The sequence below is a fragment of the Balaenoptera physalus genome (genome assembly GCF_965194825.1).
Source record: "Balaenoptera physalus genome assembly, chromosome: 18".
Taxonomy (NCBI): Eukaryota; Metazoa; Chordata; class Mammalia; order Artiodactyla; family Balaenopteridae; genus Balaenoptera; species Balaenoptera physalus.
This window is the reverse complement of record NC_138899.1, coordinates 45,076,388-45,219,366: the sequence shown is the minus strand read 5'-3', so window position 1 is coordinate 45,219,366 and position 142,979 is coordinate 45,076,388.

The following is a 142,979-nucleotide window of genomic DNA, read 5'->3' as shown; positions in this document are numbered from 1 at the left end:
TGGCTCTAGGCAATTTTCTGATATCGAAACGGGTGCTGAAGCAGGGTCTTTAGGAGTCTTGGAAAGCTTACTACCGTTAAATTAAAGCAGAACTGCGTTGAAAGCCTCATGGAGATGCTGCATGCCTCCCGTTTTGTAAGGCTATTCAGGGCCTTACTTCGAGGCAAGTGCTCCCCTTGACTTTCACTTTAGTTATAGAGCAGAGCAGGGTGAGCTTCCAACTAGGAACTGGAAGCACAAGGTTTCTTTCGGGAAAACTCATTTTCCTCGCAGAAGTAGGCAGGCAGTGACTAAATCCCTGGCAACAACAATGCTTCTCAGGTATCTTCGAGGCCGCATGAACGGAGCTTTCCTAATGAGAAAACAAGCCTTGTGCCATCAGTCTCCAATTTCCAGGTTGACACGCAGCATACACGGATGACTAGAGCTTCCTGGCTCTCTGCAGTGTTCTGTTACCGAAACGGGTGCTGAAGGAAGGTTCCTAGGAGTCTTGGAAAGCTTACTACCGCTAAACTAAAGAAGAACAGCGATGAAGGCCTCATGGAACTGCTGCATGCCTCCCGCTTTGCAAGGATAATCAGGGCTTTACTTGGAGGTTGGTGCTCACGTTGACTCTCACTTTTGGTATAGAGGAGCGCAGGTGGAGCTTCCAACTTGGAACTGGAAGCACAAAGTTTCTTTCCAGAAAACTCATTTTCTTCTCTGAGCCATGCCGGCAGTAACTAAAAGCATCGTAACAACAGTGCTTTTCTGGTAGCTTGGAGACTGCATGAGTGGAGCTTTCAAAATGGGAAAGCAAGATCTGTGCCTCAGTCTCACATTTCCTGATTGACATGCAGCATAAGGACATATTGATGTTAACAAGTCAAAAGAGATTCACGATACCCAGTGGGGCTTTCCCTGATTCAACTTTTTTCTACGACAGCTTATCTGCCTGCAGCCAAGTGCCTAAACAAAGGATGCGTGAGGGAGACAGGGTCCTGTCCTTCTTCCAAAGACCTGCAGTGTTACACCAAGAACAGTGCTTAAATTGTACTTGGATGCAAGCCGACCACCTCCTTGAGGATGCGTGACTCTAAGTGCAAAAGGTGAAAAGGGATTCGAAGCAGAGTGTTTTTCTCAATAGAGTTCAGCTAGGGGAATGAGGTTACATCCATTGCATGGAGTACAGTCTAGGAGTGTGTTCCTGAATCCTGTGTAGAGCTGAGGTCATCTGGCTCTCCCAGGGAGGAGTGCAGTGTGTTGCCTTTCTCTAGCCAACACTGAGGTGTTCCAAAAGGCCTACGGGGCAGAAGTTGCTTAGCTGGCCATGAGCTTCTTGGCTCTACTCAGTATACTGGTACTGAAACGGTTTCTAAAGCAAGGTCCCTAGGAGTCTGGAAAAGCTTACTACGGTGAAACTAAAGCAGAACAGTGAAGAAGGCCTCATGGAGCTGCTCCATGCCTCCCGTTTGGCAAGGCAAATCAGGGCCTTCCTTCGAGGCTAGGGCTCACTTTGACTTTGACGTTAGGTATAGAGCAGAGCAGGGTGAGCTTCCAACTAGGAACTGGAAGCACAGGGTTTCTTATGGGATAACTCAATATCTTCTAAGATACATGTCGGCAGTGACTACAACTCTGGCAACAGCAATGCTTTTCAGGTATATTCGAGGCCACATGAACGGAGCTTTCATAATGGGCAAACAGGCCTTGTGCCATCAGTCTCCAATTTCTAGGTTGACACGCAGCATACTCGCTGAACCAGGGCTTCCTGGCTCTAGGCAATTTTCTGATATCGAAACGGGTGCTGAAGCAGGGTCTTTAGGAGTCTTGGAAAGCTTACTACCGTTAAATTAAAGCAGAACTGCGTTGAAAGCCTCAAAGAACTGCTGCATGCCTCCCGTTTTGTAAGGATATTCAGGGCCTTACATAGAGGCTGGCGCTCCCATGACTTTAACTTTAGTTACAGTGCAGAGCAAGGGGAGCTTCCAACTAGGAACTGGAAGCACAAGTTTTCTTATGGGAAAACTCAATATCTTATCAGAACTATGCATGCAGTGACTAAAACCCCGGCAACAACAAAGCTTTCAGGAATCTCCGAGGCCGCATAAAAGGTGCTTTCATAATGGGCAAAGAAGCCTTGTGCCATCAGTCTTCAATATGTAAGTTGATACGCAGCATTCACGCAGGACGAAAGCTTCCTGGCTCTAGGCAGTTTTCTGATACCGAAACGGGTGCTGAAGCCAGGTCTCTAGGAGTATTGGAAAGCTTAATACCGTAAAACTAAAGCAGAGCAGCGTTGAAGTCCTCATGGAGATGCTGCATGCCTCCCGTTTTGTAAGGCTATTCAGGGCCTTACTACGAGGCAAGTGCTCCCCTTGACTTTCACTTTAGTTATAGAGCAGAGCAGGGTGAGCTTCCAACTAGGAACTGGAAGCCCAAGGTTTCTTTCGGGAAAACTCATTTTCCTCGCAGAAGCAGGCAGGCAGTGACTAAATCCCTGGCAACAACAATGCTTTTCAGGTATCTTCGAGGCCGCATGAACGGAGCTTTCCTAATGAGAAAACAAGCCTTGTGCCATCAGTCTCCAATTTCCAGGTTGACACGCAGCATACACGGATGACTAGAGCTTCGTGGCTCTCTGCGGTGTTCTGTTACCAAAACGGGGGATGAAGGAAAGTTCCTAGGAGTCTTGGAAAGCTTACTACCGCTAAACTAAAGAAGAACAGCGATGAAGGCCTCATGGAACTGCTGCATGCCTCCCGCTTTGCAAGGATAATCAGGGCCTTACTTGGAGGTTGGTGCTCACGTTGACTCTCACTTTTGGTATAGAGGAGCGCAGGTGGAGCTTCCAACTTGGAACTGGAAGCACAAAGTTTCTTTCCAGAAAACTCATTTTCTTCTCTGAGCCATGCCGGCAGTAACTAAAAGCATCGTAACAACAGTGCTTTTCTGGTAGCTTGGAGACTGCATGAGTGGAGCTTTCAAAATGGGAAAGCAAGATCTATGTCTCAGTCTCACATTTCCTGATTGACATGCAGCATAAGGACATGTTGATGTTAACAAGTCAAAAGAGATTCACGATACCCAGTGGGGCTTTCCCTGATTCAACTTTTTTCTACGACAGCTTATCTGCCTGCAGCCAAGTGCCTAAACAAAGGATGCGTGAGGGAGACAGGGTCCTGTCCTTCTTCCAAAGACCTGCAGTGTTACACCAAGAACAGTGCTTAAATTGTACTTGGATGCAAGCCGACCAGCTCCTTCAGGATGCGTGACTCTAAGTGTAAAAGGTGAAAAGGAATTCGAAGCAGAGTGTTTTTCTCAATAGAGTTCAGCTAGGGGAATGAGGTTACATCCATTGCATGGAGGACAGTCTAGAAGTGTGTTCCTGAATCCTGTGTAGAGCTGAGGTCATCTGGCTCTCCCAGGGAGGAGTGCAGTGTGTTGCCTTTCTCTAGCCAACACTGAGGTGTTCCAAAAGGCCTACGGGGCAGAAGTTGCTTAGCTGGCCATGAGCTTCTTGGCTCTACTCAGTATACTGGTACTGAAACGGTTTCTAAAGCAAGGTCCCTAGGAGTCTGGAAAAGCTTACTACGGTGAAACTAAAGCAGAACAGTGAAGAAGGCCTCATGGAGCTGCTCCATGCCTCCAGTTTGGCAAGGCAAATCATGGCCTTCCTTCGAGGCTAGGGCTCACGTTGACTTTGACTTTAGGTATAGAGCAGAGCAGGGTGAGCTTCCAACTAGGAACTGGAAGCACAGGGTTTCTTATGGGATAACTCAATATCTTCTCAGAAACATGCCGGCAGTGACTACAACTCTGGCAACAGCAATGCTTTTCAGGTATATTCGAGGCCACATGAACGGAGCTTTCATAATGGGCAAACAGGCCTTGTGCCATCAGTCTCCAATTTCTAGGTTGACACGCAGCATACTCGCTGAACCAGGGCTTCCTGGCTCTAGGCAATTTTCTGATATCGAAACGGGTGCTGAAGCAGGGTCTTTAGGAGTCTTGGAAAGCTTACTACCGTTAAATTAAAGCAGAACTGCGTTGAAAGCCTCAAAGAACTGCTGCATGCCTCCCGTTTTGTAAGGATATTCAGGGCCTTACATAGAGACTGGCGCTCCCATGACTTTAACTTTAGTTACAGTGCAGAGCAAGGGGAGCTTCCAACTAGGAACTGGAAGCACAAGGTTTCTTATGGGAAAACTCAATATCTTATCAGAACTATGCATGCAGTGACTAAAACCCCGGCAACAACAAAGCCTTTCAGGAATCTTCGAGGCCGCATAAACGGTGCTTTCATAATGGGCAAAGAAGCCTTGTGCCATCAGTCTTCAATATGTAAGTTGATACGCAGCATTCACGCAGGACGAAAGCTTCCTGGCTCTAGGCAGTTTTCTGATACCGAAACGGGTGCTGAAGCCAGGTCTCTAGGAGTATTGGAAAGCTTACTACCGTAAAACTAAAGCAGAGCAGCGTTGAAGTCCTCATGGAGATGCTGCATGCCTCCCGTTTTGTAAGGCTATTCAGGGCCTTACTACGAGGCAAGTGCTCCCCTTGACTTTCACTTTAGTTATAGAGCAGAGCAGGGTGAGCTTCCAACTAGGAACTGGAAGCCCAAGGTTTCTTTCGGGAAAACTCATTTTCCTCGCAGAAGCAGGCAGGGAGTGACTAAATCCCTGGCAACAACAATGCTTTTCAGGTATCTTCGAGGCCGCATGAACGGAGCTTTCCTAATGAGAAAACAAGCCTTGTGCCATCAGTCTCCAATTTCCAGGTTGACACGCAGCATATACGGATGACTAGAGCTTCGTGGCTCTCTGCGGTGTTCTGTTACCAAAACGGGGGATGAAGGAAGGTTCCTAGGAGTCTTGGAAAGCTTACTACCGCTAAACTAAAGAAGAACAGCGATGAAGGCCTCATGGAACTGCTGCATGCCTCCCGCTTTGCAAGGATAATCAGGGCCTTACTTGGAGGTTGGTGCTCACGTTGACTCTCACTTTTGGTATAGAGGAGCGCAGGTGGAGCTTCCAACTTGGAAGTGGAAGCACAAAGTTTCTTTCCAGAAAACTCATTTTCTTCTCTGAGCCATGCCGGCAGTAACTAAAAGCATCGTAACAACAGTGCTTTTCTGGTAGCTTGGAGACTGCATGAGTGGAGCTTTCAAAATGGGAAAGCAAGATCTATGTCTCAGTCTCACATTTCCTGATTGACATGCAGCATAAGGACATGTTGATGTTAACAAGTCAAAAGAGATTCACGATACCCAGTGGGGCTTTCCCTGATTCAACTTTTTTCTACGACAGCTTATCTGCCTGCAGCCAAGTGCCTAAACAAAGGATGTGTGAGGGAGACAGGGTCCTGTCCTTCTTCCAAAGACCTGCAGTGTTACACCAAGAACAGTGCTTAAATTGTACTTGGATGCAAGCCGACCAGCTCCTTCAGGATGCGTGACTCTAAGTGTAAAAGGTGAAAAGGAATTCGAAGCAGAGTGTTTTTCTCAATAGAGTTCAGCTAGGGGAATGAGGTTACATCCATTGCATGGAGGACAGTCTAGAAGTGTGTTCCTGAATCCTGTGTAGAGCTGAGGTCATCTGGCTCTCCCAGGGAGGAGTGCAGTGTGTTGCCTTTCTCTAGCCAACACTGAGGTGTTCCAAAAGGCCTACGGGGCAGAAGTTGCTTAGCTGGCCATGAGCTTCTTGGCTCTACTCAGTATACTGGTACTGAAACGGTTTCTAAAGCAAGGTCCCTAGGAGTCTGGAAAAGCTTACTACGGTGAAACTAAAGCAGAACAGTGAAGAAGGCCTCATGGAGCTGCTCCATGCCTCCAGTTTGGCAAGGCAAATCAGGGCCTTCCTTCGAGGCTAGGGCTCACGTTGACTTTGACTTTAGGTATAGAGCAGAGCAGGGTGAGCTTCCAACTAGGAACTGGAAGCACAGGGTTTCTTATGGGATAACTCAATATCTTCTCAGAAACATGCCGGGAGTGACTACAACTCTGGCAACAGCAATGCTTTTCAGGTATATTCGAGGCCACATGAACGGAGCTTTCATAATGGGCAAACAGGCCTTGTGCCATCAGTCTCCAATTTCTAGGTTGACACGCAGCATACTCGCTGAACCAGGGCTTCCTGGCTCTAGGCAATTTTCTGATATCGAAACGGGTGCTGAAGCAGGGTCTTTAGGAGTCTTGGAAAGCTTCCTACCGTTAAACTAAAGCAGAACAGCGTTGAAAGCCTCAGGGAACTGCTGCATGCCTCCCGTTTTGTAAGGATATTCAGGGCCTTACATAGAGGCTGGCGCTCCCTTGACTTTAACTTTAGTTACAGTGCAGAGCAAGGGGAGCTTCCAACTAGGAACTGGAAGCACAAGGTTTCTTATGGGAAAACTCAATATCTTATCAGAACTATGCATGCAGTGACGAAAACCCCGGCAACAACAAAGCCTTTCAGGAATCTTCGAGGCCGCATAAACGGTGCTTTCATAATGGGCAAAGAAGCCTTGTGCCATCAGTCTTCAATATGTAAGTTGATACGCAGCATTCACGCAGGACGAAAGCTTCCTGGCTCTAGGCAGTTTTCTGATACCGAAACGGGTGCTGAAGCCAGGTCTCTAGGAGTATTGGAAAGCTTACTACCGTAAAACTAAAGCAGAGCAGCGTTGAAGTCCTCATGGAGATGCTGCATGCCTCCCGTTTTGTAAGGCTATTCAGGGCCTTACTACGAGGCAAGTGCTCCCCTTGACTTTCACTTTAGTTATAGAGCAGAGCAGGGTGAGCTTCCAACTAGGAACTGGAAGCCCAAGGTTTCTTTCGGGAAAACTCATTTTCCTCGCAGAAGCAGGCAGGGAGTGACTAAATCCCTGGCAACAACAATGCTTTTCAGGTATCTTCGAGGCCGCATGAACGGAGCTTTCCTAATGAGAAAACAAGCCTTGTGCCATCAGTCTCCAATTTCCAGGTTGACACGCAGCATACACGGAGGACCAGAGCTTCCTGGCTCTCTGCGGTGTTCTGTTACCAAAACGGGTGCTGAAGGAAGGTTCCTAGGAGTCTTGGAAAGCTTACTACCGCTAAACTAAAGAAGAACAGCGATGAAGGCCTCATGGAACTGCTGCATGCCTCCCGCTTTGCAAGGATAATCAGGGCCTTACTTGGAGGTTGGTGCTCACGTTGACTCTCACTTTTGGTATAGAGGAGCGCAGGTGGAGCTTCCAACTTGGAACTGGAAGCACAAAGTTTCTTTCCAGAAAACTCATTTTCTTCTCTGAGCCATGCCGGCAGTAACTAAAAGCACCGTAACAACAGTGCTTTTCTGGTAGCTTGGAGACTGCATGAGTGGAGCTTTCAAAATGGGAAAGCAAGATCTGTGCCTCAGTCTCACATTTCCTGACTGACATGCAGCATAAGGACATGTTGATGTTAACAAGTCAAAACAGATTCACGATACCCAGTGGGGCTTTCCCTGATTCAACTTTTTTCTACGACAGCTTATCTGCTTGCAGCCAAGAGCCTAAACAAAGGATGCGTGAGGGAGACAGGGTCCTGTCCTTCTTCCAAAGACCTGCAGTGTTACACCAAGAACAGTGCTTAAATTGTACTTGGATGCAAGCCGACCACCTCCTTGAGGATGCGTGACTCTAAGTGCAAAAGGTGAAAAGGGATTCGAAGCAGAGTGTTTTTCTCAATAGAGTTCAGCTAGGGGAATGAGGTTACATCCATTGCATGGAGGACAGTCTAGAAGTGTGTTCCTGAATCCTGTGTAGAGCTGAGGTCATCTGGCTCTCCCAGGGAGGAGTGCAGTGTGTTGCCTTTCTCTAGCCAACACTGAGGTGTTCCAAAAGGCCTACGGGGCAGAATTTGCTTAGCTGGCCATGAGCTTCTTGGCTCTACTCAGTATACTGGTACTGAAACGGTTTCTAAAGCAAGGTCCCTAGGAGTCTGGAAAAGCTTACTACGGTGAAACTAAAGCAGAACAGTGAAGAAGGCCTCATGGAGCTGCTCCATGCCTCCCGTTTGGCAAGGCAAATCAGGGCCTTCCTTCGAGGCTAGGGCTCACGTTGACTTTGACTTTAGGTATAGAGCAGAGCAGGGTGAGCTTCCAACTATGAACTGGAAGCACAGGGTTTCTTACGGGATAACTCAATATCTTCTCAGAAACATGCCGGCAGTGACTACAACTCTGGCAACTGCAATGCTTTTCAGGTATATTCGCGGCCACATGAACGGAGCTTTCATAATGGGCAAACAGGCCTTGTGCCCCAGTCTCCAATTTCTAGGTTGACACGCAGCATACTCGCTGAACCAGGGCTTCCTGGCTCTAGGCAATTTTCTGATATCGAAACGGGTGCTGAAGCAGGGTCTTTAGGAGTCTTGGAAAGCTTACTACCGTTAAACTAAAGCAGAACAGCGTTGAAAGCCTCAGGGAACTGCTGCATGCCTCCCGTTTTGTAAGGATATTCAGGGCCTTACACAGAGGCTGGCGCTCACTTGACTTTAACTTTAGTTACAGTGCAGAGCAAGGGGAGCTTCCAACTAGGAACTGGAAGCACAAGGTTTCTTATGGGAAAACTCAATAGCTTATCAGAACTATGCATGCAGTGACTAAAACCCCGGCAACAACAAAGCCTTTCAGGAATCTTCGAGGCCGCATAAACGGTGCTTTCATAATGGGCAAACAAGCCTTGTGCCATCAGTCTTCAATATGTAAGTTGATACGCAGCATTCACGCAGGACGAAAGCTTCCTGGCTGTAGGCAGTTTTCTGATACCGAAACGGGTGCTGAAGCCAGGTCTCTAGGAGTATTGGAAAGCTTACTACCGTAAAACTAAAGCAGAGCAGCGTTGAAGTCCTCATGGAGATGCTGCATGCCTCCCGTTTTGTAAGGCTATTCAGGGCCTTACTTCGAGGCAAGTGCTCCCCTTGACTTTCACTTTAGTTATAGAGCAGAGCAGGGTGAGCTTCCAACTAGGAACTGGAAGCACAAGGTTTCTTTCGGGAAAACTCATTTTCCTCGCAGAAGTAGGCAGGCAGTGACTAAATCCCTGGCAACAACAATGCTTCTCAGGTATCTTCGAGGCCGCATGAACGGAGCTTTCCTAATGAGAAAACAAGCCTTGTGCCATCAGTCTCCAATTTCCAGGTTGACACGCAGCATACACGGAGGACCAGAGCTTCCTGGCTCTCTGCGGTGTTCTGTTACCGAAACGGGTGCTGAAGGAAGGTTCCTAGGAGTCTTGGAAAGCTTACTACCGCTAAACTAAAGAAGAACAGCGATGAAGGCCTCATGGAACTGCTGCATGCCTCCCGCTTTGCAAGGATAATCAGGGCCTTACTTGGAGGTTGGTGCTCACGTTGACTCTCACTTTTGGTATAGAGGAGCGCAGGTGGAGCTTCCAACTTGGAACTGGAAGCACAAAGTTTCTTTCCAGAAAACTCATTTTCTTCTCTGAGCCATGCCGGCAGTAACTAAAAGCACCGTAACAACAGTGCTTTTCTGGTAGCTTGGAGACTGCATGAGTGGAGCTTTCAAAATGGGAAAGCAAGATCTGTGCCTCAGTCTCACATTTCCTGACTGACATGCAGCATAAGGACATGTTGATGTTAACAAGTCAAAACAGATTCACGATACCCAGTGGGGCTTTCCCTGATTCAACTTTTTTCTACGACAGCTTATCTGCCTGCAGCCAAGTGCCTAAACAAAGGATGCGTGAGGGAGACAGGTGCCTGTGCTTCTTCCAAAGACCTGCAGTGTTACACCAAGAACAGTGCTTAAATTGTACTTGGATGCAAGCCGACCAGCTCCTTCAGGATGCGTGACTCTAAGTGTAAAAGGTGAAAAGGAATTCGAAGCAGAGTGTTTTTCTCAATAGAGTTCAGCTAGGGGAATGAGGTTACATCCATTGCATGGAGGACAGTCTAGAAGTGTGTTCCTGAATCCTGTGTAGAGCTGAGGTCATCTGGCTCTCCCAGGGAGGAGTGCAGTGTGTTGCCTTTCTCTAGCCAACACTGAGGTGTTCCAAAAGGCCTACGGGGCAGAAGTTGCTTAGCTGGCCATGAGCTTCTTGGCTCTACTCAGTATACTGGTACTGAAACGGTTTCTAAAGCAAGGTCCCTAGGAGTCTGGAAAAGCTTACTACGGTGAAACTAAAGCAGAACAGTGAAGAAGGCCTCATGGAGCTGCTCCATGCCTCCCGTTTGGCAAGGCAAATCAGGGCCTTCCTTCGAGGCTAGGGCTCACGTTGACTTTGACTTTAGGTATAGAGCAGAGCAGGGTGAGCTTCCAACTAGGAACTGGAAGCACAGGGTTTCTTATGGGATAACTCAATATCTTCTCAGAAACATGCCGGCAGTGACTACAACTCTGGCAACAGCAATGCTTTTCAGGTATATTCGAGGCCACATGAACGGAGCTTTCATAATGGGCAAACAGGCCTTGTGCCATCAGTCTCCAATTTCTAGGTTGACACGCAGCATACTCGCTGAACCAGGGCTTCCTGGCTCTAGGCAATTTTCTGATATCGAAACGGGTGCTGAAGCAGGGTCTTTAGGAGTCTTGGAAAGCTTACTACCGTTAAATTAAAGCAGAACTGCGTTGAAAGCCTCAAAGAACTGCTGCATGCCTCCCGTTTTGTAAGGATATTCAGGGCCTTACATAGAGGCTGGCGCTCCCATGACTTTAACTTTAGTTACAGTGCAGAGCAAGGGGAGCTTCCAACTAGGAACTGGAAGCACAAGGTTTCTTATGGGAAAACTCAATATCTTATCAGAACTATGCATGCAGTGACTAAAACCCCGGCAACAAAAAAGCCTTTCAGGAATCTTGAGGCCGCATAAACGGTGCTTTCATAATGGGCAAACAAGCCTTGTGCCATCAGTCTTCAATATGTAAGTTGATACGCAGCATTCACGGAGGACGAAAGCTTCCTGGCTCTAGGCAGTTTTCTGATACCGAAACGGGTGCTGAAGCCAGGTCTCTAGGAGTATTGGAAAGCTTACTACCGTAAAACTAAAGCAGAGCAGCGTTGAAGTCCTCATGGAGATGCTGCATGCCTCCCGTTTTGTAAGGCTATTCAGGGCCTTACTTCGAGGAAAGTGCTCCCCTTGACTTTCACTTTAGTTATAGAGCAGAGCAGGGTGAGCTTCCAACTAGGAACTGGAAGCACAAGGTTTCTTTCGGGAAAACTCATTTTCCTCGCACAAGCAGGCAGGCAGTGACTAAATCCCTGGCAACAACAATGCTTTTCAGGTATCTTCGAGGCCGCATGAACGGAGCTTTCCTAATGAGAAAACAAGCCTTGTGCCATCAGTCTCCAATTTCCAGGTTGACACGCAGCATACACGGAGGACCAGAGCTTCCTGGCTCTCTGCGGTGTTCTGTTACCAAAACGGGTGCTGAAGGAAGGTTCCTAGGAGTCTTGGAAAGCTTACTACCGCTAAACTAAAGAAGAACAGCGATGAAGGCCTCATGGAACTGCTGCATGCCTCCCGCTTTGCAAGGATAATCAGGGCCTTACTTGGAGGTTGGTGCTCACGTTGACTCTCACTTTTGGTATAGAGGAGCGCAGGTGGAGCTTCCAACTTGGAACTGGAAGCACAAAGTTTCTTTCCAGAAAACTCATTTTCTTCTCTGAGCCATGCCGGCAGTAACTAAAAGCACCATAACAACAGTGCTTTTCTGGTAGCTTGGAGACTGCATGAGTGGAGCTTTCAAAATGGGAAAGCAAGATCTGTGCCTCAGTCTCACATTTCCTGACTGACATGCAGCATAAGGACATGTTGATGTTAACAAGTCAAAACAGATTCACGATACCCAGTGGGGCTTTCCCTGATTCAACTTTTTTCTACGACAGCTTATCTGCTTGCAGCCAAGTGCCTAAACAAAGGATGCGTGAGGGAGACAGGTGCCTGTGCTTCTTCCAAAGACCTGCAGTGTTACACCAAGAACAGTGCTTAAATTGTACTTGGATGCAAGCCGACCAGCTCCTTCAGGATGCGTGACTCTAAGTGTAAAAGGTGAAAAGGAATTCGAAGCAGAGTGTTTTTCTCAATAGAGTTCAGCTAGGGGAATGAGGTTACATCCATTGCATGGAGGACAGTCTAGAAGTGTGTTCCTGAATCCTGTGTAGAGCTGAGGTCATCTGGCTCTCCCAGGGAGGAGTGCAGTGTGTTGCCTTTCTCTAGCCAACACTGAGGTGTTCCAAAAGGCCTACGGGGCAGAAGTTGCTTAGCTGGCCATGAGCTTCTTGGCTCTACTCAGTATACTGGTACTGAAACGGTTTCTAAAGCAAGGTCCCTAGGAGTCTGGAAAAGCTTACTACGGTGAAACTAAAGCAGAACAGTGAAGAAGGCCTCATGGAGCTGCTCCATGCCTCCCGTTTGGCAAGGCAAATCAGGGCCTTCCTTCGAGGCTAGGGCTCACGTTGACTTTGACTTTAGGTATAGAGCAGAGCAGGGTGAGCTTCCAACTAGGAACTGGAAGCACAGGGTTTCTTACGGGATAACTCAATATCTTCTCAGAAACATGCCGGCAGTGACTACAACTCTGGCAACTGCAATGCTTTTCAGGTATATTCGCGGCCACATGAACGGAGCTTTCATAATGGGCAAACAGGCCTTGTGCCCCAGTCTCCAATTTCTAGGTTGACACGCAGCATACTCGCTGAACCAGGGCTTCCTGGCTCTAGGCAATTTTCTGATATCGAAACGGGTGCTGAAGCAGGGTCTTTAGGAGTCTTGGAAAGCTTACTACCGTTAAACTAAAGCAGAACAGCGTTGAAAGCCTCAGGGAACTGCTGCATGCCTCCCGTTTTGTAAGGATATTCAGGGCCTTACACAGAGGCTGGCGCTCACTTGACTTTAACTTTAGTTACAGTGCAGAGCAAGGGGAGCTTCCAACTAGGAACTGGAAGCACAAGGTTTCTTATGGGAAAACTCAATAGCTTATCAGAACTATGCATGCAGTGACTAAAACCCCGGCAACAACAAAGCCTTTCAGGAATCTTCGAGGCCGCATAAACGGTGCTTTCATAATGGGCAAACAAGCCTTGTGCCATCAGTCTTCAATATGTAAGTTGATACGCAGCATTCACGCAGGACGAAAGCTTCCTGGCTCTAGGCAGTTTTCTGATACCGAAACGGGTGCTGAAGCCAGGTCTCTAGGAGTATTGGAAAGCTTACTACCGTAAAACTAAAGCAGAGCAGCGTTGAAGTCCTCATGGAGATGCTGCATGCCTCCCGTTTTGTAAGGCTATTCAGGGCCTTACTTCGAGGCAAGTGCTCCCCTTGACTTTCACTTTAGTTATAGAGCAGAGCAGGGTGAGCTTCCAACTAGGAACTGGAAGCACAAGGTTTCTTTCGGGAAAACTCATTTTCCTCGCAGAAGCAGGCAGGCAGTGACTAAATCCCTGGCAACAACAATGCTTCTCAGGTATCTTCGAGGCCGCATGAACGGAGCTTTCCTAATGAGAAAACAAGCCTTGTGCCATCAGTCTCCAATTTCCAGGTTGACACGCAGCATACACGGAGGACCAGAGCTTCCTGGCTCTCTGCGGTGTTCTGTTACCGAAACGGGTGCTGAAGGAAGGTTCCTAGGAGTCTTGGAAAGCTTACTACCGCTAAACTAAAGAAGAACAGCGATGAAGGCCTCATGGAACTGCTGCATGCCTCCCGCTTTGCAAGGATAATCAGGGCCTTACTTGGAGGTTGGTGCTCACGTTGACTCTCACTTTTGGTATAGAGGAGCGCAGGTGGAGCTTCCAACTTGGAACTGGAAGCACAAAGTTTCTTTCCAGAAAACTCATTTTCTTCTCTGAGCCATGCCGGCAGTAACTAAAAGCACCGTAACAACAGTGCTTTTCTGGTAGCTTGGAGACTGCATGAGTGGAGCTTTCAAAATGGGAAAGCAAGATCTGTGCCTCAGTCTCACATTTCCTGACTGACATGCAGCATAAGGACATGTTGATGTTAACAAGTCAAAACAGATTCACGATACCCAGTGGGGCTTTCCCTGATTCAACTTTTTTCTACGACAGCTTATCTGCCTGCAGCCAAGTGCCTAAACAAAGGATGCGTGAGGGAGACAGGTGCCTGTGCTTCTTCCAAAGACCTGCAGTGTTACACCAAGAACAGTGCTTAAATTGTACTTGGATGCAAGCCGACCAGCTCCTTCAGGATGCGTGACTCTAAGTGCAAAAGGTGAAAAGGAATTCGAAGCAGAGTGTTTTTCTCAATAGAGTTCAGCTAGGGGAATGAGGTTACATCCATTGCATGGAGGACAGTCTAGAAGTGTGTTCCTGAATCCTGTGTAGAGCTGAGGTCATCTGGCTCTCCCAGGGAGGAGTGCAGTGTGTTGCCTTTCTCTAGCCAACACTGAGGTGTTCCAAAAGGCCTACGGGGCAGAAGTTGCTTAGCTGGCCATGAGCTTCTTGGCTCTACTCAGTATACTGGTACTGAAACGGTTTCTAAAGCAAGGTCCCTAGGAGTCTGGAAAAGCTTACTACGGTGAAACTAAAGCAGAACAGTGAAGAAGGCCTCATGGAGCTGCTCCATGCCTCCCGTTTGGCAAGGCAAATCAGGGCCTTCCTTCGAGGCTAGGGCTCACGTTGACTTTGACTTTAGGTATAGAGCAGAGCAGGGTGAGCTTCCAACTAGGAACTGGAAGCACAGGGTTTCTTATGGGATAACTCAATATCTTCTCAGAAACATGCCGGCAGTGACTACAACTCTGGCAACAGCAATGCTTTTCAGGTATATTCGAGGCCACATGAACGGAGCTTTCATAATGGGCAAACAGGCCTTGTGCCATCAGTCTCCAATTTCTAGGTTGACACGCAGCATACTCGCTGAACCAGGGCTTCCTGGCTCTAGGCAATTTTCTGATATCGAAACGGGTGCTGAAGCAGGGTCTTTAGGAGTCTTGGAAAGCTTACTACCGTTAAATTAAAGCAGAACTGCGTTGAAAGCCTCAAAGAACTGCTGCATGCCTCCCGTTTTGTAAGGATATTCAGGGCCTTACATAGAGGCTGGCGCTCCCATGACTTTAACTTTAGTTACAGTGCAGAGCAAGGGGAGCTTCCAACTAGGAACTGGAAGCAGAAGGTTTCTTATGGGAAAACTCAATATCTTATCAGAACTATGCATGCAGTGACTAAAACCCCGGCAACAACAAAGCCTTTCAGGAATCTTCGAGGCCGCATAAACGGTGCTTTCATAATGGGCAAAGAAGCCTTGTGCCATCAGTCTTCAATATGTAAGTTGATACGCAGCATTCACGGAGGACGAAAGCTTCCTGGCTCTAGGCAGTTTTCTGATACCGAAACGGGTGCTGAAGCCAGGTCTCTAGGAGTATTGGAAAGCTTACTACCGTAAAACTAAAGCAGAGCAGCGTTGAAGTCCTCATGGAGATGCTGCATGCCTCCCGTTTTGTAAGGCTATTCAGGGCCTTACTTCGAGGCAAGTGCTCCCCTTGACTTTCACTTTAGTTATAGAGCAGAGCAGGGTGAGCTTCCAACTAGGAACTGGAAGCACAAGGTTTCTTTCGGGAAAACTCATTTTCCTCGCAGAAGCAGGCAGGCAGTGACTAAATCCCTGGCAACAACAATGCTTCTCAGGTATCTTCGAGGCCGCATGAACGGAGCTTTCCTAATGAGAAAACAAGCCTTGTGCCATCAGTCTCCAATTTCCAGGTTGACACGCAGCATACACGGAGGACCAGAGCTTCCTGGCTCTCTGCGGTGTTCTGTTACCGAAACGGGTGCTGAAGGAAGGTTCCTAGGAGTCTTGGAAAGCTTACTACCGCTAAACTAAAGAAGAACAGCGATGAAGGCCTCATGGAACTGCTGCATGCCTCCCGCTTTGCAAGGATAATCAGGGCCTTACTTGGAGGTTGGTGCTCACGTTGACTCTCACTTTTGGTATAGAGGAGCGCAGGTGGAGCTTCCAACTTGGAAGTGGAAGCACAAAGTTTCTTTCCAGAAAACTCATTTTCTTCTCTGAGCCATGCCGGCAGTAACTAAAAGCATCGTAACAACAGTGCTTTTCTGGTAGCTTGGAGACTGCATGAGTGGAGCTTTCAAAATGGGAAAGCAAGATCTATGTCTCAGTCTCACATTTCCTGATTGACATGCAGCATAAGGACATGTTGATGTTAACAAGTCAAAAGAGATTCACGATACCCAGTGGGGCTTTCCCTGATTCAACTTTTTTCTACGACAGCTTATCTGCCTGCAGCCAAGTGCCTAAACAAAGGATGTGTGAGGGAGACAGGGTCCTGTCCTTCTTCCAAAGACCTGCAGTGTTACACCAAGAACAGTGCTTAAATTGTACTTGGATGCAAGCCGACCAGCTCCTTCAGGATGCGTGACTCTAAGTGTAAAAGGTGAAAAGGAATTCGAAGCAGAGTGTTTTTCTCAATAGAGTTCAGCTAGGGGAATGAGGTTACATCCATTGCATGGAGGACAGTCTAGAAGTGTGTTCCTGAATCCTGTGTAGAGCTGAGGTCATCTGGCTCTCCCAGGGAGGAGTGCAGTGTGTTGCCTTTCTCTAGCCAACACTGAGGTGTTCCAAAAGGCCTACGGGGCAGAAGTTGCTTAGCTGGCCATGAGCTTCTTGGCTCTACTCAGTATACTGGTACTGAAACGGTTTCTAAAGCAAGGTCCCTAGGAGTCTGGAAAAGCTTACTACGGTGAAACTAAAGCAGAACAGTGAAGAAGGCCTCATGGAGCTGCTCCATGCCTCCCGTTTGGCAAGGCAAATCAGGGCCTTCCTTCGAGGCTAGGGCTCACGTTGACTTTGACTTTAGGTATAGAGCAGAGCAGGGTGAGCTTCCAACTAGGAACTGGAAGCACAGGGTTTCTTATGGGATAACTCAATATCTTCTCAGAAACATGCCGGCAGTGACTACAACTCTGGCAACAGCAATGCTTTTCAGGTATATTCGAGGCCACATGAACGGAGCTTTCATAATGGGCAAACAGGCCTTGTGCCATCAGTCTCCAATTTCTAGGTTGACACGCAGCATACTCGCTGAACCAGGGCTTCCTGGCTCTAGGCAATTTTCTGATATCGAAACGGGTGCTGAAGCAGGGTCTTTAGGAGTCTTGGAAAGCTTACTACCGTTAAATTAAAGCAGAACTGCGTTGAAAGCCTCAAAGAACTGCTGCATGCCTCCCGTTTTGTAAGGATATTCAGGGCCTTACATAGAGGCTGGCGCTCCCATGACTTTAACTTTAGTTACAGTGCAGAGCAAGGGGAGCTTCCAACTAGGAACTGGAAGCACAAGGTTTCTTATGGGAAAACTCAATATCTTATCAGAACTATGCATGCAGTGACTAAAACCCCGGCAACAAAAAAGCCTTTCAGGAATCTTGAGGCCGCATAAACGGTGCTTTCATAATGGGCAAACAAGCCTTGTGCCATCAGTCTTCAATATGTAAGTTGATACGCAGCATTCACGGAGGACGAAAGCTTCCTGGCTCTAGGCAGTTTTCTGATACCGAAACGGGTGCTGAAGCCAGGTCTCTAGGAGTATTGGAAAGCTTACTACCGTAAAACTAAAGCAGAGCAGCGTTGAAGTCCTCATGGAGATGCTGCATGCCTCCCGTTTTGTAAGGCTATTCAGGGCCTTACTTCGAGGAAAGTGCTCCCCTTGACTTTCACTTTAGTTATAGAGCAGAGCAGGGTGAGCTTCCAACTAGGAACTGGAAGCACAAGGTTTCTTTCGGGAAAACTCATTTTCCTCGCACAAGCAGGCAGGCAGTGACTAAATCCCTGGCAACAACAATGCTTTTCAGGTATCTTCGAGGCCGCATGAACGGAGCTTTCCTAATGAGAAAACAAGCCTTGTGCCATCAGTCTCCAATTTCCAGGTTGACACGCAGCATACACGGAGGACCAGAGCTTCCTGGCTCTCTGCGGTGTTCTGTTACCAAAACGGGTGATGAAGGAAGGTTCCTAGGAGTCTTGGAAAGCTTACTACCGCTAAAGTAAAGAAGAACAGCGATGAAGGCCTCATGGAACTGCTGCATGCCTCCCGCTTTGCAAGGATAATCAGGGCCTTACTTGGAGGTTGGTGCTCACGTTGACTCTCACTTTTGGTATAGAGGAGCGCAGGTGGAGCTTCCAACTTGGAACTGGAAGCACAAAGTTTCTTTCCAGAAAACTCATTTTCTTCTCTGAGCCATGCCGGCAGTAACTAAAAGCACCATAACAACAGTGCTTTTCTGGTAGCTTGGAGACTGCATGAGTGGAGCTTTCAAAATGGGAAAGCAAGATCTGTGCCTCAGTCTCACATTTCCTGACTGACATGCAGCATAAGGACATGTTGATGTTAACAAGTCAAAACAGATTCACGATACCCAGTGGGGCTTTCCCTGATTCAACTTTTTTCTACGACAGCTTATCTGCTTGCAGCCAAGTGCCTAAACAAAGGATGCGTGAGGGAGACAGGTGCCTGTGCTTCTTCCAAAGACCTGCAGTGTTACACCAAGAACAGTGCTTAAATTGTACTTGGATGCAAGCCGACCAGCTCCTTCAGGATGCGTGACTCTAAGTGTAAAAGGTGAAAAGGAATTCGAAGCAGAGTGTTTTTCTCAATAGAGTTCAGCTAGGGGAATGAGGTTACATCCATTGCATGGAGGACAGTCTAGAAGTGTGTTCCTGAATCCTGTGTAGAGCTGAGGTCATCTGGCTCTCCCAGGGAGGAGTGCAGTGTGTTGCCTTTCTCTAGCCAACACTGAGGTGTTCCAAAAGGCCTACGGGGCAGAAGTTGCTTAGCTGGCCATGAGCTTCTTGGCTCTACTCAGTATACTGGTACTGAAACGGTTTCTAAAGCAAGGTCCCTAGGAGTCTGGAAAAGCTTACTACGGTGAAACTAAAGCAGAACAGTGAAGAAGGCCTCATGGAGCTGCTCCATGCCTCCCGTTTGGCAAGGCAAATCAGGGCCTTCCTTCGAGGCTAGGGCTCACGTTGACTTTGACTTTAGGTATAGAGCAGAGCAGGGTGAGCTTCCAACTAGGAACTGGAAGCACAGGGTTTCTTACGGGATAACTCAATATCTTCTCAGAAACATGCCGGCAGTGACTACAACTCTGGCAACTGCAATGCTTTTCAGGTATATTCGCGGCCACATGAACGGAGCTTTCATAATGGGCAAACAGGCCTTGTGCCCCAGTCTCCAATTTCTAGGTTGACACGCAGCATACTCGCTGAACCAGGGCTTCCTGGCTCTAGGCAATTTTCTGATATCGAAACGGGTGCTGAAGCAGGGTCTTTAGGAGTCTTGGAAAGCTTACTACCGTTAAACTAAAGCAGAACAGCGTTGAAAGCCTCAGGGAACTGCTGCATGCCTCCCGTTTTGTAAGGATATTCAGGGCCTTACACAGAGGCTGGCGCTCACTTGACTTTAACTTTAGTTACAGTGCAGAGCAAGGGGAGCTTCCAACTAGGAACTGGAAGCACAAGGTTTCTTATGGGAAAACTCAATAGCTTATCAGAACTATGCATGCAGTGACTAAAACCCCGGCAACAACAAAGCCTTTCAGGAATCTTCGAGGCCGCATAAACGGTGCTTTCATAATGGGCAAACAAGCCTTGTGCCATCAGTCTTCAATATGTAAGTTGATACGCAGCATTCACGCAGGACGAAAGCTTCCTGGCTCTAGGCAGTTTTCTGATACCGAAACGGGTGCTGAAGCCAGGTCTCTAGGAGTATTGGAAAGCTTACTACCGTAAAACTAAAGCAGAGCAGCGTTGAAGTCCTCATGGAGATGCTGCATGCCTCCCGTTTTGTAAGGCTATTCAGGGCCTTACTTCGAGGCAAGTGCTCCCCTTGACTTTCACTTTAGTTATAGAGCAGAGCAGGGTGAGCTTCCAACTAGGAACTGGAAGCACAAGGTTTCTTTCGGGAAAACTCATTTTCCTCGCAGAAGCAGGCAGGCAGTGACTAAATCCCTGGCAACAACAATGCTTCTCAGGTATCTTCGAGGCCGCATGAACGGAGCTTTCCTAATGAGAAAACAAGCCTTGTGCCATCAGTCTCCAATTTCCAGGTTGACACGCAGCATACACGGAGGACCAGAGCTTCCTGGCTCTCTGCGGTGTTCTGTTACCGAAACGGGTGCTGAAGGAAGGTTCCTAGGAGTCTTGGAAAGCTTACTACCGCTAAACTAAAGAAGAACAGCGATGAAGGCCTCATGGAACTGCTGCATGCCTCCCGCTTTGCAAGGATAATCAGGGCCTTACTTGGAGGTTGGTGCTCACGTTGACTCTCACTTTTGGTATAGAGGAGCGCAGGTGGAGCTTCCAACTTGGAAGTGGAAGCACAAAGTTTCTTTCCAGAAAACTCATTTTCTTCTCTGAGCCATGCCGGCAGTAACTAAAAGCATCGTAACAACAGTGCTTTTCTGGTAGCTTGGAGACTGCATGAGTGGAGCTTTCAAAATGGGAAAGCAAGATCTATGTCTCAGTCTCACATTTCCTGATTGACATGCAGCATAAGGACATGTTGATGTTAACAAGTCAAAAGAGATTCACGATACCCAGTGGGGCTTTCCCTGATTCAACTTTTTTCTACGACAGCTTATCTGCCTGCACCCAAGTGCCTAAACAAAGGATGTGTGAGGGAGACAGGGTCCTGTCCTTCTTCCAAAGACCTGCAGTGTTACACCAAGAACAGTGCTTAAATTGTACTTGGATGCAAGCCGACCAGCTCCTTCAGGATGCGTGACTCTAAGTGTAAAAGGTGAAAAGGAATTCGAAGCAGAGTGTTTTTCTCAATAGAGTTCAGCTAGGGGAATGAGGTTACATCCATTGCATGGAGGACAGTCTAGAAGTGTGTTCCTGAATCCTGTGTAGAGCTGAGGTCATCTGGCTCTCCCAGGGAGGAGTGCAGTGTGTTGCCTTTCTCTAGCCAACACTGAGGTGTTCCAAAAGGCCTACGGGGCAGAAGTTGCTTAGCTGGCCATGAGCTTCTTGGCTCTACTCAGTATACTGGTACTGAAACGGTTTCTAAAGCAAGGTCCCTAGGAGTCTGGAAAAGCTTACTACGGTGAAACTAAAGCAGAACAGTGAAGAAAGCCTCATGGAGCTGCTCCATGCCTCCAGTTTGGCAAGGCAAATCAGGGCCTTCCTTCGAGGCTAGGGCTCACGTTGACTTTGACTTTAGGTATAGAGCAGAGCAGGGTGAGCTTCCAACTAGGAACTGGAAGCACAGGGTTTCTTATGGGATAACTCAATATCTTCTCAGAAACATGCCGGCAGTGACTACAACTCTGGCAACAGCAATGCTTTTCAGGTATATTCGAGGCCACATGAACGGAGCTTTCATAATGGGCAAACAGGCCTTGTGCCATCAGTCTCCAATTTCTAGGTTGACACGCAGCATACTCGCTGAACCAGGGCTTCCTGGCTCTAGGCAATTTTCTGATATCGAAACGGGTGCTGAAGCAGGGTCTTTAGGAGTCTTGGAAAGCTTCCTACCGTTAAACTAAAGCAGAACAGCGTTGAAAGCCTCAGGGAACTGCTGCATGCCTCCCGTTTTGTAAGGATATTCAGGGCCTTACATAGAGGCTGGCGCTCCCTTGACTTTAACTTTAGTTACAGTGCAGAGCAAGGGGAGCTTCCAACTAGGAACTGGAAGCACAAGGTTTCTTATGGGAAAACTCAATATCTTATCAGAACTATGCATGCAGTGACGAAAACCCCGGCAACAACAAAGCCTTTCAGGAATCTTCGAGGCCGCATAAACGGTGCTTTCATAATGGGCAAAGAAGCCTTGTGCCATCAGTCTTCAATATGTAAGTTGATACGCAGCATTCACGCAGGACGAAAGCTTCCTGGCTCTAGGCAGTTTTCTGATACCGAAACGGGTGCTGAAGCCAGGTCTCTAGGAGTATTGGAAAGCTTACTACCGTAAAACTAAAGCAGAGCAGCGTTGAAGTCCTCATGGAGATGCTGCATGCCTCCCGTTTTGTAAGGCTATTCAGGGCCTTACTACGAGGCAAGTGCTCCCCTTGACTTTCACTTTAGTTATAGAGCAGAGCAGGGTGAGCTTCCAACTAGGAACTGGAAGCCCAAGGTTTCTTTCGGGAAAACTCATTTTCCTCGCAGAAGCAGGCAGGGAGTGACTAAATCCCTGGCAACAACAATGCTTTTCAGGTATCTTCGAGGCCGCATGAACGGAGCTTTCCTAATGAGAAAACAAGCCTTGTGCCATCAGTCTCCAATTTCCAGGTTGACACGCAGCATACACGGAGGACCAGAGCTTCCTGGCTCTCTGCGGTGTTCTGTTACCAAAACGGGTGCTGAAGGAAGGTTCCTAGGAGTCTTGGAAAGCTTACTACCGCTAAACTAAAGAAGAACAGCGATGAAGGCCTCATGGAACTGCTGCATGCCTCCCGCTTTGCAAGGATAATCAGGGCCTTACTTGGAGGTTGGTGCTCACGTTGACTCTCACTTTTGGTATAGAGGAGCGCAGGTGGAGCTTCCAACTTGGAACTGGAAGCACAAAGTTTCTTTCCAGAAAACTCATTTTCTTCTCTGAGCCATGCCGGCAGTAACTAAAAGCACCGTAACAACAGTGCTTTTCTGGTAGCTTGGAGACTGCATGAGTGGAGCTTTCAAAATGGGAAAGCAAGATCTGTGCCTCAGTCTCACATTTCCTGACTGACATGCAGCATAAGGACATGTTGATGTTAACAAGTCAAAACAGATTCACGATACCCAGTGGGGCTTTCCCTGATTCAACTTTTTTCTACGACAGCTTATCTGCTTGCAGCCAAGAGCCTAAACAAAGGATGCGTGAGGGAGACAGGGTCCTGTCCTTCTTCCAAAGACCTGCAGTGTTACACCAAGAACAGTGCTTAAATTGTACTTGGATGCAAGCCGACCACCTCCTTGAGGATGCGTGACTCTAAGTGCAAAAGGTGAAAAGGGATTCGAAGCAGAGTGTTTTTCTCAATAGAGTTCAGCTAGGGGAATGAGGTTACATCCATTGCATGGAGGACAGTCTAGAAGTGTGTTCCTGAATCCTGTGTAGAGCTGAGGTCATCTGGCTCTCCCAGGGAGGAGTGCAGTGTGTTGCCTTTCTCTAGCCAACACTGAGGTGTTCCAAAAGGCCTACGGGGCAGAATTTGCTTAGCTGGCCATGAGCTTCTTGGCTCTACTCAGTATACTGGTACTGAAACGGTTTCTAAAGCAAGGTCCCTAGGAGTCTGGAAAAGCTTACTACGGTGAAACTAAAGCAGAACAGTGAAGAAGGCCTCATGGAGCTGCTCCATGCCTCCCGTTTGGCAAGGCAAATCAGGGCCTTCCTTCGAGGCTAGGGCTCACGTTGACTTTGACTTTAGGTATAGAGCAGAGCAGGGTGAGCTTCCAACTATGAACTGGAAGCACAGGGTTTCTTACGGGATAACTCAATATCTTCTCAGAAACATGCCGGCAGTGACTACAACTCTGGCAACTGCAATGCTTTTCAGGTATATTCGCGGCCACATGAACGGAGCTTTCATAATGGGCAAACAGGCCTTGTGCCCCAGTCTCCAATTTCTAGGTTGACACGCAGCATACTCGCTGAACCAGGGCTTCCTGGCTCTAGGCAATTTTCTGATATCGAAACGGGTGCTGAAGCAGGGTCTTTAGGAGTCTTGGAAAGCTTACTACCGTTAAACTAAAGCAGAACAGCGTTGAAAGCCTCAGGGAACTGCTGCATGCCTCCCGTTTTGTAAGGATATTCAGGGCCTTACACAGAGGCTGGCGCTCACTTGACTTTAACTTTAGTTACAGTGCAGAGCAAGGGGAGCTTCCAACTAGGAACTGGAAGCACAAGGTTTCTTATGGGAAAACTCAATAGCTTATCAGAACTATGCATGCAGTGACTAAAACCCCGGCAACAACAAAGCCTTTCAGGAATCTTCGAGGCCGCATAAACGGTGCTTTCATAATGGGCAAACAAGCCTTGTGCCATCAGTCTTCAATATGTAAGTTGATACGCAGCATTCACGCAGGACGAAAGCTTCCTGGCTGTAGGCAGTTTTCTGATACCGAAACGGGTGCTGAAGCCAGGTCTCTAGGAGTATTGGAAAGCTTACTACCGTAAAACTAAAGCAGAGCAGCGTTGAAGTCCTCATGGAGATGCTGCATGCCTCCCGTTTTGTAAGGCTATTCAGGGCCTTACTTCGAGGCAAGTGCTCCCCTTGACTTTCACTTTAGTTATAGAGCAGAGCAGGGTGAGCTTCCAACTAGGAACTGGAAGCACAAGGTTTCTTTCGGGAAAACTCATTTTCCTCGCAGAAGTAGGCAGGCAGTGACTAAATCCCTGGCAACAACAATGCTTCTCAGGTATCTTCGAGGCCGCATGAACGGAGCTTTCCTAATGAGAAAACAAGCCTTGTGCCATCAGTCTCCAATTTCCAGGTTGACACGCAGCATACACGGAGGACCAGAGCTTCCTGGCTCTCTGCGGTGTTCTGTTACCGAAACGGGTGCTGAAGGAAGGTTCCTAGGAGTCTTGGAAAGCTTACTACCGCTAAACTAAAGAAGAACAGCGATGAAGGCCTCATGGAACTGCTGCATGCCTCCCGCTTTGCAAGGATAATCAGGGCCTTACTTGGAGGTTGGTGCTCACGTTGACTCTCACTTTTGGTATAGAGGAGCGCAGGTGGAGCTTCCAACTTGGAACTGGAAGCACAAAGTTTCTTTCCAGAAAACTCATTTTCTTCTCTGAGCCATGCCGGCAGTAACTAAAAGCACCGTAACAACAGTGCTTTTCTGGTAGCTTGGAGACTGCATGAGTGGAGCTTTCAAAATGGGAAAGCAAGATCTGTGCCTCAGTCTCACATTTCCTGACTGACATGCAGCATAAGGACATGTTGATGTTAACAAGTCAAAACAGATTCACGATACCCAGTGGGGCTTTCCCTGATTCAACTTTTTTCTACGACAGCTTATCTGCCTGCAGCCAAGTGCCTAAACAAAGGATGCGTGAGGGAGACAGGTGCCTGTGCTTCTTCCAAAGACCTGCAGTGTTACACCAAGAACAGTGCTTAAATTGTACTTGGATGCAAGCCGACCAGCTCCTTCAGGATGCGTGACTCTAAGTGTAAAAGGTGAAAAGGAATTCGAAGCAGAGTGTTTTTCTCAATAGAGTTCAGCTAGGGGAATGAGGTTACATCCATTGCATGGAGGACAGTCTAGAAGTGTGTTCCTGAATCCTGTGTAGAGCTGAGGTCATCTGGCTCTCCCAGGGAGGAGTGCAGTGTGTTGCCTTTCTCTAGCCAACACTGAGGTGTTCCAAAAGGCCTACGGGGCAGAAGTTGCTTAGCTGGCCATGAGCTTCTTGGCTCTACTCAGTATACTGGTACTGAAACGGTTTCTAAAGCAAGGTCCCTAGGAGTCTGGAAAAGCTTACTACGGTGAAACTAAAGCAGAACAGTGAAGAAGGCCTCATGGAGCTGCTCCATGCCTCCCGTTTGGCAAGGCAAATCAGGGCCTTCCTTCGAGGCTAGGGCTCACGTTGACTTTGACTTTAGGTATAGAGCAGAGCAGGGTGAGCTTCCAACTAGGAACTGGAAGCACAGGGTTTCTTATGGGATAACTCAATATCTTCTCAGAAACATGCCGGCAGTGACTACAACTCTGGCAACAGCAATGCTTTTCAGGTATATTCGAGGCCACATGAACGAAGCTTTCATAATGGGCAAACAGGCCTTGTGCCATCAGTCTCCAATTTCTAGGTTGACACGCAGCATACTCGCTGAACCAGGGCTTCCTGGCTCTAGGCAATTTTCTGATATCGAAACGGGTGCTGAAGCAGGGTCTTTAGGAGTCTTGGAAAGCTTACTACCGTTAAATTAAAGCAGAACTGCGTTGAAAGCCTCAAAGAACTGCTGCATGCCTCCCGTTTTGTAAGGATATTCAGGGCCTTACATAGAGGCTGGCGCTCCCATGACTTTAACTTTAGTTACAGTGCAGAGCAAGGGGAGCTTCCAACTAGGAACTGGAAGCACAAGGTTTCTTATGGGAAAACTCAATATCTTATCAGAACTATGCATGCAGTGACTAAAACCCCGGCAACAAAAAAGCCTTTCAGGAATCTTGAGGCCGCATAAACGGTGCTTTCATAATGGGCAAACAAGCCTTGTGCCATCAGTCTTCAATATGTAAGTTGATACGCAGCATTCACGGAGGACGAAAGCTTCCTGGCTCTAGGCAGTTTTCTGATACCGAAACGGGTGCTGAAGCCAGGTCTCTAGGAGTATTGGAAAGCTTACTACCGTAAAACTAAAGCAGAGCAGCGTTGAAGTCCTCATGGAGATGCTGCATGCCTCCCGTTTTGTAAGGCTATTCAGGGCCTTACTTCGAGGCAAGTGCTCCCCTTGACTTTCACTTTAGTTATAGAGCAGAGCAGGGTGAGCTTCCAACTAGGAACTGGAAGCACAAGGTTTCTTTCGGGAAAACTCATTTTCCTCGCACAAGCAGGCAGGCAGTGACTAAATCCCTGGCAACAACAATGCTTTTCAGGTATCTTCGAGGCCGCATGAACGGAGCTTTCCTAATGAGAAAACAAGCCTTGTGCCATCAGTCTCCAATTTCCAGGTTGACACGCAGCATACACGGAGGACCAGAGCTTCCTGGCTCTCTGCGGTGTTCTGTTACCAAAACGGGTGATGAAGGAAGGTTCCTAGGAGTCTTGGAAAGCTTACTACCGCTAAAGTAAAGAAGAACAGCGATGAAGGCCTCATGGAACTGCTGCATGCCTCCCGCTTTGCAAGGATAATCAGGGCCTTACTTGGAGGTTGGTGCTCACGTTGACTCTCACTTTTGGTATAGAGGAGCGCAGGTGGAGCTTCCAACTTGGAACTGGAAGCACAAAGTTTCTTTCCAGAAAACTCATTTTCTTCTCTGAGCCATGCCGGCAGTAACTAAAAGCACCATAACAACAGTGCTTTTCTGGTAGCTTGGAGACTGCATGAGTGGAGCTTTCAAAATGGGAAAGCAAGATCTGTGCCTCAGTCTCACATTTCCTGACTGACATGCAGCATAAGGACATGTTGATGTTAACAAGTCAAAACAGATTCACGATACCCAGTGGGGCTTTCCCTGATTCAACTTTTTTCTACGACAGCTTATCTGCTTGCAGCCAAGTGCCTAAACAAAGGATGCGTGAGGGAGACAGGTGCCTGTGCTTCTTCCAAAGACCTGCAGTTTTACACCAAGAACAGTGCTTAAATTGTACTTGGATGCAAGCCGACCAGCTCCTTCAGGATGCGTGACTCTAAGTGTAAAAGGTGAAAAGGAATTCGAAGCAGAGTGTTTTTCTCAATAGAGTTCAGCTAGGGGAATGAGGTTACATCCATTGCATGGAGGACAGTCTAGAAGTGTGTTCCTGAATCCTGTGTAGAGCTGAGGTCATCTGGCTCTCCCAGGGAGGAGTGCAGTGTGTTGCCTTTCTCTAGCCAACACTGAGGTGTTCCAAAAGGCCTACGGGGCAGAAGTTGCTTAGCTGGCCATGAGCTTCTTGGCTCTACTCAGTATACTGGTACTGAAACGGTTTCTAAAGCAAGGTCCCTAGGAGTCTGGAAAAGCTTACTACGGTGAAACTAAAGCAGAACAGTGAAGAAGGCCTCATGGAGCTGCTCCATGCCTCCCGTTTGGCAAGGCAAATCAGGGCCTTCCTTCGAGGCTAGGGCTCACGTTGACTTTGACTTTAGGTATAGAGCAGAGCAGGGTGAGCTTCCAACTAGGAACTGGAAGCACAGGGTTTCTTACGGGATAACTCAATATCTTCTCAGAAACATGCCGGCAGTGACTACAACTCTGGCAACTGCAATGCTTTTCAGGTATATTCGCGGCCACATGAACGGAGCTTTCATAATGGGCAAACAGGCCTTGTGCCCCAGTCTCCAATTTCTAGGTTGACACGCAGCATACTCGCTGAACCAGGGCTTCCTGGCTCTAGACAATTTTCTGATATCGAAACGGGTGCTGAAGCAGGGTCTTTAGGAGTCTTGGAAAGCTTACTACCGTTAAACTAAAGCAGAACAGCGTTGAAAGCCTCAGGGAACTGCTGCATGCCTCCCGTTTTGTAAGGATATTCAGGGCCTTACACAGAGGCTGGCGCTCACTTGACTTTAACTTTAGTTACAGTGCAGAGCAAGGGGAGCTTCCAACTAGGAACTGGAAGCACAAGGTTTCTTATGGGAAAACTCAATAGCTTATCAGAACTATGCATGCAGTGACTAAAACCCCGGCAACAACAAAGCCTTTCAGGAATCTTCGAGGCCGCATAAACGGTGCTTTCATAATGGGCAAACAAGCCTTGTGCCATCAGTCTTCAATATGTAAGTTGATACGCAGCATTCACGCAGGACGAAAGCTTCCTGGCTCTAGGCAGTTTTCTGATACCGAAACGGGTGCTGAAGCCAGGTCTCTAGGAGTATTGGAAAGCTTACTACCGTAAAACTAAAGCAGAGCAGCGTTGAAGTCCTCATGGAGATGCTGCATGCCTCCCGTTTTGTAAGGCTATTCAGGGCCTTACTTCGAGGCAAGTGCTCCCCTTGACTTTCACTTTAGTTATAGAGCAGAGCAGGGTGAGCTTCCAACTAGGAACTGGAAGCACAAGGTTTCTTTCGGGAAAACTCATTTTCCTCGCAGAAGCAGGCAGGCAGTGACTAAATCCCTGGCAACAACAATGCTTCTCAGGTATCTTCGAGGCCGCATGAACGGAGCTTTCCTAATGAGAAAACAAGCCTTGTGCCATCAGTCTCCAATTTCCAGGTTGACACGCAGCATACACGGAGGACCAGAGCTTCCTGGCTCTCTGCGGTGTTCTGTTACCGAAACGGGTGCTGAAGGAAGGTTCCTAGGAGTCTTGGAAAGCTTACTACCGCTAAACTAAAGAAGAACAGCGATGAAGGCCTCATGGAACTGCTGCATGCCTCCCGCTTTGCAAGGATAATCAGGGCCTTACTTGGAGGTTGGTGCTCACGTTGACTCTCACTTTTGGTATAGAGGAGCGCAGGTGGAGCTTCCAACTTGGAACTGGAAGCACAAAGTTTCTTTCCAGAAAACTCATTTTCTTCTCTGAGCCATGCCGGCAGTAACTAAAAGCACCGTAACAACAGTGCTTTTCTGGTAGCTTGGAGACTGCATGAGTGGAGCTTTCAAAATGGGAAAGCAAGATCTGTGCCTCAGTCTCACATTTCCTGACTGACATGCAGCATAAGGACATGTTGATGTTAACAAGTCAAAACAGATTCACGATACCCAGTGGGGCTTTCCCTGATTCAACTTTTTTCTACGACAGCTTATCTGCCTGCAGCCAAGTGCCTAAACAAATGATGCGTGAGGGAGACAGGTGCCTGTGCTTCTTCCAAAGACCTGCAGTGTTACACCAAGAACAGTGCTTAAATTGTACTTGGATGCAAGCCGACCAGCTCCTTCAGGATGCGTGACTCTAAGTGCAAAAGGTGAAAAGGAATTCGAAGCAGAGTGTTTTTCTCAATAGAGTTCAGCTAGGGGAATGAGGTTACATCCATTGCATGGAGGACAGTCTAGAAGTGTGTTCCTGAATCCTGTGTAGAGCTGAGGTCATCTGGCTCTCCCAGGGAGGAGTGCAGTGTGTTGCCTTTCTCTAGCCAACACTGAGGTGTTCCAAAAGGCCTACGGGGCAGAAGTTGCTTAGCTGGCCATGAGCTTCTTGGCTCTACTCAGTATACTGGTACTGAAACGGTTTCTAAAGCAAGGTCCCTAGGAGTCTGGAAAAGCTTACTACGGTGAAACTAAAGCAGAACAGTGAAGAAGGCCTCATGGAGCTGCTCCATGCCTCCCGTTTGGCAAGGCAAATCAGGGCCTTCCTTCGAGGCTAGGGCTCACGTTGACTTTGACTTTAGGTATAGAGCAGAGCAGGGTGAGCTTCCAACTAGGAACTGGAAGCACAGGGTTTCTTATGGGATAACTCAATATCTTCTCAGAAACATGCCGGCAGTGACTACAACTCTGGCAACAGCAATGCTTTTCAGGTATATTCGAGGCCACATGAACGGAGCTTTCATAATGGGCAAACAGGCCTTGTGCCATCAGTCTCCAATTTCTAGGTTGACACGCAGCATACTCGCTGAACCAGGGCTTCCTGGCTCTAGGCAATTTTCTGATATCGAAACGGGTGCTGAAGCAGGGTCTTTAGGAGTCTTGGAAAGCTTACTACCGTTAAATTAAAGCAGAACTGCGTTGAAAGCCTCAAAGAACTGCTGCATGCCTCCCGTTTTGTAAGGATATTCAGGGCCTTACATAGAGGCTGGCGCTCCCATGACTTTAACTTTAGTTACAGTGCAGAGCAAGGGGAGCTTCCAACTAGGAACTGGAAGCAGAAGGTTTCTTATGGGAAAACTCAATATCTTATCAGAACTATGCATGCAGTGACTAAAACCCCGGCAACAACAAAGCCTTTCAGGAATCTTCGAGGCCGCATAAACGGTGCTTTCATAATGGGCAAAGAAGCCTTGTGCCATCAGTCTTCAATATGTAAGTTGATACGCAGCATTCACGGAGGACGAAAGCTTCCTGGCTCTAGGCAGTTTTCTGATACCGAAACGGGTGCTGAAGCCAGGTCTCTAGGAGTATTGGAAAGCTTACTACCGTAAAACTAAAGCAGAGCAGCGTTGAAGTCCTCATGGAGATGCTGCATGCCTCCCGTTTTGTAAGGCTATTCAGGGCCTTACTTCGAGGCAAGTGCTCCCCTTGACTTTCACTTTAGTTATAGAGCAGAGCAGGGTGAGCTTCCAACTAGGAACTGGAAGCACAAGGTTTCTTTCGGGAAAACTCATTTTCCTCGCAGAAGCAGGCAGGCAGTGACTAAATCCCTGGCAACAACAATGCTTCTCAGGTATCTTCGAGGCCGCATGAACGGAGCTTTCCTAATGAGAAAACAAGCCTTGTGCCATCAGTCTCCAATTTCCAGGTTGACACGCAGCATACACGGAGGACCAGAGCTTCCTGGCTCTCTGCGGTGTTCTGTTACCGAAACGGGTGCTGAAGGAAGGTTCCTAGGAGTCTTGGAAAGCTTACTACCGCTAAACTAAAGAAGAACAGCGATGAAGGCCTCATGGAACTGCTGCATGCCTCCCGCTTTGCAAGGATAATCAGGGCCTTACTTGGAGGTTGGTGCTCACGTTGACTCTCACTTTTGGTATAGAGGAGCGCAGGTGGAGCTTCCAACTTGGAACTGGAAGCACAAAGTTTCTTTCCAGAAAACTCATTTTCTTCTCTGAGCCATGCCGGCAGTAACTAAAAGCACCGTAACAACAGTGCTTTTCTGGTAGCTTGGAGACTGCATGAGTGGAACTTTCAAAATGGGAAAGCAAGATCTGTGCCTCAGTCTCACATTTCCTGACTGACATGCAGCATAAGGACATGTTGATGTTAACAAGTCAAAACAGATTCACGATACCCAGTGGGGCTTTCCCTGATTCAACTTTTTTCTACGACAGCTTATCTGCCTGCAGCCAAGTGCCTAAACAAAGGATGCGTGAGGGAGACAGGTGCCTGTGCTTCTTCCAAAGACCTGCAGTGTTACACCAAGAACAGTGCTTAAATTGTACTTGGATGCAAGCCGACCAGCTCCTTCAGGATGCGTGACTGTAAGTGCAAAAGGTGAAAAGGAATTCGAAGCAGAGTGTTTTTCTCAATAGAGTTCAGCTAGGGGAATGAGGTTACATCCATTGCATGGAGGACAGTCTAGAAGTGTGTTCCTGAATCCTGTGTAGAGCTGAGGTCATCTGGCTCTCCCAGGGAGGAGTGCAGTGTGTTGCCTTTCTCTAGCCAACACTGAGGTGTTCCAAAAGGCCTACGGGGCAGAAGTTGCTTAGCTGGCCATGAGCTTCTTGGCTCTACTCAGTATACTGGTACTGAAACGGTTTCTAAAGCAAGGTCCCTAGGAGTCTGGAAAAGCTTACTACGGTGAAACTAAAGCAGAACAGTGAAGAAGGCCTCATGGAGCTGCTCCATGCCTCCCGTTTGGCAAGGCAAATCAGGGCCTTCCTTCGAGGCTAGGGCTCACGTTGACTTTGACTTTAGGTATAGAGCAGAGCAGGGTGAGCTTCCAACTAGGAACTGGAAGCACAGGGTTTCTTATGGGATAACTCAATATCTTCTCAGAAACATGCCGGCAGTGACTACAACTCTGGCAACAGCAATGCTTTTCAGGTATATTCGAGGCCACATGAACGGAGCTTTCATAATGGGCAAACAGGCCTTGTGCCCCAGTCTCCAATTTCTAGGTTGACACGCAGCATACTCGCTGAACCAGGGCTTCCTGGCTCTAGGCAATTTTCTGATATCGAAACGGGTGCTGAAGCAGGGTCTTTAGGAGTCTTGGAAAGCTTACTACCGTTAAACTAAAGCAGAACAGCGTTGAAAGCCTCAGGGAACTGCTGCATGCCTCCCGTTTTGTAAGGATATTCAGGGCCTTACACAGAGGCTGGCGCTCACTTGACTTTAACTTTAGTTACAGTGCAGAGCAAGGGGAGCTTCCAACTAGGAACTGGAAGCACAAGGTTTCTTATGGGAAAACTCAATAGCTTATCAGAACTATGCATGCAGTGACTAAAACCCCGGCAACAACAAAGCCTTTCAGGAATCTTCGAGGCCGCATAAACGGTGCTTTCATAATGGGCAAAGAAGCCTTGTGCCATCAGTCTTCAATATGTAAGTTGATACGCAGCATTCACGGAGGACGAAAGCTTCCTGGCTCTAGGCAGTTTTCTGATACCGAAACGGGTGCTGAAGCCAGGTCTCTAGGAGTATTGGAAAGCTTACTACCGTAAAACTAAAGCAGAGCAGCGTTGAAGTCCTCATGGAGATGCTGCATGCCTCCCGTTTTGTAAGGCTATTCAGGGCCTTACTTCGAGGCAAGTGCTCCCCTTGACTTTCACTTTAGTTATAGAGCAGAGCAGGGTGAGCTTCCAACTAGGAACTGGAAGCACAAGGTTTCTTTCGGGAAAACTCATTTTCCTCGCAGAAGCAGGCAGGCAGTGACTAAATCCCTGGCAACAACAATGCTTCTCAGGTATCTTCGAGGCCGCATGAACGGAGCTTTCCTAATGAGAAAACAAGCCTTGTGCCATCAGTCTCCAATTTCCAGGTTGACACGCAGCATACACGGAGGACCAGAGCTTCCTGGCTCTCTGCGGTGTTCTGTTACCGAAACGGGTGCTGAAGGAAGGTTCCTAGGAGTCTTGGAAAGCTTACTACCGCTAAACTAAAGAAGAACAGCGATGAAGGCCTCATGGAACTGCTGCATGCCTCCCGCTTTGCAAGGATAATCAGGGCCTTACTTGGAGGTTGGTGCTCACGTTGACTCTCACTTTTGGTATAGAGGAGCGCAGGTGGAGCTTCCAACTTGGAACTGGAAGCACAAAGTTTCTTTCCAGAAAACTCATTTTCTTCTCTGAGCCATGCCGGCAGTAACTAAAAGCACCGTAACAACAGTGCTTTTCTGGTAGCTTGGAGACTGCATGAGTGGAGCTTTCAAAATGGGAAAGCAAGATCTGTGCCTCAGTCTCACATTTCCTGACTGACATGCAGCATAAGGACATGTTGATGTTAACAAGTCAAAACAGATTCACGATACCCAGTGGGGCTTTCCCTGATTCAACTTTTTCTACGACAGCTTATCTGCCTGCAGCCAAGTGCCTAAACAAAGGATGCGTGAGGGAGACAGGTGCCTTTGCTTCTTCCAAAGACCTGCAGTGTTACACCAAGAACAGTGCTTAAATTGTACTTGGATGCAAGCCGACGAGCTCCTTCAGGATGCGTGACTCTAAGTGTAAAAGGTGAAAAGGCATTCGAAGCAGAGTGTTTTTCTCAATAGAGTTCAGCTAGGGGAATGAGGTTACATCCATTGCATGGAGGACAGTCTAGAAGTGTGTTCCTGAATCCTGTGTAGAGCAGAGGTCATCTGGCTCTCCCAGGGAGGAGTGCATTGTGTTGCCTTTCTCTAGCCAACACTGAGGTGTTCCAAAAGGCCTACGGGGCAGAAGTTGCTTAGCTGGCCATGAGCTTCTTGGCTCTACTCAGTATACTGGTACTGAAACGGTTTCTAAAGCAAGGTCCCTAGGAGTCTGGAAAAGCTTACTACGGTGAAACTAAAGCAGAACAGTGAAGAAGGCCTCATGGAGCTGCTCCATGCCTCCCGTTTGGCAAGGCAAATCAGGGCCTTCCTTCGAGGCTAGGGCTCACGTTGACTTTGACTTTAGGTATAGAGCAGAGCAGGGTGAGCTTCCAACTATGAACTGGAAGCACAGGGTTTCTTACGGGATAACTCAATATCTTCTCAGAAACATGCCGGCAGTGACTACAACTCTGGCAACAGCAATGCTTTTCAGGTATATTCGCGGCCACATGAACGGAGCTTTCATAATGGGCAAACAGGCCTTGTGCCCCAGTCTCCAATTTCTAGGTTGACACGCAGCATACTCGCTGAACCAGGGCTTCCTGGCTCTAGGCAATTTTCTGATATCGAAACGGGTGCTGAAGCAGGGTCTTTAGGAGTCTTGGAAAGCTTACTACCGTTAAACTAAAGCAGAACAGCGTTGAAAGCCTCAGGGAACTGCTGCATGCCTCCCGTTTTGTAAGGATATTCAGGGCCTTACACAGAGGCTGGCGCTCCCTTGACTTTAACTTTAGTTACAGTGCAGAGCAAGGGGAGCTTCCAACTAGGAACTGGAAGCAGAAGGTTTCTTATGGGAAAACTCAATAGCTTATCAGAACTATGCATGCAGTGACTAAAACCCCGGCAACAACAAAGCCTTTCAGGAATCTTCGAGGCCGCATAAACGGTGCTTTTATAATGGGCAAACAAGCCTTGTGCCATCAGTCTTCAATATGTAAGTTGATACGCAGCATTCACGAAGGACGAAAGCTTCCTGGCTCTAGGCAGTTTTCTGATACCGAAACGGGTGCTGAAGCCAGGTCTCTAGGAGTATTGGAAAGCTTACTACCGTAAAACTAAAGCAGAGCAGCGTTGAAGTCCTCATGGAGATGCTGCATGCCTCCCGTTTTGTAAGGCTATTCAGGGCCTTACTTCGAGGCAAGTGCTCCCCTTGACTTTCACTTTAGTTATAGAGCAGAGCAGGGTGAGCTTCCAACTAGGAACTGGAAGCACAAGGTTTCTTTCGGGAAAACTCATTTTCCTCCCACAAGCAGGCAGGCAGTGACTAAATCCCTGGCAACAACAATGCTTTTCAGGTATCTTCGAGGCCGCATGAACGGAGCTTTCCTAATGAGAAAACAAACCTTGTGCCATCAGTCTCCAATTTCCAGGTTGACACGCAGCATACACGGAGAACCAGAGCTTCCTGGCTCTCTGCGGTGTTCTGTTACCAAAACGGGGGATGAAGGAAGGTTCCTAGGAGTCTTGGAAAGCTTACTACCGCTAAACTAAAGAAGAACAGCGATGAAGGCCTCATGGAACTGCTGCATGCCTCCCGCTTTGCAAGGATAATCAGGGCCTTACTTGGAGGTTGGTGCTCACGTTGACTCTCACTTTTGGTATAGAGGAGCACAGGTTGAGCTTCCAACTTGGAACTGGAAGCACAAAGTTTCTTTCCAGAAAACTCATTTTCTTCTCTGAGCCATGCCGGCAGTAACTAAAAGCACCGTAACAACAGTGCTTTTCTGGTAGCTTGGAGACTGCATGAGTGGAGCTTTCAAAATGGGAAAGCAAGATCTGTGTCTCACTCTCACATTTCCTGACTGACATGCAGCATAAGGACATGTTGATGTTAACAAGTCAAAACAGATTCACGATACCCAGTGGGGCTTTCCCTGATTCAACTTTTTTCTACGACAGCTTATCTGCCTGCAGCCAAGTGCCTAAACAAAGGATGCGTGAGGGAGACAGGTGCCTGTGCTTCTTCCAAAGACCTGCAGTGTTACACCAAGAACAGTGCTTAAATTGTACTTGGATGCAAGCCGACCAGCTCCTTCAGGATGCGTGACTCTAAGTGTAAAAGGTGAAAAGGGATTCGAAGCAGAGTGTTTTTCTCAATAGAGTTCAGCTAGGGGAATGAGGTTACATCCATTGCATGGAGGACAGTCTAGAAGTGTGTTCCTGAATCCTGTGTAGAGCAGAGGTCATCTGGCTCTCCCAGGGAGGAGTGCATTGTGTTGCCTTTCTCTAGCCAACACTGAGGTGTTCCAAAAGGCCTACGGGGCAGAAGTTGCTTAGCTGGCCATGAGCTTCTTGGCTCTACTCAGTATACTGGTACTGAAACGGTTTCTAAAGCAAGGTCCCTAGGAGTCTGGAAAAGCTTACTACGGTGAAACTAAAGCAGAACAGTGAAGAAGGCCTCATGGAGCTGCTCCATGCCTCCCGTTTGGCAAGGCAAATCAGGGCCTTCCTTCGAGGCTAGGGCTCACGTTGACTTTGACTTTAGGTATAGAGCAGAGCAGGGTGAGCTTCCAACTATGAACTGGAAGCACAGGGTTTCTTACGGGATAACTCAATATCTTCTCAGAAACATGCCGGCAGTGACTACAACTCTGGCAACAGCAATGCTTTTCAGGTATATTCGCGGCCACATGAACGGAGCTTTCATAATGGGCAAACAGGCCTTGTGCCCCAGTCTCCAATTTCTAGGTTGACACGCAGCATACTCGCTGAACCAGGGCTTCCTGGCTCTAGGCAATTTTCTGATATCGAAACGGGTGCTGAAGCAGGGTCTTTAGGAGTCTTGGAAAGCTTACTACCGTTAAACTAAAGCAGAACAGCGTTGAAAGCCTCAGGGAACTGCTGCATGCCTCCCGTTTTGTAAGGATATTCAGGGCCTTACACAGAGGCTGGCGCTCACTTGACTTTAACTTTAGTTACAGTGCAGAGCAAGGGGAGCTTCCAACTAGGAACTGGAAGCACAAGGTTTCTTATGGGAAAACTCAATAGCTTATCAGAACTATGCATGCAGTGACTAAAACCCCGGCAACAACAAAGCCTTTCAGGAATCTTCGAGGCCGCATAAACGGTGCTTTCATAATGGGCAAACAAGCCTTGTGCCATCAGTCTTCAATATGTAAGTTGATACGCAGCATTCACTCAGGACGAAAGCTTCCTGGCTCTAGGCAGTTTTCTGATACCGAAACGGGTGCTGAAGCCAGGTCTCTAGGAGTATTGGAAAGCTTACTACCGTAAAACTAAAGCAGAGCAGCGTTGAAGTCCTCATGGAGATGCTGCATGCCTCCCGTTTTGTAAGGCTATTCAGGGCCTTACTTCGAGGCAAGTGCTCCCCTTGACTTTCACTTTAGTTATAGAGCAGAGCAGGGTGAGCTTCCAACTAGGAACTGGAAGCACAAGGTTTCTTTCGGGGAAACTCATTTTCCTCGCAGAAGTAGGCAGGCAGTGACTAAATCCCTGGCAACAACAATGCTTCTCAGGTATCTTCGAGGCGGCATGAACGGAGCTTTCCTAATGAGAAAACAAGCCTTGTGCCATCAGTCTCCAATTTCCAGGTTGACACGCAGCATACACGGAGGACCAGAGCTTCCTGGCTCTCTGCGGTGTTCTGTTACCGAAACGGGTGCTGAAGGAAGGTTCCTAGGAGTCTTGGAAAGCTTACTACCGCTAAACTAAAGAAGAACAGCGATGAAGGCCTCATGGAACTGCTGCATGCCTCCCGCTTTGCAAGGATAATCAGGGCCTTACTTGGAGGTTGGTGCTCACGTTGACTCTCACTTTTGGTATAGAGGAGCGCAGGTGGAGCTTCCAACTTGGAACTGGAAGCACAAAGTTTCTTTCCAGAAAACTCATTTTCTTCTCTGAGCCATGCCGGCAGTAACTAAAAGCACCGTAACAACAGTGCTTTTCTGGTAGCTTGGAGACTGCATGAGTGGAGCTTTCAAAATGGGAAAGCAAGATCTGTGCCTCAGTCTCACATTTCCTGACTGACATGCAGCATAAGGACATGTTGATGTTAACAAGTCAAAACAGATTCACGATACCCAGTGGGGCTTTCCCTGATTCAACTTTTTTCTACGACAGCTTATCTGCCTGCAGCCAAGTGCCTAAACAAAGGATGCGTGAGGGAGACAGGTGCCTGTGCTTCTTCCAAAGACCTGCAGTGTTACACCAAGAACAGTGCTTAAATTGTACTTGGATGCAAGCCGACCAGCTCCTTCAGGATGCGTGACTCTAAGTGTAAAAGGTGAAAAGGAATTCGAAGCAGAGTGTTTTTCTCAATAGAGTTCAGCTAGGGGAATGAGGTTACATCCATTGCATGGAGGACAGTCTAGAAGTGTGTTCCTGAATCCTGTGTAGAGCTGAGGTCATCTGGCTCTCCCAGGGAGGAGTGCAGTGTGTTGCCTTTCTCTAGCCAACACTGAGGTGTTCCAAAAGGCCTACGGGGCAGAAGTTGCTTAGCTGGCCATGAGCTTCTTGGCTCTACTCAGTATACTGGTACTGAAACGGTTTCTAAAGCAAGGTCCCTAGGAGTCTGGAAAAGCTTACTACGGTGAAACTAAAGCAGAACAGTGAAGAAGGCCTCATGGAGCTGCTCCATGCCTCCCGTTTGGCAAGGCAAATCAGGGCCTTCCTTCGAGGCTAGGGCTCACGTTGACTTTGACTTTAGGTATAGAGCAGAGCAGGGTGAGCTTCCAACTAGGAACTGGAAGCACAGGGTTTCTTATGGGATAACTCAATATCTTCTCAGAAACATGCCGGCAGTGACTACAACTCTGGCAACAGCAATGCTTTTCAGGTATATTCGAGGCCACATGAACGGAGCTTTCATAATGGGCAAACAGGCCTTGTGCCATCAGTCTCCAATTTCTAGGTTGACACGCAGCATACTCGCTGAACCAGGGCTTCCTGGCTCTAGGCAATTTTCTGATATCGAAACGGGTGCTGAAGCAGGGTCTTTAGGAGTCTTGGAAAGCTTACTACCGTTAAATTAAAGCAGAACTGCGTTGAAAGCCTCAAAGAACTGCTGCATGCCTCCCGTTTTGTAAGGATATTCAGGGCCTTACATAGAGGCTGGCGCTCCCATGACTTTAACTTTAGTTACAGTGCAGAGCAAGGGGAGCTTCCAACTAGGAACTGGAAGCACAAGGTTTCTTATGGGAAAACTCAATATCTTATCAGAACTATGCATGCAGTGACTAAAACCCCGGCAACAACAAAGCCTTTCAGGAATCTTCGAGGCCGCATAAACGGTGCTTTCATAATGGGCAAAGAAGCCTTGTGCCATCAGTCTTCAATATGTAAGTTGATACGCAGCATTCACGGAGGACGAAAGCTTCCTGGCTCTAGGCAGTTTTCTGATACCGAAACGGGTGCTGAAGCCAGGTCTCTAGGAGTATTGGAAAGCTTACTACCGTAAAACTAAAGCAGAGCAGCGTTGAAGTCCTCATGGAGAAGCTGCATGCCTCCCGTTTTGTAAGGCTATTCAGGGCCTTACTTCGAGGCAAGTGCTCCCCTTGACTTTCACTTTAGTTATAGAGCAGAGCAGGGTGAGCTTCCAACTAGGAACTGGAAGCACAAGGTTTCTTTCGGGAAAACTCATTTTCCTCCCACAAGCAGGCAGGCAGTGACTAAATCCCTGGCAACAACAATGCTTTTCAGGTATCTTCGAGGCCGCATGAACGGAGCTTTCCTAATGAGAAAACAAACCTTGTGCCATCAGTCTCCAATTTCCAGGTTGACACGCAGCATACACGGAGAACCAGAGCTTCCTGGCTCTCTGCGGTGTTCTGTTACCAAAACGGGGGATGAAGGAAGGTTCCTAGGAGTCTTGGAAAGCTTACTACCGCTAAACTAAAGAAGAACAGCGATGAAGGCCTCATGGAACTGCTGCATGCCTCCCGCTTTGCAAGGATAATCAGGGCCTTACTTGGAGGTTGGTGCTCACGTTGACTCTCACTTTTGGTATAGAGGAGCACAGGTTGAGCTTCCAACTTGGAACTGGAAGCACAAAGTTTCTTTCCAGAAAACTCATTTTCTTCTCTGAGCCATGCCGGCAGTAACTAAAAGCACCGTAACAACAGTGCTTTTCTGGTAGCTTGGAGACTGCATGAGTGGAGCTTTCAAAATGGGAAAGCAAGATCTGTGTCTCACTCTCACATTTCCTGACTGACATGCAGCATAAGGACATGTTGATGTTAACAAGTCAAAACAGATTCACGATACCCAGTGGGGCTTTCCCTGATTCAACTTTTTTCTACGACAGCTTATCTGCCTGCAGCCAAGTGCCTAAACAAAGGATGCGTGAGGGAGACAGGTGCCTGTGCTTCTTCCAAAGACCTGCAGTGTTACACCAAGAACAGTGCTTAAATTGTACTTGGATGCAAGCCGACCAGCTCCTTCAGGATGCGTGACTCTAAGTGTAAAAGGTGAAAAGGGATTCGAAGCAGAGTGTTTTTCTCAATAGAGTTCAGCTAGGGGAATGAGGTTACATCCATTGCATGGAGGACAGTCTAGAAGTGTGTTCCTGAATCCTGTGTAGAGCAGAGGTCATCTGGCTCTCCCAGGGAGGAGTGCATTGTGTTGCCTTTCTCTAGCCAACACTGAGGTGTTCCAAAAGGCCTACGGGGCAGAAGTTGCTTAGCTGGCCATGAGCTTCTTGGCTCTACTCAGTATACTGGTACTGAAACGGTTTCTAAAGCAAGGTCCCTAGGAGTCTGGAAAAGCTTACTACGGTGAAACTAAAGCAGAACAGTGAAGAAGGCCTCATGGAGCTGCTCCATGCCTCCCGTTTGGCAAGGCAAATCAGGGCCTTCCTTCGAGGCTAGGGCTCACGTTGACTTTGACTTTAGGTATAGAGCAGAGCAGGGTGAGCTTCCAACTATGAACTGGAAGCACAGGGTTTCTTACGGGATAACTCAATATCTTCTCAGAAACATGCCGGCAGTGACTACAACTCTGGCAACAGCAATGCTTTTCACTTATATTCGCGGCCACATGAACGGAGCTTTCATAATGGGCAAACAGGCCTTGTGCCCCAGTCTCCAATTTCTAGGTTGACACGCAGCATACTCGCTGAACCAGGGCTTCCTGGCTCTAGGCAATTTTCTGATATCGAAACGGGTGCTGAAGCAGGGTCTTTAGGAGTCTTGGAAAGCTTACTACCGTTAAACTAAAGCAGAACAGCGTTGAAAGCCTCAGGGAACTGCTGCATGCCTCCCGTTTTGTAAGGATATTCAGGGCCTTACACAGAGGCTGGCGCTCACTTGACTTTAACTTTAGTTACAGTGCAGAGCAAGGGGAGCTTCCAACTAGGAACTGGAAGCACAAGGTTTCTTATGGGAAAACTCAATAGCTTATCAGAACTATGCATGCAGTGACTAAAACCCCGGCAACAACAAAGCCTTTCAGGAATCTTCGAGGCCGCATAAACGGTGCTTTCATAATGGGCAAACAAGCCTTGTGCCATCAGTCTTCAATATGTAAGTTGATACGCAGCATTCACTCAGGACGAAAGCTTCCTGGCTCTAGGCAGTTTTCTGATACCGAAACGGGTGCTGAAGCCAGGTCTCTAAGAGTATTGGAAAGCTTACTACCGTAAAACTAAAGCAGAGCAGCGTTGAAGTCCTCATGGAGATGCTGCATGCCTCCCGTTTTGTAAGGCTATTCAGGGCCTTACTTCGAGGCAAGTGCTCCCCTTGACTTTCACTTTAGTTATAGAGCAGAGCAGGGTGAGCTTCCAACTAGGAACTGGAAGCACAAGGTTTCTTTCGGGGAAACTCATTTTCCTCGCAGAAGCAGGCAGGCAGTGACTAAATCCCTGGCAACAACAATGCTTCTCAGGTATCTTCGAGGCGGCATGAACGGAGCTTTCCTAATGAGAAAACAAGCCTTGTGCCATCAGTCTCCAATTTCCAGGTTGACACGCAGCATACACGGAGGACCAGAGCTTCCTGGCTCTCTGCGGTGTTCTGTTACCGAAACGGGTGCTGAAGGAAGGTTCCTAGGAGTCTTGGAAAGCTTACTACCGCTAAACTAAAGAAGAACAGCGATGAAGGCCTCATGGAACTGCTGCATGCCTCCCGCTTTGCAAGGATAATCAGGGCCTTACTTGGAGGTTGGTGCTCACGTTGACTCTCACTTTTGGTATAGAGGAGCGCAGGTGGAGCTTCCAACTTGGAACTGGAAGCACAAAGTTTCTTTCCAGAAAACTCATTTTCTTCTCTGAGCCATGCCGGCAGTAACTAAAAGCACCGTAACAACAGTGCTTTTCTGGTAGCTTGGAGACTGCATGAGTGGAGCTTTCAAAATGGGAAAGCAAGATCTGTGCCTCAGTCTCACATTTCCTGACTGACATGCAGCATAAGGACATGTTGATGTTAACAAGTCAAAACAGATTCACGATACCCAGTGGGGCTTTCCCTGATTCAACTTTTTTCTACGACAGCTTATCTGCCTGCAGCCAAGTGCCTAAACAAAGGATGCGTGAGGGAGACAGGTGCCTGTGCTTCTTCCAAAGACCTGCAGTGTTACACCAAGAACAGTGCTTAAATTGTACTTGGATGCAAGCCGACCAGCTCCTTCAGGATGCGTGACTCTAAGTGTAAAAGGTGAAAAGGAATTCGAAGCAGAGTGTTTTTCTCAATAGAGTTCAGCTAGGGGAATGAGGTTACATCCATTGCATGGAGGACAGTCTAGAAGTGTGTTCCTGAATCCTGTGTAGAGCTGAGGTCATCTGGCTCTCCCAGGGAGGAGTGCAGTGTGTTGCCTTTCTCTAGCCAACACTGAGGTGTTCCAAAAGGCCTACGGGGCAGAAGTTGCTTAGCTGGCCATGAGCTTCTTGGCTCTACTCAGTATACTGGTACTGAAACGGTTTCTAAAGCAAGGTCCCTAGGAGTCTGGAAAAGCTTACTACGGTGAAACTAAAGCAGAACAGTGAAGAAGGCCTCATGGAGCTGCTCCATGCCTCCCGTTTGGCAAGGCAAATCAGGGCCTTCCTTCGAGGCTAGGGCTCACGTTGACTTTGACTTTAGGTATAGAGCAGAGCAGGGTGAGCTTCCAACTAGGAACTGGAAGCACAGGGTTTCTTATGGGATAACTCAATATCTTCTCAGAAACATGCCGGCAGTGACTACAACTCTGGCAACAGCAATGCTTTTCAGGTATATTCGAGGCCACATGAACGGAGCTTTCATAATGGGCAAACAGGCCTTGTGCCATCACTCTCCAATTTCTAGGTTGACACGCAGCATACTCGCTGAACCAGGGCTTCCTGGCTCTAGGCAATTTTCTGATATCGAAACGGGTGCTGAAGCAGGGTCTTTAGGAGTCTTGGAAAGCTTACTACCGTTAAATTAAAGCAGAACTGCGTTGAAAGCCTCAAAGAACTGCTGCATGCCTCCCGTTTTGTAAGGATATTCAGGGCCTTACATAGAGGCTGGCGCTCCCATGACTTTAACTTTAGTTACAGTGCAGAGCAAGGGGAGCTTCCAACTAGGAACTGGAAGCACAAGGTTTCTTATGGGAAAACTCAATATCTTATCAGAACTATGCATGCAGTGACTAAAACCCCGGCAACAACAAAGCCTTTCAGGAATCTTCGAGGCCGCATAAACGGTGCTTTCATAATGGGCAAAGAAGCCTTGTGCCATCAGTCTTCAATATGTAAGTTGATACGCAGCATTCACGGAGGACGAAAGCTTCCTGGCTCTAGGCAGTTTTCTGATACCGAAACGGGTGCTGAAGCCAGGTCTCTAGGAGTATTGGAAAGCTTACTACCGTAAAACTAAAGCAGAGCAGCGTTGAAGTCCTCATGGAGAAGCTGCATGCCTCCCGTTTTGTAAGGCTATTCAGGGCCTTACTTCGAGGCAAGTGCTCCCCTTGACTTTCACTTTAGTTATAGAGCAGAGCAGGGTGAGCTTCCAACTAGGAACTGGAAGCACAAGGTTTCTTTCGGGAAAACTCATTTTCCTCGCACAAGCAGGCAGGCAGTGACTAAATCCCTGGCAACAACAATGCTTTTCAGGTATCTTCGAGGCCGCATGAACGGAGCTTTCCTAATGAGAAAACAAGCCTTGTGCCATCAGTCTCCAATTTCCAGGTTGACACGCAGCATACACGGAGGACCAGAGCTTCCTGGCTCTCTGCGGTGTTCTGTTAACAAAACGGGTGATGAAGGAAGGTTCCTAGGAGTCTTGGAAAGCTTACTACCGCTAAAGTAAAGAAGAACAGCGATGAAGGCCTCATGGAACTGCTGCATGCCTCCCGCTTTGCAAGGATAATCAGGGCCTTACTTGGAGGTTGGTGCTCACGTTGACTCTCACTTTTGGTATAGAGGAGCGCAGGTGGAGCTTCCAACTTGGAACTGGAAGCACAAAGTTTCTTTCCAGAAAACTCATTTTCTTCTCTGAGCCATGCCGGCAGTAACTAAAAGCACCGTAACAACAGTGCTTTTCTGGTAGCTTGGAGACTGCATGAGTGGAGCTTTCAAAATGGGAAAGCAAGATCTGTGCCTCAGTCTCACATTTCCTGACTGACATGCAGCATAAGGACATGTTGATGTTAACAAGTCAAAACAGATTCACGATACCCAGTGGGGCTTTCCCTGATTCAACTTTTTTCTACGACAGCTTATCTGCTTGCAGCCAAGTGCCTAAACAAAGGATGCGTGAGGGAGACAGGTGCCTGTGCTTCTTCCAAAGACCTGCAGTGTTACACCAAGAACAGTGCTTAAATTGTACTTGGATGCAAGCCGACCAGCTCCTTCAGGATGCGTGACTCTAAGTGCAAAAGGTGAAAAGGAATTCGAAGCAGAGTGTTTTTCTCAATAGAGTTCAGCTAGGGGAATGAGGTTACATCCATTGCATGGAGGACAGTCTAGAAGTGTGTTCCTGAATCCTGTGTAGAGCTGAGGTCATCTGGCTCTCCCAGGCAGGAGTGCAGTGTGTTGCCTTTCTCTAGCCAACACTGAGGTGTTCCAAAAGGCCTACGGGGCAGAAGTTGCTTAGCTGGCCATGAGCTTCTTGGCTCTACTCAGTATACTGGTACTGAAACGGTTTCTAAAGCAAGGTCCCTAGGAGTCTGGAAAAGCTTACTACGGTGAAACTAAAGCAGAACAGTGAAGAAGGCCTCATGGAGCTGCTCCATGCCTCCCGTTTGGCAAGGCAAATCAGGGCCTTCCTTCGAGGCTAGGGCTCACGTTGACTTTGACTTTAGGTATAGAGCAGAGCAGGGTGAGCTTCCAACTAGGAACTGGAAGCACAGGGTTTCTTATGGGATAACTCAATATCTTCTCAGAAACATGCCGGCAGTGACTACAACTCTGGCAACAGCAATGCTTTTCAGGTATATTCGAGGCCACATGAACGGAGCTTTCATAATGGGCAAACAGGCCTTGTGCCATCAGTCTCCAATTTCTAGGTTGACACGCAGCATACTCGCTGAACCAGGGCTTCCTGGCTCTAGGCAATTTTCTGATATCGAAACGGGTGCTGAAGCAGGGTCTTTAGGAGTCTTGGAAAGCTTACTACCGTTAAATTAAAGCAGAACTGCGTTGAAAGCCTCAAAGAACTGCTGCATGCCTCCCGTTTTGTAAGGATATTCAGGGCCTTACATAGAGGCTGGCGCTCCCATGACTTTAACTTTAGTTACAGTGCAGAGCAAGGGGAGCTTCCAACTAGGAACTGGAAGCACAAGGTTTCTTATGGGAAAACTCAATATCTTATCAGAACTATGCATGCAGTGACTAAAACCCCGGCAACAACAAAGCCTTTCAGGAATCTTCGAGGCCGCATAAACGGTGCTTTCATAATGGGCAAAGAAGCCTTGTGCCATCAGTCTTCAATATGTAAGTTGATACGCAGCATTCACGCAGGACGAAAGCTTCCTGGCTCTAGGCAGTTTTCTGATACCGAAACGGGTGCTGAAGCCAGGTCTCTAGGAGTATTGGAAAGCTTACTACCGTAAAACTAAAGCAGAGCAGCGTTGAAGTCCTCATGGAGAAGCTGCATGCCTCCCGTTTTGTAAGGCTATTCAGGGCCTTACTTCGAGGCAAGTGCTCCCCTTGACTTTCACTTTAGTTATAGAGCAGAGCAGGGTGAGCTTCCAACTAGGAACTGGAAGCACAAGGTTTCTTTCGGGAAAACTCATTTTCCTCGCACAAGCAGGCAGGCAGTGACTAAATCCCTGGCAACAACAATGCTTTTCAGGTATCTTCGAGGCCGCATGAACGGAGCTTTCCTAATGAGAAAACAAGCCTTGTGCCATCAGTCTCCAATTTCCAGGTTGACACGCAGCATACACGGAGGACCAGAGCTTCCTGGCTCTCTGCGGTGTTCTGTTAACAAAACGGGTGATGAAGGAAGGTTCCTAGGAGTCTTGGAAAGCTTACTACCGCTAAAGTAAAGAAGAACAGCGATGAAGGCCTCATGGAACTGCTGCATGCCTCCCGCTTTGCAAGGATAATCAGGGCCTTACTTGGAGGTTGGTGCTCACGTTGACTCTCACTTTTGGTATAGAGGAGCGCAGGTGGAGCTTCCAACTTGGAACTGGAAGCACAAAGTTTCTTTCCAGAAATCTCATTTTCTTCTCTGAGCCATGCCGGCAGTAACTAAAAGCACCGTAACAACAGTGTTTTTCTGGTAGCTTGGAGACTGCATGAGTGGAGCTTTCAAAATGGGAAAGCAAGATCTGTGCCTCAGTCTCACATTTCCTGACTGACATGCAGCATAAGGACATGTTGATGTTAACAAGTCAAAACAGATTCACGATACCCAGTGGGGCTTTCCCTGATTCAACTTTTTTCTACGACAGCTTATCTGCTTGCAGCCAAGTGCCTAAACAAAGGATGCGTGAGGGAGACAGGTGCCTGTGCTTCTTCCAAAGACCTGCAGTGTTACACCAAGAACAGTGCTTAAATTGTACTTGGATGCAAGCCGACCAGCTCCTTCAGGATGCGTGACTCTAAGTGCAAAAGGTGAAAAGGAATTCGAAGCAGAGTGTTTTTCTCAATAGAGTTCAGCTAGGGGAATGAGGTTACATCCATTGCATGGAGGACAGTCTAGAAGTGTGTTCCTGAATCCTGTGTAGAGCTGAGGTCATCTGGCTCTCCCAGGGAGGAGTGCAGTGTGTTGCCTTTCTCTAGCCAACACTGAGGTGTTCCAAAAGGCCTACGGGGCAGAAGTTGCTTAGCTGGCCATGAGCTTCTTGGCTCTACTCAGTATACTGGTACTGAAACGGTTTCTAAAGCAAGGTCCCTAGGAGTCTGGAAAAGCTTACTACGGTGAAACTAAAGCAGAACAGTGAAGAAGGCCTCATGGAGCTGCTCCATGCCTCCCGTTTGGCAAGGCAAATCAGGGCCTTCCTTCGAGGCTAGGGCTCACGTTGACTTTGACTTTAGGTATAGAGCAGAGCAGGGTGAGCTTCCAACTAGGAACTGGAAGCACAGGGTTTCTTATGGGATAACTCAATATCTTCTCAGAAACATGCCGGCAGTGACTACAACTCTGGCAACAGCAATGCTTTTCAGGTATATTCGAGGCCACATGAACGGAGCTTTCATAATGGGCAAACAGGCCTTGTGCCATCAGTCTCCAATTTCTAGGTTGACACGCAGCATACTCGCTGAACCAGGGCTTCCTGGCTCTAGGCAATTTTCTGATATCGAAACGGGTGCTGAAGCAGGGTCTTTAGGAGACTTGGAAAGCTTACTACCGTTAAATTAAAGCAGAACTGCGTTGAAAGCCTCAAAGAACTGCTGCATGCCTCCCGTTTTGTAAGGATATTCAGGGCCTTACATAGAGGCTGGCGCTCCCATGACTTTAACTTTAGTTACAGTGCAGAGCAAGGGGAGCTTCCAACTAGGAACTGGAAGCAGAAGGTTTCTTATGGGAAAACTCAATATCTTATCAGAACTATGCATGCAGTGACTAAAACCCCGGCAACAACAAAGCCTTTCAGGAATCTTCGAGACCGCATAAACGGTGCTTTTATAATGGGCAAACAAGCCTTGTGCCATCAGTCTTCAATATGTAAGTTGATACGCAGCATTCACGCAGGACGAAAGCTTCCTGGCTCTAGGCAGTTTTCTGATACCGAAACGGGTGCTGAAGCCAGGTCTCTAGGAGTATTGGAAAGCTTACTACCGTAAAACTAAAGCAGAGCAGCGTTGAAGTCCTCATGGAGATGCTGCATGCCTCCCGTTTTGTAAGGCTATTCAGGGCCTTACTTCGAGGCAAGTGCTCCCCTTGACTTTCACTTTAGTTATAGAGCAGAGCAGGGTGAGCTTCCAACTAGGAACTGGAAGCACAAGGTTTCTTTCGGGAAAACTCATTTTCCTCGCAGAAGTAGGCAGGCAGTGACTAAATCCCTGGCAACAACAATGCTTCTCAGGTATCTTCGAGGCCGCATGAACGGAGCTTTCCTAATGAGAAAACAAGCCTTGTGCCATCAGTCTCCAATTTCCAGGTTGACACGCAGCATACACGGAGAACCAGAGCTTCCTGGCTCTCTGCGGTGTTCTGTTACCAAAACGGGGGATGAAGGAAGGTTCCTAGGAGTCTTGGAAAGCTTACTACCGCTAAACTAAAGAAGAACAGCGATGAAGGCCTCATGGAACTGCTGCATGCCTCCCGCTTTGCAAGGATAATCAGGGCCTTACTTGGAGGTTGGTGCTCACGTTGACTCTCACTTTTGGTATAGAGGAGCACAGGTTGAGCTTCCAACTTGGAACTGGAAGCACAAAGTTTCTTTCCAGAAAACTCATTTTCTTCTCTGAGCCATGCCGGCAGTAACTAAAAGCACCGTAACAACAGTGCTTTTCTGGTAGCTTGGAGACTGCATGAGTGGAGCTTTCAAAATGGGAAAGCAAGATCTGTGTCTCACTCTCACATTTCCTGACTGACATGCAGCATAAGGACATGTTGATGTTAACAAGTCAAAACAGATTCACGATACCCAGTGGGGCTTTCCCTGATTCAACTTTTTTCTACGACAGCTTATCTGCCTGCAGCCAAGTGCCTAAACAAAGGATGCGTGAGGGAGACAGGTGCCTGTGCTTCTTCCAAAGACCTGCAGTGTTACACCAAGAACAGTGCTTAAATTGTACTTGGATGCAAGCCGACCAGCTCCTTCAGGATGCGTGACTCTAAGTGTAAAAGGTGAAAAGGGATTCGAAGCAGAGTGTTTTTCTCAATAGAGTTCAGCTAGGGGAATGAGGTTACATCCATTGCATGGAGGACAGTCTAGAAGTGTGTTCCTGAATCCTGTGTAGAGCAGAGGTCATCTGGCTCTCCCAGGGAGGAGTGCATTGTGTTGCCTTTCTCTAGCCAACACTGAGGTGTTCCAAAAGGCCTACGGGGCAGAAGTTGCTTAGCTGGCCATGAGCTTCTTGGCTCTACTCAGTATACTGGTACTGAAACGGTTTCTAAAGCAAGGTCCCTAGGAGTCTGGAAAAGCTTACTACGGTGAAACTAAAGCAGAACAGTGAAGAAGGCCTCATGGAGCTGCTCCATGCCTCCCGTTTGGCAAGGCAAATCAGGGCCTTCCTTCGAGGCTAGGGCTCACGTTGACTTTGACTTTAGGTATAGAGCAGAGCAGGGTGAGCTTCCAACTATGAACTGGAAGCACAGGGTTTCTTACGGGATAACTCAATATCTTCTCAGAAACATGCCGGCAGTGACTACAACTCTGGCAACAGCAATGCTTTTCAGGTATATTCGCGGCCACATGAACGGAGCTTTCATAATGGGCAAACAGGCCTTGTGCCCCAGTCTCCAATTTCTAGGTTGACACGCAGCATACTCGCTGAACCAGGGCTTCCTGGCTCTAGGCAATTTTCTGATATCGAAACGGGTGCTGAAGCAGGGTCTTTAGGAGTCTTGGAAAGCTTACTACCGTTAAACTAAAGCAGAACAGCGTTGAAAGCCTCAGGGAACTGCTGCATGCCTCCCGTTTTGTAAGGATATTCAGGGCCTTACACAGAGGCTGGCGCTCACTTGACTTTAACTTTAGTTACAGTGCAGAGCAAGGGGAGCTTCCAACTAGGAACTGGAAGCACAAGGTTTCTTATGGGAAAACTCAATAGCTTATCAGAACTATGCATGCAGTGACTAAAACCCCGGCAACAACAAAGCCTTTCAGGAATCTTCGAGGCCGCATAAACGGTGCTTTCATAATGGGCAAACAAGCCTTGTGCCATCAGTCTTCAATATGTAAGTTGATACGCAGCATTCACTCAGGACGAAAGCTTCCTGGCTCTAGGCAGTTTTCTGATACCGAAACGGGTGCTGAAGCCAGGTCTCTAGGAGTATTGGAAAGCTTACTACCGTAAAACTAAAGCAGAGCAGCGTTGAAGTCCTCATGGAGATGCTGCATGCCTCCCGTTTTGTAAGGCTATTCAGGGCCTTACTTCGAGGCAAGTGCTCCCCTTGACTTTCACTTTAGTTATAGAGCAGAGCAGGGTGAGCTTCCAACTAGGAACTGGAAGCACAAGGTTTCTTTCGGGGAAACTCATTTTCCTCGCAGAAGTAGGCAGGCAGTGACTAAATCCCTGGCAACAACAATGCTTCTCAGGTATCTTCGAGGCGGCATGAACGGAGCTTTCCTAATGAGAAAACAAGCCTTGTGCCATCAGTCTCCAATTTCCAGGTTGACACGCAGCATACACGGAGGACCAGAGCTTCCTGGCTCTCTGCGGTGTTCTGTTACCGAAACGGGTGCTGAAGGAAGGTTCCTAGGAGTCTTGGAAAGCTTACTACCGCTAAACTAAAGAAGAACAGCGATGAAGGCCTCATGGAACTGCTGCATGCCTCCCGCTTTGCAAGGATAATCAGGGCCTTACTTGGAGGTTGGTGCTCACGTTGACTCTCACTTTTGGTATAGAGGAGCGCAGGTGGAGCTTCCAACTTGGAACTGGAAGCACAAAGTTTCTTTCCAGAAAACTCATTTTCTTCTCTGAGCCATGCCGGCAGTAACTAAAAGCACCGTAACAACAGTGCTTTTCTGGTAGCTTGGAGACTGCATGAGTGGAGCTTTCAAAATGGGAAAGCAAGATCTGTGCCTCAGTCTCACATTTCCTGACTGACATGCAGCATAAGGACATGTTGATGTTAACAAGTCAAAACAGATTCACGATACCCAGTGGGGCTTTCCCTGATTCAACTTTTTTCTACGACAGCTTATCTGCCTGCAGCCAAGTGCCTAAACAAAGGATGCGTGAGGGAGACAGGTGCCTGTGCTTCTTCCAAAGACCTGCAGTGTTACACCAAGAACAGTGCTTAAATTGTACTTGGATGCAAGCCGACCAGCTCCTTCAGGATGCGTGACTCTAAGTGTAAAAGGTGAAAAGGAATTCGAAGCAGAGTGTTTTTCTCAATAGAGTTCAGCTAGGGGAATGAGGTTACATCCATTGCATGGAGGACAGTCTAGAAGTGTGTTCCTGAATCCTGTGTAGAGCTGAGGTCATCTGGCTCTCCCAGGGAGGAGTGCAGTGTGTTGCCTTTCTCTAGCCAACACTGAGGTGTTCCAAAAGGCCTACGGGGCAGAAGTTGCTTAGCTGGCCATGAGCTTCTTGGCTCTACTCAGTATACTGGTACTGAAACGGTTTCTAAAGCAAGGTCCCTAGGAGTCTGGAAAAGCTTACTACGGTGAAACTAAAGCAGAACAGTGAAGAAGGCCTCATGGAGCTGCTCCATGCCTCCCGTTTGGCAAGGCAAATCAGGGCCTTCCTTCGAGGCTAGGGCTCACGTTGACTTTGACTTTAGGTATAGAGCAGAGCAGGGTGAGCTTCCAACTAGGAACTGGAAGCACAGGGTTTCTTATGGGATAACTCAATATCTTCTCAGAAACATGCCGGCAGTGACTACAACTCTGGCAACAGCAATGCTTTTCAGGTATATTCGAGGCCACATGAACGGAGCTTTCATAATGGGCAAACAGGCCTTGTGCCATCAGTCTCCAATTTCTAGGTTGACACGCAGCATACTCGCTGAACCAGGGCTTCCTGGCTCTAGGCAATTTTCTGATATCGAAACGGGTGCTGAAGCAGGGTCTTTAGGAGTCTTGGAAAGCTTACTACCGTTAAATTAAAGCAGAACTGCGTTGAAAGCCTCAAAGAACTGCTGCATGCCTCCCGTTTTGTAAGGATATTCAGGGCCTTACATAGAGGCTGGCGCTCCCATGACTTTAACTTTAGTTACAGTGCAGAGCAAGGGGAGCTTCCAACTAGGAACTGGAAGCACAAGGTTTCTTATGGGAAAACTCAATATCTTATCAGAACTATGCATGCAGTGACTAAAACCCCGGCAACAACAAAGCCTTTCAGGAATCTTCGAGGCCGCATAAACGGTGCTTTCATAATGGGCAAAGAAGCCTTGTGCCATCAGTCTTCAATATGTAAGTTGATACGCAGCATTCACGGAGGACGAAAGCTTCCTGGCTCTAGGCAGTTTTCTGATACCGAAACGGGTGCTGAAGCCAGGTCTCTAGGAGTATTGGAAAGCTTACTACCGTAAAACTAAAGCAGAGCAGCGTTGAAGTCCTCATGGAGAAGCTGCATGCCTCCCGTTTTGTAAGGCTATTCAGGGCCTTACTTCGAGGCAAGTGCTCCCCTTGACTTTCACTTTAGTTATAGAGCAGAGCAGGGTGAGCTTCCAACTAGGAACTGGAAGCACAAGGTTTCTTTCGGGAAAACTCATTTTCCTCGCACAAGCAGGCAGGCAGTGACTAAATCCCTGGCAACAACAATGCTTTTCAGGTATCTTCGAGGCCGCATGAACGGAGCTTTCCTAATGAGAAAACAAGCCTTGTGCCATCAGTCTCCAATTTCCAGGTTGACACGCAGCATACACGGAGGACCAGAGCTTCCTGGCTCTCTGCGGTGTTCTGTTAACAAAACGGGTGATGAAGGAAGGTTCCTAGGAGTCTTGGAAAGCTTACTACCGCTAAAGTAAAGAAGAACAGCGATGAAGGCCTCATGGAACTGCTGCATGCCTCCCGCTTTGCAAGGATAATCAGGGCCTTACTTGGAGTTTGGTGCTCACGTTGACTCTCACTTTTGGTATAGAGGAGCGCAGGTGGAGCTTCCAACTTGGAACTGGAAGCACAAAGTTTCTTTCCAGAAAACTCATTTTCTTCTCTGAGCCATGCCGGCAGTAACTAAAAGCACCGTAACAACAGTGCTTTTCTGGTAGCTTGGAGACTGCATGAGTGGAGCTTTCAAAATGGGAAAGCAAGATCTGTGCCTCAGTCTCACATTTCCTGACTGACATGCAGCATAAGGACATGTTGATGTTAACAAGTCAAAACAGATTCACGATACCCAGTGGGGCTTTCCCTGATTCAACTTTTTTCTACGACAGCTTATCTGCTTGCAGCCAAGTGCCTAAACAAAGGATGCGTGAGGGAGACAGGTGCCTGTGCTTCTTCCAAAGACCTGCAGTGTTACACCAAGAACAGTGCTTAAATTGTACTTGGATGCAAGCCGACCAGCTCCTTCAGGATGCGTGACTCTAAGTGCAAAAGGTGAAAAGGAATTCGAAGCAGAGTGTTTTTCTCAATAGAGTTCAGCTAGGGGAATGAGGTTACATCCATTGCATGGAGGACAGTCTAGAAGTGTGTTCCTGAATCCTGTGTAGAGCTGAGGTCATCTGGCTCTCCCAGGCAGGAGTGCAGTGTGTTGCCTTTCTCTAGCCAACACTGAGGTGTTCCAAAAGGCCTACGGGGCAGAAGTTGCTTAGCTGGCCATGAGCTTCTTGGCTCTACTCAGTATACTGGTACTGAAACGGTTTCTAAAGCAAGGTCCCTAGGAGTCTGGAAAAGCTTACTACGGTGAAACTAAAGCAGAACAGTGAAGAAGGCCTCATGGAGCTGCTCCATGCCTCCCGTTTGGCAAGGCAAATCAGGGCCTTCCTTCGAGGCTAGGGCTCACGTTGACTTTGACTTTAGGTATAGAGCAGAGCAGGGTGAGCTTCCAACTAGGAACTGGAAGCACAGGGTTTCTTATGGGATAACTCAATATCTTCTCAGAAACATGCCGGCAGTGACTACAACTCTGGCAACAGCAATGCTTTTCAGGTATATTCGAGGCCACATGAACGGAGCTTTCATAATGGGCAAACAGGCCTTGTGCCATCAGTCTCCAATTTCTAGGTTGACACGCAGCATACTCGCTGAACCAGGGCTTCCTGGCTCTAGGCAATTTTCTGATATCGAAACGGGTGCTGAAGCAGGGTCTTTAGGAGTCTTGGAAAGCTTACTACCGTTAAATTAAAGCAGAACTGCGTTGAAAGCCTCAAAGAACTGCTGCATGCCTCCCGTTTTGTAAGGATATTCAGGGCCTTACATAGAGGCTGGCGCTCCCATGACTTTAACTTTAGTTACAGTGCAGAGCAAGGGGAGCTTCCAACTAGGAACTGGAAGCACAAGGTTTCTTATGGGAAAACTCAATATCTTATCAGAACTATGCATGCAGTGACTAAAACCCCGGCAACAACAAAGCCTTTCAGGAATCTTCGAGGCCGCATAAACGGTGCTTTCATAATGGGCAAAGAAGCCTTGTGCCATCAGTCTTCAATATGTAAGTTGATACGCAGCATTCACGCAGGACGAAAGCTTCCTGGCTCTAGGCAGTTTTCTGATACCGAAACGGGTGCTGAAGCCAGGTCTCTAGGAGTATTGGAAAGCTTACTACCGTAAAACTAAAGCAGAGCAGCGTTGAAGTCCTCATGGAGAAGCTGCATGCCTCCCGTTTTGTAAGGCTATTCAGGGCCTTACTTCGAGGCAAGTGCTCCCCTTGACTTTCACTTTAGTTATAGAGCAGAGCAGGGTGAGCTTCCAACTAGGAACTGGAAGCACAAGGTTTCTTTCGGGAAAACTCATTTTCCTCGCACAAGCAGGCAGGCAGTGACTGAATCCCTGGCAACAACAATGCTTTTCAGGTATCTTCGAGGCCGCATGAACGGAGCTTTCCTAATGAGAAAACAAGCCTTGTGCCATCAGTCTCCAATTTCCAGGTTGACACGCAGCATACACGGAGGACCAGAGCTTCCTGGCTCTCTGCGGTGTTCTGTTAACAAAACGGGTGATGAAGGAAGGTTCCTAGGAGTCTTGGAAAGCTTACTACCGCTAAAGTAAAGAAGAACAGCGATGAAGGCCTCATGGAACTGCTGCATGCCTCCCGCTTTGCAAGGATAATCAGGGCCTTACTTGGAGGTTGGTGCTCACGTTGACTCTCACTTTTGGTATAGAGGAGCGCAGGTGGAGCTTCCAACTTGGAACTGGAAGCACAAAGTTTCTTTCCAGAAATCTCATTTTCTTCTCTGAGCCATGCCGGCAGTAACTAAAAGCACCGTAACAACAGTGCTTTTCTGGTAGCTTGGAGACTGCATGAGTGGAGCTTTCAAAATGGGAAAGCAAGATCTGTGCCTCAGTCTCACATTTCCTGACTGACATGCAGCATAAGGACATGTTGATGTTAACAAGTCAAAACAGATTCACGATACCCAGTGGGGCTTTCCCTGATTCAACTTTTTTCTACGACAGCTTATCTGCTTGCAGCCAAGTGCCTAAACAAAGGATGCGTGAGGGAGACAGGTGCCTGTGCTTCTTCCAAAGACCTGCAGTGTTACACCAAGAACAGTGCTTAAATTGTACTTGGATGCAAGCCGACCAGCTCCTTCAGGATGCGTGACTCTAAGTGCAAAAGGTGAAAAGGAATTCGAAGCAGAGTGTTTTTCTCAATAGAGTTCAGCTAGGGGAATGAGGTTACATCCATTGCATGGAGGACAGTCTAGAAGTGTGTTCCTGAATCCTGTGTAGAGCTGAGGTCATCTGGCTCTCCCAGGGAGGAGTGCAGTGTGTTGCCTTTCTCTAGCCAACACTGAGGTGTTCCAAAAGGCCTACGGGGCAGAAGTTGCTTAGCTGGCCATGAGCTTCTTGGCTCTACTCAGTATACTGGTACTGAAACGGTTTCTAAAGCAAGGTCCCTAGGAGTCTGGAAAAGCTTACTACGGTGAAACTAAAGCAGAACAGTGAAGAAGGCCTCATGGAGCTGCTCCATGCCTCCCGTTTGGCAAGGCAAATCAGGGCCTTCCTTCGAGGCTAGGGCTCACGTTGACTTTGACTTTAGGTATAGAGCAGAGCAGGGTGAGCTTCCAACTAGGAACTGGAAGCACAGGGTTTCTTATGGGATAACTCAATATCTTCTCAGAAACATGCCGGCAGTGACTACAACTCTGGCAACAGCAATGCTTTTCAGGTATATTCGAGGCCACATGAACGGAGCTTTCATAATGGGCAAACAGGCCTTGTGCCATCAGTCTCCAATTTCTAGGTTGACACGCAGCATACTCGCTGAACCAGGGCTTCCTGGCTCTAGGCAATTTTCTGATATCGAAACGGGTGCTGAAGCAGGGTCTTTAGGAGACTTGGAAAGCTTACTACCGTTAAATTAAAGCAGAACTGCGTTGAAAGCCTCAAAGAACTGCTGCATGCCTCCCGTTTTGTAAGGATATTCAGGGCCTTACATAGAGGCTGGCGCTCCCATGACTTTAACTTTAGTTACAGTGCAGAGCAAGGGGAGCTTCCAACTAGGAACTGGAAGCAGAAGGTTTCTTATGGGAAAACTCAATATCTTATCAGAACTATGCATGCAGTGACTAAAACCCCGGCAACAACAAAGCCTTTCAGGAATCTTCGAGACCGCATAAACGGTGCTTTTATAATGGGCAAACAAGCCTTGTGCCATCAGTCTTCAATATGTAAGTTGATACGCAGCATTCACGCAGGACGAAAGCTTCCTGGCTCTAGGCAGTTTTCTGATACCGAAACGGGTGCTGAAGCCAGGTCTCTAGGAGTATTGGAAAGCTTACTACCGTAAAACTAAAGCAGAGCAGCGTTGAAGTCCTCATGGAGATGCTGCATGCCTCCCGTTTTGTAAGGCTATTCAGGGCCTTACTTCGAGGCAAGTGCTCCCCTTGACTTTCACTTTAGTTATAGAGCAGAGCAGGGTGAGCTTCCAACTAGGAACTGGAAGCACAAGGTTTCTTTCGGGAAAACTCATTTTCCTCGCAGAAGTAGGCAGGCAGTGACTAAATCCCTGGCAACAACAATGCTTCTCAGGTATCTTCGAGGCCGCATGAACGGAGCTTTCCTAATGAGAAAACAAGCCTTGTGCCATCAGTCTCCAATTTCCAGGTTGACACGCAGCATACACGGATGACCAGAGCTTCCTGGCTCTCTGCAGTGTTCTGTTACCGAAACGGGTGCTGAAGGAAGGTTCCTAGGAGTCTTGGAAAGCTTACTACCGCTAAACTAAAGAAGAACAGCGATGAAGGCCTCATGGAACTGCTGCATGCCTCCCGCTTTGCAAGGATAATCAGGGCCTTACTTGGAGGTTGGTGCTCACGTTGACTCTCACTTTTGGTATAGAGGAGCGCAGGTGGAGCTTCCAACTTGGAACTGGAAGCACAAAGTTTCTTTCCAGAAAACTCATTTTCTTCTCTGAGCCATGCCGGCAGTAACTAAAAGTACCGTAACAACAGTGCTTTTCTGGTAGCTTCGAGACTGCATGAGTGGAGCTTTCAAAATGGGAAAGCAAGATCTATGTCTCAGTCTCACATTTCCTGATTGACATGCAGCATAAGGACATGTTGATGTTAACAAGTCAAAAGAGATTCACGATACCCAGTGGGGCTTTCCCTGATTCAACTTTTTTCTACGACAGCTTATCTGCCTGCAGCCAAGTGCCTAAACAAAGGATGCGTGAGGGAGACAGGGTCCTGTCCTTCTTCCAAAGACCTGCAGTGTTACACCAAGAACAGTGCTTAAATTGTACTTGGATGCAAGCCGACCACCTCCTTGAGGATGCGTGACTCTAAGTGCAAAAGGTGAAAAGGGATTCGAAGCAGAGTGTTTTTCTCAATAGATTTCAGCTTGGGGAATGAGGTTACATCCATTGCATGGAGGACAGTCTAGAAGTGGGTTCCTGAATCCTGTGTAGAGCTGAGGTCATCTGGCTCTCCCAGGGAGGAGTGCAGTGTGTTGCCTTTCTCTAGCCAACACTGAGGTGTTCCAAAAGGCCTACGGGGCAGAAGTTGCTTAGCTGGCCATGAGCTTCTTGGCTCTACTCAGTATACTGGTACTGAAACGGTTTCTAAAGCAAGGCCCCTAGGAGTCTGGAAAAGCTTACTACGGTGAAACTAAAGCAGAACAGTGAAGAAGGCCTCATGGAGCTGCTCCATGCCTCCCGTTTGGCAAGGCAAATCAGGGCCTTCCTTCGAGGCTAGGGCTCACGTTGACTTTGACTTTAGGTATAGAGCAGAGCAGGGTGAGCTTCCAACTAGGAACTGGAAGCACAGGGTTTCTTATGGGATAACTCAATATCCTCTCAGAAACATGCCGGCAGTGACTACAACTCTGGCAACAGCAATGCTTTTCAGGTATATTCGAGGCCACATGAACGGAGCTTTCATAATGGGCAAACAGGCCTTGTGCCATCAGTCTCCAATTTCTAGGTTGACACGCAGCATACTCGCTGAACCAGGGCTTCCTGGCTCTAGGCAATTTTCTGATATCGAAACGGGTGCTGAAGCAGGGTCTTTAGGAGTCTTGGAAAGCTTACTACCGTTAAACTAAAGCAGAACAGCGTTGAAAGCCTCAGGGAACTGCTGAATGCCTCCCGTTTTGTAAGGATATTCAGGGCCTTACACAGAGGCTGGCGCTCACTTGACTTTAACTTTAGTTACAGTGCAGAGCAAGGGGAGCTTCCAACTAGGAACTGGAAGCACAAGGTTTCTTATGGGAAAACTCAATAGCTTATCAGAACTATGCATGCAGTGACTAAAACCCCGGCAACAACAAAGCCTTTCAGGAATCTTCGAGGCCGCATAAACGGTGCTTTCATAATGGGCAAAGAAGCCTTGTGCCATCAGTCTTCAATATGTAAGTTGATACGCAGCATTCACGGAGGACGAAAGCTTCCTGGCTCTAGGCAGTTTTCTGATACCGAAACGGGTGCTGAAGCCAGGTCTCTAGGAGTATTGGAAAGCTTACTACCGTAAAACTAAAGCAGAGCAGCGTTGAAGTCCTCATGGAGATGCTGCATGCCTCCCGTTTTGTAAGGCTATTCAGGGCCTTACTTCGAGGCAAGTGCTCCCCTTGACTTTCACTTTAGTTATAGAGCAGAGCAGGGTGAGCTTCCAACTAGGAACTGGAAGCACAAGGTTTCTTTCGGGAAAACTCATTTTCCTCCCACAAGCAGGCAGGCAGTGACTAAATCCCTGGCAACAACAATGCTTTTCAGGTATCTTCGAGGCCGCATGAACGGAGCTTTCCTAATGAGAAAACAAGCCTTGTGCCATCAGTCTCCAATTTCCAGGTTGACACGCAGCATACACGGAGAACCAGAGCTTCCTGGCTCTCTGCGGTGTTCTGTTACCAAAACGGGGGATGAAGGAAGGTTCCTAGGAGTCTTGGAAAGCTTACTACCGCTAAACTAAAGAAGAACAGCGATGAAGGCCTCATGGAACTGCTGCATGCCTCCCGCTTTGCAAGGATAATCAGGGCCTTACTTGGAGGTTGGTGCTCACGTTGACTCTCACTTTTGGTATAGAGGAGCACAGGTTGAGCTTCCAACTTGGAACTGGAAGCACAAAGTTTCTTTCCAGAAAACTCATTTTCTTCTCTGAGCCATGCCGGCAGTAACTAAAAGCACCGTAACAACAGTGCTTTTCTGGTAGCTTGGAGACTGCATGAGTGGAGCTTTCAAAATGGGAAAGCAAGATCTGTGTCTCACTCTCACATTTCCTGACTGACATGCAGCATAAGGACATGTTGATGTTAACAAGTCAAAACAGATTCACGATACCCAGTGGGGCTTTCCCTGATTCAACTTTTTTCTACGACAGCTTATCTGCCTGCAGCCAAGTGCCTAAACAAAGGATGCGTGAGGGAGACAGGTGCCTGTGCTTCTTCCAAAGACCTGCAGTGTTACACCAAGAACAGTGCTTAAATTGTACTTGGATGCAAGCCGACCAGCTCCTTCAGGATGCGTGACTCTAAGTGTAAAAGGTGAAAAGGGATTCGAAGCAGAGTGTTTTTCTCAATAGAGTTCAGCTAGGGGAATGAGGTTACATCCATTGCATGGAGGACAGTCTAGAAGTGTGTCCCTGAATCCTGTGTAGAGCAGAGGTCATCTGGCTCTCCCAGGGAGGAGTGCATTGTGTTGCCTTTCTCTAGCCAACACTGAGGTGTTCCAAAAGGCCTACGGGGCAGAAGTTGCTTAGCTGGCCATGAGCTTCTTGGCTCTACTCAGTATACTGGTACTGAAACGGTTTCTAAAGCAAGGTCCTTAGGAGTCTGGAAAAGCTTACTACGGTGAAACTAAAGCAGAACAGTTAAGAAGGCCTCATGGAGCTGCTCCATGCCTCCCGTTTGGCAAGGCAAATCAGGGCCTTCCTTCGAGGCTAGGGCTCACGTTGACTTTGACTTTAGGTATAGAGCAGAGCAGGGTGAGCTTCCAACTATGAACTGGAAGCACAGGGTTTCTTACGGGATAACTCAATATCTTCTCAGAAACATGCCGGCAGTGACTACAACTCTGGCAACAGCAATGCTTTTCAGGTATATTCGCGGCCACATGAACGGAGCTTTCATAATGGGCAAACAGGCCTTGTGCCCCAGTCTCCAATTTCTAGGTTGACACGCAGCATACTCGCTGAACCAGGGCTTCCTGGCTGTAGGCAATTTTCTGATATCGAAACGGGTGCTGAAGCAGGGTCTTTAGGAGTCTTGGAAAGCTTACTACCGTTAAACTAAAGCAGAACAGCGTTGAAAGCCTCAGGGAACTGCTGCATGCCTCCCGTTTTGTAAGGATATTCAGGGCCTTACACAGAGGCTGGCGCTCACTTGACTTTAACTTTAGTTACAGTGCAGAGCAAGGGGAGCTTCCAACTAGGAACTGGAAGCACAAGGTTTCTTATGGGAAAACTCAATAGCTTATCAGAACTATGCATGCAGTGACTAAAACCCCGGCAACAACAAAGCCTTTCAGGAATCTTCGAGGCCGCATAAACGGTGCTTTCATAATGGGCAAACAAGCCTTGTGCCATCAGTCTTCAATATGTAAGTTGATACGCAGCATTCACTCAGGACGAAAGCTTCCTGGCTCTAGGCAGTTTTCTGATACCGAAACGGGTGCTGAAGCCAGGTCTCTAGGAGTATTGGAAAGCTTACTACCGTAAAACTAAAGCAGAGCAGCGTTGAAGTCCTCATGGAGATGCTGCATGCCTCCCGTTTTGTAAGGCTATTCAGGGCCTTACTTCGAGGCAAGTGCTCCCCTTGACTTTCACTTTAGTTATAGAGCAGAGCAGGGTGAGCTTCCAACTAGGAACTGGAAGCACAAGGTTTCTTTCGGGAAAACTCATTTTCCTCGCAGAAGTAGGCAGGCAGTGACTAAATCCCTGGCAACAACAATGCTTCTCAGGTATCTTCGAGGCCGCATGAACGGAGCTTTCCTAATGAGAAAACAAGCCTTGTGCCATCAGTCTCCAATTTCCAGGTTGACACGCAGCATACACGGAGGACCAGAGCTTCCTGGCTCTCTGCGGTGTTCTGTTACCGAAACGGGTGCTGAAGGAAGGTTCCTAGGAGTCTTGGAAAGCTTACTACCGCTAAACTAAAGAAGAACAGCGATGAAGGCCTCATGGAACTGCTGCATGCCTCCCGCTTTGCAAGGATAATCAGGGCCTTACTTGGAGGTTGGTGCTCACGTTGACTCTCACTTTTGGTATAGAGGAGCGCAGGTGGAGCTTCCAACTTGGAACTGGAAGCACAAAGTTTCTTTCCAGAAAACTCATTTTCTTCTCTGAGCCATGCCAGCAGTAACTAAAAGCACCGTAACAACAGTGCTTTTCTGGTAGCTTGGAGACTGCATGAGTGGAGCTTTCAAAATGGGAAAGCAAGATCTGTGCCTCAGTCTCACATTTCCTGACTGACATGCAGCATAAGGACATGTTGATGTTAACAAGTCAAAACAGATTCACGATACCCAGTGGGGCTTTCCCTGATTCAACTTTTTTCTACGACAGCTTATCTGCCTGCAGCCAAGTGCCTAAACAAAGGATGCGTGTGGGAGACAGGGTCCTGTCCTTCTTCCAAAGACCTGCAGTGTTACACCAAGAACAGTGCTTAAATTGTACTTGGATGCAAGCCGACCACCTCCTTGAGGATGCGTGACTCTAAGTGCAAAAGGTGAAAAGGGATTCGAAGCAGAGTGTTTTTCTCAATAGATTTCAGCTTGGGGAATGAGGTTACATCCATTGCATGGAGGACAGTCTAGAAGTGGGTTCCTGAATCCTGTGTAGAGCTGAGGTCATCTGGCTCTCCCAGGGAGGAGTGCAGTGTGTTGCCTTTCTCTAGCCAACACTGAGGTGTTCCAAAAGGCCTACGGGGCAGAAGTTGCTTAGCTGGCCATGAGCTTCTTGGCTCTACTCAGTATACTGGTACTGAAACGGTTTCTAAAGCAAGGCCCCTAGGAGTCTGGAAAAGCTTACTACGGTGAAACTAAAGCAGAACAGTGAAGAAGGCCTCATGGAGCTGCTCCATGCCTCCCGTTTGGCAAGGCAAATCAGGGCCTTCCTTCGAGGCTAGGGCTCACGTTGACTTTGACTTTAGGTATAGAGCAGAGCAGGGTGAGCTTCCAACTAGGAACTGGAAGCACAGGGTTTCTTATGGGATAACTCAATATCCTCTCAGAAACATGCCGGCAGTGACTACAACTCTGGCAACAGCAATGCTTTTCAGGTATATTCGAGGCCACATGAACGGAGCTTTCATAATGGGCAAACAGGCCTTGTGCCATCAGTCTCCAATTTCTAGGTTGACACGCAGCATACTCGCTGAACCAGGGCTTCCTGGCTCTAGGCAATTTTCTGATATCGAAACGGGTGCTGAAGCAGGGTCTTTAGGAGTCTTGGAAAGCTTACTACCGTTAAACTAAAGCAGAACAGCGTTGAAAGCCTCAGGGAACTGCTGAATGCCTCCCGTTTTGTAAGGATATTCAGGGCCTTACACAGAGGCTGGCGCTCACTTGACTTTAACTTTAGTTACAGTGCAGAGCAAGGGGAGCTTCCAACTAGGAACTGGAAGCACAAGGTTTCTTATGGGAAAACTCAATAGCTTATCAGAACTATGCATGCAGTGACTAAAACCCCGGCAACAACAAAGCCTTTCAGGAATCTTCGAGGCCGCATAAACGGTGCTTTCATAATGGGCAAAGAAGCCTTGTGCCATCAGTCTTCAATATGTAAGTTGATACGCAGCATTCACGGAGGACGAAAGCTTCCTGGCTCTAGGCAGTTTTCTGATACCGAAACGGGTGCTGAAGCCAGGTCTCTAGGAGTATTGGAAAGCTTACTACCGTAAAACTAAAGCAGAGCAGCGTTGAAGTCCTCATGGAGATGCTGCATGCCTCCCGTTTTGTAAGGCTATTCAGGGCCTTACTTCGAGGCAAGTGCTCCCCTTGACTTTCACTTTAGTTATAGAGCAGAGCAGGGTGAGCTTCCAACTAGGAACTGGAAGCACAAGGTTTCTTTCGGGAAAACTCATTTTCCTCCCACAAGCAGGCAGGCAGTGACTAAATCCCTGGCAACAACAATGCTTTTCAGGTATCTTCGAGGCCGCATGAACGGAGCTTTCCTAATGAGAAAACAAGCCTTGTGCCATCAGTCTCCAATTTCCAGGTTGACACGCAGCATACACGGAGAACCAGAGCTTCCTGGCTCTCTGCGGTGTTCTGTTACCAAAACGGGGGATGAAGGAAGGTTCCTAGGAGTCTTGGAAAGCTTACTACCGCTAAACTAAAGAAGAACAGCGATGAAGGCCTCATGGAACTGCTGCATGCCTCCCGCTTTGCAAGGATAATCAGGGCCTTACTTGGAGGTTGGTGCTCACGTTGACTCTCACTTTTGGTATAGAGGAGCACAGGTTGAGCTTCCAACTTGGAACTGGAAGCACAAAGTTTCTTTCCAGAAAACTCATTTTCTTCTCTGAGCCATGCCGGCAGTAACTAAAAGCACCGTAACAACAGTGCTTTTCTGGTAGCTTGGAGACTGCATGAGTGGAGCTTTCAAAATGGGAAAGCAAGATCTGTGTCTCACTCTCACATTTCCTGACTGACATGCAGCATAAGGACATGTTGATGTTAACAAGTCAAAACAGATTCACGATACCCAGTGGGGCTTTCCCTGATTCAACTTTTTTCTACGACAGCTTATCTGCCTGCAGCCAAGTGCCTAAACAAAGGATGCGTGAGGGAGACAGGTGCCTGTGCTTCTTCCAAAGACCTGCAGTGTTACACCAAGAACAGTGCTTAAATTGTACTTGGATGCAAGCCGACCAGCTCCTTCAGGATGCGTGACTCTAAGTGTAAAAGGTGAAAAGGGATTCGAAGCAGAGTGTTTTTCTCAATAGAGTTCAGCTAGGGGAATGAGGTTACATCCATTGCATGGAGGACAGTCTAGAAGTGTGTTCCTGAATCCTGTGTAGAGCAGAGGTCATCTGGCTCTCCCAGGGAGGAGTGCATTGTGTTGCCTTTCTCTAGCCAACACTGAGGTGTTCCAAAAGGCCTACGGGGCAGAAGTTGCTTAGCTGGCCATGAGCTTCTTGGCTCTACTCAGTATACTGGTACTGAAACGGTTTCTAAAGCAAGGTCCTTAGGAGTCTGGAAAAGCTTACTACGGTGAAACTAAAGCAGAACAGTGAAGAAGGCCTCATGGAGCTGCTCCATGCCTCCCGTTTGGCAAGGCAAATCAGGGCCTTCCTTCGAGGCTAGGGCTCACGTTGACTTTGACTTTAGGTATAGAGCAGAGCAGGGTGAGCTTCCAACTATGAACTGGAAGCACAGGGTTTCTTACGGGATAACTCAATATCTTCTCAGAAACATGCCGGCAGTGACTACAACTCTGGCAACAGCAATGCTTTTCAGGTATATTCGCGGCCACATGAACGGAGCTTTCATAATGGGCAAACAGGCCTTGTGCCCCAGTCTCCAATTTCTAGGTTGACACGCAGCATACTCGCTGAACCAGGGCTTCCTGGCTGTAGGCAATTTTCTGATATCGAAACGGGTGCTGAAGCAGGGTCTTTAGGAGTCTTGGAAAGCTTACTACCGTTAAACTAAAGCAGAACAGCGTTGAAAGCCTCAGGGAACTGCTACATGCCTCCCGTTTTGTAAGGATATTCAGGGCCTTACACAGAGGCTGGCGCTCACTTGACTTTAACTTTAGTTACAGTGCAGAGCAAGGGGAGCTTCCAACTAGGAACTGGAAGCACAAGGTTTCTTATGGGAAAACTCAATAGCTTATCAGAACTATGCATGCAGTGACTAAAACCCCGGCAACAGCAAAGCCTTTCAGGAATCTTCGAGGCCGCATAAACGGTGCTTTCATAATGGGCAAACAAGCCTTCTGCCATCAGTCTTCAATATGTAAGTTGATACACAGCATTCACTCAGGACGAAAGCTTCCTGGCTCTAGGCAGTTTTCTGATACCGAAACGGGTGCTGAAGCCAGGTCTCTAGGAGTATTGGAAAGCTTACTACCGTAAAACTAAAGCAGAGCAGCGTTGAAGTCCTCATGGAGATGCTGCATGCCTCCCGTTTTGTAAGGCTATTCAGGGCCTTACTTCGAGGCAAGTGCTCCCCTTGACTTTCACTTTAGTTATAGAGCAGAGCAGGGTGAGCTTCCAACTAGGAACTGGAAGCACAAGGTTTCTTTCGGGAAAACTCATTTTCCTCCCACAAGCAGGCAGGCAGTGACTAAATCCCTGGCAACAACAATGCTTTTCAGGTATCTTCGAGGCCGCATGAACGGAGCTTTCCTAATGAGAAAACAAGCCTTGTGCCATCAGTCTCCAATTTCCAGGTTGACACGCAGCATACACGGAGAACCAGAGCTTCCTGGCTCTCTGCGGTGTTCTGTTACCAAAACGGGGGATGAAGGAAGGTTCCTAGGAGTCTTGGAAAGCTTACTACCGCTAAACTAAAGAAGAACAGCGATGAAGGCCTCATGGAACTGCTGCATGCCTCCCGCTTTGCAAGGATAATCAGGGCCTTACTTGGAGGTTGGTGCTCACGTTGACTCTCACTTTTGGTATAGAGGAGCACAGGTTGAGCTTCCAACTTGGAACTGGAAGCACAAAGTTTCTTTCCAGAAAACTCATTTTCTTCTCTGAGCCATGCCGGCAGTAACTAAAAGCACCGTAACAACAGTGCTTTTCTGGTAGCTTGGAGACTGCATGAGTGGAGCTTTCAAAATGGGAAAGCAAGATCTGTGTCTCACTCTCACATTTCCTGACTGACATGCAGCATAAGGACATGTTGATGTTAACAAGTCAAAACAGATTCACGATACCCAGTGGGGCTTTCCCTGATTCAACTTTTTTCTACGACAGCTTATCTGCCTGCAGCCAAGTGCCTAAACAAAGGATGCGTGAGGGAGACAGGTGCCTGTGCTTCTTCCAAAGACCTGCAGTGTTACACCAAGAACAGTGCTTAAATTGTACTTGGATGCAAGCCGACCAGCTCCTTCAGGATGCGTGACTCTAAGTGTAAAAGGTGAAAAGGGATTCGAAGCAGAGTGTTTTTCTCAATAGAGTTCAGCTAGGGGAATGAGGTTACATCCATTGCATGGAGGACAGTCTAGAAGTGTGTTCCTGAATCCTGTGTAGAGCAGAGGTCATCTGGCTCTCCCAGGGAGGAGTGCATTGTGTTGCCTTTCTCTAGCCAACACTGAGGTGTTCCAAAAGGCCTACGGGGCAGAAGTTGCTTAGCTGGCCATGAGCTTCTTGGCTCTACTCAGTATACTGGTACTGAAACGGTTTCTAAAGCAAGGTCCTTAGGAGTCTGGAAAAGCTTACTACGGTGAAACTAAAGCAGAACAGTGAAGAAGGCCTCATGGAGCTGCTCCATGCCTCCCGTTTGGCAAGGCAAATCAGGGCCTTCCTTCGAGGCTAGGGCTCACGTTGACTTTGACTTTAGGTATAGAGCAGAGCAGGGTGAGCTTCCAACTATGAACTGGAAGCACAGGGTTTCTTACGGGATAACTCAATATCTTCTCAGAAACATGCCGGCAGTGACTACAACTCTGGCAACAGCAATGCTTTTCAGGTATATTCGCGGCCACATGAACGGAGCTTTCATAATGGGCAAACAGGCCTTGTGCCCCAGTCTCCAATTTCTAGGTTGACACGCAGCATACTCGCTGAACCAGGGCTTCCTGGCTGTAGGCAATTTTCTGATATCGAAACGGGTGCTGAAGCAGGGTCTTTAGGAGTCTTGGAAAGCTTACTACCGTTAAACTAAAGCAGAACAGCGTTGAAAGCCTCAGGGAACTGCTGCATGCCTCCCGTTTTGTAAGGATATTCAGGGCCTTACACAGAGGCTGGCGCTCACTTGACTTTAACTTTAGTTACAGTGCAGAGCAAGGGGAGCTTCCAACTAGGAACTGGAAGCACAAGGTTTCTTATGGGAAAACTCAATAGCTTATCAGAACTATGCATGCAGTGACTAAAACCCCGGCAACAACAAAGCCTTTCAGGAATCTTCGAGGCCGCATAAACGGTGCTTTCATAATGGGCAAACAAGCCTTGTGCCATCAGTCTTCAATATGTAAGTTGATACGCAGCATTCACTCAGGACGAAAGCTTCCTGGCTCTAGGCAGTTTTCTGATACCGAAACGGGTGCTGAAGCCAGGTCTCTAGGAGTATTGGAAAGCTTACTACCGTAAAACTAAAGCAGAGCAGCGTTGAAGTCCTCATGGAGATGCTGCATGCCTCCCGTTTTGTAAGGCTATTCAGGGCCTTACTTCGAGGCAAGTGCTCCCCTTGACTTTCACTTTAGTTATAGAGCAGAGCAGGGTGAGCTTCCAACTAGGAACTGGAAGCACAAGGTTTCTTTCGGGAAAACTCATTTTCCTCGCAGAAGTAGGCAGGCAGTGACTAAATCCCTGGCAACAACAATGCTTCTCAGGTATCTTCGAGGCCGCATGAACGGAGCTTTCCTAATGAGAAAACAAGCCTTGTGCCATCAGTCTCCAATTTCCAGGTTGACACGCAGCATACACGGAGGACCAGAGCTTCCTGGCTCTCTGCGGTGTTCTGTTACCGAAACGGGTGCTGAAGGAAGGTTCCTAGGAGTCTTGGAAAGCTTACTACCGCTAAACTAAAGAAGAACAGCGATGAAGGCCTCATGGAACTGCTGCATGCCTCCCGCTTTGCAAGGATAATCAGGGCCTTACTTGGAGGTTGGTGCTCACGTTGACTCTCACTTTTGGTATAGAGGAGCGCAGGTGGAGCTTCCAACTTGGAACTGGAAGCACAAAGTTTCTTTCCAGAAAACTCATTTTCTTCTCTGAGCCATGCCGGCAGTAACTAAAAGCACCGTAACAACAGTGCTTTTCTGGTAGCTTGGAGACTGCATGAGTGGAGCTTTCAAAATGGGAAAGCAAGATCTGTGCCTCAGTCTCACATTTCCTGACTGACATGCAGCATAAGGACATGTTGATGTTAACAAGTCAAAACAGATTCACGATACCCAGTGGGGCTTTCCCTGATTCAACTTTTTTCTACGACAGCTTATCTGCCTGCAGCCAAGTGCCTAAACAAAGGATGCGTGAGGGAGACAGGGTCCTGTCCTTCTTCCAAAGACCTGCAGTGTTACACCAAGAACAGTGCTTAAATTGTACTTGGATGCAAGCCGACCACCTCCTTGAGGATGCGTGACTCTAAGTGCAAAAGGTGAAAAGGGATTCGAAGCAGAGTGTTTTTCTCAATAGATTTCAGCTTGGGGAATGAGGTTACATCCATTGCATGGAGGACAGTCTAGAAGTGGGTTCCTGAATCCTGTGTAGAGCTGAGGTCATCTGGCTCTCCCAGGGAGGAGTGCAGTGTGTTGCCTTTCTCTAGCCAACACTGAGGTGTTCCAAAAGGCCTACGGGGCAGAAGTTGCTTAGCTGGCCATGAGCTTCTTGGCTCTACTCAGTATACTGGTACTGAAACGGTTTCTAAAGCAAGGCCCCTAGGAGTCTGGAAAAGCTTACTACGGTGAAACTAAAGCAGAACAGTGAAGAAGGCCTCATGGAGCTGCTCCATGCCTCCCGTTTGGCAAGGCAAATCAGGGCCTTCCTTCGAGGCTAGGGCTCACGTTGACTTTGACTTTAGGTATAGAGCAGAGCAGGGTGAGCTTCCAACTAGGAACTGGAAGCACAGGGTTTCTTATGGGATAACTCAATATCCTCTCAGAAACATGCCGGCAGTGACTACAACTCTGGCAACAGCAATGCTTTTCAGGTATATTCGAGGCCACATGAACGGAGCTTTCATAATGGGCAAACAGGCCTTGTGCCATCAGTCTCCAATTTCTAGGTTGACACGCAGCATACTCGCTGAACCAGGGCTTCCTGGCTCTAGGCAATTTTCTGATATCGAAACGGGTGCTGAAGCAGGGTCTTTAGGAGTCTTGGAAAGCTTACTACCGTTAAACTAAAGCAGAACAGCGTTGAAAGCCTCAGGGAACTGCTGAATGCCTCCCGTTTTGTAAGGATATTCAGGGCCTTACACAGAGGCTGGCGCTCACTTGACTTTAACTTTAGTTACAGTGCAGAGCAAGGGGAGCTTCCAACTAGGAACTGGAAGCACAAGGTTTCTTATGGGAAAACTCAATAGCTTATCAGAACTATGCATGCAGTGACTAAAACCCCGGCAACAACAAAGCCTTTCAGGAATCTTCGAGGCCGCATAAACGGTGCTTTCATAATGGGCAAAGAAGCCTTGTGCCATCAGTCTTCAATATGTAAGTTGATACGCAGCATTCACGGAGGACGAAAGCTTCCTGGCTCTAGGCAGTTTTCTGATACCGAAACGGGTGCTGAAGCCAGGTCTCTAGGAGTATTGGAAAGCTTACTACCGTAAAACTAAAGCAGAGCAGCGTTGAAGTCCTCATGGAGATGCTGCATGCCTCCCGTTTTGTAAGGCTATTCAGGGCCTTACTTCGAGGCAAGTGCTCCCCTTGACTTTCACTTTAGTTATAGAGCAGAGCAGGGTGAGCTTCCAACTAGGAACTGGAAGCACAAGGTTTCTTTCGGGAAAACTCATTTTCCTCGCAGAAGTAGGCAGGCAGTGACTAAATCCCTGGCAACAACAATGCTTCTCAGGTATCTTCGAGGCCGCATGAACGGAGCTTTCCTAATGAGAAAACAAGCCTTGTGCCATCAGTCTCCAATTTCCAGGTTGACACGCAGCATACACGGATGACCAGAGCTTCCTGGCTCTCTGCAGTGTTCTGTTACCGAAACGGGTGCTGAAGGAAGGTTCCTAGGAGTCTTGGAAAGCTTACTACCGCTAAACTAAAGAAGAACAGCGATGAAGGCCTCATGGAACTGCTGCATGCCTCCCGCTTTGCAAGGATAATCAGGGCCTTACTTGGAGGTTGGTGCTCACGTTGACTCTCACTTTTGGTATAGAGGAGCGCAGGTGGAGCTTCCAACTTGGAACTGGAAGCACAAAGTTTCTTTCCAGAAAACTCATTTTCTTCTCTGAGCCATGCCGGCAGTAACTAAAAGTACCGTAACAACAGTGCTTTTCTGGTAGCTTCGAGACTGCATGAGTGGAGCTTTCAAAATGGGAAAGCAAGATCTATGTCTCAGTCTCACATTTCCTGATTGACATGCAGCATAAGGACATGTTGATGTTAACAAGTCAAAAGAGATTCACGATACCCAGTGGGGCTTTCCCTGATTCAACTTTTTTCTACGACAGCTTATCTGCCTGCAGCCAAGTGCCTAAACAAAGGATGCGTGAGGGAGACAGGGTCCTGTCCTTCTTCCAAAGACCTGCAGTGTTACACCAAGAACAGTGCTTAAATTGTACTTGGATGCAAGCCGACCACCTCCTTGAGGATGCGTGACTCTAAGTGCAAAAGGTGAAAAGGGATTCGAAGCAGAGTGTTTTTCTCAATAGATTTCAGCTTGGGGAATGAGGTTACATCCATTGCATGGAGGACAGTCTAGAAGTGGGTTCCTGAATCCTGTGTAGAGCTGAGGTCATCTGGCTCTCCCAGGGAGGAGTGCAGTGTGTTGCCTTTCTCTAGCCAACACTGAGGTGTTCCAAAAGGCCTACGGGGCAGAAGTTGCTTAGCTGGCCATGAGCTTCTTGGCTCTACTCAGTATACTGGTACTGAAACGGTTTCTAAAGCAAGGCCCCTAGGAGTCTGGAAAAGCTTACTACGGTGAAACTAAAGCAGAACAGTGAAGAAGGCCTCATGGAGCTGCTCCATGCCTCCCGTTTGGCAAGGCAAATCAGGGCCTTCCTTCGAGGCTAGGGCTCACGTTGACTTTGACTTTAGGTATAGAGCAGAGCAGGGTGAGCTTCCAACTAGGAACTGGAAGCACAGGGTTTCTTATGGGATAACTCAATATCCTCTCAGAAACATGCCGGCAGTGACTACAACTCTGGCAACAGCAATGCTTTTCAGGTATATTCGAGGCCACATGAACGGAGCTTTCATAATGGGCAAACAGGCCTTGTGCCATCAGTCTCCAATTTCTAGGTTGACACGCAGCATACTCGCTGAACCAGGGCTTCCTGGCTCTAGGCAATTTTCTGATATCGAAACGGGTGCTGAAGCAGGGTCTTTAGGAGTCTTGGAAAGCTTACTACCGTTAAACTAAAGCAGAACAGCGTTGAAAGCCTCAGGGAACTGCTGAATGCCTCCCGTTTTGTAAGGATATTCAGGGCCTTACACAGAGGCTGGCGCTCACTTGACTTTAACTTTAGTTACAGTGCAGAGCAAGGGGAGCTTCCAACTAGGAACTGGAAGCACAAGGTTTCTTATGGGAAAACTCAATAGCTTATCAGAACTATGCATGCAGTGACTAAAACCCCGGCAACAACAAAGCCTTTCAGGAATCTTCGAGGCCGCATAAACGGTGCTTTCATAATGGGCAAAGAAGCCTTGTGCCATCAGTCTTCAATATGTAAGTTGATACGCAGCATTCACGCAGGACGAAAGCTTCCTGGCTCTAGGCAGTTTTCTGATACCGAAACGGGTGCTGAAGCCAGGTCTCTAGGAGTATTGGAAAGCTTACTACCGTAAAACTAAAGCAGAGCAGCGTTGAAGTCCTCATGGAGAAGCTGCATGCCTCCCGTTTTGTAAGGCTATTCAGGGCCTTACTTCGAGGCAAGTGCTCCCCTTGACTTTCACTTTAGTTATAGAGCAGAGCAGGGTGAGCTTCCAACTAGGAACTGGAAGCACAAGGTTTCTTTCGGGAAAACTCATTTTCCTCGCAGAAGTAGGCAGGCAGTGACTAAATCCCTGGCAACAACAATGCTTCTCAGGTATCTTCGAGGCCGCATGAACGGAGCTTTCCTAATGAGAAAACAAGCCTTGTGCCATCAGTCTCCAATTTCCAGGTTGACACGCAGCATACACGGATGACCAGAGCTTCCTGGCTCTCTGCGGTGTTCTGTTACCGAAACGGGTGCTGAAGGAAGGTTCCTAGGAGTCTTGGAAAGCTTACTACCGCTAAACTAAAGAAGAACAGCGATGAAGGCCTCATGGAACTGCTGCATGCCTCCCGCTTTGCAAGGATAATCAGGGCCTTACTTGGAGGTTGGTGCTCACGTTGACTCTCACTTTTGGTATAGAGGAGCGCAGGTGGAGCTTCCAACTTGGAACTGGAAGCACAAAGTTTCTTTCCAGAAAACTCATTTTCTTCTCTGAGCCATGCCGGCAGTAACTAAAAGTACCGTAACAACAGTGCTTTTCTGGTAGCTTCGAGACTGCATGAGTGGAGCTTTCAAAATGGGAAAGCAAGATCTATGTCTCAGTCTCACATTTCCTGATTGACATGCAGCATAAGGACATGTTGATGTTAACAAGTCAAAAGAGATTCACGATACCCAGTGGGGCTTTCCCTGATTCAACTTTTTTCTACGACAGCTTATCTGCCTGCAGCCAAGTGCCTAAACAAAGGATGCGTGAGGGAGACAGGGTCCTGTCCTTCTTCCAAAGACCTGCAGTGTTACACCAAGAACAGTGCTTAAATTGTACTTGGATGCAAGCCGACCACCTCCTTGAGGATGCGTGACTCTAAGTGCAAAAGGTGAAAAGGGATTCGACGCAGAGTGTTTTTCTCAATAGATTTCAGCTTGGGGAATGAGGTTACATCCATTGCATGGAGGACAGTCTAGAAGTGGGTTCCTGAATCCTGTGTAGAGCTGAGGTCATCTGGCTCTCCCAGGGAGGAGTGCAGTGTGTTGCCTTTCTCTAGCCAACACTGAGGTGTTCCAAAAGGCCTACGGGGCAGAAGTTGCTTAGCTGGCCATGAGCTTCTTGGCTCTACTCAGTATACTGGTACTGAAACGGTTTCTAAAGCAAGGCCCCTAGGAGTCTGGAAAAGCTTACTACGGTGAAACTAAAGCAGAACAGTGAAGAAGGCCTCATGGAGCTGCTCCATGCCTCCCGTTTGGCAAGGCAAATCAGGGCCTTCCTTCGAGGCTAGGGCTCACGTTGACTTTGACTTTAGGTATAGAGCAGAGCAGGGTGAGCTTCCAACTAGGAACTGGAAGCACAGGGTTTCTTATGGGATAACTCAATATCCTCTCAGAAACATGCCGGCAGTGACTACAACTCTGGCAACAGCAATGCTTTTCAGGTATATTCGAGGCCACATGAACGGAGCTTTCATAATGGGCAAACAGGCCTTGTGCCATCAGTCTCCAATTTCTAGGTTGACACGCAGCATACTCGCTGAACCAGGGCTTCCTGGCTCTAGGCAATTTTCTGATATCGAAACGGGTGCTGAAGCAGGGTCTTTAGGAGTCTTGGAAAGCTTACTACCGTTAAACTAAAGCAGAACAGCGTTGAAAGCCTCAGGGAACTGCTGAATGCCTCCCGTTTTGTAAGGATATTCAGGGCCTTACACAGAGGCTGGCGCTCACTTGACTTTAACTTTAGTTACAGTGCAGAGCAAGGGGAGCTTCCAACTAGGAACTGGAAGCACAAGGTTTCTTATGGGAAAACTCAATAGCTTATCAGAACTATGCATGCAGTGACTAAAACCCCGGCAACAACAAAGCCTTTCAGGAATCTTCGAGGCCGCATAAACGGTGCTTTCATAATGGGCAAAGAAGCCTTGTGCCATCAGTCTTCAATATGTAAGTTGATACGCAGCATTCACGGAGGACGAAAGCTTCCTGGCTCTAGGCAGTTTTCTGATACCGAAACGGGTGCTGAAGCCAGGTCTCTAGGAGTATTGGAAAGCTTACTACCGTAAAACTAAAGCAGAGCAGCGTTGAAGTCCTCATGGAGATGCTGCATGCCTCCCGTTTTGTAAGGCTATTCAGGGCCTTACTTCGAGGCAAGTGCTCCCCTTGACTTTCACTTTAGTTATAGAGCAGAGCAGGGTGAGCTTCCAACTAGGAACTGGAAGCACAAGGTTTCTTTCGGGAAAACTCATTTTCCTCCCACAAGCAGGCAGGCAGTGACTAAATCCCTGGCAACAACAATGCTTTTCAGGTATCTTCGAGGCCGCATGAACGGAGCTTTCCTAATGAGAAAACAAGCCTTGTGCCATCAGTCTCCAATTTCCAGGTTGACACGCAGCATACACGGAGAACCAGAGCTTCCTGGCTCTCTGCGGTGTTCTGTTACCAAAACGGGGGATGAAGGAAGGTTCCTAGGAGTCTTGGAAAGCTTACTACCGCTAAACTAAAGAAGAACAGCGATGAAGGCCTCATGGAACTGCTGCATGCCTCCCGCTTTGCAAGGATAATCAGGGCCTTACTTGGAGGTTGGTGCTCACGTTGACTCTCACTTTTGGTATAGAGGAGCACAGGTTGAGCTTCCAACTTGGAACTGGAAGCACAAAGTTTCTTTCCAGAAAACTCATTTTCTTCTCTGAGCCATGCCGGCAGTAACTAAAAGCACCGTAACAACAGTGCTTTTCTGGTAGCTTGGAGACTGCATGAGTGGAGCTTTCAAAATGGGAAAGCAAGATCTGTGTCTCACTCTCACATTTCCTGACTGACATGCAGCATAAGGACATGTTGATGTTAACAAGTCAAAACAGATTCACGATACCCAGTGGGGCTTTCCCTGATTCAACTTTTTTCTACGACAGCTTATCTGCCTGCAGCCAAGTGCCTAAACAAAGGATGCGTGAGGGAGACAGGTGCCTGTGCTTCTTCCAAAGACCTGCAGTGTTACACCAAGAACAGTGCTTAAATTGTACTTGGATGCAAGCCGACCAGCTCCTTCAGGATGCGTGACTCTAAGTGTAAAAGGTGAAAAGGGATTCGAAGCAGAGTGTTTTTCTCAATAGAGTTCAGCTAGGGGAATGAGGTTACATCCATTGCATGGAGGACAGTCTAGAAGTGTGTTCCTGAATCCTGTGTAGAGCAGAGGTCATCTGGCTCTCCCAGGCAGGAGTGCAGTGTGTTGCCTTTCTCTAGCCAACACTGAGGTGTTCCAAAAGGCCTACGGGGCAGAAGTTGCTTAGCTGGCCATGAGCTTCTTGGCTCTACTCAGTATACTGGTACTGAAACGGTTTCTAAAGCAAGGTCCTTAGGAGTCTGGAAAAGCTTACTACGGTGAAACTAAAGCAGAACAGTGAAGAAGGCCTCATGGAGCTGCTCCATGCCTCCCGTTTGGCAAGGCAAATCAGGGCCTTCCTTCGAGGCTAGGGCTCACGTTGACTTTGACTTTAGGTATAGAGCAGAGCAGGGTGAGCTTCCAACTATGAACTGGAAGCACAGGGTTTCTTACGGGATAACTCAATATCTTCTCAGAAACATGCCGGCAGTGACTACAACTCTGGCAACAGCAATGCTTTTCAGGTATATTCGCGGCCACATGAACGGAGCTTTCATAATGGGCAAACAGGCCTTGTGCCCCAGTCTCCAATTTCTAGGTTGACACGCAGCATACTCGCTGAACCAGGGCTTCCTGGCTGTAGGCAATTTTCTGATATCGAAACGGGTGCTGAAGCAGGGTCTTTAGGAGTCTTGGAAAGCTTACTACCGTTAAACTAAAGCAGAACAGCGTTGAAAGCCTCAGGGAACTGCTGCATGCCTCCCGTTTTGTAAGGATATTCAGGGCCTTACACAGAGGCTGGCGCTCACTTGACTTTAACTTTAGTTACAGTGCAGAGCAAGGGGAGCTTCCAACTAGGAACTGGAAGCACAAGGTTTCTTATGGGAAAACTCAATAGCTTATCAGAACTATGCATGCAGTGACTAAAACCCCGGCAACAACAAAGCCTTTCAGGAATCTTCGAGGCCGCATAAACGGTGCTTTCATAATGGGCAAACAAGCCTTGTGCCATCAGTCTTCAATATGTAAGTTGATACGCAGCATTCACTCAGGACGAAAGCTTCCTGGCTCTAGGCAGTTTTCTGATACCGAAACGGGTGCTGAAGCCAGGTCTCTAGGAGTATTGGAAAGCTTACTACCGTAAAACTAAAGCAGAGCAGCGTTGAAGTCCTCATGGAGATGCTGCATGCCTCCCGTTTTGTAAGGCTATTCAGGGCCTTACTTCGAGGCAAGTGCTCCCCTTGACTTTCACTTTAGTTATAGAGCAGAGCAGGGTGAGCTTCCAACTAGGAACTGGAAGCACAAGGTTTCTTTCGGGAAAACTCATTTTCCTCGCAGAAGTAGGCAGGCAGTGACTAAATCCCTGGCAACAACAATGCTTCTCAGGTATCTTCGAGGCCGCATGAACGGAGCTTTCCTAATGAGAAAACAAGCCTTGTGCCATCAGTCTCCAATTTCCAGGTTGACACGCAGCATACACGGAGGACCAGAGCTTCCTGGCTCTCTGCGGTGTTCTGTTACCGAAACGGGTGCTGAAGGAAGGTTCCTAGGAGTCTTGGAAAGCTTACTACCGCTAAACTAAAGAAGAACAGCGATGAAGGCCTCATGGAACTGCTGCATGCCTCCCGCTTTGCAAGGATAATCAGGGCCTTACTTGGAGGTTGGTGCTCACGTTGACTCTCACTTTTGGTATAGAGGAGCGCAGGTGGAGCTTCCAACTTGGAACTGGAAGCACAAAGTTTCTTTCCAGAAAACTCATTTTCTTCTCTGAGCCATGCCGGCAGTAACTAAAAGCACCGTAACAACAGTGCTTTTCTGGTAGCTTGGAGACTGCATGAGTGGAGCTTTCAAAATGGGAAAGCAAGATCTGTGCCTCAGTCTCACATTTCCTGACTGACATGCAGCATAAGGACATGTTGATGTTAACAAGTCAAAACAGATTCACGATACCCAGTGGGGCTTTCCCTGATTCAACTTTTTTCTACGACAGCTTATCTGCCTGCAGCCAAGTGCCTAAACAAAGGATGCGTGAGGGAGACAGGGTCCTGTCCTTCTTCCAAAGACCTGCAGTGTTACACCAAGAACAGTGCTTAAATTGTACTTGGATGCAAGCCGACCACCTCCTTGAGGATGCGTGACTCTAAGTGCAAAAGGTGAAAAGGGATTCGAAGCAGAGTGTTTTTCTCAATAGATTTCAGCTTGGGGAATGAGGTTACATCCATTGCATGGAGGACAGTCTAGAAGTGGGTTCCTGAATCCTGTGTAGAGCTGAGGTCATCTGGCTCTCCCAGGGAGGAGTGCAGTGTGTTGCCTTTCTCTAGCCAACACTGAGGTGTTCCAAAAGGCCTACGGGGCAGAAGTTGCTTAGCTGGCCATGAGCTTCTTGGCTCTACTCAGTATACTGGTACTGAAACGGTTTCTAAAGCAAGGCCCCTAGGAGTCTGGAAAAGCTTACTACGGTGAAACTAAAGCAGAACAGTGAAGAAGGCCTCATGGAGCTGCTCCATGCCTCCCGTTTGGCAAGGCAAATCAGGGCCTTCCTTCGAGGCTAGGGCTCACGTTGACTTTGACTTTAGGTATAGAGCAGAGCAGGGTGAGCTTCCAACTAGGAACTGGAAGCACAGGGTTTCTTATGGGATAACTCAATATCCTCTCAGAAACATGCCGGCAGTGACTACAACTCTGGCAACAGCAATGCTTTTCAGGTATATTCGAGGCCACATGAACGGAGCTTTCATAATGGGCAAACAGGCCTTGTGCCATCAGTCTCCAATTTCTAGGTTGACACGCAGCATACTCGCTGAACCAGGGCTTCCTGGCTCTAGGCAATTTTCTGATATCGAAACGGGTGCTGAAGCAGGGTCTTTAGGAGTCTTGGAAAGCTTACTACCGTTAAACTAAAGCAGAACAGCGTTGAAAGCCTCAGGGAACTGCTGAATGCCTCCCGTTTTGTAAGGATATTCAGGGCCTTACACAGAGGCTGGCGCTCACTTGACTTTAACTTTAGTTACAGTGCAGAGCAAGGGGAGCTTCCAACTAGGAACTGGAAGCACAAGGTTTCTTATGGGAAAACTCAATAGCTTATCAGAACTATGCATGCAGTGACTAAAACCCCGGCAACAACAAAGCCTTTCAGGAATCTTCGAGGCCGCATAAACGGTGCTTTCATAATGGGCAAAGAAGCCTTGTGCCATCAGTCTTCAATATGTAAGTTGATACGCAGCATTCACGGAGGACGAAAGCTTCCTGGCTCTAGGCAGTTTTCTGATACCGAAACGGGTGCTGAAGCCAGGTCTCTAGGAGTATTGGAAAGCTTACTACCGTAAAACTAAAGCAGAGCAGCGTTGAAGTCCTCATGGAGATGCTGCATGCCTCCCGTTTTGTAAGGCTATTCAGGGCCTTACTTCGAGGCAAGTGCTCCCCTTGACTTTCACTTTAGTTATAGAGCAGAGCAGGGTGAGCTTCCAACTAGGAACTGGAAGCACAAGGTTTCTTTCGGGAAAACTCATTTTCCTCCCACAAGCAGGCAGGCAGTGACTAAATCCCTGGCAACAACAATGCTTTTCAGGTATCTTCGAGGCCGCATGAACGGAGCTTTCCTAATGAGAAAACAAGCCTTGTGCCATCAGTCTCCAATTTCCAGGTTGACACGCAGCATACACGGAGAACCAGAGCTTCCTGGCTCTCTGCGGTGTTCTGTTACCAAAACGGGGGATGAAGGAAGGTTCCTAGGAGTCTTGGAAAGCTTACTACCGCTAAACTAAAGAAGAACAGCGATGAAGGCCTCATGGAACTGCTGCATGCCTCCCGCTTTGCAAGGATAATCAGGGCCTTACTTGGAGGTTGGTGCTCACGTTGACTCTCACTTTTGGTATAGAGGAGCACAGGTTGAGCTTCCAACTTGGAACTGGAAGCACAAAGTTTCTTTCCAGAAAACTCATTTTCTTCTCTGAGCCATGCCGGCAGTAACTAAAAGCACCGTAACAACAGTGCTTTTCTGGTAGCTTGGAGACTGCATGAGTGGAGCTTTCAAAATGGGAAAGCAAGATCTGTGTCTCACTCTCACATTTCCTGACTGACATGCAGCATAAGGACATGTTGATGTTAACAAGTCAAAACAGATTCACGATACCCAGTGGGGCTTTCCCTGATTCAACTTTTTTCTACGACAGCTTATCTGCCTGCAGCCAAGTGCCTAAACAAAGGATGCGTGAGGGAGACAGGTGCCTGTGCTTCTTCCAAAGACCTGCAGTGTTACACCAAGAACAGTGCTTAAATTGTACTTGGATGCAAGCCGACCAGCTCCTTCAGGATGCGTGACTCTAAGTGTAAAAGGTGAAAAGGGATTCGAAGCAGAGTGTTTTTCTCAATAGAGTTCAGCTAGGGGAATGAGGTTACATCCATTGCATGGAGGACAGTCTAGAAGTGTGTTCCTGAATCCTGTGTAGAGCAGAGGTCATCTGGCTCTCCCAGGGAGGAGTGCATTGTGTTGCCTTTCTCTAGCCAACACTGAGGTGTTCCAAAAGGCCTACGGGGCAGAAGTTGCTTAGCTGGCCATGAGCTTCTTGGCTCTACTCAGTATACTGGTACTGAAACGGTTTCTAAAGCAAGGTCCTTAGGAGTCTGGAAAAGCTTACTACGGTGAAACTAAAGCAGAACAGTGAAGAAGGCCTCATGGAGCTGCTCCATGCCTCCCGTTTGGCAAGGCAAATCAGGGCCTTCCTTCGAGGCTAGGGCTCACGTTGACTTTGACTTTAGGTATAGAGCAGAGCAGGGTGAGCTTCCAACTATGAACTGGAAGCACAGGGTTTCTTACGGGATAACTCAATATCTTCTCAGAAACATGCCGGCAGTGACTACAACTCTGGCAACAGCAATGCTTTTCAGGTATATTCGCGGCCACATGAACGGAGCTTTCATAATGGGCAAACAGGCCTTGTGCCCCAGTCTCCAATTTCTAGGTTGACACGCAGCATACTCGCTGAACCAGGGCTTCCTGGCTGTAGGCAATTTTCTGATATCGAAACGGGTGCTGAAGCAGGGTCTTTAGGAGTCTTGGAAAGCTTACTACCGTTAAACTAAAGCAGAACAGCGTTGAAAGCCTCAGGGAACTGCTACATGCCTCCCGTTTTGTAAGGATATTCAGGGCCTTACACAGAGGCTGGCGCTCACTTGACTTTAACTTTAGTTACAGTGCAGAGCAAGGGGAGCTTCCAACTAGGAACTGGAAGCACAAGGTTTCTTATGGGAAAACTCAATAGCTTATCAGAACTATGCATGCAGTGACTAAAACCCCGGCAACAGCAAAGCCTTTCAGGAATCTTCGAGGCCGCATAAACGGTGCTTTCATAATGGGCAAACAAGCCTTCTGCCATCAGTCTTCAATATGTAAGTTGATACACAGCATTCACTCAGGACGAAAGCTTCCTGGCTCTAGGCAGTTTTCTGATACCGAAACGGGTGCTGAAGCCAGGTCTCTAGGAGTATTGGAAAGCTTACTACCGTAAAACTAAAGCAGAGCAGCGTTGAAGTCCTCATGGAGATGCTGCATGCCTCCCGTTTTGTAAGGCTATTCAGGGCCTTACTTCGAGGCAAGTGCTCCCCTTGACTTTCACTTTAGTTATAGAGCAGAGCAGGGTGAGCTTCCAACTAGGAACTGGAAGCACAAGGTTTCTTTCGGGAAAACTCATTTTCCTCCCACAAGCAGGCAGGCAGTGACTAAATCCCTGGCAACAACAATGCTTTTCAGGTATCTTCGAGGCCGCATGAACGGAGCTTTCCTAATGAGAAAACAAGCCTTGTGCCATCAGTCTCCAATTTCCAGGTTGACACGCAGCATACACGGAGAACCAGAGCTTCCTGGCTCTCTGCGGTGTTCTGTTACCAAAACGGGGGATGAAGGAAGGTTCCTAGGAGTCTTGGAAAGCTTACTACCGCTAAACTAAAGAAGAACAGCGATGAAGGCCTCATGGAACTGCTGCATGCCTCCCGCTTTGCAACGATAATCAGGGCCTTACTTGGAGGTTGGTGCTCACGTTGACTCTCACTTTTGGTATAGAGGAGCACAGGTTGAGCTTCCAACTTGGAACTGGAAGCACAAAGTTTCTTTCCAGAAAACTCATTTTCTTCTCTGAGCCATGCCGGCAGTAACTAAAAGCACCGTAACAACAGTGCTTTTCTGGTAGCTTGGAGACTGCATGAGTGGAGCTTTCAAAATGGGAAAGCAAGATCTGTGTCTCACTCTCACATTTCCTGACTGACATGCAGCATAAGGACATGTTGATGTTAACAAGTCAAAACAGATTCACGATACCCAGTGGGGCTTTCCCTGATTCAACTTTTTTCTACGACAGCTTATCTGCCTGCAGCCAAGTGCCTAAACAAAGGATGCGTGAGGGAGACAGGTGCCTGTGCTTCTTCCAAAGACCTGCAGTGTTACACCAAGAACAGTGCTTAAATTGTACTTGGATGCAAGCCGACCAGCTCCTTCAGGATGCGTGACTCTAAGTGTAAAAGGTGAAAAGGGATTCGAAGCAGAGTGTTTTTCTCAATAGAGTTCAGCTAGGGGAATGAGGTTACATCCATTGCATGGAGGACAGTCTAGAAGTGTGTTCCTGAATCCTGTGTAGAGCAGAGGTCATCTGGCTCTCCCAGGGAGGAGTGCATTGTGTTGCCTTTCTCTAGCCAACACTGAGGTGTTCCAAAAGGCCTACGGGGCAGAAGTTGCTTAGCTGGCCATGAGCTTCTTGGCTCTACTCAGTATACTGGTACTGAAACGGTTTCTAAAGCAAGGTCCTTAGGAGTCTGGAAAAGCTTACTACGGTGAAACTAAAGCAGAACAGTGAAGAAGGCCTCATGGAGCTGCTCCATGCCTCCCGTTTGGCAAGGCAAATCAGGGCCTTCCTTCGAGGCTAGGGCTCACGTTGACTTTGACTTTAGGTATAGAGCAGAGCAGGGTGAGCTTCCAACTATGAACTGGAAGCACAGGGTTTCTTACGGGATAACTCAATATCTTCTCAGAAACATGCCGGCAGTGACTACAACTCTGGCAACAGCAATGCTTTTCAGGTATATTCGCGGCCACATGAACGGAGCTTTCATAATGGGCAAACAGGCCTTGTGCCCCAGTCTCCAATTTCTAGGTTGACACGCAGCATACTCGCTGAACCAGGGCTTCCTGGCTCTAGGCAATTTTCTGATATCGAAACGGGTGCTGAAGCAGGGTCTTTAGGAGTCTTGGAAAGCTTACTACCGTTAAACTAAAGCAGAACAGCGTTGAAAGCCTCAGGGAACTGCTGCATGCCTCCCGTTTTGTAAGGATATTCAGGGCCTTACACAGAGGCTGGCGCTCACTTGACTTTAACTTTAGTTACAGTGCAGAGCAAGGGGAGCTTCCAACTAGGAACTGGAAGCACAAGGTTTCTTATGGGAAAACTCAATAGCTTATCAGAACTATGCATGCAGTGACTAAAACCCCGGCAACAACAAAGCCTTTCAGGAATCTTCGAGGCCGCATAAACGGTGCTTTCATAATGGGCAAACAAGCCTTGTGCCATCAGTCTTCAATATGTAAGTTGATACGCAGCATTCACTCAGGACGAAAGCTTCCTGGCTCTAGGCAGTTTTCTGATACCGAAACGGGTGCTGAAGCCAGGTCTCTAGGAGTATTGGAAAGCTTACTACCGTAAAACTAAAGCAGAGCAGCGTTGAAGTCCTCATGGAGATGCTGCATGCCTCCCGTTTTGTAAGGCTATTCAGGGCCTTACTTCGAGGCAAGTGCTCCCCTTGACTTTCACTTTAGTTATAGAGCAGAGCAGGGTGAGCTTCCAACTAGGAACTGGAAGCACAAGGTTTCTTTCGGGAAAACTCATTTTCCTCGCAGAAGTAGGCAGGCAGTGACTAAATCCCTGGCAACAACAATGCTTCTCAGGTATCTTCGAGGCCGCATGAACGGAGCTTTCCTAATGAGAAAACAAGCCTTGTGCCATCAGTCTCCAATTTCCAGGTTGACACGCAGCATACACGGAGGACCAGAGCTTCCTGGCTCTCTGCGGTGTTCTGTTACCGAAACGGGTGCTGAAGGAAGGTTCCTAGGAGTCTTGGAAAGCTTACTACCGCTAAACTAAAGAAGAACAGCGATGAAGGCCTCATGGAACTGCTGCATGCCTCCCGCTTTGCAAGGATAATCAGGGCCTTACTTGGAGGTTGGTGCTCACGTTGACTCTCACTTTTGGTATAGAGGAGCGCAGGTGGAGCTTCCAACTTGGAACTGGAAGCACAAAGTTTCTTTCCAGAAAACTCATTTTCTTCTCTGAGCCATGCCGGCAGTAACTAAAAGCACCGTAACAACAGTGCTTTTCTGGTAGCTTGGAGACTGCATGAGTGGAGCTTTCAAAATGGGAAAGCAAGATCTGTGCCTCAGTCTCACATTTCCTGACTGACATGCAGCATAAGGACATGTTGATGTTAACAAGTCAAAACAGATTCACGATACCCAGTGGGGCTTTCCCTGATTCAACTTTTTTCTACGACAGCTTATCTGCCTGCAGCCAAGTGCCTAAACAAAGGATGCGTGAGGGAGACAGGGTCCTGTCCTTCTTCCAAAGACCTGCAGTGTTACACCAAGAACAGTGCTTAAATTGTACTTGGATGCAAGCCGACCACCTCCTTGAGGATGCGTGACTCTAAGTGCAAAAGGTGAAAAGGGATTCGAAGCAGAGTGTTTTTCTCAATAGATTTCAGCTTGGGGAATGAGGTTACATCCATTGCATGGAGGACAGTCTAGAAGTGGGTTCCTGAATCCTGTGTAGAGCTGAGGTCATCTGGCTCTCCCAGGGAGGAGTGCAGTGTGTTGCCTTTCTCTAGCCAACACTGAGGTGTTCCAAAAGGCCTACGGGGCAGAAGTTGCTTAGCTGGCCATGAGCTTCTTGGCTCTACTCAGTATACTGGTACTGAAACGGTTTCTAAAGCAAGGCCCCTAGGAGTCTGGAAAAGCTTACTACGGTGAAACTAAAGCAGAACAGTGAAGAAGGCCTCATGGAGCTGCTCCATGCCTCCCGTTTGGCAAGGCAAATCAGGGCCTTCCTTCGAGGCTAGGGCTCACGTTGACTTTGACTTTAGGTATAGAGCAGAGCAGGGTGAGCTTCCAACTAGGAACTGGAAGCACAGGGTTTCTTATGGGATAACTCAATATCCTCTCAGAAACATGCCGGCAGTGACTACAACTCTGGCAACAGCAATGCTTTTCAGGTATATTCGAGGCCACATGAACGGAGCTTTCATAATGGGCAAACAGGCCTTGTGCCATCAGTCTCCAATTTCTAGGTTGACACGCAGCATACTCGCTGAACCAGGGCTTCCTGGCTCTAGGCAATTTTCTGATATCGAAACGGGTGCTGAAGCAGGGTCTTTAGGAGTCTTGGAAAGCTTACTACCGTTAAACTAAAGCAGAACAGCGTTGAAAGCCTCAGGGAACTGCTGAATGCCTCCCGTTTTGTAAGGATATTCAGGGCCTTACACAGAGGCTGGCGCTCACTTGACTTTAACTTTAGTTACAGTGCAGAGCAAGGGGAGCTTCCAACTAGGAACTGGAAGCACAAGGTTTCTTATGGGAAAACTCAATAGCTTATCAGAACTATGCATGCAGTGACTAAAACCCCGGCAACAACAAAGCCTTTCAGGAATCTTCGAGGCCGCATAAACGGTGCTTTCATAATGGGCAAAGAAGCCTTGTGCCATCAGTCTTCAATATGTAAGTTGATACGCAGCATTCACGGAGGACGAAAGCTTCCTGGCTCTAGGCAGTTTTCTGATACCGAAACGGGTGCTGAAGCCAGGTCTCTAGGAGTATTGGAAAGCTTACTACCGTAAAACTAAAGCAGAGCAGCGTTGAAGTCCTCATGGAGATGCTGCATGCCTCCCGTTTTGTAAGGCTATTCAGGGCCTTACTTCGAGGCAAGTGCTCCCCTTGACTTTCACTTTAGTTATAGAGCAGAGCAGGGTGAGCTTCCAACTAGGAACTGGAAGCACAAGGTTTCTTTCGGGAAAACTCATTTTCCTCGCAGAAGTAGGCAGGCAGTGACTAAATCCCTGGCAACAACAATGCTTCTCAGGTATCTTCGAGGCCGCATGAACGGAGCTTTCCTAATGAGAAAACAAGCCTTGTGCCATCAGTCTCCAATTTCCAGGTTGACACGCAGCATACACGGAGGACCAGAGCTTCCTGGCTCTCTGCGGTGTTCTGTTACCGAAACGGGTGCTGAAGGAAGGTTCCTAGGAGTCTTGGAAAGCTTACTACCGCTAAACTAAAGAAGAACAGCGATGAAGGCCTCATGGAACTGCTGCATGCCTCCCGCTTTGCAAGGATAATCAGGGCCTTACTTGGAGGTTGGTGCTCACGTTGACTCTCACTTTTGGTATAGAGGAGCGCAGGTGGAGCTTCCAACTTGGAACTGGAAGCACAAAGTTTCTTTCCAGAAAACTCATTTTCTTCTCTGAGCCATGCCGGCAGTAACTAAAAGCACCGTAACAACAGTGCTTTTCTGGTAGCTTGGAGACTGCATGAGTGGAGCTTTCAAAATGGGAAAGCAAGATCTGTGCCTCAGTCTCACATTTCCTGACTGACATGCAGCATAAGGACATGTTGATGTTAACAAGTCAAAACAGATTCACGATACCCAGTGGGGCTTTCCCTGATTCAACTTTTTTCTACGACAGCTTATCTGCCTGCAGCCAAGTGCCTAAACAAAGGATGCGTGAGGGAGACAGGGTCCTGTCCTTCTTCCAAAGACCTGCAGTGTTACACCAAGAACAGTGCTTAAATTGTACTTGGATGCAAGCCGACCAGCTCCTTGAGGATGCGTGACTCTAAGTGCAAAAGGTGAAAAGGGATTCGAAGCAGAGTGTTTTTCTCAATAGATTTCAGCTTGGGGAATGAGGTTACATCCATTGCATGGAGGACAGTCTAGAAGTGGGTTCCTGAATCCTGTGTAGAGCTGAGGTCATCTGGCTCTCCCAGGGAGGAGTGCAGTGTGTTGCCTTTCTCTAGCCAACACTGAGGTGTTCCAAAAGGCCTACGGGGCAGAAGTTGCTTAGCTGGCCATGAGCTTCTTGGCTCTACTCAGTATACTGGTACTGAAACGGTTTCTAAAGCAAGGCCCCTAGGAGTCTGGAAAAGCTTACTACGGTGAAACTAAAGCAGAACAGTGAAGAAGGCCTCATGGAGCTGCTCCATGCCTCCCGTTTGGCAAGGCAAATCAGGGCCTTCCTTCGAGGCTAGGGCTCACGTTGACTTTGACTTTAGGTATAGAGCAGAGCAGGGTGAGCTTCCAACTAGGAACTGGAAGCACAGGGTTTCTTATGGGATAACTCAATATCCTCTCAGAAACATGCCGGCAGTGACTACAACTCTGGCAACAGCAATGCTTTTCAGGTATATTCGAGGCCACATGAACGGAGCTTTCATAATGGGCAAACAGGCCTTGTGCCATCACTCTCCAATTTCTAGGTTGACACGCAGCATACTCGCTGAACCAGGGCTTCCTGGCTCTAGGCAATTTTCTGATATCGAAACGGGTGCTGAAGCAGGGTCTTTAGGAGTCTTGGAAAGCTTACTACCGTTAAACTAAAGCAGAACAGCGTTGAAAGCCTCAGGGAACTGCTGAATGCCTCCCGTTTTGTAAGGATATTCAGGGCCTTACACAGAGGCTGGCGCTCACTTGACTTTAACTTTAGTTACAGTGCAGAGCAAGGGGAGCTTCCAACTAGGAACTGGAAGCACAAGGTTTCTTATGGGAAAACTCAATAGCTTATCAGAACTATGCATGCAGTGACTAAAACCCCGGCAACAACAAAGCCTTTCAGGAATCTTCGAGGCCGCATAAACGGTGCTTTCATAATGGGCAAAGAAGCCTTGTGCCATCAGTCTTCAATATGTAAGTTGATACGCAGCATTCACGGAGGACGAAAGCTTCCTGGCTCTAGGCAGTTTTCTGATACCGAAACGGGTGCTGAAGCCAGGTCTCTAGGAGTATTGGAAAGCTTACTACCGTAAAACTAAAGCAGAGCAGCGTTGAAGTCCTCATGGAGATGCTGCATGCCTCCCGTTTTGTAAGGCTATTCAGGGCCTTACTTCGAGGCAAGTGCTCCCCTTGACTTTCACTTTAGTTATAGAGCAGAGCAGGGTGAGCTTCCAACTAGGAACTGGAAGCACAAGGTTTCTTTCGGGAAAACTCATTTTCCTCGCAGAAGTAGGCAGGCAGTGACTAAATCCCTGGCAACAACAATGCTTCTCAGGTATCTTCGAGGCCGCATGAACGGAGCTTTCCTAATGAGAAAACAAGCCTTGTGCCATCAGTCTCCAATTTCCAGGTTGACACGCAGCATACACGGATGACCAGAGCTTCCTGGCTCTCTGCAGTGTTCTGTTACCGAAACGGGTGCTGAAGGAAGGTTCCTAGGAGTCTTGGAAAGCTTACTACCGCTAAACTAAAGAAGAACAGCGATGAAGGCCTCATGGAACTGCTGCATGCCTCCCGCTTTGCAAGGATAATCAGGGCCTTACTTGGAGGTTGGTGCTCACGTTGACTCTCACTTTTGGTATAGAGGAGCGCAGGTGGAGCTTCCAACTTGGAACTGGAAGCACAAAGTTTCTTTCCAGAAAACTCATTTTCTTCTCTGAGCCATGCCGGCAGTAACTAAAAGCACCGTAACAACAGTGCTTTTCTGGTAGCTTCGAGACTGCATGAGTGGAGCTTTCAAAATGGGAAAGCAAGATCTATGTCTCAGTCTCACATTTCCTGATTGACATGCAGCATAAGGACATGTTGATGTTAACAAGTCAAAAGAGATTCACGATACCCAGTGGGGCTTTCCCTGATTCAACTTTTTTCTACGACAGCTTATCTGCCTGCAGCCAAGTGCCTAAACAAAGGATGCGTGAGGGAGACAGGGTCCTGTCCTTCTTCCAAAGACCTGCAGTGTTACACCAAGAACAGTGCTTAAATTGTACTTGGATGCAAGCCGACCACCTCCTTGAGGATGCGTGACTCTAAGTGCAAAAGGTGAAAAGGGATTCGAAGCAGAGTGTTTTTCTCAATAGATTTCAGCTTGGGGAATGAGGTTACATCCATTGCATGGAGGACAGTCTAGAAGTGGGTTCCTGAATCCTGTGTAGAGCTGAGGTCATCTGGCTCTCCCAGGGAGGAGTGCAGTGTGTTGCCTTTCTCTAGCCAACACTGAGGTGTTCCAAAAGGCCTACGGGGCAGAAGTTGCTTAGCTGGCCATGAGCTTCTTGGCTCTACTCAGTATACTGGTACTGAAACGGTTTCTAAAGCAAGGCCCCTAGGAGTCTGGAAAAGCTTACTACGGTGAAACTAAAGCAGAACAGTGAAGAAGGCCTCATGGAGCTGCTCCATGCCTCCCGTTTGGCAAGGCAAATCAGGGCCTTCCTTCGAGGCTAGGGCTCACGTTGACTTTGACTTTAGGTATAGAGCAGAGCAGGGTGAGCTTCCAACTAGGAACTGGAAGCACAGGGTTTCTTATGGGATAACTCAATATCCTCTCAGAAACATGCCGGCAGTGACTACAACTCTGGCAACAGCAATGCTTTTCAGGTATATTCGAGGCCACATGAACGGAGCTTTCATAATGGGCAAACAGGCCTTGTGCCATCAGTCTCCAATTTCTAGGTTGACACGCAGCATACTCGCTGAACCAGGGCTTCCTGGCTCTAGGCAATTTTCTGATATCGAAACGGGTGCTGAAGCAGGGTCTTTAGGAGTCTTGGAAAGCTTACTACCGTTAAACTAAAGCAGAACAGCGTTGAAAGCCTCAGGGAACTGCTGCATGCCTCCCGTTTTGTAAGGATATTCAGGGCCTTACACAGAGGCTGGCGCTCACTTGACTTTAACTTTAGTTACAGTGCAGAGCAAGGGGAGCTTCCAACTAGGAACTGGAAGCACAAGGTTTCTTATGGGAAAACTCAATAGCTTATCAGAACTATGCATGCAGTGACTAAAACCCCGGCAACAACAAAGCCTTTCAGGAATCTTCGAGGCCGCATAAACGGTGCTTTCATAATGGGCAAAGAAGCCTTGTGCCATCAGTCTTCAATATGTAAGTTGATACGCAGCATTCACGGAGGACGAAAGCTTCCTGGCTCTAGGCAGTTTTCTGATACCGAAACGTGTGCTGAAGCCAGGTCTCTAGGAGTATTGGAAAGCTTACTACCGTAAAACTAAAGCAGAGCAGCGTTGAAGTCCTCATGGAGATGCTGCATGCCTCCCGTTTTGTAAGGCTATTCAGGGCCTTACTTCGAGGCAAGTGCTCCCCTTGACTTTCACTTTAGTTATAGAGCAGAGCAGGGTGAGCTTCCAACTAGGAACTGGAAGCACAAGGTTTCTTTCGGGAAAACTCATTTTCCTCGCAGAAGTAGGCAGGCAGTGACTAAATCCCTGGCAACAACAATGCTTCTCAGGTATCTTCGAGGCCGCATGAACGGAGCTTTCCTAATGAGAAAACAAGCCTTGTGCCATCAGTCTCCAATTTCCAGGTTGACACGCAGCATACACGGAGGACCAGAGCTTCCTGGCTCTCTGCGGTGTTCTGTTACCGAAACGGGTGCTGAAGGAAGGTTCCTAGGAGTCTTGGAAAGCTTACTACCGCTAAACTAAAGAAGAACAGCGATGAAGGCCTCATGGAACTGCTGCATGCCTCCCGCTTTGCAAGGATAATCAGGGCCTTACTTGGAGGTTGGTGCTCACGTTGACTCTCACTTTTGGTATAGAGGAGCGCAGGTGGAGCTTCCAACTTGGAACTGGAAGCACAAAGTTTCTTTCCAGAAAACTCATTTTCTTCTCTGAGCCATGCCGGCAGTAACTAAAAGCACCGTAACAACAGTGCTTTTCTGGTAGCTTGGAGACTGCATGAGTGGAGCTTTCAAAATGGGAAAGCAAGATCTGTGCCTCAGTCTCACATTTCCTGACTGACATGCAGCATAAGGACATGTTGATGTTAACAAGTCAAAACAGATTCACGATACCCAGTGGGGCTTTCCCTGATTCAACTTTTTTCTACGACAGCTTATCTGCCTGCAGCCAAGTGCCTAAACAAAGGATGCGTGAGGGAGACAGGTGCCTGTGCTTCTTCCAAAGACCTGCAGTGTTACACCAAGAACAGTGCTTAAATTGTACTTGGATGCAAGCCGACCAGCTCCTTCAGGATGCGTGACTCTAAGTGCAAAAGGTGAAAAGGGATTCGAAGCAGAGTGTTTTTCTCAATAGATTTCAGCTTGGGGAATGAGGTTACATCCATTGCATGGAGGACAGTCTAGAAGTGGGTTCCTGAATCCTGTGTAGAGCTGAGGTCATCTGGCTCTCCCAGGGAGGAGTGCAGTGTGTTGCCTTTCTCTAGCCAACACTGAGGTGTTCCAAAAGGCCTACGGGGCAGAAGTTGCTTAGCTGGCCATGAGCTTCTTGGCTCTACTCAGTATACTGGTACTGAAACGGTTTCTAAAGCAAGGCCCCTAGGAGTCTGGAAAAGCTTACTACGGTGAAACTAAAGCAGAACAGTGAAGAAGGCCTCATGGAGCTGCTCCATGCCTCCCGTTTGGCAAGGCAAATCAGGGCCTTCCTTCGAGGCTAGGGCTCACGTTGACTTTGACTTTAGGTATAGAGCAGAGCAGGGTGAGCTTCCAACTAGGAACTGGAAGCACAGGGTTTCTTATGGGATAACTCAATATCCTCTCAGAAACATGCCGGCAGTGACTACAACTCTGGCAACAGCAATGCTTTTCAGGTATATTCGAGGCCACATGAACGGAGCTTTCATAATGGGCAAACAGGCCTTGTGCCATCAGTCTCCAATTTCTAGGTTGACACGCAGCATACTCGCTGAACCAGGGCTTCCTGGCTCTAGGCAATTTTCTGATATCGAAACGGGTGCTGAAGCAGGGTCTTTAGGAGTCTTGGAAAGCTTACTACCGTTAAACTAAAGCAGAACAGCGTTGAAAGCCTCAGGGAACTGCTGAATGCCTCCCGTTTTGTAAGGATATTCAGGGCCTTACACAGAGGCTGGCGCTCACTTGACTTTAACTTTAGTTACAGTGCAGAGCAAGGGGAGCTTCCAACTAGGAACTGGAAGCACAAGGTTTCTTATGGGAAAACTCAATAGCTTATCAGAACTATGCATGCAGTGACTAAAACCCCGGCAACAACAAAGCCTTTCAGGAATCTTCGAGGCCGCATAAACGGTGCTTTCATAATGGGCAAAGAAGCCTTGTGCCATCAGTCTTCAATATGTAAGTTGATACGCAGCATTCACGGAGGACGAAAGCTTCCTGGCTCTAGGCAGTTTTCTGATACCGAAACGGGTGCTGAAGCCAGGTCTCTAGGAGTATTGGAAAGCTTACTACCGTAAAACTAAAGCAGAGCAGCGTTGAAGTCCTCATGGAGATGCTGCATGCCTCCCGTTTTGTAAGGCTATTCAGGGCCTTACTTCGAGGCAAGTGCTCCCCTTGACTTTCACTTTAGTTATAGAGCAGAGCAGGGTGAGCTTCCAACTAGGAACTGGAAGCACAAGGTTTCTTTCGGGAAAACTCATTTTCCTCGCAGAAGTAGGCAGGCAGTGACTAAATCCCTGGCAACAACAATGCTTCTCAGGTATCTTCGAGGCCGCATGAACGGAGCTTTCCTAATGAGAAAACAAGCCTTGTGCCATCAGTCTCCAATTTCCAGGTTGACACGCAGCATACACGGATGACCAGAGCTTCCTGGCTCTCTGCAGTGTTCTGTTACCGAAACGGGTGCTGAAGGAAGGTTCCTAGGAGTCTTGGAAAGCTTACTACCGCTAAACTAAAGAAGAACAGCGATGAAGGCCTCATGGAACTGCTGCATGCCTCCCGCTTTGCAAGGATAATCAGGGCCTTACTTGGAGGTTGGTGCTCACGTTGACTCTCACTTTTGGTATAGAGGAGCGCAGGTGGAGCTTCCAACTTGGAACTGGAAGCACAAAGTTTCTTTCCAGAAAACTCATTTTCTTCTCTGAGCCATGCCGGCAGTAACTAAAAGCACCGTAACAACAGTGCTTTTCTGGTAGCTTCGAGACTGCATGAGTGGAGCTTTCAAAATGGGAAAGCAAGATCTATGTCTCAGTCTCACATTTCCTGATTGACATGCAGCATAAGGACATGTTGATGTTAACAAGTCAAAAGAGATTCACGATACCCAGTGGGGCTTTCCCTGATTCAACTTTTTTCTACGACAGCTTATCTGCCTGCAGCCAAGTGCCTAAACAAAGGATGCGTGAGGGAGACAGGGTCCTGTCCTTCTTCCAAAGACCTGCAGTGTTACACCAAGAACAGTGCTTAAATTGTACTTGGATGCAAGCCGACCACCTCCTTGAGGATGCGTGACTCTAAGTGCAAAAGGTGAAAAGGGATTCGAAGCAGAGTGTTTTTCTCAATAGATTTCAGCTTGGGGAATGAGGTTACATCCATTGCATGGAGGACAGTCTAGAAGTGGGTTCCTGAATCCTGTGTAGAGCTGAGGTCATCTGGCTCTCCCAGGGAGGAGTGCAGTGTGTTGCCTTTCTCTAGCCAACACTGAGGTGTTCCAAAAGGCCTACGGGGCAGAAGTTGCTTAGCTGGCCATGAGCTTCTTGGCTCTACTCAGTATACTGGTACTGAAACGGTTTCTAAAGCAAGGACCCTAGGAGTCTGGAAAAGCTTACTACGGTGAAACTAAAGCAGAACAGTGAAGAAGGCCTCATGGAGCTGCTCCATGCCTCCCGTTTGGCAAGGCAAATCAGGGCCTTCCTTCGAGGCTAGGGCTCACGTTGACTTTGACTTTAGGTATAGAGCAGAGCAGGGTGAGCTTCCAACTAGGAACTGGAAGCACAGGGTTTCTTATGGGATAACTCAATATCCTCTCAGAAACATGCCGGCAGTGACTACAACTCTGGCAACAGCAATGCTTTTCAGGTATATTCGAGGCCACATGAACGGAGCTTTCATAATGGGCAAACAGGCCTTGTGCCATCAGTCTCCAATTTCTAGGTTGACACGCAGCATACTCGCTGAACCAGGGCTTCCTGGCTCTAGGCAATTTTCTGATATCGAAACGGGTGCTGAAGCAGGGTCTTTAGGAGTCTTGGAAAGCTTACTACCGTTAAACTAAAGCAGAACAGCGTTGAAAGCCTCAGGGAACTGCTGAATGCCTCCCGTTTTGTAAGGATATTCAGGGCCTTACACAGAGGCTGGCGCTCACTTGACTTTAACTTTAGTTACAGTGCAGAGCAAGGGGAGCTTCCAACTAGGAACTGGAAGCACAAGGTTTCTTATGGGAAAACTCAATAGCTTATCAGAACTATGCATGCAGTGACTAAAACCCCGGCAACAACAAAGCCTTTCAGGAATCTTCGAGGCCGCATAAACGGTGCTTTCATAATGGGCAAAGAAGCCTTGTGCCATCAGTCTTCAATATGTAAGTTGATACGCAGCATTCACGGAGGACGAAAGCTTCCTGGCTCTAGGCAGTTTTCTGATACCGAAACGGGTGCTGAAGCCAGGTCTCTAGGAGTATTGGAAAGCTTACTACCGTAAAACTAAAGCAGAGCAGCGTTGAAGTCCTCATGGAGAAGCTGCATGCCTCCCGTTTTGTAAGGCTATTCAGGGCCTTACTTCGAGGCAAGTGCTCCCCTTGACTTTCACTTTAGTTATAGAGCAGAGCAGGGTGAGCTTCCAACTAGGAACTGGAAGCACAAGGTTTCTTTCGGGAAAACTCATTTTCCTCGCACAAGCAGGCAGGCAGTGACTAAATCCCTGGCAACAACAATGCTTTTCAGGTATCTTCGAGGCCGCATGAACGGAGCTTTCCTAATGAGAAAACAAGCCTTGTGCCATCAGTCTCCAATTTCCAGGTTGACACACAGCATACACGGAGGACCAGAGCTTCCTGGCTCTCTGCGGTGTTCTGTTAACAAAACGGGTGATGAAGGAAGGTTCCTAGGAGTCTTGGAAAGCTTACTACCGCTAAACTAAAGAAGAACAGCGATGAAGGCCTCATGGAACTGCTGCATGCCTCCCGCTTTGCAAGGATAATCAGGGCCTCACTTGGAGGTTGGTGCTCACGTTGACTCTCACTTTTGGTATAGAGGAGCGCAGGTGGAGCTTCCAACTTGGAACTGGAAGCACAAAGTTTCTTTCCAGAAAACTCATTTTCTTCTCTGAGCCATGCCGGCAGTAACTAAAAGCACCGTAACAACAGTGCTTTTCTGGTAGCTTGGAGACTGCATGAGTGGAGCTTTCAAAATGGGAAAGCAAGATCTGTGCCTCAGTCTCACATTTCCTGACTGACATGCAGCATAAGGACATGTTGATGTTAACAAGTCAAAACAGATTCACGATACCCAGTGGGGCTTTCCCTGATTCAACTTTTTTCTACGACAGCTTATCTGCCTGCAGCCAAGTGCCTAAACAAAGGATGCGTGAGGGAGACAGGTGCCTGTGCTTCTTCCAAAGACCTGCAGTGTTACACCAAGAACAGTGCTTAAATTGTACTTGGATGCAAGCCGACCACCTCCTTGAGGATGCGTGACTCTAAGTGCAAAAGGTGAAAAGGGATTCGAAGCAGAGTGTTTTTCTCAATAGATTTCAGCTTGGGGAATGAGGTTACATCCATTGCATGGAGGACAGTCTAGAAGTGGGTTCCTGAATCCTGTGTAGAGCTGAGGTCATCTGGCTCTCCCAGGGAGGAGTGCAGTGTGTTGCCTTTCTCTAGCCAACACTGAGGTGTTCCAAAAGGCCTACGGGGCAGAAGTTGCTTAGCTGGCCATGAGCTTCTTGGCTCTACTCAGTATACTGGTACTGAAACGGTTTCTAAAGCAAGGCCCCTAGGAGTCTGGAAAAGCTTACTACGGTGAAACTAAAGCAGAACAGTGAAGAAGGCCTCATGGAGCTGCTCCATGCCTCCCGTTTGGCAAGGCAAATCAGGGCCTTCCTTCGAGGCTAGGGCTCACGTTGACTTTGACTTTAGGTATAGAGCAGAGCAGGGTGAGCTTCCAACTAGGAACTGGAAGCACAGGGTTTCTTATGGGATAACTCAATATCCTCTCAGAAACATGCCGGCAGTGACTACAACTCTGGCAACAGCAATGCTTTTCAGGTATATTCGAGGCCACATGAACGGAGCTTTCATAATGGGCAAACAGGCCTTGTGCCATCAGTCTCCAATTTCTAGGTTGACACGCAGCATACTCGCTGAACCAGGGCTTCCTGGCTCTAGGCAATTTTCTGATATCGAAACGGGTGCTGAAGCAGGGTCTTTAGGAGTCTTGGAAAGCTTACTACCGTTAAACTAAAGCAGAACAGCGTTGAAAGCCTCAGGGAACTGCTGAATGCCTCCCGTTTTGTAAGGATATTCAGGGCCTTACACAGAGGCTGGCGCTCACTTGACTTTAACTTTAGTTACAGTGCAGAGCAAGGGGAGCTTCCAACTAGGAACTGGAAGCACAAGGTTTCTTATGGGAAAACTCAATAGCTTATCAGAACTATGCATGCAGTGACTAAAACCCCGGCAACAACAAAGCCTTTCAGGAATCTTCGAGGCCGCATAAACGGTGCTTTCATAATGGGCAAAGAAGCCTTGTGCCATCAGTCTTCAATATGTAAGTTGATACGCAGCATTCACGGAGGACGAAAGCTTCCTGGCTCTAGGCAGTTTTCTGATACCGAAACGGGTGCTGAAGCCAGGTCTCTAGGAGTATTGGAAAGCTTACTACCGTAAAACTAAAGCAGAGCAGCGTTGAAGTCCTCATGGAGATGCTGCATGCCTCCCGTTTTGTAAGGCTATTCAGGGCCTTACTTCGAGGCAAGTGCTCCCCTTGACTTTCACTTTAGTTATAGAGCAGAGCAGGGTGAGCTTCCAACTAGGAACTGGAAGCACAAGGTTTCTTTCGGGAAAACTCATTTTCCTCGCAGAAGTAGGCAGGCAGTGACTAAATCCCTGGCAACAACAATGCTTCTCAGGTATCTTCGAGGCCGCATGAACGGAGCTTTCCTAATGAGAAAACAAGCCTTGTGCCATCAGTCTCCAATTTCCAGGTTGACACGCAGCATACACGGAGGACCAGAGCTTCCTGGCTCTCTGCGGTGTTCTGTTACCGAAACGGGTGCTGAAGGAAGGTTCCTAGGAGTCTTGGAAAGCTTACTACCGCTAAACTAAAGAAGAACAGCGATGAAGGCCTCATGGAACTGCTGCATGCCTCCCGCTTTGCAAGGATAATCAGGGCCTTACTTGGAGGTTGGTGCTCACGTTGACTCTCACTTTTGGTATAGAGGAGCGCAGGTGGAGCTTCCAACTTGGAACTGGAAGCACAAAGTTTCTTTCCAGAAAACTCATTTTCTTCTCTGAGCCATGCCGGCAGTAACTAAAAGCACCGTAACAACAGTGCTTTTCTGGTAGCTTGGAGACTGCATGAGTGGAGCTTTCAAAATGGGAAAGCAAGATCTGTGCCTCAGTCTCACATTTCCTGACTGACATGCAGCATAAGGACATGTTGATGTTAACAAGTCAAAACAGATTCACGATACCCAGTGGGGCTTTCCCTGATTCAACTTTTTTCTACGACAGCTTATCTGCCTGCAGCCAAGTGCCTAAACAAAGGATGCGTGAGGGAGACAGGTGCCTGTGCTTCTTCCAAAGACCTGCAGTGTTACACCAAGAACAGTGCTTAAATTGTACTTGGATGCAAGCCGACCAGCTCCTTCAGGATGCGTGACTCTAAGTGTAAAAGGTGAAAAGGAATTCGAAGCAGAGTGTTTTTCTCAATAGAGTTCAGCTAGGGGAATGAGGTTACATCCATTGCATGGAGGACAGTCTAGAAGTGTGTTCCTGAATCCTGTGTAGAGCTGAGGTCATCTGGCTCTCCCAGGGAGGAGTGCAGTGTGTTGCCTTTCTCTAGCCAACACTGAGGTGTTCCAAAAGGCCTACGGGGCAGAAGTTGCTTAGCTGGCCATGAGCTTCTTGGCTCTACTCAGTATACTGGTACTGAAACGGTTTCTAAAGCAAGGTCCCTAGGAGTCTGGAAAAGCTTACTACGGTGAAACTAAAGCAGAACAGTGAAGAAGGCCTCATGGAGCTGCTCCATGCCTCCCGTTTGGCAAGGCAAATCAGGGCCTTCCTTCGAGGCTAGGGCTCACGTTGACTTTGACTTTAGGTATAGAGCAGAGCAGGATGAGCTTCCAACTAGGAACTGGAAGCACAGGGTTTCTTATGGGATAACTCAATATCTTCTCAGAAACATGCCGGCAGTGACTACAACTCTGGCAACAGCAATGCTTTTCAGGTATATTCGAGGCCACATGAACGGAGCTTTCATAATGGGCAAACAGGCCTTGTGCCATCACTCTCCAATTTCTAGGTTGACACGCAGCATACTCGCTGAACCAGGGCTTCCTGGCTCTAGGCAATTTTCTGATATCGAAACGGGTGCTGAAGCAGGGTCTTTAGGAGACTTGGAAAGCTTACTACCGTTAAATTAAAGCAGAACTGCGTTGAAAGCCTCAAAGAACTGCTGCATGCCTCCCGTTTTGTAAGGATATTCAGGGCCTTACATAGAGGCTGGCGCTCCCATGACTTTAACTTTAGTTACAGTGCAGAGCAAGGGGAGCTTCCAACTAGGAACTGGAAGCAGAAGGTTTCTTATGGGAAAACTCAATATCTTATCAGAACTATGCATGCAGTGACTAAAACCCCGGCAACAACAAAGCCTTTCAGGAATCTTCGAGACCGCATAAACGGTGCTTTTATAATGGGCAAACAAGCCTTGTGCCATCAGTCTTCAATATGTAAGTTGATACGCAGCATTCACGCAGGACGAAAGCTTCCTGGCTCTAGGCAGTTTTCTGATACCGAAACGGGTGCTGAAGCCAGGTCTCTAGGAGTATTGCAAAGCTTACTACCGTAAAACTAAAGCAGAGCAGCGTTGAAGTCCTCATGGAGATGCTGCATGCCTCCCGTTTTGTAAGGCTATTCAGGGCCTTACTTCGAGGCAAGTGCTCCCCTTGACTTTCACTTTAGTTATAGAGCAGAGCAGGGTGAGCTTCCAACTAGGAACTGGAAGCACAAGGTTTCTTTCGGGAAAACTCATTTTCCTCGCAGAAGTAGGCAGGCAGTGACTAAATCCCTGGCAACAACAATGCTTCTCAGGTATCTTCGAGGCCGCATGAACGGAGCTTTCCTAATGAGAAAACAAGCCTTGTGATATCAGTCTCCAATTTCCAGGTTGACACGCAGCATACACGGATGACCAGAGCTTCCTGGCTCTCTGCAGTGTTCTGTTACCGAAACGGGTGCTGAAGGAAGGTTCCTAGGAGTCTTGGAAAGCTTACTACCGCTAAACTAAAGAAGAACAGCAATGAAGGCCTCATGGAACTGCTGCATGCCTCCCGCTTTGCAAGGATAATCAGGGCCTTACTTGGAGGTTGGTGCTCACGTTGACTCTCACTTTTGGTATAGAGGAGCGCAGGTGGAGCTTCCAACTTGGAACTGGAAGCACAAAGTTTCTTTCCAGAAAACTCATTTTCTTCTCTGAGCCATGCCGGCAGTAACTAAAAGCACCGTAACAACAGTGCTTTTCTGGTAGCTTCGAGACTGCATGAGTGGAGCTTTCAAAATGGGAAAGCAAGATCTATGTCTCAGTCTCACATTTCCTGATTGACATGCAGCATAAGGACATGTTGATGTTAACAAGTCAAAAGAGATTCACGATACCCAGTGGGGCTTTCCCTGATTCAACTTTTTTCTACGACAGCTTATCTGCCTGCAGCCAAGTGCCTAAACAAAGGATGCGTGAGGGAGACAGGTGCCTGTGCTTCTTCCAAAGACCTGCAGTGTTACACCAAGAACAGTGCTTAAATTGTACTTGGATGCAAGCCGACCACCTCCTTGAGGATGCGTGACTCTAAGTGCAAAAGGTGAAAAGGGATTCGAAGCAGAGTGCTTTTCTCAATAGATTTCAGCTTGGGGAATGAGGTTACATCCATTGCTTGGAGGACAGTCTAGAAGTGGGTTCCTGAATCCTGTGTAGAGCTGAGGTCATCTGGCTCTCCCAGGGAGGAGTGCAGTGTGTTGCCTTTCTCTAGCCAACACTGAGGTGTTCCAAAAGGCCTACGGGGCAGAAGTTGCTTAGCTGGCCATGAGCTTCTTGGCTCTACTCAGTATACTGGTACTGAAACGGTTTCTAAAGCAAGGCCCCTAGGAGTCTGGAAAAGCTTACTACGGTGAAACTAAAGCAGAACAGTGAAGAAGGCCTCATGGAGCTGCTCCATGCCTCCCGTTTGGCAAGGCAAATCAGGGCCTTCCTTCGAGGCTAGGGCTCACGTTGACTTTGACTTTAGGTATAGAGCAGAGCAGGGTGAGCTTCCAACTAGGAACTGGAAGCACAGGGTTTCTTATGGGATAACTCAATATCCTCTCAGAAACATGCCGGCAGTGACTACAACTCTGGCAACAGCAATGCTTTTCAGGTATATTCGAGGCCACATGAACGGAGCTTTCATAATGGGCAAACAGGCCTTGTGCCATCACTCTCCAATTTCTAGGTTGACACGCAGCATACTCGCTGAACCAGGGCTTCCTGGCTCTAGGCAATTTTCTGATATCGAAACGGGTGCTGAAGCAGGGTCTTTAGGAGTCTTGGAAAGCTTACTACCGTTAAACTAAAGCAGAACAGCGTTGAAAGCCTCAGGGAACTGCTGAATGCCTCCCGTTTTGTAAGGATATTCAGGGCCTTACACAGAGGCTGGCGCTCACTTGACTTTAACTTTAGTTACAGTGCAGAGCAAGGGGAGCTTCCAACTAGGAACTGGAAGCACAAGGTTTCTTATGGGAAAACTCAATAGCTTATCAGAACTATGCATGCAGTGACTAAAACCCCGGCAACAACAAAGCCTTTCAGGAATCTTCGAGGCCGCATAAACGGTGCTTTCATAATGGGCAAAGAAGCCTTGTGCCATCAGTCTTCAATATGTAAGTTGATACGCAGCATTCACGGAGGACGAAAGCTTCCTGGCTCTAGGCAGTTTTCTGATACCGAAACGGGTGCTGAAGCCAGGTCTCTAGGAGTATTGGAAAGCTTACTACCGTAAAACTAAAGCAGAGCAGCGTTGAAGTCCTCATGGAGATGCTGCATGCCTCCCGTTTTGTAAGGCTATTCAGGGCCTTACTTCGAGGCAAGTGCTCCCCTTGACTTTCACTTTAGTTATAGAGCAGAGCAGGGTGAGCTTCCAACTAGGAACTGGAAGCACAAGGTTTCTTTCGGGAAAACTCATTTTCCTCGCAGAAGTAGGCAGGCAGTGACTAAATCCCTGGCAACAACAATGCTTCTCAGGTATCTTCGAGGCCGCATGAACGGAGCTTTCCTAATGAGAAAACAAGCCTTGTGCCATCAGTCTCCAATTTCCAGGTTGACACGCAGCATACACGGAGGACCAGAGCTTCCTGGCTCTCTGCGGTGTTCTGTTACCGAAACGGGTGCTGAAGGAAGGTTCCTAGGAGTCTTGGAAAGCTTACTACCGCTAAACTAAAGAAGAACAGCGATGAAGGCCTCATGGAACTGCTGCATGCCTCCCGCTTTGCAAGGATAATCAGGGCCTTACTTGGAGGTTGGTGCTCACGTTGACTCTCACTTTTGGTATAGAGGAGCGCAGGTGGAGCTTCCAACTTGGAACTGGAAGCACAAAGTTTCTTTCCAGAAAACTCATTTTCTTCTCTGAGCCATGCCGGCAGTAACTAAAAGCACCGTAACAACAGTGCTTTTCTGGTAGCTTGGAGACTGCATGAGTGGAGCTTTCAAAATGGGAAAGCAAGATCTGTGCCTCAGTCTCACATTTCCTGACTGACATGCAGCATAAGGACATGTTGATGTTAACAAGTCAAAACAGATTCACGATACCCAGTGGGGCTTTCCCTGATTCAACTTTTTTCTACGACAGCTTATCTGCCTGCAGCCAAGTGCCTAAACAAAGGATGCGTGAGGGAGACAGGTGCCTGTGCTTCTTCCAAAGACCTGCAGTGTTACACCAAGAACAGTGCTTAAATTGTACTTGGATGCAAGCCGACCAGCTCCTTCAGGATGCGTGACTCTAAGTGTAAAAGGTGAAAAGGAATTCGAAGCAGAGTGTTTTTCTCAATAGAGTTCAGCTAGGGGAATGAGGTTACATCCATTGCATGGAGGACAGTCTAGAAGTGTGTTCCTGAATCCTGTGTAGAGCTGAGGTCATCTGGCTCTCCCAGGGAGGAGTGCAGTGTGTTGCCTTTCTCTAGCCAACACTGAGGTGTTCCAAAAGGCCTACGGGGCAGAAGTTGCTTAGCTGGCCATGAGCTTCTTGGCTCTACTCAGTATACTGGTACTGAAACGGTTTCTAAAGCAAGGTCCCTAGGAGTCTGGAAAAGCTTACTACGGTGAAACTAAAGCAGAACAGTGAAGAAGGCCTCATGGAGCTGCTCCATGCCTCCCGTTTGGCAAGGCAAATCAGGGCCTTCCTTCGAGGCTAGGGCTCACGTTGACTTTGACTTTAGGTATAGAGCAGAGCAGGGTGAGCTTCCAACTAGGAACTGGAAGCACAGGGTTTCTTATGGGATAACTCAATATCTTCTCAGAAACATGCCGGCAGTGACTACAACTCTGGCAACAGCAATGCTTTTCAGGTATATTCGAGGCCACATGAACGGAGCTTTCATAATGGGCAAACAGGCCTTGTGCCATCACTCTCCAATTTCTAGGTTGACACGCAGCATACTCGCTGAACCAGGGCTTCCTGGCTCTAGGCAATTTTCTGATATCGAAACGGGTGCTGAAGCAGGGTCTTTAGGAGACTTGGAAAGCTTACTACCGTTAAATTAAAGCAGAACTGCGTTGAAAGCCTCAAAGAACTGCTGCATGCCTCCCGTTTTGTAAGGATATTCAGGGCCTTACATAGAGGCTGGCGCTCCCATGACTTTAACTTTAGTTACAGTGCAGAGCAAGGGGAGCTTCCAACTAGGAACTGGAAGCAGAAGGTTTCTTATGGGAAAACTCAATATCTTATCAGAACTATGCATGCAGTGACTAAAACCCCGGCAACAACAAAGCCTTTCAGGAATCTTCGAGACCGCATAAACGGTGCTTTTATAATGGGCAAACAAGCCTTGTGCCATCAGTCTTCAATATGTAAGTTGATACGCAGCATTCACGCAGGACGAAAGCTTCCTGGCTCTAGGCAGTTTTCTGATACCGAAACGGGTGCTGAAGCCAGGTCTCTAGGAGTATTGGAAAGCTTACTACCGTAAAACTAAAGCAGAGCAGCGTTGAAGTCCTCATGGAGATGCTGCATGCCTCCCGTTTTGTAAGGCTATTCAGGGCCTTACTTCGAGGCAAGTGCTCCCCTTGACTTTCACTTTAGTTATAGAGCAGAGCAGGGTGAGCTTCCAACTAGGAACTGGAAGCACAAGGTTTCTTTCGGGAAAACTCATTTTCCTCGCAGAAGTAGGCAGGCAGTGACTAAATCCCTGGCAACAACAATGCTTCTCAGGTATCTTCGAGGCCGCATGAACGGAGCTTTCCTAATGAGAAAACAAGCCTTGTGCCATCAGTCTCCAATTTCCAGGTTGACACGCAGCATACACGGATGACCAGAGCTTCCTGGCTCTCTGCAGTGTTCTGTTACCGAAACGGGTGCTGAAGGAAGGTTCCTAGGAGTCTTGGAAAGCTTACTACCGCTAAACTAAAGAAGAACAGCAATGAAGGCCTCATGGAACTGCTGCATGCCTCCCGCTTTGCAAGGATAATCAGGGCCTTACTTGGAGGTTGGTGCTCACGTTGACTCTCACTTTTGGTATAGAGGAGCGCAGGTGGAGCTTCCAACTTGGAACTGGAAGCACAAAGTTTCTTTCCAGAAAACTCATTTTCTTCTCTGAGCCATGCCGGCAGTAACTAAAAGCACCGTAACAACAGTGCTTTTCTGGTAGCTTCGAGACTGCATGAGTGGAGCTTTCAAAATGGGAAAGCAAGATCTATGTCTCAGTCTCACATTTCCTGATTGACATGCAGCATAAGGACATGTTGATGTTAACAAGTCAAAAGAGATTCACGATACCCAGTGGGGCTTTCCCTGATTCAACTTTTTTCTACGACAGCTTATCTGCCTGCAGCCAAGTGCCTAAACAAAGGATGCGTGAGGGAGACAGGGTCCTGTCCTTCTTCCAAAGACCTGCAGTGTTACACCAAGAACAGTGCTTAAATTGTACTTGGATGCAAGCCGACCACCTCCTTGAGGATGCGTGACTCTAAGTGCAAAAGGTGAAAAGGGATTCGAAGCAGAGTGTTTTTCTCAATAGATTTCAGCTTGGGGAATGAGGTTACATCCATTGCATGGAGGACAGTCTAGAAGTGGGTTCCTGAATCCTGTGTAGAGCTGAGGTCATCTGGCTCTCCCAGGGAGGAGTGCAGTGTGTTGCCTTTCTCTAGCCAACACTGAGGTGTTCCAAAAGGCCTACGGGGCAGAAGTTGCTTAGCTGGCCATGAGCTTCTTGGCTCTACTCAGTATACTGGTACTGAAACGGTTTCTAAAGCAAGGCCCCTAGGAGTCTGGAAAAGCTTACTACGGTGAAACTAAAGCAGAACAGTGAAGAAGGCCTCATGGAGCTGCTCCATGCCTCCCGTTTGGCAAGGCAAATCAGGGCCTTCCTTCGAGGCTAGGGCTCACGTTGACTTTGACTTTAGGTATAGAGCAGAGCAGGGTGAGCTTCCAACTAGGAACTGGAAGCACAGGGTTTCTTATGGGATAACTCAATATCCTCTCAGAAACATGCCGGCAGTGACTACAACTCTGGCAACAGCAATGCTTTTCAGGTATATTCGAGGCCACATGAACGGAGCTTTCATAATGGGCAAACAGGCCTTGTGCCATCAGTCTCCAATTTCTAGGTTGACACGCAGCATACTCGCTGAACCAGGGCTTCCTGGCTCTAGGCAATTTTCTGATATCGAAACGGGTGCTGAAGCAGGGTCTTTAGGAGTCTTGGAAAGCTTACTACCGTTAAACTAAAGCAGAACAGCGTTGAAAGCCTCAGGGAACTGCTGAATGCCTCCCGTTTTGTAAGGATATTCAGGGCCTTACACAGAGGCTGGCGCTCACTTGACTTTAACTTTAGTTACAGTGCAGAGCAAGGGGAGCTTCCAACTAGGAACTGGAAGCACAAGGTTTCTTATGGGAAAACTCAATAGCTTATCAGAACTATGCATGCAGTGACTAAAACCCCGGCAACAACAAAGCCTTTCAGGAATCTTCGAGGCCGCATAAACGGTGCTTTCATAATGGGCAAAGAAGCCTTGTGCCATCAGTCTTCAATATGTAAGTTGATACGCAGCATTCACGGAGGACGAAAGCTTCCTGGCTCTAGGCAGTTTTCTGATACCGAAACGGGTGCTGAAGCCAGGTCTCTAGGAGTATTGGAAAGCTTACTACCGTAAAACTAAAGCAGAGCAGCGTTGAAGTCCTCATGGAGAAGCTGCATGCCTCCCGTTTTGTAAGGCTATTCAGGGCCTTACTTCGAGGCAAGTGCTCCCCTTGACTTTCACTTTAGTTATAGAGCAGAGCAGGGTGAGCTTCCAACTAGGAACTGGAAGCACAAGGTTTCTTTCGGGAAAACTCATTTTCCTCGCACAAGCAGGCAGGCAGTGACTAAATCCCTGGCAACAACAATGCTTTTCAGGTATCTTCGAGGCCGCATGAACGGAGCTTTCCTAATGAGAAAACAAGCCTTGTGCCATCAGTCTCCAATTTCCAGGTTGACACACAGCATACACGGAGGACCAGAGCTTCCTGGCTCTCTGCGGTGTTCTGTTACCGAAACGGGTGCTGAAGGAAGGTTCCTAGGAGTCTTGGAAAGCTTACTACCGCTAAACTAAAGAAGAACAGCGATGAAGGCCTCATGGAACTGCTGCATGCCTCCCGCTTTGCAAGGATAATCAGGGCCTTACTTGGAGGTTGGTGCTCACGTTGACTCTCACTTTTGGTATAGAGGAGCGCAGGTGGAGCTTCCAACTTGGAACTGGAAGCACAAAGTTTCTTTCCAGAAAACTCATTTTCTTCTCTGAGCCATGCCGGCAGTAACTAAAAGCACCGTAACAACAGTGCTTTTCTGGTAGCTTGGAGACTGCATGAGTGGAGCTTTCAAAATGGGAAAGCAAGATCTGTGCCTCAGTCTCACATTTCCTGACTGACATGCAGCATAAGGACATGTTGATGTTAACAAGTCAAAACAGATTCACGATACCCAGTGGGGCTTTCCCTGATTCAACTTTTTTCTACGACAGCTTATCTGCCTGCAGCCAAGTGCCTAAACAAAGGATGCGTGAGGGAGACAGGTGCCTGTGCTTCTTCCAAAGACCTGCAGTGTTACACCAAGAACAGTGCTTAAATTGTACTTGGATGCAAGCCGACCAGCTCCTTCAGGATGCGTGACTCTAAGTGTAAAAGGTGAAAAGGAATTCGAAGCAGAGTGTTTTTCTCAATAGAGTTCAGCTAGGGGAATGAGGTTACATCCATTGCATGGAGGACAGTCTAGAAGTGTGTTCCTGAATCCTGTGTAGAGCTGAGGTCATCTGGCTCTCCCAGGGAGGAGTGCAGTGTGTTGCCTTTCTCTAGCCAACACTGAGGTGTTCCAAAAGGCCTACGGGGCAGAAGTTGCTTAGCTGGCCATGAGCTTCTTGGCTCTACTCAGTATACTGGTACTGAAACGGTTTCTAAAGCAAGGTCCCTAGGAGTCTGGAAAAGCTTACTACGGTGAAACTAAAGCAGAACAGTGAAGAAGGCCTCATGGAGCTGCTCCATGCCTCCCGTTTGGCAAGGCAAATCAGGGCCTTCCTTCGAGGCTAGGGCTCACGTTGACTTTGACTTTAGGTATAGAGCAGAGCAGGGTGAGCTTCCAACTAGGAACTGGAAGCACAGGGTTTCTTATGGGATAACTCAATATCTTCTCAGAAACATGCCGGCAGTGACTACAACTCTGGCAACAGCAATGCTTTTCAGGTATATTCGAGGCCACATGAACGGAGCTTTCATAATGGGCAAACAGGCCTTGTGCCATCAGTCTCCAATTTCTAGGTTGACACGCAGCATACTCGCTGAACCAGGGCTTCCTGGCTCTAGGCAATTTTCTGATATCGAAACGGGTGCTGAAGCAGGGTCTTTAGGAGACTTGGAAAGCTTACTACCGTTAAATTAAAGCAGAACTGCATTGAAAGCCTCAAAGAACTGCTGCATGCCTCCCGTTTTGTAAGGATATTCAGGGCCTTACATAGAGGCTGGCGCTCCCATGACTTTAACTTTAGTTACAGTGCAGAGCAAGGGGAGCTTCCAACTAGGAACTGGAAGCAGAAGGTTTCTTATGGGAAAACTCAATATCTTATCAGAACTATGCATGCAGTGACTAAAACCCCGGCAACAACAAAGCCTTTCAGGAATCTTCGAGACCGCATAAACGGTGCTTTTATAATGGGCAAACAAGCCTTGTGCCATCAGTCTTCAATATGTAAGTTGATACGCAGCATTCACGCAGGACGAAAGCTTCCTGGCTCTAGGCAGTTTTCTGATACCGAAACGGGTGCTGAAGCCAGGTCTCTAGGAGTATTGGAAAGCTTACTACCGTAAAACTAAAGCAGAGCAGCGTTGAAGTCCTCATGGAGATGCTGCATGCCTCCCGTTTTGTAAGGCTATTCAGGGCCTTACTTCGAGGCAAGTGCTCCCCTTGACTTTCACTTTAGTTATAGAGCAGAGCAGGGTGAGCTTCCAACTAGGAACTGGAAGCACAAGGTTTCTTTCGGGAAAACTCATTTTCCTCGCAGAAGTAGGCAGGCAGTGACTAAATCCCTGGCAACAACAATGCTTCTCAGGTATCTTCGAGGCCGCATGAACGGAGCTTTCCTAATGAGAAAACAAGCCTTGTGCCATCAGTCTCCAATTTCCAGGTTGACACGCAGCATACACGGAGGACCAGAGCTTCCTGGCTCTCTGCGGTGTTCTGTTACCGAAACGGGTGCTGAAGGAAGGTTCCTAGGAGTCTTGGAAAGCTTACTACCGCTAAACTAAAGAAGAACAGCGATGAAGGCCTCATGGAACTGCTGCATGCCTCCCGCTTTGCAAGGATAATCAGGGCCTTACTTGGAGGTTGGTGCTCACGTTGACTCTCACTTTTGGTATAGAGGAGCGCAGGTGGAGCTTCCAACTTGGAACTGGAAGCACAAAGTTTCTTTCCAGAAAACTCATTTTCTTCTCTGAGCCATGCCGGCAGTAACTAAAAGCACCGTAACAACAGTGCTTTTCTGGTAGCTTGGAGACTGCATGAGTGGAGCTTTCAAAATGGGAAAGCAAGATCTGTGCCTCAGTCTCACATTTCCTGACTGACATGCAGCATAAGGACATGTTGATGTTAACAAGTCAAAACAGATTCACGATACCCAGTGGGGCTTTCCCTGATTCAACTTTTTTCTACGACAGCTTATCTGCCTGCAGCCAAGTGCCTAAACAAAGGATGCGTGAGGGAGACAGGTGCCTGTGCTTCTTCCAAAGACCTGCAGTGTTACACCAAGAACAGTGCTTAAATTGTACTTGGATGCAAGCCGACCAGCTCCTTCAGGATGCGTGACTCTAAGTGTAAAAGGTGAAAAGGAATTCGAAGCAGAGTGTTTTTCTCAATAGAGTTCAGCTAGGGGAATGAGGTTACATCCATTGCATGGAGGACAGTCTAGAAGTGTGTTCCTGAATCCTGTGTAGAGCTGAGGTCATCTGGCTCTCCCAGGGAGGAGTGCAGTGTGTTGCCTTTCTCTAGCCAACACTGAGGTGTTCCAAAAGGCCTACGGGGCAGAAGTTGCTTAGCTGGCCATGAGCTTCTTGGCTCTACTCAGTATACTGGTACTGAAACGGTTTCTAAAGCAAGGTCCCTAGGAGTCTGGAAAAGCTTACTACGGTGAAACTAAAGCAGAACAGTGAAGAAGGCCTCATGGAGCTGCTCCATGCCTCCCGTTTGGCAAGGCAAATCAGGGCCTTCCTTCGAGGCTAGGGCTCACGTTGACTTTGACTTTAGGTATAGAGCAGAGCAGGGTGAGCTTCCAACTAGGAACTGGAAGCACAGGGTTTCTTATGGGATAACTCAATATCTTCTCAGAAACATGCCGGCAGTGACTACAACTCTGGCAACAGCAATGCTTTTCAGGTATATTCGAGGCCACATGAACGGAGCTTTCATAATGGGCAAACAGGCCTTGTGCCATCAGTCTCCAATTTCTAGGTTGACACGCAGCATACTCGCTGAACCAGGGCTTCCTGGCTCTAGGCAATTTTCTGATATCGAAACGGGTGCTGAAGCAGGGTCTTTAGGAGACTTGGAAAGCTTACTACCGTTAAATTAAAGCAGAACTGCATTGAAAGCCTCAAAGAACTGCTGCATGCCTCCCGTTTTGTAAGGATATTCAGGGCCTTACATAGAGGCTGGCGCTCCCATGACTTTAACTTTAGTTACAGTGCAGAGCAAGGGGAGCTTCCAACTAGGAACTGGAAGCAGAAGGTTTCTTATGGGAAAACTCAATATCTTATCAGAACTATGCATGCAGTGACTAAAACCCCGGCAACAACAAAGCCTTTCAGGAATCTTCGAGACCGCATAAACGGTGCTTTTATAATGGGCAAAGAAGCCTTGTGCCATCAGTCTTCAATATGTAAGTTGATACGCAGCATTCACGCAGGACGAAAGCTTCCTGGCTCTAGGCAGTTTTCTGATACCGAAACGGGTGCTGAAGCCAGGTCTCTAGGAGTATTGGAAAGCTTACTACCGTAAAACTAAAGCAGAGCAGCGTTGAAGTCCTCATGGAGATGCTGCATGCCTCCCGTTTTGTAAGGCTATTCAGGGCCTTACTTCGAGGCAAGTGCTCCCCTTGACTTTCACTTTAGTTATAGAGCAGAGCAGGGTGAGCTTCCAACTAGGAACTGGAAGCACAAGGTTTCTTTCGGGAAAACTCATTTTCCTCGCAGAAGTAGGCAGGCAGTGACTAAATCCCTGGCAACAACAATGCTTCTCAGGTATCTTCGAGGCCGCATGAACGGAGCTTTCCTAATGAGAAAACAAGCCTTGTGCCATCAGTCTCCAATTTCCAGGTTGACACGCAGCATACACGGATGACCAGAGCTTCCTGGCTCTCTGCAGTGTTCTGTTACCGAAACGGGTGCTGAAGGAAGGTTCCTAGGAGTCTTGGAAAGCTTACTACCGCTAAACTAAAGAAGAACAGCAATGAAGGCCTCATGGAACTGCTGCATGCCTCCCGCTTTGCAAGGATAATCAGGGCCTTACTTGGAGGTTGGTGCTCACGTTGACTCTCACTTTTGGTATAGAGGAGCGCAGGTGGAGCTTCCAACTTGGAACTGGAAGCACAAAGTTTCTTTCCAGAAAACTCATTTTCTTCTCTGAGCCATGCCGGCAGTAACTAAAAGCACCGTAACAACAGTGCTTTTCTGGTAGCTTCGAGACTGCATGAGTGGAGCTTTCAAAATGGGAAAGCAAGATCTATGTCTCAGTCTCACATTTCCTGATTGACATGCAGCATAAGGACATGTTGATGTTAACAAGTCAAAAGAGATTCACGATACCCAGTGGGGCTTTCCCTGATTCAACTTTTTTCTACGACAGCTTATCTGCCTGCAGCCAAGTGCCTAAACAAAGGATGCGTGAGGGAGACAGGGTCCTGTCCTTCTTCCAAAGACCTGCAGTGTTACACCAAGAACAGTGCTTAAATTGTACTTGGATGCAAGCCGACCACCTCCTTGAGGATGCGTGACTCTAAGTGCAAAAGGTGAAAAGGGATTCGAAGCAGAGTGTTTTTCTCAATAGATTTCAGCTTGGGGAATGAGGTTACATCCATTGCATGGAGGACAGTCTAGAAGTGGGTTCCTGAATCCTGTGTAGAGCTGAGGTCATCTGGCTCTCCCAGGGAGGAGTGCAGTGTGTTGCCTTTCTCTAGCCAACACTGAGGTGTTCCAAAAGGCCTACGGGGCAGAAGTTGCTTAGCTGGCCATGAGCTTCTTGGCTCTACTCAGTATACTGGTACTGAAACGGTTTCTAAAGCAAGGCCCCTAGGAGTCTGGAAAAGCTTACTACGGTGAAACTAAAGCAGAACAGTGAAGAAGGCCTCATGGAGCTGCTCCATGCCTCCCGTTTGGCAAGGCAAATCAGGGCCTTCCTTCGAGGCTAGGGCTCACGTTGACTTTGACTTTAGGTATAGAGCAGAGCAGGGTGAGCTTCCAACTAGGAACTGGAAGCACAGGGTTTCTTATGGGATAACTCAATATCCTCTCAGAAACATGCCGGCAGTGACTACAACTCTGGCAACAGCAATGCTTTTCAGGTATATTCGAGGCCACATGAACGGAGCTTTCATAATGGGCAAACAGGCCTTGTGCCATCAGTCTCCAATTTCTAGGTTGACACGCAGCATACTCGCTGAACCAGGGCTTCCTGGCTCTAGGCAATTTTCTGATATCGAAACGGGTGCTGAAGCAGGGTCTTTAGGAGTCTTGGAAAGCTTACTACCGTTAAACTAAAGCAGAACAGCGTTGAAAGCCTCAGGGAACTGCTGAATGCCTCCCGTTTTGTAAGGATATTCAGGGCCTTACACAGAGGCTGGCGCTCACTTGACTTTAACTTTAGTTACAGTGCAGAGCAAGGGGAGCTTCCAACTAGGAACTGGAAGCACAAGGTTTCTTATGGGAAAACTCAATAGCTTATCAGAAGAATGCATGCAGTGACTAAAACCCCGGCAACAACAAAGCCTTTCAGGAATCTTCGAGGCCGCATAAACGGTGCTTTCATAATGGGCAAAGAAGCCTTGTGCCATCAGTCTTCAATATGTAAGTTGATACGCAGCATTCACGGAGGACGAAAGCTTCCTGGCTCTAGGCAGTTTTCTGATACCGAAACGGGTGCTGAAGCCAGGTCTCTAGGAGTATTGGAAAGCTTACTACCGTAAAACTAAAGCAGAGCAGCGTTGAAGTCCTCATGGAGATGCTGCATGCCTCCCGTTTTGTAAGGCTATTCAGGGCCTTACTTCGAGGCAAGTGCTCCCCTTGACTTTCACTTTAGTTATAGAGCAGAGCAGGGTGAGCTTCCAACTAGGAACTGGAAGCACAAGGTTTCTTTCGGGAAAACTCATTTTCCTCGCAGAAGTAGGCAGGCAGTGACTAAATCCCTGGCAACAACAATGCTTCTCAGGTATCTTCGAGGCCGCATGAACGGAGCTTTCCTAATGAGAAAACAAGCCTTGTGCCATCAGTCTCCAATTTCCAGGTTGACACGCAGCATACACGGATGACCAGAGCTTCCTGGCTCTCTGCGGTGTTCTGTTACCAAAACGGGGGATGAAGGAAGGTTCCTAGGAGTCTTGGAAAGCTTACTACCGCTAAACTAAAGAAGAACAGCGATGAAGGCCTCATGGAACTGCTGCATGCCTCCCGCTTTGCAAGGATAATCAGGGCCTTACTTGGAGGTTGGTGCTCACGTTGACTCTCACTTTTGGTATAGAGGAGCACAGGTTGAGCTTCCAACTTGGAACTGGAAGCACAAAGTTTCTTTCCAGAAAACTCATTTTCTTCTCTGAGCCATGCCGGCAGTAACTAAAAGCACCGTAACAACAGTGCTTTTCTGGTAGCTTGGAGACTGCATGAGTGGAGCTTTCAAAATGGGAAAGCAAGATCTGTGTCTCACTCTCACATTTCCTGACTGACATGCAGCATAAGGACATGTTGATGTTAACAAGTCAAAACAGATTCACGATACCCAGTGGGGCTTTCCCTGATTCAACTTTTTTCTACGACAGCTTATCTGCCTGCAGCCAAGTGCCTAAACAAAGGATGCGTGAGGGAGACAGGTGCCTGTGCTTCTTCCAAAGACCTGCAGTGTTACACCAAGAACAGTGCTTAAATTGTACTTGGATGCAAGCCGACCAGCTCCTTCAGGATGCGTGACTCTAAGTGTAAAAGGTGAAAAGGGATTCGAAGCAGAGTGTTTTTCTCAATAGAGTTCAGCTAGGGGAATGAGGTTACATCCATTGCATGGAGGACAGTCTAGAAGTGTGTTCCTGAATCCTGTGTAGAGCAGAGGTCATCTGGCTCTCCCAGGGAGGAGTGCATTGTGTTGCCTTTCTCTAGCCAACACTGAGGTGTTCCAAAAGGCCTACGGGGCAGAAGTTGCTTAGCTGGCCATGAGCTTCTTGGCTCTACTCAGTATACTGGTACTGAAACGGTTTCTAAAGCAAGGTCCTTAGGAGTCTGGAAAAGCTTACTACGGTGAAACTAAAGCAGAACAGTGAAGAAGGCCTCATGGAGCTGCTCCATGCCTCCCGTTTGGCAAGGCAAATCAGGGCCTTCCTTCGAGGCTAGGGCTCACGTTGACTTTGACTTTAGGTATAGAGCAGAGCAGGGTGAGCTTCCAACTATGAACTGGAAGCACAGGGTTTCTTACGGGATAACTCAATATCTTCTCAGAAACATGCCGGCAGTGACTACAACTCTGGCAACAGCAATGCTTTTCAGGTATATTCGCGGCCACATGAACGGAGCTTTCATAATGGGCAAACAGGCCTTGTGCCCCAGTCTCCAATTTCTAGGTTGACACGCAGCATACTCGCTGAACCAGGGCTTCCTGGCTGTAGGCAATTTTCTGATATCGAAACGGGTGCTGAAGCAGGGTCTTTAGGAGTCTTGGAAAGCTTACTACCGTTAAACTAAAGCAGAACAGCGTTGAAAGCCTCAGGGAACTGCTGCATGCCTCCCGTTTTGTAAGGATATTCAGGGCCTTACACAGAGGCTGGCGCTCACTTGACTTTAACTTTAGTTACAGTGCAGAGCAAGGGGAGCTTCCAACTAGGAACTGGAAGCACAAGGTTTCTTATGGGAAAACTCAATAGCTTATCAGAACTATGCATGCAGTGACTAAAACCCCGGCAACAACAAAGCCTTTCAGGAATCTTCGAGGCCGCATAAACGGTGCTTTCATAATGGGCAAACAAGCCTTGTGCCATCAGTCTTCAATATGTAAGTTGATACGCAGCATTCACTCAGGACGAAAGCTTCCTGGCTCTAGGCAGTTTTCTGATACCGAAACGGGTGCTGAAGCCAGGTCTCTAGGAGTATTGGAAAGCTTACTACCGTAAAACTAAAGCAGAGCAGCGTTGAAGTCCTCATGGAGATGCTGCATGCCTCCCGTTTTGTAAGGCTATTCAGGGCCTTACTTCGAGGCAAGTGCTCCCCTTGACTTTCACTTTAGTTATAGAGCAGAGCAGGGTGAGCTTCCAACTAGGAACTGGAAGCACAAGGTTTCTTTCGGGAAAACTCATTTTCCTCGCAGAAGTAGGCAGGCAGTGACTAAATCCCTGGCAACAACAATGCTTCTCAGGTATCTTCGAGGCCGCATGAACGGAGCTTTCCTAATGAGAAAACAAGCCTTGTGCCATCAGTCTCCAATTTCCAGGTTGACACGCAGCATACACGGAGGACCAGAGCTTCCTGGCTCTCTGCGGTGTTCTGTTACCGAAACGGGTGCTGAAGGAAGGTTCCTAGGAGTCTTGGAAAGCTTACTACCGCTAAACTAAAGAAGAACAGCGATGAAGGCCTCATGGAACTGCTGCATGCCTCCCGCTTTGCAAGGATAATCAGGGCCTTACTTGGAGGTTGGTGCTCACGTTGACTCTCACTTTTGGTATAGAGGAGCGCAGGTGGAGCTTCCAACTTGGAACTGGAAGCACAAAGTTTCTTTCCAGAAAACTCATTTTCTTCTCTGAGCCATGCCGGCAGTAACTAAAAGCACCGTAACAACAGTGCTTTTCTGGTAGCTTGGAGACTGCATGAGTGGAGCTTTCAAAATGGGAAAGCAAGATCTGTGCCTCAGTCTCACATTTCCTGACTGACATGCAGCATAAGGACATGTTGATGTTAACAAGTCAAAACAGATTCACGATACCCAGTGGGGCTTTCCCTGATTCAACTTTTTTCTACGACAGCTTATCTGCCTGCAGCCAAGTGCCTAAACAAAGGATGCGTGAGGGAGACAGGGTCCTGTCCTTCTTCCAAAGACCTGCAGTGTTACACCAAGAACAGTGCTTAAATTGTACTTGGATGCAAGCCGACCACCTCCTTGAGGATGCGTGACTCTAAGTGCAAAAGGTGAAAAGGGATTCGAAGCAGAGTGTTTTTCTCAATAGATTTCAGCTTGGGGAATGAGGTTACATCCATTGCATGGAGGACAGTCTAGAAGTGGGTTCCTGAATCCTGTGTAGAGCTGAGGTCATCTGGCTCTCCCAGGGAGGAGTGCAGTGTGTTGCCTTTCTCTAGCCAACACTGAGGTGTTCCAAAAGGCCTACGGGGCAGAAGTTGCTTAGCTGGCCATGAGCTTCTTGGCTCTACTCAGTATACTGGTACTGAAACGGTTTCTAAAGCAAGGCCCCTAGGAGTCTGGAAAAGCTTACTACGGTGAAACTAAAGCAGAACAGTGAAGAAGGCCTCATGGAGCTGCTCCATGCCTCCCGTTTGGCAAGGCAAATCAGGGCCTTCCTTCGAGGCTAGGGCTCACGTTGACTTTGACTTTAGGTATAGAGCAGAGCAGGGTGAGCTTCCAACTAGGAACTGGAAGCACAGGGTTTCTTATGGGATAACTCAATATCCTCTCAGAAACATGCCGGCAGTGACTACAACTCTGGCAACAGCAATGCTTTTCAGGTATATTCGAGGCCACATGAACGGAGCTTTCATAATGGGCAAACAGGCCTTGTGCCATCAGTCTCCAATTTCTAGGTTGACACGCAGCATACTCGCTGAACCAGGGCTTCCTGGCTCTAGGCAATTTTCTGATATCGAAACGGGTGCTGAAGCAGGGTCTTTAGGAGTCTTGGAAAGCTTACTACCGTTAAACTAAAGCAGAACAGCGTTGAAAGCCTCAGGGAACTGCTGAATGCCTCCCGTTTTGTAAGGATATTCAGGGCCTTACACAGAGGCTGGCGCTCACTTGACTTTAACTTTAGTTACAGTGCAGAGCAAGGGGAGCTTCCAACTAGGAACTGGAAGCACAAGGTTTCTTATGGGAAAACTCAATAGCTTATCAGAACTATGCATGCAGTGACTAAAACCCCGGCAACAACAAAGCCTTTCAGGAATCTTCGAGGCCGCATAAACGGTGCTTTCATAATGGGCAAAGAAGCCTTGTGCCATCAGTCTTCAATATGTAAGTTGATACGCAGCATTCACGGAGGACGAAAGCTTCCTGGCTCTAGGCAGTTTTCTGATACCGAAACGGGTGCTGAAGCCAGGTCTCTAGGAGTATTGGAAAGCTTACTACCGTAAAACTAAAGCAGAGCAGCGTTGAAGTCCTCATGGAGATGCTGCATGCCTCCCGTTTTGTAAGGCTATTCAGGGCCTTACTTCGAGGCAAGTGCTCCCCTTGACTTTCACTTTAGTTATAGAGCAGAGCAGGGTGAGCTTCCAACTAGGAACTGGAAGCACAAGGTTTCTTTCGGGAAAACTCATTTTCCTCCCACAAGCAGGCAGGCAGTGACTAAATCCCTGGCAACAACAATGCTTTTCAGGTATCTTCGAGGCCGCATGAACGGAGCTTTCCTAATGAGAAAACAAGCCTTGTGCCATCAGTCTCCAATTTCCAGGTTGACACGCAGCATACACGGAGAACCAGAGCTTCCTGGCTCTCTGCGGTGTTCTGTTACCAAAACGGGGGATGAAGGAAGGTTCCTAGGAGTCTTGGAAAGCTTACTACCGCTAAACTAAAGAAGAACAGCGATGAAGGCCTCATGGAACTGCTGCATGCCTCCCGCTTTGCAAGGATAATCAGGGCCTTACTTGGAGGTTGGTGCTCACGTTGACTCTCACTTTTGGTATAGAGGAGCACAGGTTGAGCTTCCAACTTGGAACTGGAAGCACAAAGTTTCTTTCCAGAAAACTCATTTTCTTCTCTGAGCCATGCCGGCAGTAACTAAAAGCACCGTAACAACAGTGCTTTTCTGGTAGCTTGGAGACTGCATGAGTGGAGCTTTCAAAATGGGAAAGCAAGATCTGTGTCTCACTCTCACATTTCCTGACTGACATGCAGCATAAGGACATGTTGATGTTAACAAGTCAAAACAGATTCACGATACCCAGTGGGGCTTTCCCTGATTCAACTTTTTTCTACGACAGCTTATCTGCCTGCAGCCAAGTGCCTAAAGAAAGGATGCGTGAGGGAGACAGGTGCCTGTGCTTCTTCCAAAGACCTGCAGTGTTACACCAAGAACAGTGCTTAAATTGTACTTGGATGCAAGCCGACCAGCTCCTTCAGGATGCGTGACTCTAAGTGTAAAAGGTGAAAAGGGATTCGAAGCAGAGTGTTTTTCTCAATAGAGTTCAGCTAGGGGAATGAGGTTACATCCATTGCATGGAGGACAGTCTAGAAGTGTGTTCCTGAATCCTGTGTAGAGCAGAGGTCATCTGGCTCTCCCAGGGAGGAGTGCATTGTGTTGCCTTTCTCTAGCCAACACTGAGGTGTTCCAAAAGGCCTACGGGGCAGAAGTTTCTTAGCTGGCCATGAGCTTCTTGGCTCTACTCAGTATACTGGTACTGAAACGGTTTCTAAAGCAAGGTCCTTAGGAGTCTGGAAAAGCTTACTACGGTGAAACTAAAGCAGAACAGTGAAGAAGGCCTCATGGAGCTGCTCCATGCCTCCCGTTTGGCAAGGCAAATCAGGGCCTTCCTTCGAGGCTAGGGCTCACGTTGACTTTGACTTTAGGTATAGAGCAGAGCAGGGTGAGCTTCCAACTATGAACTGGAAGCACAGGGTTTCTTACGGGATAACTCAATATCTTCTCAGAAACATGCCGGCAGTGACTACAACTCTGGCAACAGCAATGCTTTTCAGGTATATTCGCGGCCACATGAACGGAGCTTTCATAATGGGCAAACAGGCCTTGTGCCCCAGTCTCCAATTTCTAGGTTGACACGCAGCATACTCGCTGAACCAGGGCTTCCTGGCTGTAGGCAATTTTCTGATATCGAAACGGGTGCTGAAGCAGGGTCTTTAGGAGTCTTGGAAAGCTTACTACCGTTAAACTAAAGCAGAACAGCGTTGAAAGCCTCAGGGAACTGCTGCATGCCTCCCGTTTTGTAAGGATATTCAGGGCCTTACACAGAGGCTGGCGCTCACTTGACTTTAACTTTAGTTACAGTGCAGAGCAAGGGGAGCTTCCAACTAGGAACTGGAAGCACAAGGTTTCTTATGGGAAAACTCAATAGCTTATCAGAACTATGCATGCAGTGACTAAAACCCCGGCAACAACAAAGCCTTTCAGGAATCTTCGAGGCCGCATAAACGGTGCTTTCATAATGGGCAAACAAGCCTTGTGCCATCAGTCTTCAATATGTAAGTTGATACACAGCATTCACTCAGGACGAAAGCTTCCTGGCTCTAGGCAGTTTTCTGATACCGAAACGGGTGCTGAAGCCAGGTCTCTAGGAGTATTGGAAAGCTTACTACCGTAAAACTAAAGCAGAGCAGCGTTGAAGTCCTCATGGAGATGCTGCATGCCTCCCGTTTTGTAAGGCTATTCAGGGCCTTACTTCGAGGCAAGTGCTCCCCTTGACTTTCACTTTAGTTATAGAGCAGAGCAGGGTGAGCTTCCAACTAGGAACTGGAAGCACAAGGTTTCTTTCGGGAAAACTCATTTTCCTCCCACAAGCAGGCAGGCAGTGACTAAATCCCTGGCAACAACAATGCTTTTCAGGTATCTTCGAGGCCGCATGAACGGAGCTTTCCTAATGAGAAAACAAGCCTTGTGCCATCAGTCTCCAATTTCCAGGTTGACACGCAGCATACACGGAGAACCAGAGCTTCCTGGCTCTCTGCGGTGTTCTGTTACCAAAACGGGGGATGAAGGAAGGTTCCTAAGAGTCTTGGAAAGCTTACTACCGCTAAACTAAAGAAGAACAGCGATGAAGGCCTCATGGAACTGCTGCATGCCTCCCGCTTTGCAAGGATAATCAGGGCCTTACTTGGAGGTTGGTGCTCACGTTGACTCTCACTTTTGGTATAGAGGAGCACAGGTTGAGCTTCCAACTTGGAACTGGAAGCACAAAGTTTCTTTCCAGAAAACTCATTTTCTTCTCTGAGCCATGCCGGCAGTAACTAAAAGCACCGTAACAACAGTGCTTTTCTGGTAGCTTGGAGACTGCATGAGTGGAGCTTTCAAAATGGGAAAGCAAGATCTGTGTCTCACTCTCACATTTCCTGACTGACATGCAGCATAAGGACATGTTGATGTTAACAAGTCAAAACAGATTCACGATACCCAGTGGGGCTTTCCCTGATTCAACTTTTTTCTACGACAGCTTATCTGCCTGCAGCCAAGTGCCTAAACAAAGGATGCGTGAGGGAGACAGGTGCCTGTGCTTCTTCCAAAGACCTGCAGTGTTACACCAAGAACAGTGCTTAAATTGTACTTGGATGCAAGCCGACCAGCTCCTTCAGGATGCGTGACTCTAAGTGTAAAAGGTGAAAAGGGATTCGAAGCAGAGTGTTTTTCTCAATAGAGTTCAGCTAGGGGAATGAGGTTACATCCATTGCATGGAGGACAGTCTAGAAGTGTGTTCCTGAATCCTGTGTAGAGCAGAGGTCATCTGGCTCTCCCAGGGAGGAGTGCATTGTGTTGCCTTTCTCTAGCCAACACTGAGGTGTTCCAAAAGGCCTACGGGGCAGAAGTTGCTTAGCTGGCCATGAGCTTCTTGGCTCTACTCAGTATACTGGTACTGAAACGGTTTCTAAAGCAAGGTCCTTAGGAGTCTGGAAAAGCTTACTACGGTGAAACTAAAGCAGAACAGTGAAGAAGGCCTCATGGAGCTGCTCCATGCCTCCCGTTTGGCAAGGCAAATCAGGGCCTTCCTTCGAGGCTAGGGCTCACGTTGACTTTGACTTTAGGTATAGAGCAGAGCAGGGTGAGCTTCCAACTATGAACTGGAAGCACAGGGTTTCTTACGGGATAACTCAATATCTTCTCAGAAACATGCCGGCAGTGACTACAACTCTGGCAACAGCAATGCTTTTCAGGTATATTCGCGGCCACATGAACGGAGCTTTCATAATGGGCAAACAGGCCTTGTGCCCCAGTCTCCAATTTCTAGGTTGACACGCAGCATACTCGCTGAACCAGGGCTTCCTGGCTGTAGGCAATTTTCTGATATCGAAACGGGTGCTGAAGCAGGGTCTTTAGGAGTCTTGGAAAGCTTACTACCGTTAAACTAAAGCAGAACAGCGTTGAAAGCCTCAGGGAACTGCTGCATGCCTCCCGTTTTGTAAGGATATTCAGGGCCTTACACAGAGGCTGGCGCTCACTTGACTTTAACTTTAGTTACAGTGCAGAGCAAGGGGAGCTTCCAACTAGGAACTGGAAGCACAAGGTTTCTTATGGGAAAACTCAATAGCTTATCAGAACTATGCATGCAGTGACTAAAACCCCGGCAACAACAAAGCCTTTCAGGAATCTTCGAGGCCGCATAAACGGTGCTTTCATAATGGGCAAACAAGCCTTGTGCCATCAGTCTTCAATATGTAAGTTGATACGCAGCATTCACTCAGGACGAAAGCTTCCTGGCTCTAGGCAGTTTTCTGATACCGAAACGGGTGCTGAAGCCAGGTCTCTAGGAGTATTGGAAAGCTTACTACCGTAAAACTAAAGCAGAGCAGCGTTGAAGTCCTCATGGAGATGCTGCATGCCTCCCGTTTTGTAAGGCTATTCAGGGCCTTACTTCGAGGCAAGTGCTCCCCTTGACTTTCACTTTAGTTATAGAGCAGAGCAGGGTGAGCTTCCAACTAGGAACTGGAAGCACAAGGTTTCTTTCGGGAAAACTCATTTTCCTCGCAGAAGTAGGCAGGCAGTGACTAAATCCCTGGCAACAACAATGCTTCTCAGGTATCTTCGAGGCCGCATGAACGGAGCTTTCCTAATGAGAAAACAAGCCTTGTGCCATCAGTCTCCAATTTCCAGGTTGACACGCAGCATACACGGAGGACCAGAGCTTCCTGGCTCTCTGCGGTGTTCTGTTACCGAAACGGGTGCTGAAGGAAGGTTCCTAGGAGTCTTGGAAAGCTTACTACCGCTAAACTAAAGAAGAACAGCGATGAAGGCCTCATGGAACTGCTGCATGCCTCCCGCTTTGCAAGGATAATCAGGGCCTTACTTGGAGGTTGGTGCTCACGTTGACTCTCACTTTTGGTATAGAGGAGCGCAGGTGGAGCTTCCAACTTGGAACTGGAAGCACAAAGTTTCTTTCCAGAAAACTCATTTTCTTCTCTGAGCCATGCCGGCAGTAACTAAAAGCACCGTAACAACAGTGCTTTTCTGGTAGCTTGGAGACTGCATGAGTGGAGCTTTCAAAATGGGAAAGCAAGATCTGTGCCTCAGTCTCACATTTCCTGACTGACATGCAGCATAAGGACATGTTGATGTTAACAAGTCAAAACAGATTCACGATACCCAGTGGGGCTTTCCCTGATTCAACTTTTTTCTACGACAGCTTATCTGCCTGCAGCCAAGTGCCTAAACAAAGGATGCGTGAGGGAGACAGGGTCCTGTCCTTCTTCCAAAGACCTGCAGTGTTACACCAAGAACAGTGCTTAAATTGTACTTGGATGCAAGCCGACCACCTCCTTGAGGATGCGTGACTCTAAGTGCAAAAGGTGAAAAGGGATTCGAAGCAGAGTGTTTTTCTCAATAGATTTCAGCTTGGGGAATGAGGTTACATCCATTGCATGGAGGACAGTCTAGAAGTGGGTTCCTGAATCCTGTGTAGAGCTGAGGTCATCTGGCTCTCCCAGGGAGGAGTGCAGTGTGTTGCCTTTCTCTAGCCAACACTGAGGTGTTCCAAAAGGCCTACGGGGCAGAAGTTGCTTAGCTGGCCATGAGCTTCTTGGCTCTACTCAGTATACTGGTACTGAAACGGTTTCTAAAGCAAGGCCCCTAGGAGTCTGGAAAAGCTTACTACGGTGAAACTAAAGCAGAACAGTGAAGAAGGCCTCATGGAGCTGCTCCATGCCTCCCGTTTGGCAAGGCAAATCAGGGCCTTCCTTCGAGGCTAGGGCTCACGTTGACTTTGACTTTAGGTATAGAGCAGAGCAGGGTGAGCTTCCAACTAGGAACTGGAAGCACAGGGTTTCTTATGGGATAACTCAATATCCTCTCAGAAACATGCCGGCAGTGACTACAACTCTGGCAACAGCAATGCTTTTCAGGTATATTCGAGGCCACATGAACGGAGCTTTCATAATGGGCAAACAGGCCTTGTGCCATCAGTCTCCAATTTCTAGGTTGACACGCAGCATACTCGCTGAACCAGGGCTTCCTGGCTCTAGGCAATTTTCTGATATCGAAACGGGTGCTGAAGCAGGGTCTTTAGGAGTCTTGGAAAGCTTACTACCGTTAAACTAAAGCAGAACAGCGTTGAAAGCCTCAGGGAACTGCTGAATGCCTCCCGTTTTGTAAGGATATTCAGGGCCTTACACAGAGGCTGGCGCTCACTTGACTTTAACTTTAGTTACAGTGCAGAGCAAGGGGAGCTTCCAACTAGGAACTGGAAGCACAAGGTTTCTTATGGGAAAACTCAATAGCTTATCAGAACTATGCATGCAGTGACTAAAACCCCGGCAACAACAAAGCCTTTCAGGAATCTTCGAGGCCGCATAAACGGTGCTTTCATAATGGGCAAAGAAGCCTTGTGCCATCAGTCTTCAATATGTAAGTTGATACGCAGCATTCACGGAGGACGAAAGCTTCCTGGCTCTAGGCAGTTTTCTGATACCGAAACGGGTGCTGAAGCCAGGTCTCTAGGAGTATTGGAAAGCTTACTACCGTAAAACTAAAGCAGAGCAGCGTTGAAGTCCTCATGGAGATGCTGCATGCCTCCCGTTTTGTAAGGCTATTCAGGGCCTTACTTCGAGGCAAGTGCTCCCCTTGACTTTCACTTTAGTTATAGAGCAGAGCAGGGTGAGCTTCCAACTAGGAACTGGAAGCACAAGGTTTCTTTCGGGAAAACTCATTTTCCTCGCAGAAGTAGGCAGGCAGTGACTAAATCCCTGGCAACAACAATGCTTCTCAGGTATCTTCGAGGCCGCATGAACGGAGCTTTCCTAATGAGAAAACAAGCCTTGTGCCATCAGTCTCCAATTTCCAGGTTGACACGCAGCATACACGGAGGACCAGAGCTTCCTGGCTCTCTGCGGTGTTCTGTTACCGAAACGGGTGCTGAAGGAAGGTTCCTAGGAGTCTTGGAAAGCTTACTACCGCTAAACTAAAGAAGAACAGCGATGAAGGCCTCATGGAACTGCTGCATGCCTCCCGCTTTGCAAGGATAATCAGGGCCTTACTTGGAGGTTGGTGCTCACGTTGACTCTCACTTTTGGTATAGAGGAGCGCAGGTGGAGCTTCCAACTTGGAACTGGAAGCACAAAGTTTCTTTCCAGAAAACTCATTTTCTTCTCTGAGCCATGCCGGCAGTAACTAAAAGCACCGTAACAACAGTGCTTTTCTGGTAGCTTGGAGACTGCATGAGTGGAGCTTTCAAAATGGGAAAGCAAGATCTGTGCCTCAGTCTCACATTTCCTGACTGACATGCAGCATAAGGACATGTTGATGTTAACAAGTCAAAAGAGATTCACGATACCCAGTGGGGCTTTCCCTGATTCAACTTTTTTCTACGACAGCTTATCTGCCTGCAGCCAAGTGCCTAAACAAAGGATGCGTGAGGGAGACAGGGTCCTGTCCTTCTTCCAAAGACCTGCAGTGTTACACCAAGAACAGTGCTTAAATTGTACTTGGATGCAAGCCGACCACCTCCTTGAGGATGCGTGACTCTAAGTGCAAAAGGTGAAAAGGGATTCGAAGCAGAGTGTTTTTCTCAATAGATTTCAGCTTGGGGAATGAGGTTACATCCATTGCATGGAGGACAGTCTAGAAGTGGGTTCCTGAATCCTGTGTAGAGCTGAGGTCATCTGGCTCTCCCAGGGAGGAGTGCAGTGTGTTGCCTTTCTCTAGCCAACACTGAGGTGTTCCAAAAGGCCTACGGGGCAGAAGTTGCTTAGCTGGCCATGAGCTTCTTGGCTCTACTCAGTATACTGGTACTGAAACGGTTTCTAAAGCAAGGCCCCTAGGAGTCTGGAAAAGCTTACTACGGTGAAACTAAAGCAGAACAGTGAAGAAGGCCTCATGGAGCTGCTCCATGCCTCCAGTTTGGCAAGGCAAATCAGGGCCTTCCTTCGAGGCTAGGGCTCACGTTGACTTTGACTTTAGGTATAGAGCAGAGCAGGGTGAGCTTCCAACTAGGAACTGGAAGCACAGGGTTTCTTATGGGATAACTCAATATCCTCTCAGAAACATGCCGGCAGTGACTACAACTCTGGCAACAGCAATGCTTTTCAGGTATATTCGAGGCCACATGAACGGAGCTTTCATAATGGGCAAACAGGCCTTGTGCCATCAGTCTCCAATTTCTAGGTTGACACGCAGCATACTCGCTGAACCAGGGCTTCCTGGCTCTAGGCAATTTTCTGATATCGAAACGGGTGCTGAAGCAGGGTCTTTAGGAGTCTTGGAAAGCTTACTACCGTTAAACTAAAGCAGAACAGCGTTGAAAGCCTCAGGGAACTGCTGAATGCCTCCCGTTTTGTAAGGATATTCAGGGCCTTACACAGAGGCTGGCGCTCACTTGACTTTAACTTTAGTTACAGTGCAGAGCAAGGGGAGCTTCCAACTAGGAAATGGAAGCACAAGGTTTCTTATGGGAAAACTCAATAGCTTATCAGAACTATGCATGCAGTGACTAAAACCCCGGCAACAACAAAGCCTTTCAGGAATCTTCGAGGCCGCATAAACGGTGCTTTCATAATGGGCAAAGAAGCCTTGTGCCATCAGTCTTCAATATGTAAGTTGATACGCAGCATTCACGGAGGACGAAAGCTTCCTGGCTCTAGGCAGTTTTCTGATACCGAAACGGGTGCTGAAGCCAGGTCTCTAGGAGTATTGGAAAGCTTACTACCGTAAAACTAAAGCAGAGCAGCGTTGAAGTCCTCATGGAGATGCTGCATGCCTCCCGTTTTGTAAGGCTATTCAGGGCCTTACTTCGAGGCAAGTGCTCCCCTTGACTTTCACTTTAGTTATAGAGCAGAGCAGGGTGAGCTTCCAACTAGGAACTGGAAGCACAAGGTTTCTTTCGGGAAAACTCATTTTCCTCGCAGAAGTAGGCAGGCAGTGACTAAATCCCTGGCAACAACAATGCTTCTCAGGTATCTTCGAGGCCGCATGAACGGAGCTTTCCTAATGAGAAAACAAGCCTTGTGCCATCAGTCTCCAATTTCCAGGTTGACACGCAGCATACACGGATGACCAGAGCTTCCTGGCTCTCTGCAGTGTTCTGTTACCGAAACGGGTGCTGAAGGAAGGTTCCTAGGAGTCTTGGAAAGCTTACTACCGCTAAACTAAAGAAGAACAGCGATGAAGGCCTCATGGAACTGCTGCATGCCTCCCGCTTTGCAAGGATAATCAGGGCCTTACTTGGAGGTTGGTGCTCACGTTGACTCTCACTTTTGGTATAGAGGAGCGCAGGTGGAGCTTCCAACTTGGAACTGGAAGCACAAAGTTTCTTTCCAGAAAACTCATTTTCTTCTCTGAGCCATGCCGGCAGTAACTAAAAGCACCGTAACAACAGTGCTTTTCTGGTAGCTTCGAGACTGCATGAGTGGAGCTTTCAAAATGGGAAAGCAAGATCTATGTCTCAGTCTCACATTTCCTGATTGACATGCAGCATAAGGACATGTTGATGTTAACAAGTCAAAAGAGATTCACGATACCCAGTGGGGCTTTCCCTGATTCAACTTTTTTCTACGACAGCTTATCTGCCTGCAGCCAAGTGCCTAAACAAAGGATGCGTGAGGGAGACAGGGTCCTGTCCTTCTTCCAAAGACCTGCAGTGTTACACCAAGAACAGTGCTTAAATTGTACTTGGATGCAAGCCGACCACCTCCTTGAGGATGCGTGACTCTAAGTGCAAAAGGTGAAAAGGGATTCGAAGCAGAGTGTTTTTCTCAATAGATTTCAGCTTGGGGAATGAGGTTACATCCATTGCATGGAGGACAGTCTAGAAGTGGGTTCCTGAATCCTGTGTAGAGCTGAGGTCATCTGGCTCTCCCAGGGAGGAGTGCAGTGTGTTGCCTTTCTCTAGCCAACACTGAGGTGTTCCAAAAGGCCTACGGGGCAGAAGTTGCTTAGCTGGCCATGAGCTTCTTGGCTCTACTCAGTATACTGGTACTGAAACGGTTTCTAAAGCAAGGCCCCTAGGAGTCTGGAAAAGCTTACTACGGTGAAACTAAAGCAGAACAGTGAAGAAGGCCTCATGGAGCTGCTCCATGCCTCCCGTTTGGCAAGGCAAATCAGGGCCTTCCTTCGAGGCTAGGGCTCACGTTGACTTTGACTTTAGGTATAGAGCAGAGCAGGGTGAGCTTCCAACTAGGAACTGGAAGCACAGGGTTTCTTATGGGATAACTCAATATCCTCTCAGAAACATGCCGGCAGTGACTACAACTCTGGCAACAGCAATGCTTTTCAGGTATATTCGAGGCCACATGAACGGAGCTTTCATAATGGGCAAACAGGCCTTGTGCCATCAGTCTCCAATTTCTAGGTTGACACGCAGCATACTCGCTGAACCAGGGCTTCCTGGCTCTAGGCAATTTTCTGATATCGAAACGGGTGCTGAAGCAGGGTCTTTAGGAGTCTTGGAAAGCTTACTACCGTTAAACTAAAGCAGAACAGCGTTGAAAGCCTCAGGGAACTGCTGAATGCCTCCCGTTTTGTAAGGATATTCAGGGCCTTACACAGAGGCTGGCGCTCACTTGACTTTAACTTTAGTTACAGTGCAGAGCAAGGGGAGCTTCCAACTAGGAACTGGAAGCACAAGGTTTCTTATGGGAAAACTCAATAGCTTATCAGAACTATGCATGCAGTGACTAAAACCCCGGCAACAACAAAGCCTTTCAGGAATCTTCGAGGCCGCATAAACGGTGCTTTCATAATGGGCAAAGAAGCCTTGTGCCATCAGTCTTCAATATGTAAGTTGATACGCAGCATTCACGGAGGACGAAAGCTTCCTGGCTCTAGGCAGTTTTCTGATACCGAAACGGGTGCTGAAGCCAGGTCTCTAGGAGTATTGGAAAGCTTACTACCGTAAAACTAAAGCAGAGCAGCGTTGAAGTCCTCATGGAGAAGCTGCATGCCTCCCGTTTTGTAAGGCTATTCAGGGCCTTACTTCGAGGCAAGTGCTCCCCTTGACTTTCACTTTAGTTATAGAGCAGAGCAGGGTGAGCTTCCAACTAGGAACTGGAAGCACAAGGTTTCTTTCGGGAAAACTCATTTTCCTCGCACAAGCAGGCAGGCAGTGACTAAATCCCTGGCAACAACAATGCTTTTCAGGTATCTTCGAGGCCGCATGAACGGAGCTTTCCTAATGAGAAAACAAGCCTTGTGCCATCAGTCTCCAATTTCCAGGTTGACACACAGCATACACGGAGGACCAGAGCTTCCTGGCTCTCTGCGGTGTTCTGTTAACAAAACGGGTGATGAAGGAAGGTTCCTAGGAGTCTTGGAAAGCTTACTACCGCTAAACTAAAGAAGAACAGCGATGAAGGCCTCATGGAACTGCTGCATGCCTCCCGCTTTGCAAGGATAATCAGGGCCTTACTTGGAGGTTGGTGCTCACGTTGACTCTCACTTTTGGTATAGAGGAGCGCAGGTGGAGCTTCCAACTTGGAACTGGAAGCACAAAGTTTCTTTCCAGAAAACTCATTTTCTTCTCTGAGCCATGCCGGCAGTAACTAAAAGCACCGTAACAACAGTGCTTTTCTGGTAGCTTGGAGACTGCATGAGTGGAGCTTTCAAAATGGGAAAGCAAGATCTGTGCCTCAGTCTCACATTTCCTGACTGACATGCAGCATAAGGACATGTTGATGTTAACAAGTCAAAACAGATTCACGATACCCAGTGGGGCTTTCCCTGATTCAACTTTTTTCTACGACAGCTTATCTGCCTGCAGCCAAGTGCCTAAACAAAGGATGCGTGAGGGAGACAGGTGCCTGTGCTTCTTCCAAAGACCTGCAGTGTTACACCAAGAACAGTGCTTAAATTGTACTTGGATGCAAGCCGACCACCTCCTTGAGGATGCGTGACTCTAAGTGCAAAAGGTGAAAAGGGATTCGAAGCAGAGTGTTTTTCTCAATAGATTTCAGCTTGGGGAATGAGGTTACATCCATTGCATGGAGGACAGTCTAGAAGTGGGTTCCTGAATCCTGTGTAGAGCTGAGGTCATCTGGCTCTCCCAGGGAGGAGTGCAGTGTGTTGCCTTTCTCTAGCCAACACTGAGGTGTTCCAAAAGGCCTACGGGGCAGAAGTTGCTTAGCTGGCCATGAGCTTCTTGGCTCTACTCAGTATACTGGTACTGAAACGGTTTCTAAAGCAAGGCCCCTAGGAGTCTGGAAAAGCTTACTACGGTGAAACTAAAGCAGAACAGTGAAGAAGGCCTCATGGAGCTGCTCCATGCCTCCCGTTTGGCAAGGCAAATCAGGGCCTTCCTTCGAGGCTAGGGCTCACGTTGACTTTGACTTTAGGTATAGAGCAGAGCAGGGTGAGCTTCCAACTATGAACTGGAAGCACAGGGTTTCTTACGGGATAACTCAATATCTTCTCAGAAACATGCCGGCAGTGACTACAACTCTGGCAACAGCAATGCTTTTCAGGTATATTCGCGGCCACATGAACGGAGCTTTCATAATGGGCAAACAGGCCTTGTGCCCCAGTCTCCAATTTCTAGGTTGACACGCAGCATACTCGCTGAACCAGGGCTTCCTGGCTGTAGGCAATTTTCTGATATCGAAACGGGTGCTGAAGCAGGGTCTTTAGGAGTCTTGGAAAGCTTACTACCGTTAAACTAAAGCAGAACAGCGTTGAAAGCCTCAGGGAACTGCTGCATGCCTCCCGTTTTGTAAGGATATTCAGGGCCTTACACAGAGGCTGGCGCTCACTTGACTTTAACTTTAGTTACAGTGCAGAGCAAGGGGAGCTTCCAACTAGGAACTGGAAGCACAAGGTTTCTTATGGGAAAACTCAATAGCTTATCAGAACTATGCATGCAGTGACTAAAACCCCGGCAACAACAAAGCCTTTCAGGAATCTTCGAGGCCGCATAAACGGTGCTTTCATAATGGGCAAAGAAGCCTTGTGCCATCAGTCTTCAATATGTAAGTTGATACGCAGCATTCACGGAGGACGAAAGCTTCCTGGCTCTAGGCAGTTTTCTGATACCGAAACGGGTGCTGAAGCCAGGTCTCTAGGAGTATTGGAAAGCTTACTACCGTAAAACTAAAGCAGAGCAGCGTTGAAGTCCTCATGGAGATGCTGCATGCCTCCCGTTTTGTAAGGCTATTCAGGGCCTTACTTCGAGGCAAGTGCTCCCCTTGACTTTCACTTTAGTTATAGAGCAGAGCAGGGTGAGCTTCCAACTAGGAACTGGAAGCACAAGGTTTCTTTCGGGAAAACTCATTTCCCTCGCAGAAGTAGGCAGGCAGTGACTAAATCCCTGGCAACAACAATGCTTCTCAGGTATCTTCGAGGCCGCATGAACGGAGCTTTCCTAATGAGAAAACAAGCCTTGTGCCATCAGTCTCCAATTTCCAGGTTGACACGCAGCATACACGGAGGACCAGAGCTTCCTGGCTCTCTGCGGTGTTCTGTTACCGAAACGGGTGCTGAAGGAAGGTTCCTAGGAGTCTTGGAAAGCTTACTACCGCTAAACTAAAGAAGAACAGCGATGAAGGCCTCATGGAACTGCTGCATGCCTCCCGCTTTGCAAGGATAATCAGGGCCTTACTTGGAGGTTGGTGCTCACGTTGACTCTCACTTTTGGTATAGAGGAGCGCAGGTGGAGCTTCCAACTTGGAACTGGAAGCACAAAGTTTCTTTCCAGAAAACTCATTTTCTTCTCTGAGCCATGCCGGCAGTAACTAAAAGCACCGTAACAACAGTGCTTTTCTGGTAGCTTGGAGACTGCATGAGTGGAGCTTTCAAAATGGGAAAGCAAGATCTGTGCCTCAGTCTCACATTTCCTGACTGACATGCAGCATAAGGACATGTTGATGTTAACAAGTCAAAACAGATTCACGATACCCAGTGGGGCTTTCCCTGATTCAACTTTTTTCTACGACAGCTTATCTGCCTGCAGCCAAGTGCCTAAACAAAGGATGCGTGAGGGAGACAGGTGCCTGTGCTTCTTCCAAAGACCTGCAGTGTTACACCAAGAACAGTGCTTAAATTGTACTTGGATGCAAGCCGACCAGCTCCTTCAGGATGCGTGACTCTAAGTGTAAAAGGTGAAAAGGAATTCGAAGCAGAGTGTTTTTCTCAATAGAGTTCAGCTAGGGGAATGAGGTTACATCCATTGCATGGAGGACAGTCTAGAAGTGTGTTCCTGAATCCTGTGTAGAGCTGAGGTCATCTGGCTCTCCCAGGGAGGAGTGCAGTGTGTTGCCTTTCTCTAGCCAACACTGAGGTGTTCCAAAAGGCCTACGGGGCAGAAGTTGCTTAGCTGGCCATGAGCTTCTTGGCTCTACTCAGTATACTGGTACTGAAACGGTTTCTAAAGCAAGGTCCCTAGGAGTCTGGAAAAGCTTACTACGGTGAAACTAAAGCAGAACAGTGAAGAAGGCCTCATGGAGCTGCTCCATGCCTCCCGTTTGGCAAGGCAAATCAGGGCCTTCCTTCGAGGCTAGGGCTCACGTTGACTTTGACTTTAGGTATAGAGCAGAGCAGGATGAGCTTCCAACTAGGAACTGGAAGCACAGGGTTTCTTATGGGATAACTCAATATCTTCTCAGAAACATGCCGGCAGTGACTACAACTCTGGCAACAGCAATGCTTTTCAGGTATATTCGAGGCCACATGAACGGAGCTTTCATAATGGGCAAACAGGCCTTGTGCCATCACTCTCCAATTTCTAGGTTGACACGCAGCATACTCGCTGAACCAGGGCTTCCTGGCTCTAGGCAATTTTCTGATATCGAAACGGGTGCTGAAGCAGGGTCTTTAGGAGACTTGGAAAGCTTACTACCGTTAAATTAAAGCAGAACTGCGTTGAAAGCCTCAAAGAACTGCTGCATGCCTCCCGTTTTGTAAGGATATTCAGGGCCTTACATAGAGGCTGGCGCTCCCATGACTTTAACTTTAGTTACAGTGCAGAGCAAGGGGAGCTTCCAACTAGGAACTGGAAGCAGAAGGTTTCTTATGGGAAAACTCAATATCTTATCAGAACTATGCATGCAGTGACTAAAACCCCGGCAACAACAAAGCCTTTCAGGAATCTTCGAGACCGCATAAACGGTGCTTTTATAATGGGCAAACAAGCCTTGTGCCATCAGTCTTCAATATGTAAGTTGATACGCAGCATTCACGCAGGACGAAAGCTTCCTGGCTCTAGGCAGTTTTCTGATACCGAAACGGGTGCTGAAGCCAGGTCTCTAGGAGTATTGGAAAGCTTACTACCGTAAAACTAAAGCAGAGCAGCGTTGAAGTCCTCATGGAGATGCTGCATGCCTCCCGTTTTGTAAGGCTATTCAGGGCCTTACTTCGAGGCAAGTGCTCCCCTTGACTTTCACTTTAGTTATAGAGCAGAGCAGGGTGAGCTTCCAACTAGGAACTGGAAGCACAAGGTTTCTTTCGGGAAAACTCATTTTCCTCGCAGAAGTAGGCAGGCAGTGACTAAATCCCTGGCAACAACAATGCTTCTCAGGTATCTTCGAGGCCGCATGAACGGAGCTTTCCTAATGAGAAAACAAGCCTTGTGATATCAGTCTCCAATTTCCAGGTTGACACGCAGCATACACGGATGACCAGAGCTTCCTGGCTCTCTGCAGTGTTCTGTTACCGAAACGGGTGCTGAAGGAAGGTTCCTAGGAGTCTTGGAAAGCTTACTACCGCTAAACTAAAGAAGAACAGCAATGAAGGCCTCATGGAACTGCTGCATGCCTCCCGCTTTGCAAGGATAATCAGGGCCTTACTTGGAGGTTGGTGCTCACGTTGACTCTCACTTTTGGTATAGAGGAGCGCAGGTGGAGCTTCTAACTTGGAACTGGAAGCACAAAGTTTCTTTCCAGAAAACTCATTTTCTTCTCTGAGCCATGCCGGCAGTAACTAAAAGCACCGTAACAACAGTGCTTTTCTGGTAGTTTCGAGACTGCATGAGTGGAGCTTTCAAAATGGGAAAGCAAGATCTATGTCTCAGTCTCACATTTCCTGATTGACATGCAGCATAAGGACATGTTGATGTTAACAAGTCAAAAGAGATTCACGATACCCAGTGGGGCTTTCCCTGATTCAACTTTTTTCTACGACAGCTTATCTGCCTGCAGCCAAGTGCCTAAACAAAGGATGCGTGAGGGAGACAGGTGCCTGTGCTTCTTCCAAAGACCTGCAGTGTTACACCAAGAACAGTGCTTAAATTGTACTTGGATGCAAGCCGACCACCTCCTTGAGGATGCGTGACTCTAAGTGCAAAAGGTGAAAAGGGATTCGAAGCAGAGTGTTTTTCTCAATAGATTTCAGCTTGGGGAATGAGGTTACATCCATTGCTTGGAGGACAGTCTAGAAGTGGGTTCCTGAATCCTGTGTAGAGCTGAGGTCATCTGGCTCTCCCAGGGAGGAGTGCAGTGTGTTGCCTTTCTCTAGCCAACACTGAGGTGTTCCAAAAGGCCTACGGGGCAGAAGTTGCTTAGCTGGCCATGAGCTTCTTGGCTCTACTCAGTATACTGGTACTGAAACGGTTTCTAAAGCAAGGCCCCTAGGAGTCTGGAAAAGCTTACTACGGTGAAACTAAAGCAGAACAGTGAAGAAGGCCTCATGGAGCTGCTCCATGCCTCCCGTTTGGCAAGGCAAATCAGGGCCTTCCTTCGAGGCTAGGGCTCACGTTGACTTTGACTTTAGGTATAGAGCAGAGCAGGGTGAGCTTCCAACTAGGAACTGGAAGCACAGGGTTTCTTATGGGATAACTCAATATCCTCTCAGAAACATGCCGGCAGTGACTACAACTCTGGCAACAGCAATGCTTTTCAGGTATATTCGAGGCCACATGAACGGAGCTTTCATAATGGGCAAACAGGCCTTGTGCCATCAGTCTCCAATTTCTAGGTTGACACGCAGCATACTCGCTGAACCAGGGCTTCCTGGCTCTAGGCAATTTTCTGATATCGAAACGGGTGCTGAAGCAGGGTCTTTAGGAGTCTTGGAAAGCTTACTACCGTTAAACTAAAGCAGAACAGCGTTGAAAGCCTCAGGGAACTGCTGAATGCCTCCCGTTTTGTAAGGATATTCAGGGCCTTACACAGAGGCTGGCGCTCACTTGACTTTAACTTTAGTTACAGTGCAGAGCAAGGGGAGCTTCCAACTAGGAACTGGAAGCACAAGGTTTCTTATGGGAAAACTCAATAGCTTATCAGAACTATGCATGCAGTGACTAAAACCCCGGCAACAACAAAGCCTTTCAGGAATCTTCGAGGCCGCATAAACGGTGCTTTCATAATGGGCAAAGAAGCCTTGTGCCATCAGTCTTCAATATGTAAGTTGATACGCAGCATTCACGGAGGACGAAAGCTTCCTGGCTCTAGGCAGTTTTCTGATACCGAAACGGGTGCTGAAGCCAGGTCTCTAGGAGTATTGGAAAGCTTACTACCGTAAAACTAAAGCAGAGCAGCGTTGAAGTCCTCATGGAGATGCTGCATGCCTCCCGTTTTGTAAGGCTATTCAGGGCCTTACTTCGAGGCAAGTGCTCCCCTTGACTTTCACTTTAGTTATAGAGCAGAGCAGGGTGAGCTTCCAACTAGGAACTGGAAGCACAAGGTTTCTTTCGGGAAAACTCATTTTCCTCGCAGAAGTAGGCAGGCAGTGACTAAATCCCTGGCAACAACAATGCTTCTCAGGTATCTTCGAGGCCGCATGAACGGAGCTTTCCTAATGAGAAAACAAGCCTTGTGCCATCAGTCTCCAATTTCCAGGTTGACACGCAGCATACACGGAGGACCAGAGCTTCCTGGCTCTCTGCGGTGTTCTGTTACCGAAACGGGTGCTGAAGGAAGGTTCCTAGGAGTCTTGGAAAGCTTACTACCGCTAAACTAAAGAAGAACAGCGATGAAGGCCTCATCGAACTGCTGCATGCCTCCCGCTTTGCAAGGATAATCAGGGCCTTACTTGGAGGTTGGTGCTCACGTTGACTCTCACTTTTGGTATAGAGGAGCGCAGGTGGAGCTTCCAACTTGGAACTGGAAGCACAAAGTTTCTTTCCAGAAAACTCATTTTCTTCTCTGAGCCATGCCGGCAGTAACTAAAAGCACCGTAACAACAGTGCTTTTCTGGTAGCTTGGAGACTGCATGAGTGGAGCTTTCAAAATGGGAAAGCAAGATCTGTGCCTCAGTCTCACATTTCCTGACTGACATGCAGCATAAGGACATGTTGATGTTAACAAGTCAAAACAGATTCACGATACCCAGTGGGGCTTTCCCTGATTCAACTTTTTTCTACGACAGCTTATCTGCCTGCAGCCAAGTGCCTAAACAAAGGATGCGTGAGGGAGACAGGTGCCTGTGCTTCTTCCAAAGACCTGCAGTGTTACACCAAGAACAGTGCTTAAATTGTACTTGGATGCAAGCCGACCACCTCCTTGAGGATGCGTGACTCTAAGTGCAAAAGGTGAAAAGGGATTCGAAGCAGAGTGTTTTTCTCAATAGATTTCAGCTTGGGGAATGAGGTTACATCCATTGCATGGAGGACAGTCTAGAAGTGGGTTCCTGAATCCTGTGTAGAGCTGAGGTCATCTGGCTCTCCCAGGGAAGAGTGCAGTGTGTTGCCTTTCTCTAGCCAACACTGAGGTGTTCCAAAAGGCCTACGGGGCAGAAGTTGCTTAGCTGGCCATGAGCTTCTTGGCTCTACTCAGTATACTGGTACTGAAACGGTTTCTAAAGCAAGGCCCCTAGGAGTCTGGAAAAGCTTACTACGGTGAAACTAAAGCAGAACAGTGAAGAAGGCCTCATGGAGCTGCTCCATGCCTCCCGTTTGGCAAGGCAAATCAGGGCCTTCCTTCGAGGCTAGGGCTCACGTTGACTTTGACTTTAGGTATAGAGCAGAGCAGGGTGAGCTTCCAACTAGGAACTGGAAGCACAGGGTTTCTTATGGGATAACTCAATATCCTCTCAGAAACATGCCGGCAGTGACTACAACTCTGGCAACAGCAATGCTTTTCAGGTATATTCGAGGCCACATGAACGGAGCTTTCATAATGGGCAAACAGGCCTTGTGCCATCAGTCTCCAATTTCTAGGTTGACACGCAGCATACTCGCTGAACCAGGGCTTCCTGGCTCTAGGCAATTTTCTGATATCGAAACGGGTGCTGAAGCAGGGTCTTTAGGAGTCTTGGAAAGCTTACTACCGTTAAACTAAAGCAGAACAGCGTTGAAAGCCTCAGGGAACTGCTGAATGCCTCCCGTTTTGTAAGGATATTCAGGGCCTTACACAGAGGCTGGCGCTCACTTGACTTTAACTTTAGTTACAGTGCAGAGCAAGGGGAGCTTCCAACTAGGAACTGGAAGCACAAGGTTTCTTATGGGAAAACTCAATAGCTTATCAGAACTATGCATGCAGTGACTAAAACCCCGGCAACAACAAAGCCTTTCAGGAATCTTCGAGGCCGCATAAACGGTGCTTTCATAATGGGCAAAGAAGCCTTGTGCCATCAGTCTTCAATATGTAAGTTGATACGCAGCATTCACGGAGGACGAAAGCTTCCTGGCTCTAGGCAGTTTTCTGATACCGAAACGGGTGCTGAAGCCAGGTCTCTAGGAGTATTGGAAAGCTTACTACCGTAAAACTAAAGCAGAGCAGCGTTGAAGTCCTCATGGAGATGCTGCATGCCTCCCGTTTTGTAAGGCTATTCAGGGCCTTACTTCGAGGCAAGTGCTCCCCTTGACTTTCACTTTAGTTATAGAGCAGAGCAGGGTGAGCTTCCAACTAGGAACTGGAAGCACAAGGTTTCTTTCGGGAAAACTCATTTTCCTCGCAGAAGTAGGCAGGCAGTGACTAAATCCCTGGCAACAACAATGCTTCTCAGGTATCTTCGAGGCCGCATGAACGGAGCTTTCCTAATGAGAAAACAAGCCTTGTGCCATCAGTCTCCAATTTCCAGGTTGACACGCAGCATACACGGAGGACCAGAGCTTCCTGGCTCTCTGCGGTGTTCTGTTACCGAAACGGGTGCTGAAGGAAGGTTCCTAGGAGTCTTGGAAAGCTTACTACCGCTAAACTAAAGAAGAACAGCGATGAAGGCCTCATGGAACTGCTGCATGCCTCCCGCTTTGCAAGGATAATCAGGGCCTTACTTGGAGGTTGGTGCTCACGTTGACTCTCACTTTTGGTATAGAGGAGCGCAGGTGGAGCTTCCAACTTGGAACTGGAAGCACAAAGTTTCTTTCCAGAAAACTCATTTTCTTCTCTGAGCCATGCCGGCAGTAACTAAAAGCACCGTAACAACAGTGCTTTTCTGGTAGCTTGGAGACTGCATGAGTGGAGCTTTCAAAATGGGAAAGCAAGATCTGTGCCTCAGTCTCACATTTCCTGACTGACATGCAGCATAAGGACATGTTGATGTTAACAAGTCAAAACAGATTCACGATACCCAGTGGGGCTTTCCCTGATTCAACTTTTTTCTACGACAGCTTATCTGCCTGCAGCCAAGTGCCTAAACAAAGGATGCGTGAGGGAGACAGGTGCCTGTGCTTCTTCCAAAGACCTGCAGTGTTACACCAAGAACAGTGCTTAAATTGTACTTGGATGCAAGCCGACCAGCTCCTTCAGGATGCGTGACTCTAAGTGTAAAAGGTGAAAAGGAATTCGAAGCAGAGTGTTTTTCTCAATAGAGTTCAGCTAGGGGAATGAGGTTACATCCATTGCATGGAGGACAGTCTAGAAGTGTGTTCCTGAATCCTGTGTAGAGCTGAGGTCATCTGGCTCTCCCAGGGAGGAGTGCAGTGTGTTGCCTTTCTCTAGCCAACACTGAGGTGTTCCAAAAGGCCTACGGGGCAGAAGTTGCTTAGCTGGCCATGAGCTTCTTGGCTCTACTCAGTATACTGGTACTGAAACGGTTTCTAAAGCAAGGTCCCTAGGAGTCTGGAAAAGCTTACTACGGTGAAACTAAAGCAGAACAGTGAAGAAGGCCTCATGGAGCTGCTCCATGCCTCCCGTTTGGCAAGGCAAATCAGGGCCTTCCTTCGAGGCTAGGGCTCACGTTGACTTTGACTTTAGGTATAGAGCAGAGCAGGGTGAGCTTCCAACTAGGAACTGGAAGCACAGGGTTTCTTATGGGATAACTCAATATCTTCTCAGAAACATGCCGGCAGTGACTACAACTCTGGCAACAGCAATGCTTTTCAGGTATATTCGAGGCCACATGAACGGAGCTTTCATAATGGGCAAACAGGCCTTGTGCCATCAGTCTCCAATTTCTAGGTTGACACGCAGCATACTCGCTGAACCAGGGCTTCCTGGCTCTAGGCAATTTTCTGATATCGAAACGGGTGCTGAAGCAGGGTCTTTAGGAGACTTGGAAAGCTTACTACCGTTAAATTAAAGCAGAACTGCGTTGAAAGCCTCAAAGAACTGCTGCATGCCTCCCGTTTTGTAAGGATATTCAGGGCCTTACATAGAGGCTGGCGCTCCCATGACTTTAACTTTAGTTACAGTGCAGAGCAAGGGGAGCTTCCAACTAGGAACTGGAAGCAGAAGGTTTCTTATGGGAAAACTCAATATCTTATCAGAACTATGCATGCAGTGACTAAAACCCCGGCAACAACAAAGCCTTTCAGGAATCTTCGAGACCGCATAAACGGTGCTTTTATAATGGGCAAACAAGCCTTGTGCCATCAGTCTTCAATATGTAAGTTGATACGCAGCATTCACGCAGGACGAAAGCTTCCTGGCTCTAGGCAGTTTTCTGATACCGAAACGGGTGCTGAAGCCAGGTCTCTAGGAGTATTGGAAAGCTTACTACCGTAAAACTAAAGCAGAGCAGCGTTGAAGTCCTCATGGAGATGCTGCATGCCTCCCGTTTTGTAAGGCTATTCAGGGCCTTACTTCGAGGCAAGTGCTCCCCTTGACTTTCACTTTAGTTATAGAGCAGAGCAGGGTGAGCTTCCAACTAGGAACTGGAAGCACAAGGTTTCTTTCGGGAAAACTCATTTTCCTCGCAGAAGTAGGCAGGCAGTGACTAAATCCCTGGCAACAACAATGCTTCTCAGGTATCTTCGAGGCCGCATGAACGGAGCTTTCCTAATGAGAAAACAAGCCTTGTGCCATCAGTCTCCAATTTCCAGGTTGACACGCAGCATACACGGATGACCAGAGCTTCCTGGCTCTCTGCAGTGTTCTGTTACCGAAACGGGTGCTGAAGGAAGGTTCCTAGGATTCTTGGAAAGCTTACTACCGCTAAACTAAAGAAGAACAGCAATGAAGGCCTCATGGAACTGCTGCATGCCTCCCGCTTTGCAAGGATAATCAGGGCCTTACTTGGAGGTTGGTGCTCACGTTGACTCTCACTTTTGGTATAGAGGAGCGCAGGTGGAGCTTCCAACTTGGAACTGGAAGCACAAAGTTTCTTTCCAGAAAACTCATTTTCTTCTCTGAGCCATGCCGGCAGTAACTAAAAGCACCGTAACAACAGTGCTTTTCTGGTAGCTTCGAGACTGCATGAGTGGAGCTTTCAAAATGGGAAAGCAAGATCTATGTCTCAGTCTCACATTTCCTGATTGACATGCAGCATAAGGACATGTTGATGTTAACAAGTCAAAAGAGATTCACGATACCCAGTGGGGCTTTCCCTGATTCAACTTTTTTCTACGACAGCTTATCTGCCTGCAGCCAAGTGCCTAAACAAAGGATGCGTGAGGGAGACAGGGTCCTGTCCTTCTTCCAAAGACCTGCAGTGTTACACCAAGAACAGTGCTTAAATTGTACTTGGATGCAAGCCGACCACCTCCTTGAGGATGCGTGACTCTAAGTGCAAAAGGTGAAAAGGGATTCGAAGCAGAGTGTTTTTCTCAATAGATTTCAGCTTGGGGAATGAGGTTACATCCATTGCATGGAGGACAGTCTAGAAGTGGGTTCCTGAATCCTGTGTAGAGCTGAGGTCATCTGGCTCTCCCAGGGAGGAGTGCAGTGTGTTGCCTTTCTCTAGCCAACACTGAGGTGTTCCAAAAGGCCTACGGGGCAGAAGTTGCTTAGCTGGCCATGAGCTTCTTGGCTCTACTCAGTATACTGGTACTGAAACGGTTTCTAAAGCAAGGCCCCTAGGAGTCTGGAAAAGCTTACTACGGTGAAACTAAAGCAGAACAGTGAAGAAGGCCTCATGGAGCTGCTCCATGCCTCCCGTTTGGCAAGGCAAATCAGGGCCTTCCTTCGAGGCTAGGGCTCACGTTGACTTTGACTTTAGGTATAGAGCAGAGCAGGGTGAGCTTCCAACTAGGAACTGGAAGCACAGGGTTTCTTATGGGATAACTCAATATCCTCTCAGAAACATGCCGGCAGTGACTACAACTCTGGCAACAGCAATGCTTTTCAGGTATATTCGAGGCCACATGAACGGAGCTTTCATAATGGGCAAACAGGCCTTGTGCCATCAGTCTCCAATTTCTAGGTTGACACGCAGCATACTCGCTGAACCAGGGCTTCCTGGCTCTAGGCAATTTTCTGATATCGAAACGGGTGCTGAAGCAGGGTCTTTAGGAGTCTTGGAAAGCTTACTACCGTTAAACTAAAGCAGAACAGCGTTGAAAGCCTCAGGGAACTGCTGAATGCCTCCCGTTTTGTAAGGATATTCAGGGCCTTACACAGAGGCTGGCGCTCACTTGACTTTAACTTTAGTTACAGTGCAGAGCAAGGGGAGCTTCCAACTAGGAACTGGAAGCACAAGGTTTCTTATGGGAAAACTCAATAGCTTATCAGAACTATGCATGCAGTGACTAAAACCCCGGCAACAACAAAGCCTTTCAGGAATCTTCGAGGCCGCATAAACGGTGCTTTCATAATGGGCAAAGAAGCCTTGTGCCATCAGTCTTCAATATGTAAGTTGATACGCAGCATTCACGGAGGACGAAAGCTTCCTGGCTCTAGGCAGTTTTCTGATACCGAAACGGGTGCTGAAGCCAGGTCTCTAGGAGTATTGGAAAGCTTACTACCGTAAAACTAAAGCAGAGCAGCGTTGAAGTCCTCATGGAGATGCTGCATGCCTCCCGTTTTGTAAGGCTATTCAGGGCCTTACTTCGAGGCAAGTGCTCCCCTTGACTTTCACTTTAGTTATAGAGCAGAGCAGGGTGAGCTTCCAACTAGGAACTGGAAGCACAAGGTTTCTTTCGGGAAAACTCATTTTCCTCGCAGAAGTAGGCAGGCAGTGACTAAATCCCTGGCAACAACAATGCTTCTCAGGTATCTTCGAGGCCGCATGAACGGAGCTTTCCTAATGAGAAAACAAGCCTTGTGCCATCAGTCTCCAATTTCCAGGTTGACACGCAGCATACACGGAGGACCAGAGCTTCCTGGCTCTCTGCGGTGTTCTGTTACCGAAACGGGTGCTGAAGGAAGGTTCCTAGGAGTCTTGGAAAGCTTACTACCGCTAAACTAAAGAAGAACAGCGATGAAGGCCTCATGGAACTGCTGCATGCCTCCCGCTTTGCAAGGATAATCAGGGCCTTACTTGGAGGTTGGTGCTCACGTTGACTCTCACTTTTGGTATAGAGGAGCGCAGGTGGAGCTTCCAACTTGGAACTGGAAGCACAAAGTTTCTTTCCAGAAAACTCATTTTCTTCTCTGAGCCATGCCGGCAGTAACTAAAAGCACCGTAACAACAGTGCTTTTCTGGTAGCTTGGAGACTGCATGAGTGGAGCTTTCAAAATGGGAAAGCAAGATCTGTGCCTCAGTCTCACATTTCCTGACTGACATGCAGCATAAGGACATGTTGATGTTAACAAGTCAAAACAGATTCACGATACCCAGTGGGGCTTTCCCTGATTCAACTTTTTTCTACGACAGCTTATCTGCCTGCAGCCAAGTGCCTAAACAAAGGATGCGTGAGGGAGACAGGTGCCTGTGCTTCTTCCAAAGACCTGCAGTGTTACACCAAGAACAGTGCTTAAATTGTACTTGGATGCAAGCCGACCAGCTCCTTCAGGATGCGTGACTCTAAGTGTAAAAGGTGAAAAGGAATTCGAAGCAGAGTGTTTTTCTCAATAGAGTTCAGCTAGGGGAATGAGGTTACATCCATTGCATGGAGGACAGTCTAGAAGTGTGTTCCTGAATCCTGTGTAGAGCTGAGGTCATCTGGCTCTCCCAGGGAGGAGTGCAGTGTGTTGCCTTTCTCTAGCCAACACTGAGGTGTTCCAAAAGGCCTACGGGGCAGAAGTTGCTTAGCTGGCCATGAGCTTCTTGGCTCTACTCAGTATACTGGTACTGAAACGGTTTCTAAAGCAAGGTCCCTAGGAGTCTGGAAAAGCTTACTACGGTGAAACTAAAGCAGAACAGTGAAGAAGGCCTCATGGAGCTGCTCCATGCCTCCCGTTTGGCAAGGCAAATCAGGGCCTTCCTTCGAGGCTAGGGCTCACGTTGACTTTGACTTTAGGTATAGAGCAGAGCAGGGTGAGCTTCCAACTAGGAACTGGAAGCACAGGGTTTCTTATGGGATAACTCAATATCTTCTCAGAAACATGCCGGCAGTGACTACAACTCTGGCAACAGCAATGCTTTTCAGGTATATTCGAGGCCACATGAACGGAGCTTTCATAATGGGCAAACAGGCCTTGTGCCATCAGTCTCCAATTTCTAGGTTGACACGCAGCATACTCGCTGAACCAGGGCTTCCTGGCTCTAGGCAATTTTCTGATATCGAAACGGGTGCTGAAGCAGGGTCTTTAGGAGACTTGGAAAGCTTACTACCGTTAAATTAAAGCAGAACTGCATTGAAAGCCTCAAAGAACTGCTGCATGCCTCCCGTTTTGTAAGGATATTCAGGGCCTTACATAGAGGCTGGCGCTCCCATGACTTTAACTTTAGTTACAGTGCAGAGCAAGGGGAGCTTCCAACTAGGAACTGGAAGCAGAAGGTTTCTTATGGGAAAACTCAATATCTTATCAGAACTATGCATGCAGTGACTAAAACCCCGGCAACAACAAAGCCTTTCAGGAATCTTCGAGACCGCATAAACGGTGCTTTTATAATGGGCAAACAAGCCTTGTGCCATCAGTCTTCAATATGTAAGTTGATACGCAGCATTCACGCAGGACGAAAGCTTCCTGGCTCTAGGCAGTTTTCTGATACCGAAACGGGTGCTGAAGCCAGGTCTCTAGGAGTATTGGAAAGCTTACTACCGTAAAACTAAAGCAGAGCAGCGTTGAAGTCCTCATGGAGATGCTGCATGCCTCCCGTTTTGTAAGGCTATTCAGGGCCTTACTTCGAGGCAAGTGCTCCCCTTGACTTTCACTTTAGTTATAGAGCAGAGCAGGGTGAGCTTCCAACTAGGAACTGGAAGCACAAGGTTTCTTTCGGGAAAACTCATTTTCCTCGCAGAAGTAGGCAGGCAGTGACTAAATCCCTGGCAACAACAATGCTTCTCAGGTATCTTCGAGGCCGCATGAACGGAGCTTTCCTAATGAGAAAACAAGCCTTGTGCCATCAGTCTCCAATTTCCAGGTTGACACGCAGCATACACGGATGACCAGAGCTTCCTGGCTCTCTGCAGTGTTCTGTTACCGAAACGGGTGCTGAAGGAAGGTTCCTAGGAGTCTTGGAAAGCTTACTACCGCTAAACTAAAGAAGAACAGCAATGAAGGCCTCATGGAACTGCTGCATGCCTCCCGCTTTGCAAGGATAATCAGGGCCTTACTTGGAGGTTGGTGCTCACGTTGACTCTCACTTTTGGTATAGAGGAGCGCAGGTGGAGCTTCCAACTTGGAACTGGAAGCACAAAGTTTCTTTCCAGAAAACTCATTTTCTTCTCTGAGCCATGCCGGCAGTAACTAAAAGCACCGTAACAACAGTGCTTTTCTGGTAGCTTCGAGACTGCATGAGTGGAGCTTTCAAAATGGGAAAGCAAGATCTATGTCTCAGTCTCACATTTCCTGATTGACATGCAGCATAAGGACATGTTGATGTTAACAAGTCAAAAGAGATTCACGATACCCAGTGGGGCTTTCCCTGATTCAACTTTTTTCTACGACAGCTTATCTGCCTGCAGCCAAGTGCCTAAACAAAGGATGCGTGAGGGAGACAGGGTCCTGTCCTTCTTCCAAAGACCTGCAGTGTTACACCAAGAACAGTGCTTAAATTGTACTTGGATGCAAGCCGACCACCTCCTTGAGGATGCGTGACTCTAAGTGCAAAAGGTGAAAAGGGATTCGAAGCAGAGTGTTTTTCTCAATAGATTTCAGCTTGGGGAATGAGGTTACATCCATTGCATGGAGGACAGTCT